We start from the raw sequence: 143,785 nt of genomic DNA, 5'->3' as shown, positions 1-143,785 counted from the left end.
CACTTTAGACTACATTGTATAGTACGTCCACTTGTCACTGTTAGACTACATTGTATAGTACTCCACTTGTCACCGTTAGACTACATTGTATAGTACGTGACTTGTCACTGGTAGACTACATTGTATAGTACGTCCACTTGTCACTGGTAGACTACATTGTATAGTACGTCCACTTGTCACTGGTTAGACTACATTGTATAGTACGTCCACTTGTCACTGGTAGACTACATTGTATAGTACGTCCACTTGTCACTGTTGACTACATTGTATAGTACGTCCACTTGTCACTGGTAGACTACATTGTATAGTACGTCCACTTGTCACTGTTAGACTACATTGTATAGTACGTCACTTGTCACTGTTAGACTACATTGTATAGTACGTCCACTTGTCACGTTAGACTACATTGTTAGTACGTCCACTTGTCACTGTTAGACTACATTGTATAGTACGTCCACTTGTCACTGTTAGACTACATTGTATAGTACGTCCACTTGTCACCGTTAGACTACATTGTATAGTACGTCCACTTGTCACCGGTAGACTACATTGTATAGTACGTCCACTTGTCACTGGTAGACTACATTGTATAGTACGTCCACTTGTCACTGGTTGACTACATTGTATAGTACATCCACTTGTCACTGTTAGACTACATTGTATAGTACGTCCACTTGTCACTGTTAGACTACATTGTATAGTACGTCCACTTGTCACTGTTAGACTACATTGTATAGTACGTCCACTTGTCACTGTTAGACTACATTGTTTAGTACGTCCACTTGTCACTGTTAGACTACATTGTATAGTACGTCCACTTGTCACTGTTAGACTACATTGTATAGTACGTCCACTTGTCACTGTTAGACTACATTGTATAGTACGTCCACTTGTCACCGTTAGACTACATTGTATAGTACGTCCACTTGTCACGTTAGACTACATTGTATAGTACGTCCACTTGTCACTGGTTGACTACATTGTATAGTACGTCCACTTGTCACCGTTAGACTACATTGTATAGTACATCCACTTGTCACCGTTAGACTACATTGTATAGTACGTCCACTTGTCACCGTTAGACTACATTCTATAGTACATTGTATAGTACGTCCACTTGTCACCGTTAGACTACATTGTATAGTACGTCCACTTGTCACCGTTAGACTTCATTGTATAGTACGTCCACTTTTCACCGTTATACTACATTGTATAGTACGTCCACTTGTCACCGTTAGACTACATTGTATAGTACGTCCACTTGTCACCGTTAGACTACATTGTATAGTACGTCCCACTTGTCAACGTTAGACTACATTTATAGTACGTCCACTTGTCACCATTAGACTACATTTTATAGTACGTCCACTTGTCACCGTTAGACTACATTGTATAGTACGTCCAAATGTCACCGTTAGACTACATTGTTTAGTACGTCCACTTGTCACCGTTAGACTACATTGTATAGTACGTCCACTTGTCACCGTTAGACTACATTGTATATTACGTCCACATGTCACTGTTAGACTACATTCTATAGTACGTCCACTTGTCACGTTAGACTTAATTGTATAGTAAGTCCACTTGTCACCGTTAGACTACATTCTATAGTACGTCCACTTGTCACCGTTAGTCTACATTGATAGTACGTCCACTTGTCACCGTTAGACTACATTGTATAGTACATCCACTTGTCACTGTTAGACTACATTGTATAGTACGTCACTTCTCACCGTTAGACTACATTGTATAGTACGTCCACATGTCACTGTTAGACTACATTGTTATAGTACGTCCACTTGTCACTGTTAGACTACATTGTATAGTAAGTCACTTGTCACCGTTAGACTACATTGTATAGTACGCCATTTGTCACCGTTAGACTACATTGTATAGTACGTCCACTTGTCACCGTTAGACTACATTGTATAGTACGTCCACTTGTCACTGTTAGACTACATTGTATAGTACGTCCACTTGTCACCGTTAGACTACATTGTATTAGTACGTCCACTTTCACCGTTAGACTACATTGTATAGTACGTCCACTTGTCACCGTTAGACTACATTGTATAGTACGTCCACTTGTCACCGTTAGACTACATTGTATAGTACGTCCACTTGTCACCGTTAGACTACATTGTATGTCCCACTTGTCACTGTTAGACTACATTGCTATAGTACGTCCACTTGTCACCGTTAGACTACATTGTATAGTACGTCCACTTGTCACCGTTAGACTACATTCTATAGTACGTCCACTTGTCACGTTAGACTACATTCTATAGTACGTCCACTTGTCACCGTTAGATACATTGTATAGTACGTCACTTGTCACCGTTAGACTACATTGTATAGTACGTCCCCTTGTCACCGTTAGACTACATTCTATAGTACGTCCACTTGTCACCGTTGACTACATTGTATAGTACGTCCACCTTGTCATGTTAGACTACATTGTATAGTACGTCCACTTGTCACCGTTAGACTACATTGTCTATTACGTCCACTTGTCACCGTTAGACTACATTGTATAGTACGTCCACTTGTCACTGTAGACTACATTGTTTAGTACGTCCACTTGTCACGTGGTAGACTACATTGTATAGTACGTGACCTTGTCCACTGGTAGACACTACATTGTATAGTACGTCCACTTGTCACTGTTAGACTACATTGTATAGTACGTCCACTTGTCACTGTAGACTACATTGTATAGTACGTCCACTTGTCACTGGTTGACTACATTGTATAGTACGTCCACTTGTCACTGGTAGACTACATTGTATAGTACGTCCACTTGTCACTGTTAGACTACATTGTATAGTACGTCCACTTGTCACTGTAGACTACATTGTATAGTAACGTCCACTTGTCACTGTTAGACTACATGTTTAGTACGTCCACTGTCACTGTTAGACTACATTGTATAGTACGTCCACTTGTCACTGTTAGACTACATTGTATAGTACGTCCACTTGTCACGTTACTACATTGTATAGTACGTCCACTTGTCACCGTTAGACTACATTGTATAGTACGTCCACTTGTCACGTTAGACTACATGTATAGTACGTCCACTTGTCACTGTTGACTACATTGTATAGTACATCCACTTGTCACCGTTAGACTACATTGTATAGTACGTCCACTTGTCACTGTTAGACTACTTGTATAGTACGTCCACTGTCACTGTTAGACTACATTGTATATACGTCCACTTGTCACTGTTAGACTACATTGTTTAGTACGTCCACTTGTCACTGTTAGACTACATTGTATAGTACGTCCACTTGTCACTGTTAGACTACATTGTATATACGTCCCTTGTCACTGTTAGACTACATTGTATACTACGTCCACTTGTCACCGTTAGACTACATTGTTATAGTACGTCCACTTGTCACTGTTAGACTAACATTGTATAGTACGTCCACTTGTCACGTGACTAATACATTGTATAGTACGTCCACTTGTCACCGTTAGACTACATTGTATAGTACATCCACTTGTCACCGTTAGACTACATTGTATAGTACGTCCACATTGTCACTGTTAGACTACATCTATAGTACTATAGTACGTCCACTTGTCACCGTTAGACTACATTGTATAGTACGTCCACTTGTCACCGTTAGACTTCATTGTATAGTACGTCCACTTGGTCACCGTTATACTACATTGTATAGTACGTCCACTTGTCACCGTTAGACTACATTGTATAGTACGTCCACTTGTCACCGTTAGACTACATGTATAGTACGTCCACTTGTCACTGTTAGACTACATTCTATAGTACGTCCACTTGTCACCATTAGACTACATTTTATAGTACGTCACTTGTCACTGTTAGACTACATTGTATAGTACGTCACTTCACCGTTAGACTACATTGTTTAGTACGTCCACTTGTCACCGTTAGACTACATTATAGTACGTCCACTTGTCACCGTTAGACTACATTGTATAGTACGTCCACTTGTCACTGTTAGACTACATTCTATAGTACGTCCACTTGTCACCGTTAGACTACATTGTATAGTACGTCCACTTGTCACCGTTAGACTACATTCTATAGTACGTCCACTGTCACCGTTAGACTACATTCATAGTACGTCCATTGTCACCGTTAGACTACATTGTATAGTACATCCACTTGTCACTGTTAGACTACATTGTATAGTACGTCCACTTGTCACCGTTAGACTACATTGTATAGTACGTCCACTGTCACCGTTAGACTACATTGTATAGTACGTCCACTTGTCACTGTTAGACTACATTTATATACGTCCACTTGTCACCGGTTAACTCATTGTATAGTACGTCCATTGTCACTTTAGACTACATTGTATAGTACGTCCACTTGTCACCGTTAGACTACATTGTATAGTACGTCCACTTGTCACTGTTAACTACATTGTATAGTACGTCCACTTGTCACGTTAGACTACATTGTATAGTACGTCCACTTGTCACTGTTAGACTACATTGTATAGTACGTCCACTTGTCACCGTTAGACTACATTGTTAGTACGTCCACTTGTCACCGTTAGACTACATTGTATAGTACGTCCACTGTCACCGTTAGACTACATTGTACGTCCACTTGTCACGTTAGATTACATTCTATAGTAACGTCACTTGTCACCGTTAGACTACATGTATAGTACGTCCACTTGTCACTGTTAGACTACATTGTATAGTACGTCCACTTGTCACGTTAGACTACAATTTATAGTAAGTCCACTTGTCACTGTTAGACTACATTGTATAGTACGTCCACTTGTCACTGTTAGACTACATTGTATAGTACTCCACTTGTCACCGTTAGACTACATTGTATAGTACGTCCACTTGTCACCGTTAGACTACATTGTCTAGTACGTCCACTTGTCACTGTTAGACTACATTGTATAGTACGTCCACTGTCACCGTTAGACTACATTGTATAGTACGTCCACTTGTCACTGTTAGACTACATTGTATAGTACGTCCACTTGTCACTGTTAGACTACATTGTATAGTACGTCCACTTGTCACTGTTAGACTACATTGTATAGTACGTCCACTTGTCACGTTAGACTACATTGTATAGTACGTCCACTTGTCACTGTTAGACTACATGTATAGTACGTCCACTTGTCACTTTAGACTACATTGTATAGTACGTCCACTTGTCACCATTAGACTACATTGTATAGTACGTCCACTTGTCACTGTTAGACTACATTGTATAGTACGTCACTTGTCACTGTTAGACTACATTGTATAGTACGTCCACTTGTCACTGTTAGACTACATTGTATAGTACGTCCACTTGTCACTGTTAGACTACATTGTATAGTACGTCCACTTGTCACTGTTAGACTACATTGTATTTACGTCCACTGTCACTGTTAGACTACATTTAAGTACGTCCACTTGTCACTGTTAGACTACATTGTATAGTACGTCCACTTGTCACCGTTAGACTACATTGTATAGTACGTCCACTTGTCACCGTTAGACTACATTGTATAGTACGTCCACTTGTCACCGTTAGACTACATTGTATAGTACGTCCACTTGTCACCGTTAGACTACATTGTATAGTACGTCCACTTGTCACCGTTAGACTACATTGTATAGTACGTCCACTGTCACCGTTAGACTACATTGTATAGTACGTCCACTTGTCACTGTTAGACTACTTGTATAGTACGTCACTTGTCACCGTTAGACTACATTGTATAGTACGTCCATTGTCACGTTAGACTACATTGTATAGTACGTCCACATTGTCACGGTTAGACTACATTGTATAGTACGTCCACTTGTCACCGTTAGACTACATTGTATAGTACGTCACTTGTCACCGTTAGACTACATTGTATAGTACGTCCACTTTCACTGTTAGACTACATTGTATAGTACGTCCACTTGTCACCGTTAGACTACATTGTATAGTACGTCCACTTGTCACCGTTAGACTACATTGTATAGTACGTCCACTTGTCACCGTTAGACTACATTGTATAGTCCACTTGTCACCGTTAGACTACATTGTCTATAGTACGTCCACTTGTCACCGTTAGACTACATTGTATAGTACGTCCACTTGTCACGTTAGACTACATTGTATAGTACGTCCACTTGTCACCGTTAGACTACATTGTATAGTACGTCCACTTGTCACTGTTAGACTACATTGTATAGTACGTCCACTTGTCACTGTTAGACTACATTGTATAGTACGTCCACTTGTCACTGTTAGACTACATTGTATAGTACGTCCACTTGTCACCGTTAGACTACATTGTATAGTACGTCCACTTGTCACTGTTAGACTACATTGTATAGTACGTCCACTTGTCACCGTTAGACTACATTGTATAGTACGTCCACTTGTCACTGGTAGACTACATTGTATAGTACGTCCACTTGTCACTGTTAGACTACATTGTATAGTACGTCCACCTGTCACTGTTAGACTACATTGTATAGTACGTCCACTTGTCACCGTTAGACTACATTGTATAGTACGTCCACTTGTCACCGTTAGACTACATTGTATAGTACGTCCACTTGTCACTATTAGACTACATTCTATAGTACGTCCACTTGTCACCATTAGACTACATTCTATAGTACGTCCACTTGTCACCATTAGACTACATTGTATAGTACGTCCACTTGTCACTGTTAGACTACATTGTATAGTACGTCCACTTGTCACTGTTAGACTACATTGTATAGTACGTCCACTTGTCACTGTTAGACTACATTGTATAGTACGTCCACTTGTCACTGTTAGACTACATTGTATAGTACGTCCACTTGTCACTGTTAGACTACATTGTATAGTACGTCCACTTGTCACCGTTAGACTACATTGTATAGTACGTCCACTTGTCACCGTTAGACTACATTGTATAGTACGTCCACTTGTCACCGTTAGACTACATTGTATAGTACGTCCACTTGTCACCGTTAGACTACATTGTATAGTACGTCCACTTGTCACCGTTAGACTACATTGTATAGTACGTCCACTTGTCACCGTTAGACTACATTGTATAGTACGTCCACTTGTCACCGTTAGACTACATTGTATAGTACGTCCACTTGTCACCGTTAGACTACATTGTATAATACGTCCACTTGTCACCGTTAGACTACATTGTATAGTACGTCCACTTGTCACCGTTAGACTACATTGTATAGTACGTCCACTTGTCACCGTTAGACTACATTGTATAGTACGTCCACTTCTCACCGTTAGACTACATTGTATAGTACGTCCACTTGTCACCGTTAGACTACATTGTATAGTACGTCCACTTGTCACCGTTAGACTACATTGTATAGTACGTCCACTTGTCACCGTTAGACTACATTGTATAGTACGTCCACTTGTCACTGTTAGACTACATTGTATAGTACGTCCACTTGTCACCGTTAGACTACATTCTATAGTACGTCCACTTGTCACCGTTAGACTACATTGTATAGTACGTCCACTTGTCACCGTTAGACTACATTGTATAGTACGTCCACTTGTCACCGTTAGACTACATTGTATAGTACGTCCACTTGTCACCGTTAGACTACATTGTATAGTACGTCCACTTGTCACTGTTAGACTACATTGTATAGTACATCCACTTGTCACCGTTAGACTACATTGTAAAGTACATCCACTTGTCACCGTTAGACTACATTGTATAGTACGTCCACTTGTCACCGTTAGACTACATTGTATAGTACGTCCACTTGTCACTGTTAGACTACATTCTATAGTACGTCCACTTGTCACTGTTAGACTACATTCTATAGTACGTCCACTTGTCACCGTTAGACTACATTGTATAGTACATCCACTTGTCACCGTTAGACTACATTGTATAGTACGTCCACTTGTCACTGGTAGACTACATTCTATAGTACGTCCACTTGTCATCGTTAGACTACATTCTATAGTACGTCCACTTGTCACTGTTAGACTACATTGTATAGTACGTCCACTTGTCACTGTTAGACTACATTCTATAGTACGTCCACTTGTCACCGTTAGACTACATTGTATAGTACGTTCACTTGTCACCGTTAGACTACATTGTATAGTACGTTCACTTGTCACCGTTAGACTACATTGTATAGTACGTCCACTTGTCACCGTTAGACTACATTGTATAGTACGTCCACTTGTCACCGTTAGACTACATTGTATAGTACGTCCACTTGTCACCGTTAGACTACATTCTATAGTACGTCCTCTTGTCACCGTTAGACTACATTGTATAGTACGTCCACTTGTCACTGGTTGACTACATTGTATAGTACATCCACTTGTCACTGGTTGACTACATTGTATAGTACGTCCACTTGTCACCGTTAGACTACATTGTATAGTACGTCCACTTGTCACTGTTAAACTACATTCTATAGTACGTCCACTTGTCACTGTTAGACTACATTGTATAGTACGTCCACTTGTCACTGTTAGACTACATTGTATAGTACGTCCACTTGTCACTGTTAGACTACATTGTATAGTACGTCCACTTGTCACTGTTAGACTACATTGTATAGTACGTCCACTTGTCACTGGTAGACTACATTGTATAGTACGTACACTTGTCACCGTTAGACTAAATTGTATAGTACGTCCACTTGTCACTGGTTGACTACATTGTATAGTACGTCCACTTGTCACTGTTAGACTACATTGTATAGTACGTCCACTTGTCACCGTTAGACTACATTGTATAGTACGTCCACTTGTCACTGTTAGACTACATTCTATAGTACGTCCACTTGTCACCGTTAGACTAAATTGTATAGTACATCCACTTCTCACTGTTAGACTACATTGTATAGTACGTCCACTTGTCACCGTTAGACTACATTGTATAGTACGTCCACTTGTCACCGTTAGACTACATTGTATAGTACGTCCACTTGTCACCGTTAGACTACATTGTACGTCCACTTGTCACTGTTAGATTACATTCTATAGTACGTCCACTTGTCACCGTTAGACTACATTGTATAGTACGTCCACTTGTCACTGTTAGACTACATTGTATAGTACGTCCACTTGTCACCGTTAGACTACATTGTATAGTACGTCCACTTGTCACTGTTAGACTACATTGTATAGTACGTCCACTTGTCACTGTTAGACTACATTGTATAGTACGTCCACTTGTCACTGTTAGACTACATTGTATAGTACGTCCACTTGTCACCGTTAGACTACATTGTATAGTACGTCCACTTGTCACTGTTAGACTACATTGTATAGTACGTCCACTTGTCACTATTAGACTACATTGTATAGTACGTCCACTTGTCACCATTAGACTACATTCTATAGTACGTCCACTTGTCACTATTAGACTACATTGTATAGTACGTCCACTTGTCACTGTTAGACTACATTGTATAGTACGTCCACTTGTCACTGTTAGACTACATTGTATAGTACGTCCACTTGTCACTGTTAGACTACATTGTATAGTACGTCCACTTGTCACCGTTAGACTACATTGTATATTACGTCCACATGTCACTGTTAGACTACATTCTATAGTACGTCCACTTGTCACCGTTAGACTAAATTGTATAGTAAGTCCACTTGTCACCGTTAGACTACATTCTATAGTACGTCCACTTGTCACCGTTAGTCTACATTGTATAGTACGTCCACTTGTCACCGTTAGACTACATTGTATAGTACATCCACTTGTCACTGTTAGACTACATTGTATAGTACGTCCACTTCTCACCGTTAGACTACATTGTATAGTACGTCCACATGTCACTGTTAGACTACATTGTATAGTACGTCCACTTGTCACTGTTAGACTACATTGTATAGTAAGTCAACTTGTCACCGTTAGACTACATTGTATAGTACGTCCATTTGTCACTGTTAGACTACATTGTATAGTACGTCCACTTGTCACCGTTAGACTACATTGTATAGTACGTCCACTTGTCACTGTTAGACTACATTGTATAGTACGTCCACTTGTCACCGTTAGACTACATTGTATAGTACATCCACTTCTCACTGTTAGAGTACATTGTATAGTACGTCCACTTGTCACCGTTAGACTACATTGTATAGTACGTCCACTTGTCACCGTTAGACTACATTGTATAGTACGTCCACTTGTCACCGTTAGACTACATTGTACGTCCACTTGTCACTGTTAGACTACATTCTATAGTACGTCCACTTGTCACCGTTAGACTACATTGTATAGTACGTCCACTTGTCACTGTTAGACTACATTGTATAGTACGTCCACTTGTCACTGTTAGACTACATTGTATAGTACGTCCACTTGTCACTGTTAGACTACATTGTACAGTACGTCCACTTGTCACTGTTAGACTACATTGTATAGTACGTCCACTTGTCACCGTTAGACTACATTGTACAGTACGTCCACTTGTCACCGTTAGACTACATTGTATAGTACGTCCACTTGTCACTGTTAGACTACATTGTATAGTACGTCCACTTGTCACCGTTAGACTACATTGTATAGTACGTCCACTTGTCACTGTTAGACTACATTGTATAGTACGTCCACTTGTCACTGTTAGACTACATTGTATAGTACGTCCACTTGTCACTGTTAGACTACATTGTATAGTACGTCCACTTGTCACCGTTAGACTACATTGTATAGTACGTCCACTTGTCACCGTTAGACTACATTGTATAGTACGTCCACTTGTCACTATAAGACTACATTGTATAGTACGTCCACTTGTCACCATTAGACTACATTCTATAGTACGTCCACTTGTCACCATTAGACTACATTGTATAGTACGTCCACTTGTCACCATTAGACTACATTGTATAGTACGTCCACTTGTCACTGTTAGACTACATTGTATAGTACGTCCACTTGTCACTGTTAGACTAAATTGTATAGTACGTCCACTTGTCACTGTTAGACTACATTGTATAGTACGTCCACTTGTCACTGTTAGACTACATTGTATAGTACGTCCACTTGTCACCGTTAGACTACATTGTATAGTACGTCCACTTGTCACCGTTAGACTACATTGTATAGTACGTCCACTTGTCACCGTTAGACTACATTGTATAGTACGTCCACTTGTCACCGTTAGACTACATTGTATAGTACGTCCACTTGTCACCGTTAGACTACATTGTATAGTACGTCCACTTGTCACCGTTAGACTACATTGTATAGTACGTCCACTTGTCACCGTTAAACTACATTGTATAGTACGTCCACTTGTCACCGTTAGACTACATTGTATAGTACGTCCACTTGTCACCGTTAGACTACATTGTATAGTACGTCCACTTGTCACCGTTAGACTACATTGTATAGTACGTCCACTTGTCACTGTTAGACTACATTGTATAGTACGTCCACTTGTCACCGTTAGACTACATTGTATAGTACGTCCACTTGTCACCGTTAGACTACATTGTATAGTACGTCCACTTGTCACCGTTAGACTACATTGTATAGTACGTCCACTTGTCACCGTTAGACTACATTGTATAGTACGTCCACTTGTCACTGGTAGACTACATTGTATAGTACGTCCACTTGTCACCGTTAGACTACATTCTATAGTACGTCCACTTGTCACCGTTAGACTACATTGTATAGTACGTCCACTTGTCACCGTTAGACTACATTGTATAGTACGTCCACTTGTCACCGTTAGACTACATTGTATAGTACGTCCACTTGTCACTGTTAGACTACATTGTATAGTACATCCACTTGTCACCGTTAGACTACATTGTATAGTACATCCACTTGTCACCGTTAGACTACATTGTATAGTACGTCCACTTGTCACCGTTAGACTACATTGTATAGTACGTCCACTTGTCACTGTTAGACTACATTCTATAGTACGTCCACTTGTCACTGTTAGACTACATTCTATAGTACGTCCACTTGTCACCGTTAGACTACATTGTATAGTACATCCACTTGTCACCGTTAGACTACATTGTATAGTACGTCCACTTGTCACTGGTAGACTACATTCTATAGTACGTCCACTTGTCACCGTTAGACTACATTCTATAGTACGTCCACTTGTCACTGTTAGACTACATTGTATAGTACGTCCACTTGTCACTGTTAGACTACATTCTATAGTACGTCCACTTGTCACCGTTAGACTACATTGTATAGTACGTTCACTTGTCACCGTTAGACTACATTGTATAGTACGTTCACTTGTCACCGTTAGACTACATTGTATAGTACGTCCACTTGTCACCGTTAGACTACATTGTATAGTACGTCCACTTGTCACCGTTAGACTACATTGTATAGTACGTCCACTTGTCACCGTTAGACTACATTGTATAGTACGTCCTCTTGTCACCGTTAGACTACATTGTATAGTACGTCCACTTGTCACTGGTTGACTACATTGTATAGTACATCCACTTGTCACTGGTTGACTACATTGTATAGTACGTCCACTTGTCACCGTTAGACTACATTGTATAGTACGTCCACTTGTCACTGTTAAACTACATTCTATAGTACGTCCCCTTGTCACTGTTAGACTACATTGTATAGTACGTCCACTTGTCACTGTTAGACTACATTCTATAGTACGTCCACTTGTCACCGTTAGACTACATTGTATAGTACGTCCACTTGTCACTGTTAGACTACATTGTATAGTACGTCCACTTGTCACCGTTAGACTACATTGTATAGTACGTCCGCTTGTCACCGTTAGACTACATTGTATAGTACGTCCACTTGTCACCGTTAGACTACATTCTATAGTACGTCCCCTTGTCACCGTTAGACTACATTGTATAGTACGTCCACTTGTCACTGTTAGACTACATTGTATAGTACGTCCACTTGTCACTGGTAGACTACATTGTATAGTACGTCCACTTGTCACTGGTAGACTACATTGTATAGTACGTACACTTGTCACCGTTAGACTAAATTGTATAGTACGTCCACTTGTCACTGGTTGACTACATTGTATAGTACGTCCACTTGTCACTGGTTGACTACATTGTATAGTACGTCCACTTGTCACTGTTAGACTACATTGTATAGTACGTCCACTTGTCACTGTTAGACTACATTGTATAGTACGTCCACTTGTCACTGTTAGACTACATTGTATAGTACGTCCACTTGTCACCGTTAGACTACATTGTATAGTACGTCCACTTGTCACCGTTAGACTACATTGTATAGTACGTCCACTTGTCACTGTTAGACTACATTCTATAGTACGTCCACTTGTCACCGTTAGACTAAATTGTATAGTAAGTCCACTTGTCACCGTTAGACTACATTCTATAGTACGTCCACTTGTCACCGTTAGTCTACATTGTACAGTACGTCCACTTGTCACCGTTAGACTACATTGTATAGTACATCCACTTGTCACTGTTAGACTACATTGTATAGTACGTCCACTTCTCACCGTTAGACTACATTGTATAGTACGTCCACATGTCACTGTTAGACTACATTGTATAGTACGTCCACTTGTCACTGTTAGACTACATTGTATAGTAAGTCAACTTGTCACCGTTAGACTACATTGTATAGTACGTCCATTTGTCACCGTTAGACTACATTGTATAGTACGTCCACTTGTCACCGTTAGACTACATTGTATAGTACGTCCACTTGTCACTGTTAGACTACATTGTATAGTACGTCCACTTGTCACCGTTAGACTACATTGTATAGTACATCCACTTCTCACTGTTAGACTACATTGTATAGTACGTCCACTTGTCACCGTTAGACTACATTGTATAGTACGTCCACTTGTCACCGTTAGACTACATTGTATAGTACGTCCACTTGTCACCGTTAGACTACATTGTACGTCCACTTGTCACTGTTAGACTACATTCTATAGTACGTCCACTTGTCACCGTTAGACTACATTGTATAGTACGTCCACTTGTCACTGTTAGACTACATTGTATAGTACGTCCACTTGTCACTGTTAGACTACATTGTATAGTACGTCCACTTGTCACTGTTAGACTACATTCTATAGTACGTCCACTTGTCACCGTTAGACTACATTGTATAGTACGTCCACTTGTCACCGTTAGACTACATTGTATAGTACGTCCACTTGTCACCGTTAGACTACATTGTATAGTACGTCCACTTGTCACCGTTAGACTACATTGTATAGTAGGTCCACTTGTCACCGTTAGACTACATTGTATAGTACGTCCACTTGTCACTGTTAGACTACATTGTATAGTACGTCCACTTGTCACTGTTAGACTACATTGTATAGTACGTCCACTTGTCACCGTTAGACTACATTGTATAGTACGTCCACTTGTCACCGTTAGACTACATTGTATAGTACGTCCACTTGTCACTATTAGACTACATTCTATAGTACGTCCACTTGTCACCATTAGACTACATTCTATAGTACGTCCACTTGTCACTATTAGACTACATTGTATAGTACGTCCACTTGTCACTGTTAGACTACATTGTATAGTACGTCCACTTGTCACTGTTAGACTACATTGTATAGTACGTCCACTTGTCACTGTTAGACTACATTGTATAGTACGTCCACTTGTCACTGTTAGACTACATTGTATAGTACGTCCACTTGTCACTGTTAGACTACATTGTATAGTACGTCCACTTGTCACCGTTAGACTACATTGTATAGCACGTCCACTTGTCACCGTTAGACTACATTGTATAGTACGTCCACTTCTCACCGTTAGACTACATTGTATAGTACGTCCACATGTCACTGTTAGACTACATTGTATAGTACGTCCACTTGTCACTGTTAGACTACATTGTATAGTAAGTCAACTTGTCACCGTTAGACTACATTGTATAGTACGTCCATTTGTCACCGTTAGACTACATTGTATAGTACGTCCACTTGTCACCGTTAGACTACATTGTATAGTACGTCCACTTGTCACCGTTAGACTACATTGTATAGTACGTCCACTTGTCACCGTTAGACTACATTGTATAGTACATCCACTTCTCACTGTTAGAGTACATTGTATAGTACGTCCACTTGTCACCGTTAGACTACATTGTATAGTACGTCCACTTGTCACCGTTAGACTACATTGTATAGTACGTCCACTTGTCACCGTTAGACTACATTGTACGTCCACTTGTCACTGTTAGATTACATTCTATAGTACGTCCACTTGTCACTGTTAGACTACATTGTATAGTACGTCCACTTGTCACTGTTAGACTACATTGTATAGTACGTCCACTTGTCACTGTCAGACTACATTGTATAGTACGTCCACTTGTCACTGTTAGACTACATTGTACAGTACGTCCACTTGTCACTGTTAGACTACATTGTATAGTACGTCCACTTGTCACCGTTAGACTACATTGTACAGTACGTCCACTTGTCACCGTTAGACTACATTGTATAGTACGTCCACTTGTCACTGTTAGACTACATTGTATAGTACGTCCACTTGTCACCGTTAGACTACATTGTATAGTACGTCCACTTGTCACTGTTAGACTACATTGTATAGTACGTCCACTTGTCACTGTTAGACTACATTGTATAGTACGTCCACTTGTCACTGTTAGACTACATTGTATAGTACGTCCACTTGTCACCGTTAGACTACATTGTATAGTACGTCCACTTGTCACCGTTAGACTACATTGTATAGTACGTCCACTTGTCACTATTAGACTACATTGTATAGTACGTCCACTTGTCACCATTAGACTACATTCTATAGTACGTCCACTTGTCACCATTAGACTACATTGTATAGTACGTCCACTTGTCACCATTAGACTACATTGTATAGTACGTCCAGTTGTCACTGTTAGACTACATTGTATAGTACGTCCACTTGTCACTGTTAGACTACATTGTATAGTACGTCCACTTGTCACTGTTAGACTACATTGTATAGTACGTCCACTTGTCACTGTTAGACTACATTGTATAGTACGTCCACTTGTCACCGTTAGACTATATTGTATAGTACGTCCACTTGTCACCGTTAGACTACATTGTATAGTACGTCCACTTGTCACCGTTAGACTACATTGTATAGTACGTCCACTTGTCACCGTTAGACTACATTGTATAGTACGTCCACTTGTCACCGTTAGACTACATTGTATAGTACGTCCACTTGTCACCGTTAGACTACATTGTATAGTACGTCCACTTGTCACCGTTAGACTACATTGTATAGTACGTCCACTTGTCACCGTTAGACTACATTGTATAGTACGTCCACTTGTCACCGTTAGACTACATTGTATAGTACGTCCACTTGTCACCGTTAGACTACATTGTATAGTACGTCCACTTGTCACCGTTAGACTACATTGTATAGTACGTCCACTTGTCACCGTTAGACTACATTGTATAGTACGTCCACTTGTCACCGTTAGACTACATTGTATAGTACGTCCACTTGTCACCGTTAGACTACATTGTATAGTACGTCCACTTGTCACCGTTAGACTACATTGTATAGTACGTCCACTTGTCACTGTTAGACTACATTGTATAGTACGTCCACTTGTCACCGTTAGACTACATTCTATAGTATGTCCACTTGTCACCGTTAGACTACATTGTATAGTACGTCCACTTGTCACCGTTAGACTACATTGTATAGTACGTCCACTTGTCACCGTTAGACTACATTGTATAGTACGTCCACTTGTCACCGTTAGACTACATTGTATAGTACGTCCACTTGTCACTGTTAGACTACATTGTATAGTACATCCACTTGTCACCGTTAGACTACATTGTATAGTACATCCACTTGTCACCGTTAGACTACATTGTATAGTACGTCCACTTGTCACCGTTAGACTACATTGTATAGTACGTCCACTTGTCACTGTTAGACTACATTCTATAGTACGTCCACTTGTCACCGTTAGACTACATTGTATAGTACGTTCACTTGTCACCGTTAGACTACATTGTATAGTACGTTCACTTGTCACCGTTAGACTACATTGTATAGTACGTCCACTTGTCACCGTTAGACTACATTGTATAGTACGTCCACTTGTCACCGTTAGACTACATTGTATAGTACGTCCACTTGTCACCGTTAGACTACATTCTATAGTACGTCCACTTGTCACCGTTAGACTACATTGTATAGTACGTCCACTTGTCACTGGTTGACTACATTGTATAGTACATCCACTTGTCACTGGTTGACTACATTGTATAGTACGTCCACTTGTCACCGTTAGACTACATTGTATAGTACGTCCACTTGTCACTGTTAAACTACATTCTATAGTACGTCCACTTGTCACTGTTAGACTACATTGTATAGTACGTCCACTTGTCACTGTTAGACTACATTGTATAGTACGTCCACTTGTCACTGTTAGACTACATTGTATAGTACGTCCACTTGTCACTGGTAGACTACATTGTATAGTACGTCCACTTGTCACTGGTAGACTGCATTGTATAGTACGTACACTTGTCACCGTTAGACTAAATTGTATAGTACGTCCACTTGTCACTGGTTGACTACATTGTATAGTACGTCCACTTGTCACTGGTTGACTACATTGTATAGTACGTCCACTTGTCACTGTTAGACTACATTGTATAGTACGTCCACTTGTCACTGTTAGACTACATTGTATAGTACGTCCACTTGTCACTGTTAGACTACATTGTATAGTACGTCCACTTGTCACCGTTAGACTACATTGTATAGTACGTCCACTTGTCACCGTTAGACTACATTGTATAGTACGTCCACTTGTCACTGTTAGACTACATTCTATAGTACGTCCACTTGTCACCGTTAGACTAAATTGTATAGTAAGTCCACTTGTCACCGTTAGACTACATTCTATAGTACGTCCACTTGTCACCGTTAGTCTACATTGTATAGTACGTCCACTTGTCACCGTTAGACTACATTGTATAGTACGTCCACTTGTCACTGTTAGACTACATTGTATAGTACGTCCACTTCTCACCGTTAGACTACATTGTATAGTACGTCCACATGTCACTGTTAGACTACATTGTATAGTACGTCCACTTGTCACTGTTAGACTACATTGTATAGTAAGTCAACTTGTCACCGTTAGACTACATTGTATAGTACGTCCACTTGTCACTGTTAGACTACATTGTATAGTACGTCCACTTGTCACCGTTAGACTACATTGTATAGTACGTCCACTTGTCACTGTTAGACTACATTGTATAGTACGTCCACTTGTCACCGTTAGACTACATTGTATAGTACATCCACTTCTCACTGTTAGACTACATTGTATAGTACGTCCACTTGTCACCGTTAGACTACATTGTATAGTACGTCCACTTGTCACCGTTAGACTACATTGTATAGTACGTCCACTTGTCACCGTTAGACTACATTGTACGTCCACTTGTCACTGTTAGACTACATTCTATAGTACGTCCACTTGTCACCGTTAGACTACATTGTATAGTACGTCCACTTGTCACCGTTAGACTACATTGTATAGTACGTCCACTTGTCACTGTTAGACTACATTGTATAGTACGTCCACTTGTCACTGTTAGACTACATTGTATAGTACGTCCACTTGTCACCGTTAGACTACATTGTATAGTACGTCCACTTGTCACCGTTAGACTACATTGTATAGTACGTCCACTTGTCACCGTTAGACTACATTGTATAGTACGTCCACTTGTCACCGTTAGACTACATTGTATAGTACGTCCACTTGTCACCGTTAGACTACATTGTATAGTACGTCCACTTGTCACCGTTAGACTACATTGTATAGTACGTCCACTTGTCACTGTTAGACTACATTGTATAGTACGTCCACTTGTCACCGTTAGACTACATTGTATAGTACGTCCACTTGTCACTGTTAGACTACATTGTATAGTACGTCCACTTGTCACTATTAGACTACATTGTATAGTACGTCCACTTGTCACCATTAGACTACATTCTATAGTACGTCCACTTGTCACTATTAGACTACATTGTATAGTACGTCCACTTGTCACTGTTAGACTACATTGTATAGTACGTCCACTTGTCACTGTTAGACTACATTGTATAGTACGTCCACTTGTCACTGTTAGACTACATTGTATAGTACGTCCACTTGTCACTGTTAGACTACATTGTATAGTACGTCCACTTGTCACTGTTAGACTACATTGTATAGTACGTCCACTTGTCACTGTTAGACTACATTGTATAGTACGTCCACTTGTCACCGTTAGACTACATTGTATAGCACGTCCACTTGTCACCGTTAGACTACATTGTATAGTACGTCCACTTGTCACCGTTAGACTACATTGTATAGTACGTCCACTTGTCACCGTTAGACTACATTGTATAGTACGTCCACTTGTCACCGTTAGACTACATTGTATAGTACGTCCACTTGTCACCGTTAGACTACATTGTATAGTACGTCCACTTGTCACCGTTAGACTACATTGTATAGTACGTCCACTTGTCACCGTTAGACTACATTGTATAGTACGTCCACTTGTCACCGTTAGACTACATTGTATAGTACGTCCACTTGTCACCGTTAGACTACATTGTATAGTACGTCCACTTGTCACCGTTAGACTACATTGTATAGTACGTCCACTTGTCACCGTTAGACTACATTGTATAGTACGTCCACTTGTCACCGTTAGACTACATTTTATAGTACGTCCACTTGTCACCGTTAGACTACATTGTATAGTACGTCCACTTGTCACCGTTTGACTACATTGTATAGTACGTCCACTTGTCACCGTTAGACTACATTGTATAGTACGTCCACTTGTCACTGTTAGACTACATTGTATAGTACGTCCACTTGTCACCGTTAGACTACATTCTATAGTACGTCCACTTGTCACCGTTAGACTACATTGTATAGTACGTCCACTTGTCACCGTTAGACTACATTGTATAGTACGTCCACTTGTCACCGTTAGACTACATTGTATAGTACGTCCACTTGTCACAGTTAGAATACATTGTATAGTACGTCCACTTGTCACTGTTAGACTACATTGTATAGTACATCCACTTGTCACCGTTAGACTACATTGTATAGTACATCCACTTGTCACCGTTAGACTACATTGTATAGTACGTCCACTTGTCACCGTTAGACTACATTGTATAGTACGTCCACTTGTCACCGTTAGACTACATTGTATAGTACGTCCACTTGTCACTGTTAGACTACATTCTATAGTACGTCCACTTGTCACCGTTAGACTACATTGTATAGTACATCCACTTGTCACCGTTAGACTACATTGTATAGTACGTCCACTTGTCACTGGTAGACTACATTGTATAGTACGTCCACTTGTCACCGTTAGACTACATTCTATAGTACGTCCACTTGTCACTGTTAGACTACATTGTATAGTACGTCCACTTGTCACTGTTAGACTACATTGTATAGTACGTCCACTTGTCACCGTTAGACTACATTGTATAGTACGTTCACTTGTCACCGTTAGACTACATTGTATAGTACGTTCACTTGTCACCGTTAGACTACATTGTATAGTACGTCCACTTGTCACCGTTAGACTACATTGTATAGTACGTCCACTTGTCACCGTTAGACTACATTGTATAGTACGTCCACTTGTCACCGTTAGACTACATTGTATAGTACGTCCACTTGTCACCGTTAGACTACATTGTATAGTACGTCCACTTGTCACTGGTTGACTACATTGTATAGTACATCCACTTGTCACTGTTAGACTACATTGTATAGTACGTCCACTTGTCACCGTTAGACTACATTGTATAGTACGTCCACTTGTCACTGTTAAACTACATTCTATAGTACGTCCACTTGTCACTGTTAGACTACATTGTATAGTACGTCCACTTGTCACTGTTAGACTACATTGTATAGTACGTCCACTTGTCACTGTTAGACTACATTGTATAGTACGTCCACTTGTCACTGTTAGACTACATTGTATAGTACGTCCACTTGTCACTGGTAGACTACATTGTATAGTACGTCCACTTGTCACCGTTAGACTAAATTGTATAGTACGTCCACTTGTCACTGGTTGACTACATTGTATAGTACGTCCACTTGTCACTGTTAGACTACATTGTATAGTACGTCCACTTGTCACCGTTAGACTACATTCTATAGTACGTCCACTTGTCACCGTTAGACTACATTCTATAGTACGTCCACTTGTCACCGTTAGACTACATTGTATAGTACGTCCACTTGTCACCGTTAGACTACATTGTATAGTACGTCCACTTGTCACCGTTAGACTACATTGTATAGTACGTCCACCTGTCACCGTTAGACTACATTGTATAGTACGTCCACTTGTCACCGTTAGACTACATTGTATAGTACGTCCACTTGTCACCGTTAGACTACATTGTATAGTACGTCCACTTGTCACTGTTAGACTACATTGTATAGTACGTCCACTTGTCACCGTTAGACTACATTGTATAGTACGTCCACCTGTCACCGTAAGACTACATTGTATAGTACGTCCACTTGTCACCGTTAGACTACATTGTATAGTACGTCCACTTGTCACCGTTAGACTACATTGTATAGTACGTCCACTTGTCACCGTTAGACTACATTGTATAGTACGTCCACTTGTCACCGTTAGACTACATTGTATAGTACATCCACTTGTCACCGTTAGACTACATTGTATAGTACGTCCACTTGTCACCGTTAGACTACATTGTATAGTACGTCCACTTGTCACCGTTAGACTACATTGTATAGTACGTCCACTTGTCACCGTTAGACTACATTGTATAGTACGTCCACTTGTCACTGTTAGACTACATTGTATAGTACGTCCACTTGTCAGTGGTAGACTACATTGTATAGTACGTCCACTTGTCACCGTTAGACTACATTGTATAGTACGTCCACTTGTCACTGTTAGACTACATTGTATAGTACTTTCACTTGTCACCGTTAGACTACATTGTATAGTACGTTCACTTGTCACCGTTAGACTACATTCTATAGTACGTCCACTTGTCACCGTTAGACTACATTGTATAGTACGTCCACTTGTCACCGTTAGATTACATTGTTTAGTACGTCCACTTGTCACCGTTAGACTACATTGTTTAGTACGTCCACTTGTCACCGTTAGACTACATTGTATAGTACGTCCACTTGTCACCGTTAGACTACATTGTATAGTACGTCCACTTGTCACCGTTAGACTACATTGTATAGTACGTCCACTTGTCACCATTAGACTACATTGTATAGTACGTCCACATGTCACCGTTAGACTACATTGTTTAGTACGTCCACTTGTCACCGTTAGACTACATTGTTTAGTACGTCCACTTGTCACCGTTAGACTACATTCTATAGTACGTCCACTTGTCACCGTTAGACTACATTCTATAGTACGTCAGCGGTAGGCTATATGTTAAAGTACGTTTTCCAATGACATGTTAATCCTTAAATGTTATGTTTCAATTCGTGTTTTCGTGTTCTTTTGAATTTGGTGCTGATAATTAAGTAGAATGTGATAATTTTATTCATTATTTTAACTTATTAACCTAATTACATTTAACAAGATAATTGTTCGGTACCGGTAGATACTTGCTGAATGTAGACAAGTCGGCATTATATCGATTACATTGACAATACTGAGTGCGACGTAGTCGTTTGAAAATGTTGTACATTCTGTTTCGCTTTCAACCAAACCCCTATGTACTCCTGTCAAAAGGTAAAATGTTAACCTTAAAGCTGCACTCTCACAGATTGAGATTTTTTTCTTGGAACGACTCATTGTTTGCGAAATTCTATTGAAACCAGTTATATAAGACTGCTGACAAAAAATTAGATCGCAGAATTTTATATTTAAGTTCAAAAAATGATGTTTAAAGCATTTTTCTCAAACCGCTTGTAACGGGTTAAGCCATAAAACATTAATTTTCGAACGGAAATATGAAAATCTACGATCTGATTTTTTGTCAGCAATCTTAAATCATTGGTTTGCAGAAATTGATGCAAAATTTTCGCTTTCCAAAAACAAAATCTAAAAAAAAGTTGTAAAAATGGTATATCTGTGAGAGTGCAGCTTTAATTTAAAGTAAGATTATCACGTTAATTTGAATTTCAGCGACCTCTACAATGAATGATCGCACTTAAGTTGAATCGTTAACATACATGAACACTAGTTAATAAAAGTGTTTCTCCAATGAAAGGCTGGGATCTCTACATTACATCCGCCTTTTGTGACAGGTGTTCCTAAACTACTCATTAACATAGATATATGTTGGAGTGTATTTTATATCGGAAAAACATTGAACTATAATAATATATATCAGTCCTTGCAATATGTGATGGTTAAACATGATTAGAATGTTAAATATAAATATATCGTATTACTCTTATTGTTCATCATTCGAGTTCATACTCATAAGTCCATGAATACAACATGGAACCAATATCAATTGTACAGGCATACGAATCTAGACCAAACAAACACTTAACAACAATAATAGCCATCACTTGTTTGGCTTAAGTAAATTATTTTCACGTTATGCTATGACAGAAAAAATAAGATACTAACATTTAAGTCAAATAAGTTGGTCTCAAAAACACTGTCAGTGCATAGTTGAATATTCGAATCCGACATAACATGATGATACAGTGAGATTATATATTGGAAGAATACTCTAAGCCTTATAGCGTTCGCGTGCTTTAATCCTTGACCTGAAAGGCACTCAACAGCCCGTTTAACTGTCATTGCCCCACTGCCCATAGTCATTATGATCTAGGATTTATAGGTTCGTAAGGCAAGGAATTTACACCCGGTACGATCTGTATAAACATATTGAATCTTGTAAATGTATTAATATATTTACATGCAGTTTAAACCATGTAAACATACAATACTTAATATTTTGTTATTATAGTAAGAATTTGGTCAAAATATTTCACTTTATATTCTACTGTCATACTCGACTTGTTTTTGTATCCGTACATGGAATCTTATGAAAGTACATATATCGTGTAACCTACTAAAACTGAGTTCATGGACAGTGGGATATATTTATACACAAAGGGGAATATTATCAAATGCCTAAACGGAATAAACTGTAACTTGATACCTCATTTATCGTAATAGCAGGTTGATTTGTTGCATGACTGCCTAGTCAACCCGGGTGCATAAAGAACTAAGACGAGCTGCACTGGCCGCTCAGCAGTTGGACAGTTACATAGCTTAAAGGTCGGTACTTTGTTAATGCAATCATTTACGTGTCATATTGTTTACTAATATGTACATTTTTATTTTAACAACCAGATTTTTTTCTTATTAAAGAAAATAAATGAAAAGCTATAAGAAACTGTTTTATGAGACGTTAGATATTAAGATTTAAGTATATATTATAATAACAAATGTTACTTTAATAATAGTATTGTATTTTTGCTTAATGCGTGCACAACCAGGTATGGTATATAACGCGTTTATTGACATTAAAGTCTTTTGTTAATCACCTAAAGGTTAGTGTTTACTTATGATTTATGCTTAAGCGCTAGTAAGTCACATGTAGTAAAGTACATTTATAATGGACTTATTTACGAAAGGGATTGCAGGCAATGAATGAAAGCGTGTTCAAATTACCGTAACGTCAGATTATTTCGAATAATTTTTTATTTTACTTCAGACAAGTTAACACAAGCCAACCCCGAACAGAGCTATTTGTACTCATGGGTTATATTAACTGGTATTTTATAGCCGGACTGGTTCTGAATATAATTTTAAATCATTCAGTTTCTATTTCGTATCTTGCATGTTAGCGACTAAGCGTATGCATAATTGTGTTATTGCATTTTGCAACCCGATCACAAGGCACACCTGTTACTTAACCATTGTGTTATCATAATGTTTTGCAAAGAAAAACGCAGCAGCCGGATTGAGGAAGATTGCTGCTTTAGTTTCCTGTCAACTGATATACGTTTCAGTATCCATTCTGATTAGTTTTTAACCCTAATACCACTCCTTATTTTGCATTGTTAAACCGCAATTCAGTCAATGTAAGGAAAACACGTACATTGTCAGACGATACTTAAAGTGACACTCTTATTCAAAATCAATAAATTCACATGTATAACAAACATAACTTTTTTGACTGATAAACCTTTAACTACTTACTAATTTATGCATTTATGGAAAATATTGAATACAAGATTGTAACCGAGTATTTAAAAGCTGAAAACGCACATATATTAAATTATTGGTGAATGCTAAAAGACCAATACTGTGATCTTCTATAGTCTCATATCTTAAGGTAGAAATACCGTGTTTATGCACATTTCTATCAAAATTAAACTCGGTACCCTTCATAAAAACCAGTGTTTTCGACATTTATTCATCCTTTTTCGAATATTAAAAAAGGTATTAATTGTGATTAATCTAATTTGGGAGTAAGAGTGCACCTTTAAGGAAATAACTTGCAAAAGTGCCATGCACAGTATGTCTGAGTATTTTGATCTAAGTAAGTGCTAATACATTATTTCTTTCAATTGTAATTTCCTAACATTCATATCTGACCAGCAATCATGCCTGGAACCGGAAACGCTCCACGGGCATCGGACGTTGGGCGCCGTGTGCCAATGGAAGTGGACACAGAACTCTTTTCGGACTTTGAGATGAGGACACTTTTCGGCTCGGACGTTCTTGTACACTCATCCGACCCTCGAGGTAAGCCCTGAATGTGCTGGTTAATAGATATATTGCTCAGTAACGAGTATTAATAAAGTAGTCAACGTTTACAGTTTTTCATAGGTAAGCAGCGAAAAGTTCTTTTTTATATAAAACATTTTTTAAAGTTTCGCCTTGATGCTCTGTAGCATGAATATGTTCACGAGAATTGAACGCCTAATTGCCATTCCTAGGTGTAACAGTGAAAACATTCCAACTCGCGATACAGAAAGAATCACTTATAGCATGTTTCCTGTCATCCCTCGATAATATTGCTGTTCTTTTACACTGATATATACTGTCAACTAATACTAAAAAAGCGAACACCAATCAAAAACAAAAATATATTGTTAGTGTTGACGAGGATAAGACAATGAAAGGTTCTTTATTTCGACAAACATCTCCAATAAATAGGGTAGGTAGGTAGGACTAACTTTTGTTTCTTTTTCCGGGCTTCTGTTTCATGAAAAAACCTATATCAGGGCATATCACTCTTGTAGAAAGTTTTAGATATCAAATAGTCAAACTTTAAAGTGACACGCTCATGTTTTTGACCAAAAATTAGTTTTCTCAGTTATGCATCTGAAAACACTTGTTTTATTATTGTTTTACTCTATGATATCGAAATCGCAGACAAAAATACAGTTGTAGCATAAAAAAGTATTTTGGTTTTAGTGGGGTTCGAACTCACGCCGGTAGAGTCAAGAAAGCAAAAAGAAAACAGCCGGCTAGTCCAGAGGGCCACCCGGACTCTAACAAAAGTGGATATGTTAACCTGTTAATTAATAAAATCACGTGGTAATGTCAATCAACCAATCACGCAACAACACATCCATAATTAAATCGCATATGAAAAATATGGTCTTCAACGACGATAGTTCAGCAAATATCAACATTTGCTAAAGGGTTCCAGCTTTTGGTATTTTTTGTTTTAACACTCCTTATGATTTACCACACTTTAATTCGTAATTAAAAAGTGCACTTTACAAACCATGAGCGAGTCACTTTAGCATGTCCACTGAGTGCACGTGGCACGTGTTCAAGAAAATTACGAAAATATTCCACACAACGGCAAAAAAGGGTCGGAAAGAAATGATAAGGTCGGTTAAAATGATAGTGTCGGTCGGATTAGATGAATCAAACAATTTTATCTTTTTACGCCTTAAAAAGGAAACACCTCAAAACACTGCAAATAATGTATCGAAAATAAAAAGAATGCATATCTTGAAGAGCTATAGATAAGGTAAATTCATAAAACACATTAAACCAAATACCAAGGATCAAACGTGTATCAAAAGGCGATATCAACTGGAAATAGAAGGAAGGCAATGCGCTCGTCGTTAAAAGCTTGTAACAATATAAAATCAAAGCACTGATAGTGCTGAACGGCTTTAGCGACGATTCTTTGTATTGGATAATCACCACACTTTAGACAAACATCTTGGGGTATTTTATTTTATAAATGTCAATATCAATACAAATTGATTCAGTGTATTCCATGAGTTAGAAATGTTATATTGTAAACATGTTACAGAGTTTAAAGGACAACATAGTAAAAGGTGGTATTCAGATTGTATCATACATGTGTACTAGTGTGTTATTCTATTATGCCTACCAACTTCAATTTTTAGACAATGAGAGCACAATTGTAGTGTTGATAATATAGTTTCTATTCTGAACATATCTCAAACAAAGAGAGAATTACAATTTATTCACATACTAGACCAATTATCCGTAACAGGAAAAAATCCTTAAATTGTTCATTAAACATAAGATTAAAACAGCAAGGGTTGATATTTTTGAACATGCACAAACATAGATTACAATGCAGAGGAAAATTACCCAGCTTACCATGTACTTGAAGTATGAAACCCAATACAATGGTTCAAAGGTAAAAGGAGCCCACTTACAAATTCAACATTTTTGAGAGAAAAAAAATGGAAAAAAATAAATATTTTCATTTCCGAATGGAAATGGCTTATTTTGCATAGTCTAACTAAAATGACTATTTATGTTTCAAACGTGTGAAGTTTAAAGATGCTAAAAAAACACAATTTTTGCACTTTAAAAAATGCAAATCTTATCAATTTTTTAATTTGAAGGGGTTAAAACTGTTAAAAACTATTCCTACAAGAAATAAAAGATTCCAACTGCATTTTGCCGCTATAATATTTCTTCAGATTTGAGTATTTTTTTAAGTAAAAGGTGCCAAATACAGTTAAACCCTTTTAACGCTATGAAGTTTAAGCAATTATCTACTTTTTCTTAAAAAAGAAGTGTACAGTACATGTCTAATCTGTAGATACGACATCAATCAATATATTGCTGTGTTCCCTTTATTTAGATAGTATGTAAGAAAACTAAGAAATGGGGCACATTTTACTGAGGTATTTCAATTTTTCTTTCACATGCCCAACTCTACATTGTACACAAATACATGCAAATAATAAGTTAAGTTAATACATATGACTATGATGTCAATGTTTCATTAGTTTTTAATCAAAATCATTGCATATATTGAATGCATCTTGCATATAATGAAAACAGAGCTTGCATAACAATAATTGATAACAGTCTTGTTTATTTATGTAATTATTTATTAAAACATTTTTTTGAAAACTTTCAAATTCTTTATAGCTAAGTCGGATCCGACATGTTAACCAAATATCATATTTAGATCACTATTAAAACCGCCACGTAGTGCAGCTATTTACGGACAAGCAAAAAGAAAATCTAGGAATTTGATCAGCGTTGCCAATTGGCTGTGCTCGCCTACGCAATTATGAGGTTATAATTAATTCTGTGCTTTGTCAGTATTGAACAAGATGTAGAGCGAAAAGTTTGCGTGAACCTTTATATAATGTAGAACTAAATGTCGTGAAGCTAGCATACATTTGTTGGGCAAAGACTAGCATTGATCCTTCGTTCACAATAAGCTCAGACCTGTAAACTCAAGACTTGTCAACTCACGGCATAATGTTTAAATCAATGCCCTGTGTGTCGTATTTCATATTTCACATAATAATGAATAATAATAATTTCTGTTCCATCTATCAATTGCTTATACAGTTTATTGATACATGATCATGTGCTTTGGGCCTCACCAAAATATAATACCATACATGTTTATGTTGAAATGATTATGAAACCAACCCAATTATTTCTTATTTAGAAAAAAGGAATACCATTTTTATCATATATATATATATATATATATCTTTATGAGCTTTATCAAGCTTTATATTTTACTGCATTGAAAAAACATGTCATTTTACCGAAAAGCAAAGAAAGAAAAACTAGAATTATATCTAAAACACGTAAAAACAAAAAAGCCGTCTTATATCTCTAGCTTTATCATTGATAATGAGAACATGGATTTGTATAATACTACTATGAAATTGAACTTAGGTTGTTGCACACAAGGAATGGGTAACTATCTAGGACACGCAACCAGACGGATCAAAAATTTTAGATATGCATAAAAATCATGACAGCGTGAATAATATGGTAAGGGCATATTGATGTAGTCATATCGAAAGTAAAGGTAATCGTGGACGCATACTAGTGAATATGTTTGCCGATGTTACAGATGAAGTAATTGAGGACCCTAACATCCTCCATGTGAAAGCAGTGGACCTGGACATTAAAAACAACACCAAAGCCCACCGCACAGATGAGTTTGACATCGCAGATGCAAGCGTCTACGATGACAGGGAATTTTTGGTTGTTAGGCGCGGACAAGCGTTCAAGGCTAACATTACGTTCAGCAAAGAATTCGATCCATCCGAAGATGACCTCAGGCTGATCTTTCAGTTCGGTATGTCATTTTTAAGATGTTATAACCATTCCATTGTTTAATGCCATTAACTCCAAGCAAAGAAATCAATTGGTAAATCTGGAGATTTTAATTTAATTGTCGTTGTTCTCTAAGTACGATTTGTATTGTAGGGAAATATCCACTGGCATCGTCCGGCTCCTATGTTGAACTTGTTTTGTCTGACAAGGACGTTAAGAGCGAATGGGGCGCGTGGATGGAGTCCAGGGAAGAAAAAGTAACGTCCATTCAGGTTGTGACGCCACCGACAGTTTACGTCGGCAAGTGGACCCTAAGTGTTGACATTATCAAGCGGAAAGATGCCAAAATAACGATCTATAGATACAAACACGAAAAACCAATTTACGTCCTGTTCAACCCATGGTGCAAAGGTAATGTATGCATATTCTTTAAATATGTATATGACAATTTATTAACTCAAACTGTAATAATCAGTTTTGTTGTTGTACATACTGCAAGCGGGAGAGACAGTTTACATTTTACTGTTTTTGTTGAAAAGCGACCACCAGCTCCTTGAGGGTTTTTTGGTGTGATGGGTCGAAAGGCACAAACTCCGTGGATTAAGACAATACTGATTTCCAGTTTGTTTTAATGCGAACTATGTACGTAATACATACGTGTGCAATAACCTCGCAGTAATTTGATTTGAAATTCGATATTAATACAAGATTACAAAAATGTTTCTAAGTATCATGCAGTCATTTGCCGTGGTAGTAAGCGTGCGTTATTTGCGTTAGTCTAAGAGAGGACGCGAAACATGACTTATTTTGCACTACGCCTTGTAAAAGAAGCACTCTTAAACGCCCATATCAATTCAATTTCAATTAGACGAGTAACTGGCATTCGGATAAATTACAGCGCTGTTCACTTATACCGCACGGTAGTTATTGAACATTGTCATTGACAACATGGTTCAAAACAGTGACGACGTCATTGAAATTAACTCGCACCGAAGCGTTGGTGTAAAATTTCAATCACTTAGTACTTGGGAGTTTGTTGTCGTAACTAATGTTATTGTAAGGTATATGTCAGAGGACAGTGTGTACATCCATGGCTGATAAGGATGACACAGTAGCGTATTGTAAGGTATATGTCAGAGGACAGTGTGTACATCCATGGCTGATAAGGATGACACAGTAGCGTATTGTAAGGTATATATATGTCAGAGGACAGTGTGTACATGACTGATAAGGATGACACAGTAGCGTATTGTAAGGTATATGTCAAAGGACAGTGTGTACATCCATGGCTGATAAGGATGACACAGCAGTGTATTGTAAGGTATATATATGTCAGAGGACAGTGTGTACATGACTGATAAGGATGACACAGTAGCGTATTGTAAGGTATATGTCAGAGGACAGTGTGTACATCCATGGCTGATAAGGATGACACAGTAGCGTATTGTAAGGTATATATATGTCAGAGGACAGTGTGTACATGACTGATAAGGATGACACAGTAGCGTATTGTAAGGTATATGTCAAAGGACAGTGTGTACATCCATGGCTGATAAGGATGACACAGCAGTGTATTGTAAGGTATATATATGTCAGAGGACAGTGTGTACATGACTGATAAGGATGACACAGTAGCGTATTGTAAGGTATATGTCAGAGGACAGTGTGTACATCCATGGCTGATAAGGATGACACAGCAGTGTATTGTAAGGTATATATATGTCAGAGGACAGTGTGTACATGACTGATAAGGATGACACAGTAGCGTATTGTAAGGTATATGTCAAAGGACAGTGTGTACATCCATGGCTGATAAGGATGACACAGCAGTGTATTGTAAGGTATATATATGTCAGAGGACAGTGTGTACATGACTGATAAGGATGACACAGTAGCGTATTGTAAGGTATATGTCAAAGGACAGTGTGTACATCCATGGCTGATAAGGATGACACAGCAGCGTATTGTAAGGTATATATATGTCAGAGGACAGTGTGTACATGGCTGATAAGGATGACACAGCAGCGTATTGTAAGGTATATTTCAGAAGACAATGTGTATACGCCTGGTACGGATGACACAGTAGCGTATTGTAAGGTATATTTCAGAAGACAGTGTGTATACGCCTGGTACGGATGACACAGTAGCGTATTTTAAGGTATATTTCAGAAGACAGTGTGTATACGCCTGGTACGGATGACACAGTAACGTATTGTAAGGTATATTTCAGAAGACAGTGTGTATACGCCTGATACGGATGACACAGTAGCGTATTGTAAGGTATATTTCAGAAGACAGTGTGTATACGCCTGATACGGATGACACAGAAGCGTATTGTAAGGTATATTTCAGAAGACAGTGTGTATACGCCTGATACGGATGACACAGTAGCGTATTGTAAGGTATATGTCGGAGGACAATGTGTATACGCCTAGTAAAGTTGACACAGTAGCGTATTGTAAGGTATATTTCAGAAGACAGTGTATACGCCTAATAAGGTTGACACAGTAGCCTACTGTAAGATATATTTCAGAGGACAGTGTGTACATATCTGAAAAAAATCACCCACCATTATGTTATTTGGTATATTTCAGAGGACGGTGTGTATATGCCTGATAAGGATGGCTCGCAGATTGGAGAGTACGTTCTGAATGACACGGGCAAGATTTATGCAGGGAATACCAGAAGTATATCACCCAAACCATGGGTCTTTGGGCAGGTAGGAGGAGAGGAAATACACCTCTTGAAATAAAGTTATTTTTCATCGCGTTTGAGACAAATGCTAACAAGCTTGTTGTTCCGCGAGAGTGTGACATTGTGCTGTTATTGAAACCTGTAACTCGCTCGCCATACTTTTCGCCACTATTTTACAGTATTTTTTGTAATCTCGAAAAGTCCTTATAGTCCTTATAATCTTTTTGCAATACATTGCTTGTTGCACCAAAAGTCTTACATGGCATTCGTGTATGGACGTCCGTATTATGAACGGTTGTTTTACTTTGTTCCAGTTTACGGGGAACGTGTTAGACTGTATATTAAACTTGTTGGACACGGAGATGAACGTAAAGAAGAGAGGGGACCCAGTAATGGTGTCAAGGAAATTGTCTGCTTTGGTAGGCCTATCACTGTTAGTTTTTGTGTTTGAGTTCAATGCATCACTATGTAAATGCAATATGATGCATTAATGAATTCAGTGGGTGAAATCCTTTTAATATATATATATATATATATATTTACATAAATTCTGTTTTTTGAAAAACTTTTGATAAGTGTTTTTTTTTCTCAATTATGACACTATTTAAGCTTAAAGATTTCAATCAGCGCACAGAATCTTATGCAAAGGCGCCAAAATGGGTAGTTGTTTTGGGTTGCTTTTTCATCATTAAACAACAGGAACTACAGGAACCAGAAGCCGTGCATGTATTAATGACCCTGTTTAGAGCTACGATGGTCAAGGCCTAGCGGACACGTCATAAAACTACTATGTAAACTATAAACTATATGGACATGCCCAGTAGCCCAAAATGTAACAATGACGTATCAAATAGTTTACATCATAACCGTGATAAATTCATATCTGATACACGCAAGAGATAACAATAATTTGTAATAAGGACGTGTAATCGAAAAAATGGTCATTTGTAATTGTTAAGTACTGTTTATCTTTCCACTCTGCGCATTGTTATCAGGTGAACTCGTCGAACGAAGACGGAATTCTGACGGGTAATTGGAGTGGTGATTATACAGGCGGCACCTCTCCCCTAGACTGGACCGGCAGTGTCGCCATATTTGAACAGTACTACGAGACCAACGCCCCCGTGGAGTATGGGCAGTGCTGGGTGTTCTCCGGCATCCTAACGACAGGTAGGACAACACCACGGGCATCTCTGTTGTGATATTCACAGGGACGCGTTTAATTCAAAATTTAGCCTTGAAGTGTGAAAGTGTCTTATTAGTTTTTTATCTGATATATATTTGTAAGAATCAAATAAAAACAATGAGCTAATCCTCTGATAGCTCTATCAACCGAACCAGTAAACTTTGATGCGTGATGACCCCATAGTTTGGTATCTTTGGATAGATAACTTAAATTTAACATAAATGACCGAAAGTACATTATTTATATAGTTATTACAGTTAATACATTTTCTTTTTCTGTGCACATACCTCCCTCAAATAATACCAATACTAAAAGGGGTGTCTGATATATATTCAGTCAATCCACAGTCGAGAAAACGGAAATACTTAATTTGCAGCCATCTGTGACGTTCCTGCAGATTTCAGCATGCGTTCTAAGCATCTCTTAGCATAACAATTCCTTTGAATAGAGTTCCTGTGTCATTCCCTTATCGCTTAATTGACGTGAAAAGGTACACATTTCCGTAGGCAAGTACATTCGTGTAGCGGTTTGTAGGAATATAAGTATTCCATGTCAGAAAAAAAAACGTGCGTTTATAAATCTACACGCACTTTCATACATTATAAAGAAAATCCAACCTCGATTTTGTAACAATGCGTTTTATACAAAATAAGGGGTGAGAGAAAAAACTCGTCCAGGAAACGTGCTACAGTCGAGTGATAACCATCAAGGTTGGCAAATAAGAATATATCCATGCAAGTTCAGTGACAACATGCACAGAAATGCCATAATTGCCGAGAAAAAACGAAACATTATGGATAAAATTAACACGTTTATGTGTACGCATTGCATCGTACACATTCTGTTCAATAACTTTTTCTTCAAAGTTATGATAGGGAATTAAAATGCTGATCGAAGAACATATTTTCGCTACATACTGGACGCATATTTTTTTTTTTCAAATTTTAAAGAGAAAAAGTTGGGATCAGAATCGGTACGTTTCCTAATAAGTCCCCATTTGATTTGCACTGAAACAATTTTCTCACTTAATGTTTGTATGTATGATCATCTTAACTCGGTATATAAATGGACAGGTCTTTTTGCACTGAAATTATTTATACCACCAGCTTGTCGCGCTCTGGGGATCCCGGCACGAAGCGTGACGAACTTCGCCTCGGCGCACGACACGGACGGAAGTATCACCATTGACGAACACTATGACTCGGACGGAGAACCAATGGCGCATCTCAACGGCGACTCTTGTTGGTAAAGAACATATTAAGCCATCGTCTTAAATGGACTCGCTCATGTTTTGTAGCCATTTTTCCACAGTTATGAATATGAACACACTTACATTATATCTAGTTTACTCTTTGATACTGACATTGCAGAGAAATATACAATTACAGTATAGAAAACAACCTGGTTGTAGTGGGGAGCGAACTCACGCCGGTCAACGGTCAAGTCGAGTAAAAAAATACAACATACTAAGCTGACTATTATGCCAATCTTTATTGAAAACATTGGAAGCACCATGTGATAATGTCAATCGACCAATCACGTCACAGCCTTTTGCTAAATCGCTTTAGTAACGCATTTCAAAATGTTGAACTTTAAAGACAATATATTTGAGCATATATCAATATTTTGAAGGGTTCCAGCCGTTATTATCTTAGTTTTTACACTAATATTTATTTGTTACACTTAATTTCGAAATAAAACCCCCCGTTAAAAGTGCATTTTACAAACCATGAACGAGTCCCTCTAAGCTCCTAATGAATACATGTACTAGATGTTTCGGTTATATTTCAAAATATGACTCCTTGGCTAGTTTGACGTTTTTAATGTCACGAAACCGATCATTTTTCAGGAATTTCCACGTGTGGAATGATGTTTGGATGGCCCGTCCGGACCTGCAGGCCGGATATGGCGGCTGGCAGGCCATCGACGCCACTCCACAGGAAGAGAGCATATATGGTGAGTGTTCGCATTGAAAGACAGCGAGTTACACGGGAAACAGAAGCTGCGACTTAGTAAATGTAGCCGTTCGACGTCTTGTATCCACAATTATTTCAATGATTGTAATTGTGAGAGGAAATGCTCAGACGAAATGGGTATATCTATTATTCCACGTATATAACATCGAACGGTACTTGATATGTTGATTTGTACGGCCATGTGACCAGTGCTGGAAACATCGATCTTATATCTCATTGTATGATATATCACGCGCAACAACTCTTTTCTTCAAATACATTACTCATGTGCAATTCAAATAATGCCTTATTTTAGTAAAATCCTATCAAAGTCATAAGCAGTTAATAACAATTTCTATAGAATGAAAAAGATTTATACCACACTGTTTACTAAAGTCATGAAGCGCAATAATTTGTAATCGTGGTTGACGCCGAACTCTGATATGATTTTACTAAAATACAGTTAGTATTAAAGCATGTCCTACTGCTGTGTCTGCATCCCCCGACCTGTTCCTCCCCCTAGGTGGAAGTCGCTCGTACTGCATGGGTCCAATGTCGCTGCGTGCCATTCGGGAGGGCAGAGTCAATTTCCCGTACGACGGACCATTTGTGTTTGCGGAAGTGAACGCGGACAGGGTTACCTGGAAGAAAAACAAGGACACCGCCAATTTTGAAATAGTCGACATAACGAAAAGCAGGTATTGATCGCATAGTGAAACCCAACATCCTATAATCTAATGCACCAGTCAATTGTAACCACGGCCTCCCAGGTCCGGGGAATAGCGGGGACTTTCGGTCCAGCCAAGCCCGTGTAAAATCCCCGCCCTGCGGGGACGAACTGCTGATAAAATCCCCGCCAAATGCGCCCGCACCCCCAGGGACCTTAGGTAAGGCCTATTCCCCGCTATTTTTGGCGCGAAGACAAAACTACCGCATTCACCCGGCACTGCGGGGCCACCTGGATGGTAAAAACACGTCCCATTTCCCCCGCTATCCTCGGTATACCCCCGGACCTGGGGTGGGGGGGGCGTGGTTAGAATTGACTGGTGCATAATAGCGTTAAATAGTCAATCAAATAAATAGACAAAGATATACACAATAAGAAACGGTAATGATATACGCCTCGTCAACATACCTACGCCATAGACGATAATTAACTCTCGCAGGTTATTAAAATACCATCAATTGCATAAACATGACTTTGGACATATTTGTGTTTTATAAACGTTCGTTTTTCTAACCACTATTTTTAGCGTTGGTCGGTATTTAAGCACAAAGGGAGTGAAAGGTATGACATTCGAACGCACGTGGTTTGAGAAGCTCATTTGCTCGGATGAAGAACGGGAGGACGTGACATGTCAATACAAGTTTAAAGAAGGTCCGGTATTTCTCTAAATTTATTCAAACATTCAACATACAAGACAAAATTAAAACAAATCCTCAAAATTGTATTGAAAATAAATAATATTAAAGAAAATAATCCGAAAAATTCGTTTAACAGTATGTGAAACACTCAATTATACGTTTATCAAGCACTGATGGCCTTACTTGTTCATGTATTTTTGTCATTAAATATAGCATTAGAACGTGATGCCACAAGGGCATGGGAACCACTTTGTCAGTGCAGTGAGCTAAGAAAACTTTAAAACGGGTACAATAAGTAGGTTAGATAGGGAAAGAAAAAAAGAATACCAACGGTTTACTTATGTAATAAATGTTTTGTAATTGGGTATGAGTACTTATTACAAATCATAAAACCACTCGTATTGTTTCCCTCAGGAAGTGAAGAGGAGCGGGCGGCGGTGAGGGAGGCCAGTATGCACTCGAGCGAAACAACCAAGAAGACCAAAGTCTATGAGCCTGCTGTCAAGGTGAGCCTGGGCTTTAAGTTCTACCTCGTAGTCAATGTGTTTCTTGTTGTAGTATCAAATCGGCAAGTTTGAAGAATATTTGAATACTCGAAGTTTGAGTTATGCATTCGCTGAAAGGAGTGTCCCTGTATTTTCCATTGAATTATTGCTCGTCCAGTATTTGCTTAGAACGTGCACTACAGGCGCTGTGAGCGAAGTATTTTGAAATGCATCTGCTTGGACATCCATATCAACGACAGTTGACCTCTTTGTCGCATACGTTATACACAGTATTATGAAGATGTTGACTTTTTCCCTTCTTTTCGCAAGGATGTTGAGTTCAAAGTGTCCGCTGATCCGAATACGTTTGTTGGTGACGACATCGAGGTAACACTTGTCATGGAGAATAAGAGCGATTCCACGAGAACCGTCAGCGGTACATTGGTGATCGGGACGACATTCTACACCGGTGTCTTCCATAAAGAACTTCTGAAAAAGAAATTCCAAGGAGTACAAGTTGAAGGTTTAAAAGGTAGAAATTAAAAATAAGAGATATTAATGGGTATACTGTTGGTGATATTTACAGTGTGTAATCATTGTTTGGGGTTTCTTGTTGTTTTGAATCCTCGATGTCCGAGCAGTTTGGGGTTTCTTGTTGTTTTTAACCCTCGATGTCCGAGCAGTTTGGGGTTTCTTGTTGTTTTGAACCCTCGATGTCCGAGCAGTTTGGGATTTCTTGTTGTTTTGAACCCTCGATGTCCGAGCAGTTTGGGATTTCTTGTTGTTTTGAACCCTCGATATCCGAGCAGTTTGGGATTTCTTGTTGTTTTGAACCCTCGATGTCCGAGCAGTTTGGGATTTCTTGTTGTTTTGAACCCTCGATGTCCGAGCAGTTTGGGGTTTCTTGTTGTTTTGAACCCTCGATGTCCGAGCAGTTTGGGGTTTCTTGTTGTTTTGAACCCTCGATGTCCGAGCAGTTTGGGGTTTCTTGTTGTTTTGAACCCTCGATGTCCGAGCAGTTTGGGGCTTCTTGTTGTTTTGAACCCTCGATGTCCGAGCAGTTTGGGATTTCTTGTTGTTTTGAACCCTCGATGTCCATGCAGTTTGGGATTTCTTGTTGTTTTGAACCCTCGATGTCCGAGCAGTTTGGGATTTCTTGTTGTTTTGAACCCTCGATGTCCGAGCAGTTTGGGATTTCTTGTTGTTTTGAACCCTCGATGTCCGAGCAGTTTGGGATTTCTTGTTGTTTTGAACCCTCGATGTCCGAGCAGTTTGGGGTTTCTTGTTGTTTTGAACCCTCGATGTCCGAGCAGTTTGGGATTTCTTGTTGTTTTGAACCCTCGATGTCCGAGCAGTTTGGGGTTTCTTGTTGTTTTGAACCCTCGATGTCCGAGCAGTTTGGGGCTTCTTGTTGTTTTGAACCCTCGATGTCCGAGCAGTTTGGGGCTTCTTGTTGTTTTGAACCCTCGATGTCCGAGCAGTTTGGGGTTTCTTGTTGTTTTGAACCCTCGATGTCCGAGCAGTTTGGGGTTTCTTGTTGTTTTGAACCCTCGATGTCCGAGTAGTGGTAACACTATGTCAACGGTGGTATAGTTTACACGAAAACGAATACGACTTTAAAAAGACATTAAATTATTGTTAAAAAAGAGAAGGCATTAACACACGTGACAAACCGGAAGTTACAACACAATAACAATAATTGATTTTAGATATGCCTCAAATAAATATGATCTGTATAGAGAACTCAACAGAAGTTATGTCCCTTAATCAATTTGATATCAGGAAACATATTAGTATACATATGGGGATGGCACTCACATGCAATTCTCAATTTCTCAAGTCATCATTACCTAGCTACGTCAATAAATTTAATGATAAATATATATTTTGTGTTTTTGTTTGCCTGTAGACTTTATGTAAAATGATCTCGCTTCTATTACAGAGGAGAAGTTCCGCGTTCCTGTTAAAGAGTACCTTGATAAGCTTGCGGACCATTTCATGATCAGCATCTCGTTCGTGTGCGTCGTTCAGGAGACCAGACAACACTTTGTAGACTCTAGCGAGCTCAGGCTCAGGAAACCGCATCTTACCGTCAAGGTACGATCTGCAAAATTGCTCCGATTGTGTTCATTACATGTACACTTAATTCATTAAAGGTAATGGTTCTGCGATGCATTTATTTTGTAAAGAAATCGTAATATACTACACTATCATAATATATCGCTTCTATGAAGCTCATTGAACATATTTCTGTTCTCGTCTAAGCTTCTTGCATCGGTACCAGTTAAACAATGATAACATTGTGGAACATACTGTTGCTAAACAGATACGATAGCGCCGATTTGACTACACAAACAATAGGCCTAACAGACACTGACATACTTTTGTTTTGATTGTTCAGTCTGCTTGAAGTTATAAGTGAAGTTAAGTGTTTATTCCTGACAGGCGCCCGACAAGGCGAGAGTGGACAAGAGTTTCCAGGTAAACGTGTCCTTCGTCAATCCACTGCCGGTCTCCCTCACGAAGTGTGAGCTCCGCGTTGAAGGCCCGGGACTACTTAAACCAATCTGCTTCCAACAACCGTAAGTACCTCCCTCTTACAATGCGTTCTTCGTGTGGTATATGCATTAAAAAAAGAGAACAGTGTATAAACAAATGTTACGAGTGATGATTTTTAACATATTATATTATTTTTTGATAATCTTGTATTGGATGTTGTGCGCCTGTAATTGACTCCACATTTTGTTCAGTAAAACCTGACTTAACACAAACGCAACATTTTGTGTTGCACGTGAGACCTGGTTCTCACTGTCGAGAATTGGACCCGATCGGTCATGAAACGTGTCAACGGGCTCAAACGTGACGTCATCTTCGAGAATCTTAAAGAATCGTTCGCAGTCCTCATAGGGAACTAGTTAATCTGTTAATGTTGTACAGCTAAAAAAAGGTACCAGGTGGCAGTTCTGGGCACTTTTAAGCCAGTTTTAGTCATATGATATTTATCAAACCGAAAAAGTTTCGCGAATATTAACTAGATAGCTAAATAATTATAGCGAAAATTAAGTGGTTAACACCAGTTCGCTTTTAAAAATTATCTAAGTCCCGACAAAACACCATACAATACGACTACTTGAATATCGACGTCGCTGATTAACCATAACGTGTAAACGAATGCACTGCGTGTATTCACATTGCTGCTTCAGTAGTTGATACGGTAGGTCATGGTCGCAATTTTACCTGGATGCGATTATACTTCAACGAGCTTGCGTATATAAACGAAATTAGGTTCATCACGAATGCCCCAACATATGTAACGATCTATTTTGTCTTTAGTTCGGTCTGGTACAGATACATTGCGATAACGTTAGGAATACTTCAAGGTTATGGACGATTACAGGAGATATTGTCTGCAACCCAGTCTGGCTCATGGACATCGCAATGACTCGGTGGATTTAAATGTCTACGATGTATTGTTAACTACAAAGTCAATTATGTTGACGGTATCAACTCACTATTCAGATTTTGATCATGATCGGACAGAATTTATAAAATGATGAGACATAGAAATCGTGCGTAGTCCTGATAAAATGGTAGGGCTATGACTTTTTAACTTTTCAAACTGTCGTTGCCCTGTCTTGGTGTTATCGTAGAGCTGTCTTGATGTTATCGTACAGCTGTCTTGGTGTTATCGAAGAGTTGTCCTTTTGTTATCGTAGAGCTGTCTTACTGTTATCGTAGAGCTGTCTTAAGAGCAGTCTTGGTTTTATCGTAGAGGTGTCTTAGTGTTATCGTAGAGCTGTCTTAATGTTATCGAAGAGTTGTCCTTGTAGTATCGTAGAGCTGTTTTAGTGTTATCGTAGAGCGGCCTTGGTGTTATCGTAGAGCGGCCTTGGTGTTATCGTAGAGCTGTCTTAGTGTTATCGTAGAGCGGTCTTGGTGTTATCGTAGAGCTGTCTTAGTGTTATCGTAAGGCTGTCCTAGTGTTATCGTAGAGCGGCCTTGGTGTTATCGTAGAGCTGTCTTATTGTTATCGTAGAGCGGTCTTGGTGTTATCGTAGAGCTGTCTTAGTGTTATCGTAGAGCTGTCTTAGTGTTATCGTAGAGGGGCCTTGGTGTTATCGTAGAGCTGTTTTAGTGTTATCGTAGAGCGGTCTTGATGTTATCATAGAGCTGTTTAGTGTTATCGTAGATCTGTCCTAGTGTTATCGTAGAGCTGTCCTAGTGTTATCGTAGAGCTGTCTTATTGTTATCGTAGAGCGGTCTTGGTGTTATCGCAGAGCTGTCTTAGTGTTATCGTAGAGCTGTCTTAGTGTTATCGTAGAGCTGACCTAGTGTTATCGTAGAGCTGTCTTAGTGTTATCGTAGAGCTAACCTAGTGTTATCGTAGAGCTGTCCTAGTGTTATCGTAGAGCTGTCCTAGTGTTATCGTAGAGCGGTCTTGGTGTTATCGTACAGCGGTCTTGGTGTTATCGTAGAGCTGTCTTAATGTAATCGAAGAGTTGTCCTTGTGGTATCGTAGAGCGGTCTTGGTGTTATCGTAGAGCGGTCTTAGTGTTATCGTAGAGCTGTCTTAATGTTATCGTAGAGCGGTCTTAGTGTTATCGTAGAGCTGTCCTAGTGTTTTCGTAGAGCTGTCTTGGTGTTATCGTAGAGCTGTCTTAATGTTATCGAAGAGTTGTCCTTGTGATATCGTAGAGCGGCCTAAGTGTTATCGTAGAGCGGTCTTGGTGTTATCGTAGAGCTGTCTTAATGTTATCGAAGACTGTCCTAGTGTTATCGTAGAGCGGCCTTGGTGGTATCGTAGAGTGGTCTTAGTGTTATCCTAGAGCGGTTTTGGTGTTATCGTAGAGCTGACCTAGTAGTATCGTAGAGCTGTCCTAGTACCATCGTATAGCTGTCCTAGTACTATCGTATAGCTGTCCTAGTACTATCGTATAGCTGTCCTAGTACTATCGTATAGCTGTCCTAGTACTATCGTATAGCTGTCCTAGTACTATCGTATAGCTGTCCTAGTACTATCGTAGAGCTGTCCTAGCTAGTACTATCGTATAGCTGTCCTAGTACTATCGTAGAGCTGTCCTAGCTAGTACTATCGTAGAACTGTCCTAGTACTATCGTATAGCTGTCCTAGTACTATCGTAGAGCTGTCCTAGCTAGTACTATCGTAGAGCTGTCCTAGCTAGTACTATCGTAGAGCTGTCCTAGTATTATCGTATAGCTGTCCTAGTGCTATCGTATAGCTGTCCTAGTACTATCGTAGAGCTGTCCTAGCTAGTACTATCGTAGAGCTGTCCTAGTACTATCGAATAGCTGTCCTAGTACTATCATATAGCTGTCCTAGTACTATCGTAGAGCTGTCCTAGCTAGTACTATCGTATAGCTGTCCTAGTACTATCGTAGAGCTGTCCTAGCTAGTACTATCGTAGAGCTGTCCTAGTACTATCGTATAGCTGTCCTAGTACTATCGTAGAGCTGTCCTAGTACTATCGTATAGCTGTCCTAGTACTATCGTAGAGCTGTCCTAGCTAGTACTATCGTAGAGCTGTCCTAGCTAGAACTATCATAGAGCTGTCCTAGTACTATCGTATAGCTGTCCTAGTACTATCGTATAGCTGTCCTAGTACTATCGTATAGCTGTCCTAGTACTATCGTAGAGCTGTCCTAGTACTATCGTAGAGCTGTCCTAGCTAGTACTATCGTAGAGCTGTCCTAGTACTATCGTATAGCTGTCCTTGTACCATCGTAGAGCTGTCCTAGCTAGTACTATCGTATAGCTGTCCTAGTACTATCGTAGAGCTGTCCTAGCTAGTACTATCGTATAGCTGTCCTAGTACTATCGTAGAGCTGTCCTAGCTAGTACTATCATAGAGCTGTCCTAGCTAGTACTATCGTAGAGCTGTCCTAGCTAGTACTATCGTAGAGCTGTCCTAGCTAGTACTATCGTATAGCTGTCCTAGTACTATCGTAGAACTGTCCTAGCTAGTACTATCATAGAGCTGTCCTAGTACTATCGTAGAGCTGTCCTAGCTAGTACTATCGTAGAGCTGTCCTAGTACTATCGTAGAGCTGTCCTAGCTAGTACTATCGTATAGCTGTCCTAGTTCTATCGTAGAGCTGTCCTAGCTAGTACTATCGTATAGCTTTCCTAGTACTATCGTATAGCTGTCCTAGTACTATCGTACAGCTGTCCTAGTACTATCGTAGAGCTGTCCTAGTACTATCGTAGAGCTGTCCTAGCTAGTACTATCGTAGAGCTGTCCTAGTACTATCGTATAGCTGTCCTTGTACCATCGTAGAGCTGTCCTAGCTAGTACTATCGTATAGCTGTCCGAGTACTATCGTATAGCTGTCCTTGTACCATCGTAGAGCTGTCCTAGCTAGTACTATCGTAGAGCTGTCCTAGTACTATCGTATAGCTGTCCTTGTACCATCGTAGAGCTGTCCTAGCTAGTACTATCGTAGAGCTGTCCTAGCTAGTACTATCGTAGAGCTGTCCTAGTACTATCGTAGAGCTGTCCTAGCTAGTGCTATCGTAGAGCTGTCCTAGTACTATCGTATAGCTGTCCTAGTACTATCGTATAGCTGTCCTAGTACTATCGTATAGCTGTCCTAGTACTATCGTAGAGCTGTCCTAGTACTATCGTATAGCTGTCCTAGTACTATCGTATAGCTGTCCTAGTACTATCGTATAGCTGTCCTATTACTATCGTATAGCTGTCCTAGTACTATCGTATAGCTGTCCTAGTACTATCGTAGAGCTGTCCTAGTACTATCGTATAGCTGTCCTAGTGCTATCGTATAGCTGTCCTAGTACTATCGTATAGCCGGCCTAGTACTATCGTAGAGCTGTCTTATCGTATAGCTGTCCTAGTACTATCGTATAGCTGTCCTAGTGCTATCGTAGAGCTGTCCTAGCTAGTACTATCGTATAGCTTTCCTAGTACTATCGTATAGCTGTCCTAGTACTATCGTACAGCTGTCCTAGTACTATCGTAGAGCTGTCCTAGTACTATCGTAGAGCTGTCCTAGCTAGTACTATCGTAGAGCTGTCCTAGTACTATCGTATAGCTGTCCTTGTACCATCGTAGAGCTGTCCTAGCTAGTACTATCGTAGAGCTGTCCTAGTACTATCGTATAGCTGTCCTAGTACTATCGTATAGCTGTCCTAGTACTACCGTAGAGCTGTCCTAGTACTATCGTAGAGCTGTCCTAGTACTATCGTATAGCTGTCCTAGTACTATCGTATAGCTGTCCTAGTACTATCGTATAGCTGTCCTATTACTATCGTATAGCTGTCCTAGTACTATCGTATAGCTGTCCTAGTACTATCGTAGAGCTGTCCTAGTACTATCGTATAGCTGTCCTAGTGCTATCGTATAGCTGTCCTAGTACTATCGTATAGCCGGCCTAGTACTATCGTAGAGCTGTCCTAGTACTATCGTATAGCTGTCCTAGTACTATCGTAGAGCTGTCCTAGTACTATCGTAGAGCTGTCCTAGTACTATCGTAGAGCTGACCTAGTACTATCGTAGAGCTGTCCTAGTGCTATCGTATAGCTGTCCTAGTACTATCGTATAGCTGTCCTAGTGCTATCGTAGAGCTGACCTAGTACTATCGTAGAGCTGTCCTAGTACTATCGTAGAGCTGTCCAAGTGCTATCGTAGAGTTGTCCTAGTACTATCGTAGAGCTGTCCTAGTACTATCGTATAGCTGTCCTAGTGCTATCGTATAGCTGTCCTAGTGCTATCGTAGAGCTGACCTAGTACTATCGTAGAGCTGTCCTAGTACTATCGTAGAGTTGTCCTAGTGCTATCGTAGAGCTGTCCTAGTACTATCGTAGAGTTGTCCTAGTACTATCGTAGAGCTGTCCTAGTACTATCGTATAGCTGTCCTAGTACTATCGTATAGCTGTCCTAGTGCTATCGTAGAGCTGACCTAGTACTATCGTAGAGCTGTCCTAGTACTATCGTAGAGCTGTCCTAGTGCTATCGTAGAGCTGTCTTATTGTATAGCTCTCCTGTGCATTACTTTTGCTATGAGCGTAGCACAGTTTCACACGATCCTCTACGGTTCTTTTACGGTTAAGTTGTTACTTTAGTGGGATATATTATGACATGTTTAATCATTACTCCCGACAAAATTCGATAAGATACAACTACTGAAGTTGCATGAACGGTTTACTACGTTATGTATGAACTCACTACATTTGCATACGTGTCAGGATAATGTATGAAGCATTGCAATGTCACAAAAGTCAGGAAGCAGGAGGAATCGAAGATCATCTTTGATAGCAAGAAATCGTCCATTAGTGTGGAGTATCCCTTCAGAATAACCAAATTAAGCCTTAAAACCTGGTCACATCCACTCTACGTGCAAACTTTCATGGAGTTCGTACGGACATCGAACGAGGCCAGTACGTGGATTGCACGGTGGCTGTAGGCATGTGACCAGAAGCTACGATTGTAAGGAGACCGCACGAATTTGAAAAGTTGGTTGAATCGTACGATTTTATAAATACTGAGTACGAGGCATCACTAAAAGCGTCATAGATTTAAAATATACTGCTGCTTCAATGATAATTCTGCTTTGCAGTCATGCTAAATTATTGATATTTGTATTTTTGTCGTAAAATGATTGTACACAGTTATTAGAATATTCGGTAACTAATTCGATCGAATATTCGAATATTTGATTACAAAAATGAATCTTTTGAAAGTGGAAGTAAACTTGTATTATTATGTTATTCCGGTATCTTTATATCCTTCTTTGTCGTAGCCGGTACCCGCGATTAATCATGATTTCCCCAAATTAGCCTCTCATTTCCTCATTTTCAGAAAACGTATCCAAACAAAATCGAATGATTTCAATTCAACTGACATTCGAATAATACCGTTCGATCGAATATTCGAATATTCGTTTGCATTCTTTTGAAAGTTAAACATTACATTTTCTCAAAATGCGGCGTTTTTTGTAATGAATTGTTAAAGAGTGGTGGTAAATCAATTTCAATTATTATACAAACGTAACCTCTTTTAGGGACTTGAAGGAGAAGAGCACGTTTACCGCTACGTTCGAGATGACCCCCGTAAAGACAGGTCAACGTGACATCATCGTGTATTACAACAGCCAGGAGATCTCAGCTATCACAGGAACTCACTCCGTCAACGTCGAGTTTTAACCGGGAGAATTGGATTTAACCGGGAGAATGGGATTTAACCGGGAGACTGGGATTTATGTCGGACGATGAACAATCTTACATATCATTACGTTTTATAGATATACATTGTATTTTAATCTACATTACCAGTGTGACGCAAGAAAAATACTTTAAAAGTAGACTAAAAATTGAATACTGGCGTAACACAGTGGGTCCGAATTCCATGCATCTCTTACATAATTGTGTGGTGTGTTTCTTTATATTTTCTTATACCTTCAAACGAGGCAATCAAACGTTGCGTGTGTGTATGTCAGTGTGAACAGTAGATGAATGAAATAGACGTTATTGCATAGCCATAGTATTATATGAATTAGTATTTCATCGTAGATGTAAGTGCCTACTTAATATTTGTATGTGTGTTAACGCTTAAAACGATCATTTTTTCCTACTAACTGTAGCATTGATACGTTCTTAAGATTGTTTTGTGTCTTTAAGTTTTACATCATTGCACAAATGTTGTTTGTTCTGCCTTACCAATGGGTCCGGTAAAAACAGTATTTAGTGCGATTTCCGGTATGTACACAGATGGCTTATATAGCTAAAACTATGTTAAGACCTTTGTTGAGTTTTGTGTAATATGTAACTTTGTTAGTTCTTATATACGTACTTTTGGGAATAAATCATTGAATGTTGTACGCGTATATTGTGTTCTATTCGGTGTGTTCCACATGTTTCGCTATCAAGGTATGATTTACTGATAAATCTTTGTCTTAAACGCTTCACTATTGTTTTGTATGTGTAGATACAAAGATATTTTTTCGACTAAAAAGGAGACATAATTCATACACCCATGAATAGATGTCTGATTTGGTATGCATTAATAGACCTGAGCGCATATAATTGTTAACTTTATGTTGTCTTATAAAGTAACGAAGAGATAAAGCTTTACATGAAGCGAAGCAGGAAAAGGATATCTTGTACTATTTAGAACACAAGCCAATCTGCCTTAATATCCACATTTCTTACGATTCTATCGAGGATATTTTCGGAACACACGCGCACTTCTCTCTGCTCACACGGGCGTGCAGAGCGAATTAACTCCAAACCGTATGCCATTGTTAAAAGAGGAATCGTTCGTATTTAGAACATTCGTATGAGTGGTGCGCTAGGATTTTAACATTGGTACAAAAGATCTAGTGGTGATGCATTCTGTAAATCAAAGGTGGATTTCTATGTTGTGAAGATACAGATGTATTGCTTAACATAGACGTCCTCAGCCGAGTGCCCATCTGTCACTGGGTGTTTCGCCCCTTATCTCGGTACACCCTCTAGATGGCGGGGAAGGTAGTGGTGATCAGTCACTACCTCGTCTATGTTGGCTTCCAAGTCGGTTCACTGCGTCGTTCACTGTAGCTTATGTCCGTGCTTGGAAACCAATATTGGAAGTTGCAGGTTCTTGCCCGGGCTCGGCATTGCGTATAAAGGAGCTAGATTGCGGAAGTCGTTGGTTATTTCTAGCGACACCAGGGTGTTTTCCTTCACCGTACAGTCGATCTGTAACGATTACTTTATAATTTCTTAACGTAAGAAATTAACACAATACTGACCAAAATTAAATGTTTTAATGTTGATATGGTCAACTTTCAACGTTGCTTGTCTCATTTCATGCAGTTCAGTTGCCCAAACGTGTTTTACTGTTATCAGCACACATTTAGGTGGTTAAACCAACACAAATCGACCATGAAAAGTTTTTTTACAGCAAAGAAAGCGTCATGGAATTAAAATACAATTATTGAATAATGTTGAAGCAAACAGACATTGCAAAAAGTGTGTATTTTGAGCTAATATGACCTTTAAAGTTTCAAAATCTCGCTTTCCACTTTTGTAAACATCAGACTGGTCGGAGCCGAATGCGATTCATGATATTTTTTAAATTAAGAATTTATTCTACTTACCAGGCAAAAACGTTTCGCCCCCTCCCCCCACAAATGTTACACCGGCCTGAACAACTCGATTGTTTGTTATCTATCATTTCGTGTACACACAAATTATTTTGTTACAATAATGAGTGTGTACATTTGCAGGGACTACATAATTTAAAGCTGGCATTTCGGGGCTGATTTTGAGCGCAAATTGTAATGGTATGTTGCAATTAATAAAACAAAATATAAGTCTGCAGAACGGTGTCACAATAATTAACAACAAAAACGACACCACACATATACATATAACATACATATTCATATACCATACACGTATATATCCCATACATATACATATACCATACATATACATATGCTATACATATACATATGCCATACATATACATATACCATACATATACATATGCCATACATAAACATATACTATACATATACATATGCCATACATATACATATACTATACATATACATATGCCATACATATACATATACCATACATATACATATGCCATACGTATACATATACCATACGTATACATATGCCATACATATACATATGCCATACGTATACATATACCATACATACACATATGCCATACGTATACATATACCATATGTATACATATGCCATACGTATACATATACCATACATATACATATGCCATACGTATACATATACCATACATATACATATACCACATATACCATACATAAACATATGCCATACATATACATATAACATACATATTCATATACCACATATACCATACATAAACATATGCCATACATATACATATACCATACATATACATATACCACATATACCATACATATACATATACCATACATATACATATACCATACATATACATATACCACATATACCATACATAAACATATGCCATACGTATACATATACCATACATATAAATATACCCCATATACTATACATATACATATCCCATACATATACATATGCCATACATATACATATACCATACATATACATATGCCATACATATCCATATACCATACATACACATATCCCATACATATACATATACTATACGTATACATATGCTATACATATCCATATACTATACATATCCATATACCATACGTATACATATCCCATACATATACATATACTATACGTATACATATGCAATACATATCCATATACTATACATATACATATCCCATACATATACATATGCCATACATATACATATGCCATACGTATACATATACTATACATATACATATACATATGCCATACATATACATATGCCATACGTATACATATACTATACATATACATATACATATCCCATACATATACATATGCCATACATATTCATATACCATACATATACATATGCCATACATATACATATACCATACATATACATATGCCATACATATACATATACCATACATATACATATGCCATTAATATTCATATACTATACATATACATATCCCATATATATACATATGCCATACATATTCATATACCATACATATACATATGCCATACATATACATATACCATACATATACATATGCCTTACATATACATATACCATACATATACATATGCCATACATATACATATGCCATACGTATACATATGCCATACATATACATATGCCATACATATACATATGCCATTAATATTCATATACTATACATATACATATCCCATACATATACATATGCCTTACATATGCATATACCATACATATACATATGCCATTCATATACATATGCCTTACATATACATATACCATACATATACATATACCATACATATACATATACCATACGTATACATATACCATACATATACTACACGTATACATATACCATACATATACATATACTATACATATACATATACCATACATATACATATACCATACATATACATATACCATACATATACATATGCCATACATATACATATACCATACATATACATATACCATACATATACATATGCCATACATATACATATGCCATACATATACATATAACATACATATTCATATACCATACATATACTACACGTATACATATACCATACATATACATATACTATACATATACATATACCATACATATACATATAACATACATATGCATATACCATACATATACATATAATACCATACATATAGACAGGTATTTGAAGAAGACAGAGAGAAATAATAACTTTCCTTAATGCTATAGGAACGCTACAAGGTTTTATCATTACGCACAGCAGAGTGAAAACTGGCATTTCTCCAAAAAAGACTCAGTTACCTGTAACAATTTAATAATTAAATGATATAATCGAGATGCCATGAGTACATTAAGATAAATCCCGCAAAATATCTAATTGATGTAATTGAAAATGCATCTGTAACGGTATGCGCACACTGCAGCGATGGTTCAAGGATGCAGGTAACCCAGCTACACTTGCAGCTAGGAGCTCATCTAGAATCTTCGGAAAAAAATAAAGCTCATTTGCTTACCTATACATCATAAAGAGTTACTGTTGCAATTATTATGTGATGATATGGCATGTTTGTGAGTGGCTGGAGAAAAACATTTCCGGGAGATTCTGGTTATCAGTGGCGGATTGAATTTTGGTTTTATAATCGTGTTTTAGGAGTGTTTATTTAACAAAAGAGGCTTAACAGGGTGGAAAAAGGTATTACTTACAACTGTATAAGATGGGTGCTGTACAGAGCCTCCTGGCTTGTTGCCATGCCCCGACCACCGGGACCAAGCCAGTGGTTAGACGAACGGACCCCGGGCGGCATAAACCGATTGCGGAAATTTCTGTATCCGAACTCACCAGGAACATCAGATGTAAGCTGGAACTGTACAATATTTTATTTTATCTTTAATTATTAGAAAAAATGTCGGTTAATCATCGTCTTGATCTTAAAAGTGTGTGTTGTTGTTGTAATTGTTGTTGTTGTTGTTGTTGTTATTGTTGTTGTTGTTGTTGATAAAATATTATATAACGGTACATTTTAAGGCGGAAACAGCCTGGTGTTTTAGCATTTTCTATGTGGATTGAATTCTAAGTCGATGCCATTTTAGCAGCTTTATCTTGTCAGAATTTTATAAATAAATCAAAATAATAAAAATTCCTATGCCTGTTATCACCAAACACACCGTCTGCATCAAGTCTTGTCTGCACTTATCTAACATTCCACCAAACCACAGCTGCAAACGAACTGAGCGACCCGCACACGCTACAAGTAAAGGGACTGGATTTGGACGTGAAAAACAATGCCAAGGCTCACAGAACGGCCGAGTATGACATCACAGATGCAAGCGTCTACGATGACCGGGAATTCCTGGTTGTCCGGCGTGGTCAAGCGTTCAATGTTAACGTGACGTTTAACAAACCATTCGATCCCAAAAATGATGAGCTCCGAATAGTGTTTGAATTTGGTAAGGCAGTTAATCAATCAACCAATCAATCATTCAGTATTTCAATAAATATATTTAAAATTAACCTCATCGATACTTTCGATGAATTAAACCTAGTGTAAGGCTTTAATATCATATTGTTATAATAAACGTAAACTTGTTAGGAAGCATTGCTATCGATAGCAAGATTTATAAACTATCAAGTCAGTATCTCGGTTGTGCCTGTGCAGTACACGTGTATCCCGTACTTATCCAGGTTTTATGAGCTAACCTGGCCAGTATAATCTAATTTCCACTGAAGCATTATGATTCTATACGCCCTGACTGTTCATGTTACACTTAAAGCTGCACTCTCACAGTTTGACCGTTTTGACATATTTTTTTTTTAAATAATCTTGGAATGAGTCAAATTTTGCGTAAATTTCTGAAAAGCAGTGACATAAGACTGCTGATTACGATTGCAGTTTTTAATATTTACGCTCGAAAATGTATGTTTTATGGCTAAAAGCGTTACTAACGTTTTAAGAAAAATGAAATTTTCGACAGTTTACCACGCTATTGAGATCTATTCTATTGTGTGTTATCCTATATGACTGGTTTGAAAACACTGATGCCAAAATCAGCTGTCTGAGACATGAAATGAATAAGTTGTCAAATCGGTCAATCTGTTAGAGTGCAGCTTTTAAAGATAAGCGGTCATAGGAAATTAATTTGTATACAATATATCGAGTTCAAGGACTATGTTACAGTTGGACTTTGCTCGTCGATTCTGAACGGTCATCTTTAACATACACACCTGCTTCTTTAAAGGAAAGCGACCGATTCCAAACAGAGGGACGCATGTAGAAATTATACTTTCCGACGAAGATTCGGCCAACGAATGGGGCGCGTGGATCGAATCCAGCAAGGACAATGTGACGTCACTTCAGATAATGACGTCACCAAAGATTGCCGTCGGAAAGTGGAAACTGAGCGTTGACGTGGTTAAGCGTGATCAGACGTCAGTTACCGTCTATAGACACGCCCACAAAGATCCAATATACATTCTTTTTAATCCATGGTGCAAAGGTAATATAAATATTATAAAGCAATGTAACTTGTATATTTGAAACTCAAACATTGCTCTCGCTGTCACGTTTTCATCACCATTGACCCAGGAATATATTGGTAATACGTTGTTTTTGTGTGGGCATGGATACAGTAACCTGGTATCTGGTCTGCAATTTTGGCCAGTCGAGCTATCTGATTCGAGCTTTTCGGTCGTATAGGTTGATATCTTGGTCTGAGAGACATAAATAATGTTTTACTCCTCTTAATGCACCAAATAATTCACTTTTGATCGTATTTTATACATTTTTTTTAATTTTCATGCAGTCCTTCTCATTAACAAGATATGAAGATTCGCATTTTTTGAAAAAAGAACCATGAACGGATACGAGCTCAGATCTCGATAATAAAAACAATCAAACAACTGCATACCTGGCATGCATGTGCAGAAATCTCCAAGGTGCAGTTGTTTATCAAGCAAAAAATTATTTAGGCAATCTTCTTCAACAACACTTGCAATTGCACTGTTTATAAACACATGTAAAATATCTACAAAAAGATGACTTGTGGAGGCGATTATAACGATTGCTATATAACCAAATGGTGCATATTTGGACACAAAAAAACACCCCCATATACCCCTTATTCCTTATAATTATGTTCTTTTACGGAACGACAAATTCTAACTGGTAATGGAATTAATGTTATCATATAATATTGCATAAGAACAAAACTGTATTAAACACATAATGTTACATAATTATAAATCGGCCCTACCCGCTATGTGAGAAAAATACCATACGAAAGAAAAGGCATACTAGTCAATAAATAATCACTTTGATATAAATTGTAACAGTTAGACGATTTTTAAATAAAACTAATGGTATGCTTAGTTTAATTCAAATATGGCGTGTTTTAAATGCATGTATGCAACCACAAAAAAGAAATAGAGAAGAAGAAAAAAGTACAGACACTTGAGGTCATTACAAATTAAAAACTGATTATTACTATCCATGAAGTTTGATAATTTCTTATCTTGACATATTGCCTTGAATACTGTATCAAGAGGCATGTTTATTGATACATCTCAGAGGACAGTGTGTATTTGCGGGATGACGACGGTACGAAACTGGCAGAATACATCTTAAATGAGACCGGAAACATCTACTCCGGAAGTTACAGGAAAATCGCAAGCAAACCCTGGGTCTTCGGACAGGTAAATTAATCGTTATGTTATGAAAAAGGCAGATATCATCATCGCGAGAAATGTTAGTGATGCATTTTGTTTGGTTCTAAAAATTGGGTATATTCAAATCTAGCCAACATTACACGTCCCTTAAAATCAATACTGGTAATTGATTGAACATATAACTTAAATGAAACTCGCCTTGTCATATAGACATGCGCTCATTTGCGACTAAACTTTACATATGACATGCGTTATACGTTTATAATGGTTGACATAGGTTACAAGGTTGGACCTGTTCACACATATAGGTCTCATCATTTGGCGTATGTTTTATCTTCAGTTCAGCGGCGACGTCCTAGATTGCGCTCTGTATTTGCTGGAGACAAGTCGGCTCCGTGACCACGCCCGGGGAAACCCTGTCATTATCGCCAGAAAACTTTCAGCCATGGTAAGGGCCTAAGAACATTCGGTATGTTTTGTCCCTGTCACAATGTAGTCACCACGAACATAGGATACGAACACTTCTGACCTACAGCAACCCTAATAGGCTGAGACCATGGACCACCTCCAGGTTATATACTTGTTGTACATCGGTAAAGAGATGGGTTTTTATGAAACATGGTCCGACCATCAGAGACTACTGTAAGTATTGTCAGTAACCTGTCGATATCTGGTAGGAAAAATACCGGCGATGAGCTACGAGCAGTAGACGATTACTTATTGTAGTAGTTTAAACATTATATAACTTGCAACGATTACAAAGAAATTTATGATAACTTATACCGAATCACTCTCGTCAGGCCGGGAATCGAAACCGGGTCGCCTTGGTGAGAAGCGAGTGCGCTAAACACTTGTTGTAGTACGCACGGCCAACGGAACCATTGAAAAGGCGACTTACATCCTCTTGTGTTGGGGTGATAAATATGATACGACTTAAGGGAATAATTCGTTAGTACAAACGTTTATCAAGGGTCAATATAACATTATGTTTCCAAAAGTGTGCTGTAGAGGTTAAACAATGAAAATGTAGACGAATTGTCACTGAATAGTTATTGCTATAATCGACGATCTGCAGGGTTTGGCGAGCATAGGGGGAGTGAGTGTTTATATTTCGTCAATTTGTCTCTGATCATTTGCCGATCAAACTCTGTTTGACATCGACTATATTATTATTAGAATCAGTCCGACAACCTATTAAAACAAAAAGAAGCTTCCGTCGACCATTTAAGTCGGCAAAATGTTTTCGTATCAGCAGTAAAAATTTTAGCCGACTATAAAACTCGAACATCCAAAACACTTTTTCAAACTGCCAACAACTGATTTAACAACCTTTGTCAAATAGCTTGCGACAAGTGGTTGGCGACGATCGGTCTTACCTTTGTGTAACTCGGATATAAACTGATAGTGTGGGTTTCTTGTCTAAAATCGGGTGTAAGAGCATTGACGACTGAACGTGGGCTGGTCTTCGGTTCGATAACGAAGCGTCTTTGTGTTACGGTTTATTAGTTGTAAACGTTAAATCCCCGATCCTGTCACTCAAACACTTTCAACGAATTTACGTCATTCACACGAGTAGTTGATACCGGTCGTATGTAATCTTCGAACCGATTTGGTTGCAGCGTTTTAGCATCCGTTGTTCGGTCAGCGATCTGTAGTTTGTCGTGTGCGACTGGCCATATGTGTGCGACATATGGTACCATAACGTATGTCACTACTTGACTATTTTTACTGTTTTTACTGTAATGAGGTTATACTACGAGGATTTCATCTAATATTATAACTATCCAGTACTATACATTTCTGCCGTTTGTAAAAGCTATTCTAACACTTCTTTTTCCAGAAAGTACAGAATAATAACCCTTAATTTATTAAATAATAAACGTTCTTTTTTTCAATAGATTAACAACGATGATGAAAACGGGGTGTTGGCGGGAAAGTGGAGCGGCGATTTCTCTCTCGGAACCCCGCCACTCGACTGGACAGGAAGCGTTGCCATCTTGGACAAGTACTACACCACCAAGGAGCCTGTGCTTTACGGACAGTGCTGGGTCTTCGCTGGTGTCCTAACCACGGGTAATATCACGTTGGTGTTTATATTAGTATTGAAATTTCCGAATAATATGTTGAGCTTTGATTCAAACTCAAACAAAATACATTGGTGATTTTTAGAACGTTTTAAAACGTTGAATTTGCCAGTATTATAGTATGTTTCTAGTAATTATAACATTGACTTTTTCAACCACTGCATGCACAATCTTGGTCCCGGTAGTTACCGTGATCTCATTTGTCAATTGGAGAAGAAATATTTCCTAAGATATATGTGTTCCCCTTCTTCAGTATGTCGCGCCCTGGGGATCCCGGCCCGCTGTGTGACCAACTTCTCCTCAGCCCACGACACTGACGGCAGTATTACCATCGACAAGCACTACAACGCGGACGGGTCGCCGTTGGAGGAGTACAACGAGGACTCAGTCTGGTAACATGCACATCAGCGGAATATATGTTTGATATATCTTAGGCATTTGTGTGCTTTAATCTGACCCGTAAGACTTGTAATGTTACTGGTCCTCAAATGCAAATTGACACGCGATCGGTTCAGCTTCAACAATTTAAACTGTCCAAAGACATTCTAAAAGTCTATCCTCATAATTATAGTTCACCTAAATCGACAGATAAAATGAATATACTGCGATAAGATCAAGCTCAGCTTTGAAGTGACGTTATCGATTATGTTACAGGAACTTCCATGTTTGGAACGACGTTTGGATGGCTCGTCCGGATCTCCCGGTCGGATATGGCGGCTGGCAGGCTATCGATGCCACTCCACAAGAAACGAGCCAAGGTAACAACCATTGGTCATCTATGACATCCTTACATAATTAAATCAAAAGTGCCTTTGTTTTGCAATTAAGTGATGCTATGCACGAATATGTTCGACAAAACCCATACAAGTGAGTATGAAACCATGCTGTATTGTTATTAAATTAAGTAGTTCACATGAAGTATTTTCTTTTTTGCCCATTCACTATTTCCAGTTGTATATCTTATAGGTTTTGACAGTTTCGCACTTGTTACTTATCATAAACGATATGTTAATAACATCATATCAAGGTATATAGCAACTGTTAATCTCTTTCAAACATTCAGGGATTATTGACTATACAATCTTGTGACTCCATTTCCAGGCGTGTACTGTATGGGGCCCGTGTCGGTGCAGGCTATACGTGAGGGTCGAGTGAACCTGCCGTATGACGGACAGTTTGCCTTCGCCGAGGTGAACGCGGACAGGCTTTTCTGGGTGCTTGGGGAGGATGGGTCAATGGAGAAACGATTTGTCCTGAAAAACAGGTACCTTTATTTACGAGAGACCTTTAGTGATACCATATTTCATAATTCCAGATGCAAATCCATACGATTACCTATTATAAGGTAATTTCATCGCTATCGTTTTTTAACAGTTAACTGGTTCAGGAGGGTTCTCAAATCTGACTAAAGTGTTTTTAGCATAATTGGTTGAAATATTGTTCGATGAAAAAAACAACTTATGACGTCGCTCCTATGAAATCCTGCTTTGCATTATTTTCTGACAATATCGTATTTCTGTTACAAAATTTTATATATAAGGTTCGTACATAAAATCTTATCCATCCCTGATCATTTCATTACTAGATACAAGTACTATTATAATCGTACAAAAACTCTTATCTATCCCTGACCATTTCATTACGACATACAAGTATTATAATAATTAGTATGCATGTACGTAATAGCAACACAGATTAGAATTTAATCCCGATATCTGTTATTTTCTACGAAAATATAATATTGTTCATATTAATGATTGCATTGTTGAATCCATCTTGCCGTCAAAATACGTCTGTAAAGCAAACGTCATAAGAACTATCAAAGCTTCTTAAATTGACATGTGGAGCTTAAGACTGGCAACTGATCCAGAATTTTGGTTATTTCGTATAGTATCCATATATCTAACCATGTGTCATTTACGACATAAGTAAACAACGATCATTTTGAAACACGACGCTGATTTTAACTTAACTCTGAAACAAACGTATTTGTACTTGCCAAGAATAATTATTACATGCAATTGTTAAATGCGCCAACACTGTCCACTTCCTTGGTGAGTTTTAATTGTTAAATTCGTAGTTGAAGTATGGATCATGTTTAGGTATATGTATAATTAGTAAACAACCTCTGGTATATGTTGTTGTTTTTCGATACACATTTTCTAATATATATTTTCAAGTCATTCAAACAACGTTTGTTTACGTGACTCAATTATGTACATTGTATATTGACTATACTAAGCAATCTTACAGTATCTGCATATTGCATTAATTTTATACAGTGTATCTCGTTTATTGTAAAAAAACTTGGATCCTGAGCTCATTCCAAATACCTTCTGTTTCGTTTCTATCTGTATGTGTTTTCATCAACTACTTTTGTATGTGATTTCATCATTATATCCATGTATTTTCCTGCTTACATATCATCATTATTGGAGGCAATAAAGTAACGAATTGAAACGAAGTGAGGTTAATAGTTAGGGATTAACTAACTTAACGTTGCATGTAAAATTAGCGGATCGTTAAGACAATATATGTTTGTAGTGTATTAAAAACATAAAAAGGTTCGGAGGAAAACGAAAAATAATGGCATAATGACAACAAAAATGTGTACTCGTTGTACTATGGAAATTTAGTTAAATTCCGTTTAACAAAATATGTAGAAATATTATAACATGTTCAACAACCCTCGTTCACCGAAACAAACACGAGAGAATAATAGAGTGTCTACAGTTAGCAACATATTGAATTACATTAACGACAACGAACGAAAGGCATAATTACTTTATTCTTCTTTTTTAGAGAAAAATAGCTTACTTGTCTTATAATATTTCACTTTTTTATGTTTTATTATATTTCTTTTAAATATGATTACGAATACTTCAGAATTGGCCTTAAGTTAAGTACCAACCCGGTCTCAGAGGACAGCCCTGCCGACAAAGACTCGGAGAGGGAAGACGTCACTACCGACTATAAATACCCAGAAGGCACGACTACTTACTTTACTTCTAAATATATTTCTAATCGTTAAGGAACAATTTGACATAAAATAGAATGTAACTAACGAGAGGAATATAACATTGATCGCTTAAATCTTCTATATGAAATCAAATACTCTGTGATTGTTGTAGGAATTCATGCCTGAAAATGACAACATACTTAATGTAAATGAAAACAACATTTCAAGTTCATCACGATGCATTCAAGGCATCACTTTAGCCCATTTTAGCCTTACGTATACACATATAGAACGGAGAGTCTGTGTAGTCTACAGGTTAATTGTCCATTAAAATAAGTACTAATTGAATAACAAGACTTATTTGACTGAGAGGAGGATTAATTGGATACTAGCGAGCAGTTTTCTATGTCGTTAACGAGCCTATGCAGGTTTTGTTGTTTTCTTCAGGGTCGGAGGAGGAAAGGGCTGCTGTGAGGGAAGCCAACCTGCACTCCACCCGCGCTGGCATGTACGAGACCACAGCACAGGTGATGTATATAAACACTGAAAATGCCCACAATAGGCGTTTTAAATATATACCGATCAGTTCTATGTGCATCTCTGTTATACGCGTTCTCAAGCACCGAACTTTCTTCCACTAAACTAAGGTGTGCGTCTTCCGGAGCTTTGTGTGTGCTTGTTTTTTTGACAATATTGTAATGAAGCATTTGCATACCTAGAAGATACCTTGCAGCAATCGGTAATATATAATAAACTAATAAAGAAATGTCGCCAGCACGTACCTTCATTTTGTTCCAAATGCACGCACACCTCAAGAGCATCTGAAGAGGTACATTTAAATTTACCCGAGGCATAGCCGAGGCAGAAGATGTGCGTCTTGTTATATATGTTTATGAACTTTATATCATAACGACTCGAAATCGATATCGCATTATTTGATAAAAACAAAACTTACAAAAACAAAATCAGACAGGGTGCGAAACATTTCATTAACAGCTACGTCATACATGTAAACATACGGTAAATATCGAGAATACAAGCACAATATGTGTTCTACTTCACACTGGTTTGAGAAGGCACGTGGAGAGTCAATGTCGATGTAAACACATGTGTTTAACAGCGAAATGACCAAAATCACGAAGAAATTGCGACAGTCAGTGGGCTTACATAAAATGGATATATTGTCAAACTACTTTATGTTTAACTTCTGTGGTACTGTTTAGGTACGTGTATATATAGCCGTACACAATATCGGCCATAATGTTTTCTTTTCCAAACACAATCATTGATGTATGTGAGTCACTCAAGCGGTTTTCTCTGCATATCAAGCATTCAATGATAACTCATAATTTACACACAGGACGTTGCTTTTGATGTTACAACTAACGTTGATACGTTCATGGGGGATGACATCACAGTAGAGATACACCTTACAAACAAGAGCAACCACATTCGCACAAGCAACGGGACGCTGGTGCTAGGAAGCGCCTATTACACCGGAGTTTTCTACAAGGAACTCCTCAATGAGAAACTGAAAGACATCGTGCTTGGACCGCTAGAAGGTGGGTTTAAACATGGTCCTTTTCTTGTAGTGTATTTCGTTTTAAAATACTCTGTTAAACGTTAGTTATAACCATAATAAAAGTAACAGTCATCTCTCTCTCTCTCTCTATATATATATATATATATATATACGGTTTATAATTTATGGACCAAATGATTTTTCAGAGACTCCATACTTTTGTTAGAAATGACATTCAAAATGTACTCACTAACCTTGCTCCATTGCACGGTTATAAATTATTTTGTAATGCAATACAGCCAATGCAAGCCTTCATATTTTTGTATCGCTTGGATTGGTCATATAACTTTTTGTCATTAAGAAAAGAAGCTCGAATTCCTGGTGAAGGCTGAGGATTATCTAGGGAGCCTCGTGGACCACTGTTTGATCACAATCTCGTGCGTCTGTGTCGTTAAGGAGACTAGACAACACTTTGTGGGACGAGACGAGCTCAGACTCAGGAAACCACATCTTACCGTCAAGGTACGTTTTCAGAACGTCAAGTTAAGTAAAAAGGTTCTTTGGTAATCTTATTGGCTAGTGATTGGTCACAGAAATGTGAGTGTTTTGATAAGGAGACCAGGCAATACTGCGGACCGAGATGAGCACGGAAACACGTCTGACCGTCAAGGTCAGAATCACTGTCTGCTTATGGCCAACCTTCGAGTATTTTAAATATAAACTTAAATTCCTTACTCAAAATGCAGTTTATATATGTACACTCTTCGTATTTTCAATATAACAGTTGGCCGGTATGGTATACACGTGAGTAGGCTAATTGTGTTTCCATTAGTGGTGGTGGTGGCGGTATTGTATTCTTAATAAATCAATCTTGTAGTGCCTCTACATATGTTCATCAATCTGGATATAAGTTATGTATATTTCAGGCACCAGCTTCGGCTAAAGTCGGTGAAAAGTTCAATGTTGAAGTCACCTTTGTCAATCCACTCAAACTGACGCTCACCAACTGTGAACTGCGCGCTGAAGGACCGGGACTACAGAAACCAGCTATCTATAAACAATCGTACGTTTTCCTTAAATACTGAATTATAATTTTAGAAAATGGACAATTTATGTGCGAATGTTGATTTTTTTTTCAAAGAATGTAGAATAACTAGTACATATTTATTTGATTTGTTAACACTACTAAGCAAATAGAAGGTATGTGGACAAACAGTCTGATTCATTTTAAACGTGTTTAACACTAAATAGATGTAAGTTAACATTGTGTTATTAAAGAATAGATAACATATATTGTTGTCCATGTGGTATAGTGCTTCCCTTTTCGTGACGTAAATTTTTGTTTTGTTTTAGAAACGTGAACGCCAACGCTGAATTCAAAGGAACTTTCGACATGACACCAGTAAAGGCGGGAAAGAGAGCGATAGTTGTGTACTTTAACAGTCGCCAGATATCAGCAGTAACTGCATCTCATAGCATTACAGTAGAATAAGTATGCATAATGCAAAACCCTTTAGCGGTTCGAGGAGTGAATACAAGGGGTTAATCTCTTCCCCGACCCATGATAGCCGCCTGTTATGGATAAATAAGATTATGTGACAAAACCAATGAATTTGAACTGCAAAACAACGCTGAAAAATAATTGTAATATATACTTTGGCCTGCAACTTGTACGACTGACAGTCAACTACATCAGGCACAACTGCGACTGACAGAGCGACTTGATGTCCGTACCAATTCTGCAAATATTAACTAGCTTTGTACCAGCATGGACGGATAGCATGGCGTCGTCATCGGCGCAAAATTGCATTGTTAAACTAATTGACAACCCCGTTTCTCCGTCTCTTTTTGAAAACAGTGTAACTTCATTTAAATTTTATCTATTTCAAAAATGTATATTGACGGTTTTATTTCATGAGTTTATTTGACACATGATATTTGTGATATTTTCTTTCTTTAAAAGGTGCTACGCAAATAAGGGAGAACTTTTAGAAATAGTTAGAAACTTGACCTACTTAGATATTGTTTTTACAACTGGTTGCTCTTTTGCAATAACTTTTGATACACTAATAGGACATGCATCAAAGGTTATTTTTAAATCAAATTCAAATTAAGTTAAGTGTTTACATTCAATCTCAAAATAGAGAGCTTGGTAGAACCTCTTTGTTTGATAGAAAAACTGTAAATGTTATCAGATATTGTTTGTAAAATATTAAATCTAGAGGATATTAATATGATAAAGATGTTGACTCTCTCATCTGTAGTTACATAGAAACAAGAACAAATTGTAAAATCCGTGTGTACTTTGTTAAACAAGTCTTGCATCTATGATTGGTTAAATAAATGTGTTGGTGATGAAATAATATTGATATCTTTATTAATGACCGGAATAAATGATACATTTATCCAAAACTGGATAATTCATCGCGAACAAGAACTTTTATACAATGTATTGCAAGTTTATGTTACAACCTTAGTTGACCAATGTTAATCTAGTTAAATTAAAAAAAAGATCTATGTACATTAAGAGTAACATCTCATAGATTAGAAATTGAAACAGGAAGATGGTATATACCTGAACCTTTCAAGTTACCAAAATATAAAATGTCTCGTGTGTTATGTATTTGAAGATAAATTTCATTTTATTCTCGAATGCCCTTTGTACAAGGAAATAATAAACACAATTGTTATATGTTTATTAGGCATTTATTTTAAAAATAAGTACAAGCTGTTATGACTATTTTGGTATCCATGCAAAGTTATATTATCTTTATATGCATATTTCTAATATTGCATTGATCTATTGACTGCTTGTATATACGTATATCTTTCACAAATGTATATTCATGGACATTATGACTTGTATGTCTGAATAAACTATTAAAACTATCATAAAAGTAGAGAACATATTTAGTAGTTGGAAACCAATATATTATGCAAAATATTACCTGTATGCTTTTTCATAAATAAATATAATCCAAATCTTTGCGTTTGTATGAGTGTATTAACAACTTAGAAGTCGAAACTGAACGAAGACCACAAGCCACGGTTTTAAACAAACGATATGTCAGGCAAATCTCAACAAATCTTAACAATGTTCATGGGCGGACATAGTGTTTTCACCTTCCGAGCTTGAAACTTCATTCACACTCTTTTACGCGATAATTGGAACTTGGTGGCTTCTCTTAAATTCGTAGATTTCTTTTATTTTCTTCATTGTTAACATTCAATCGAAAAACACAACGATCCAGTAGCAAAGCAAATGTCAAAGTAAAGTGAAATGACACTTGAACCACATGGCAAGAAAACATAGACAAACAAAAATCATACAATACAACTTGCAATAGTATAAAATTATGGAAGAACAAGTACTACTTTGCGCATGCTTGCTATATAAGACTGCTTTTAGATGTGAATAAAGCAGGAAATATTAATTCTTTTAATTCTTTAATGATAACGCAATTTTATTCAAAAAGATACCTCCAAATTCTGTTTTAATAAACTTATAAATTATGTGTAATGAAACAACATGATACTAAATCAATTTTTATTTTCAGTAGTCCTCAATTGATACGAATCTCTTTTTTTTCAATTTACCATTCAGTGATTGCAAATGAAACAGACAGTTTGTCAGATCTATAATCTATGTCTGCTTGAGAGTTTCTGGTGAACGGAGATATATCTGTCCACACAGGAATGCCTACGTGTGCCTTTTCATGAAGAGTCTGGAGTTGAAAGAAATCTTTTAAATCTTTGAAAGAAATGGAACTAAAATAGCATGAAACTGGTGTGTTTGTGAATGTTTGCAGATCAAGGTTTTACATTAACAAAACCTTACTGACAAAACTAATACAAAATGGGAGACAACTTCAATGAGAAAATGAATAATTTCATGTATGCTATTTAAATCGGAAGATTTATAAGTTTTCAATATATTCAGAAGTATGGGAAAACGGTGATTCGAAGATAAAGTTGTGGTGTTATTTCGGTCGTGCAGCCGTTCGTTCGATATGACGACGTCGAAGCAAAAGGTTGCAGAAATAGCCCAGCTTTATTTTGAGAGTCATTCGCCGGTAGCTGTTACACGAACAATGCATAAATGGTTTTCAGAAGATACTAAAATTCAAACTTGAGGACCACCGACACAACCACAGACCAAGATCGCATGAAGAACATGGACGAGGTCCAGCAAGAAGAAACACAGTGCGGGAAGTTCTTGGATACACCGCGAAAAACAGGGAGGTAGACACCGCGAAAATTAGTGAAGGAAATTCTTGGAGACATTTAAAATTCCTCCAGCTTTGGAAGTGTTTATAGAACATAACGTCACGATTTAAAATTGTTTCCATACTTCAATATTCAATGTCCATTATGCAGCGTTTGAAAGAGACAAACATCAACGGCAGATTGGAATTACCTGATTGGATAATTGATAGCAGTTGAAAAAAATGGTACGCAGATGAAATCCATTTCTATTTGAATTCTCATCAAACAAGCATAATTTTCTAACCTAGATAAGTCAAAAGAAATAATAGTTCGTTTTGGTGGATTTTTTTAGTAATTGCATTTGTATTTAAATAGCACCATTACTCCTCACACTCATTAATTTCATGGTACCTTTAAGCGTGTAGTAATTGTGCGGTGAGCACTTTTATATTTATAACAATCTGCTTTAAAGGGAGACAATTGATCTTCAAGAAGTATTCAAGTTTGCCTGAGTTGTATGTGTTTAACAGAATGAACAGCGAGTATTCCAAGCGTTCTGTCTTCCTCACAAGTTAAATTGTGTGCTTTATTTAGGACATGCGGATTGCAAATGTATCTGGATTCAAATGAAGAAATCTATCTACTATTCAAAGCCTTCGATGAGCATGATATACTAAATTCCATGCAACAACAGTGTGTGTAAACCACGTGATAAATTGCGTCATAAATGCTACGTCGGATGGCAACAATTTTATTACGAATGAAGTCTTTAAACCAAGATAACTTCAATATTTCTTCACCATTTTTTAATGAAACATATCGCAGTCTACGCCGCTTACTGAACCTCGCCATCGGTCTTTTTCCCGACAAACCTTTTCACAATACGGCCGTCTGACGGAGCACTGTCAAAACATTATTTTGGAAACAGGTTTGTCGAAGTGTTTGATGAAACTAAACACGTTATTAAACTTGTGTAATAAAACGAAGGCGGGGCTCTTTAAGCGGCATAGACTGCCCTTTATTTCATTTAAGAGGGTCAAGTAAATGAAAGGTTGTCTTTGTTTTAAGTGTTTATTTTAAGCAAAATAGTGCCGTCCGACGAAGCATATATGACGTATTTTGTCACGTGGTATACACACACTGAACAAGGCAGCTCCTAGCAGCGACTTACACTTGTATTCATTGTCTTTCAATAAAAACAACCTCACATCGATTTACACCTGCAGATATTGTGTACGTTTTATTCGTTGAGTGTCTTCTAATAGTGTCTTCTAGTAGTTTCACTCGTTGAGTGTCTTCTGGTGTAGTTTCACTCCTTGAGTGTCCCCTTGCGTAGTTTCACTCCTTGAGTGTCCTCTTGCGTAGTTTCACTCCTTTAGTGTCCTCTTGCGTAGTTTCACTCCTTTAGTGTCTTCTGTTGTAGTTTCACTCCTTTAGTGTCCTCTTGCGTAGTTTCACTCCTTTAGTGTCTTCTGGTGTAGTTCACTCCTTGAGTGTCCTCTTGCCCTTTAGTGTCTTCTGGTGTAGTTTCACTCCTTTAGTGTCTTCTGGTGTAGTTTCACTCCTTTAGTGTCCTCTTGTGTAGTTTCACTCGTTGAGTGTCCTCTTGCGTAGTTTCACTCGTTGAGTGTCCTCTTGCGTAGTTTCACTCCTTGAGTGTCTTCTGGTGTAGTTTCACTCCTTGAGTGTCCTCTTGCGTAGTTTCACTCCTTGAGTGTCCTCTTGCGTAGTTTCACTCCTTTAGTGTCCTCTTGCGTAGTTTCACTCGTTGAGTGTCTTCTGGTGTAGTGCCACTCCTTGAGTGTCCTCTTGCGTAGTTTCACTCGTTGAGTGTCTTCTGGTGTAGTTTCACTCCTTGAGTGTCCTCTTGCGTAGTTTCACTCGTTGAGTGTCTTCTGGTGTAGTTTCACTCCTTGAGTGTCCTCTTGCGTAGTTTCACTCGTTGAGTGTCTTCTGGTGTAGTTTCACTCCTTGAGTGTCCTCTTGCGTAGTTTCACTCGTTGAGTGTCTTCTGGTGTAGTTTCACTCCTTGAGTGTCCTCTTGCGTAGTTTCACTCGTTGAGTGTGTTCTGGTGTAGTTTCACTCCTTGAGTGTCCTCTTGCGTAGTTTCACTCCTTGAGTGTCCTCTTGCGTAGTTTCACTCGTTGAGTGTCTTCTGGTGTAGTTTCACTCCTTGAGTGTCCTCTTGCGTAGTTTCACTCCTTGAGTGTCCTCTTGCGTAGTTTCACTCGTTGAGTGTCTTCTGGTGTAGTTTCACTCCTTTAGTGTCCTCTTGCGTAGTTTCACTCGTTGAGTGTGTTCTGGTGTAGTTTCACTCCTTGAGTGTCCTCTTGCGTAGTTTCACTCGTTGAGTGTCTTCTGGTGTAGTTTCATTCCTTGAGTGTCCTCTTGCGTAGTTTCACTCGTTGAGTGTCTTCTGGTGTAGTTTCACTCCTTGAGTGTCCTCTTGCGTAGTTTCACTCGTTGAGTGTCTTCTGGTGTAGTTTCACTCCTTGAGTGTCCTCTTGCGTAGTTTCACTCATTGAGTGTCTTCTGGTGTAGTTTCACTCCTTGAGTGTCCTCTTGCGTAGTTTCACTCGTTGAGTGTCTTCTGGTGTAGTTTCACTCCTTTAGTGTCCTCTTGCGTAGTTTCACTCGTTGAGTGTGTTCTGGTGTAGTTTCACTCCTTGAGTGTCCTCTTGCGTAGTTTCACTCGTTGAGTGTCCTCTTGCGTAGTTTCACTCGTTGAGTGTCTTCTGGTGTAGTTTCACTCCTTGAGTGTCCTCTTGCGTAGTTTCACTCGTTGAGTGTCTTCTGGTGTAGTTTCACTCCTTGAGTGTCCTCTTGCGTAGTTTCACTCGTTGAGTGTCTTCTTGTGTAGTTTCACTCCTTGAGTGTCCTCTTGCGTAGTTTCACTCGTTGAGTGTGTTCTGGTGTAGTTTCACTCCTTGAGTGTCCTCTTGCGTAGTTTCACTCCTTGAGTGTCCTCTTGCGTAGTTTCACTCGTTGAGTGTGTTCTGGTGTAGTTTCACTCCTTGAGTGTCCTCTTGCGTAGTTTCACTCGTTGAGTGTGTTCTGGTGTAGTTTCACTCCTTGAGTGTCCTCTTGCGTAGTTTCACTCGTTGAGTGTCTTCTGGTGTAGTTTCACTCCTTGAGTGTCCTCTTGCGTAGTTTCCCTCGTTGAGTGTCCTCTTGCGTAGTTTCACTCCTTGAGTGTCCTCTTGCGTAGTTTCACTCCTTGAGTGTCCTCTTGCGTAGTTTCACTCGTTGAGTGTGTTCTGGTGTAGTTTCACTCCTTGAGTGTCCTCTTGCGTAGTTTCACTCGTTGAGTGTCTTCTGGTGTAGTTTCACTCCTTGAGTGTCCTCTTGCGTAGTTTCACTCCTTGAGTGTCCTCTTGCGTAGTTTCACTCCTTGAGTGTGTTCTGGTGTAGTTTCACTCCTTGAGTGTCCTCTTGCGTAGTTTCACTCCTTGAGTGTGTTCTGGTGTAGTTTCACTCGTTGAGTGTCCTCTTGCGTAGTTTCACTCCTTGAGTGTCCTCTTGCGTAGTTTCACTCCTTGAGTGTCCTCTTGCGTAGTTTCACTCGTTGAGTGTATTCTGGTGTAGTTTCACTCCTTGAGTGTCCTCTTGCGTAGTTTCACTCGTTGAGTGTCTTCTGGTGTAGTTTCACTCCTTGAGTGTCCTCTTGCGTAGTTTCACTCCTTGAGTGTCCTCTTGCGTAGTTTCACTCCTTTAGTGTCCTCTTGCGTAGTTTCACTCGTTGAGTGTCTTCTGGTGTAGTTTCACTCCTTTAGTGTCCTCTTGCGTAGTTTCACTCGTTGAGTGTGTTCTGGTGTAGTTTCACTCCTTGGGTGTCCTCTTGCGTAGTTTCACTCGTTGAGTGTCCTCTTGCGTAGTTTCACTCGTTGAGTGTCTTCTGGCGTAGTTTCACTCCTTTAGTGTCCTCTTGCGTAGTTTCACTCGTTGAGTGTCTTCTGGTGTAGTTTCACTCCTTGAGTGTCCTCTTGCGTAGTTTCACTCGTTGAGTGTCTTCTGGTGTATTTTCACTCCTTGAGTGTCCTCTTGCGTAGTTTCACTCGTTGAGTGTCTTCTGGTGTAGTTTCACTCCTTGAGTGTCCTCTTGCGTAGTTTCACTCCTTGAGTGTCCTCTTGCGTAGTTTCACTCGTTGAGTGTCTTCTGGTGTAGTTTCACTCCTTGAGTGTCCTCTTGCGTAGTTTCACTCCTTGAGTGTCCTCTTGCGTAGTTTCACTCGTTGAGTGTGTTCTGGTGTAGTTTCACTCCTTGAGTGTCCTCTTGCGTAGTTTCACTCGTTGAGTGTGTTCTGGTGTAGTTTCACTCCTTGAGTGTCCTCTTGCGTAGTTTCACTCGTTGAGTGTCTTCTGGTGTAGTTTCACTCCTTGAGTGTCCTCTTGCGTAGTTTCACTCGTTGAGTGTCTTCTGGACAGGTGTAGTTTCACTCCTTGAGTGTCCTCTTGCGTAGTTTCACTCCTTGAGTGTCCTCTTGCGTAGTTTCACTCGTTGAGTGTCCTCTTGCGTAGTTTCACTCCTTGAGTGTCCTCTTGCGTAGTTTCACTCGTTGAGTGTGTTCTGGTGTAGTTTCACTCCTTGAGTGTCCTCTTGCGTAGTTTCACTCCTTGAGTGTCCTCTTGCGTAGTTTCACTCCTTGAGTGTCCTCTTGCGTAGTTTCACTCCTTGAGTGTCCTCTTGCGTAGTTTCACTCGTTGAGTGTGTTCTGGTGTAGTTTCACTCCTTGAGTGTCCTCTTGCGTAGTTTCATTCCTTGAGTGTCCTCTTGCGTAGTTTCACTCCTTGAGTGTCCTCTTGCGTAGTTTCACTCGTTGAGTGTGTTCTGGTGTAGTTTCACTCCTTGAGTGTCCTCTTGCGTAGTTTCACTCGTTGAGTGTCCTCTTGCGTAGTTTCACTCCTTGAGTGTCCTCTTGCGTAGTTTCACTCCTTGAGTGTCCTCTTGCGTAGTTTCACTCGTTGAGTGTGTTCTGGTGTAGTTTCACTCCTTGAGTGTCCTCTTGCGTAGTTTCACTCGTTGAGTGTCCTCTTGCGTAGTTTCACTCCTTGAGTGTCCTCTTGCGTAGTTTCACTCGTTGAGTGTGTTCTGGTGTAGTTTCAATCCTTGAGTGTCCTCTTGCGTAGTTTCACTCGTTGAGTGTCTTCTGGTGTAGTTTTACTCCTTGAGTGTCCTCTTGCGTAGTTTCACTCGTTGAGTGTGTTCTGGAGTGGCCTTCCCTCCGACAAGTTGTTTGCACAAATATTATCGACAGGCATGCTTACGAGATTGTATTAATTACCATATTTTAAACATTTGTCATCCTCATGGTTAAAGGTATTAAAAGATACATCCGAGTAGTAGTGCCCCATACATTTCAATGTAAATAGGCAAACTTCAGACATTACGTATTTTATAACAATACATCCCCTAATTCAGTTCAAACGCAATTGATTTAGGCAATAAAAAATGTAATATTTCTCTTCAGAAATTTGCTCTCTTTTAAGTTAAACACCTTTAATTGTTAATGTCATCCACTTGCATTAGGCCGGAAGTTAGAAAAAATCTAAGTCAGCAGAACATATATTAACCTATAAGAAATTCGTGTATGTTTTCATTTTTCATTTTTAACCCACCAACATCAACTGTTGCAGCCGTATTCATATTTTAGTCTCAACGTTTAAGAAATTCGGTTTCATTCTCTTTAGAATTACTTCTTCTGTCAATGTCATCACAAAAGCCTTGTGCTGATTTTTGTAAGTTTTTTTTGGTCAATCTCTCAGTCCGTTTGCCCACTGACTCTGACATCCGCAGGTCATCTCAGCGTCTGGATGTACTTCGGTTACTCAAATGGTTTTGGTGACTACCAGGTTCCCCACTTGGTTTTTCTAGCACAGCACGGTTCTGGTTTCTCTTGTAGGGGATTGAAGATATTTCACGGAATTATCATCTTGTAGCCGGACATTCATGGGCATTTCGGTGACCTTGTGACATATTAAAGGTCAACCTTATAATTATAAAGTAAAACATTATCGTATTGTTCTTTTGATAAAATGTCGTCTCCCGATCGACCTGGCAACGTTGAAAACAGGAGTTTATTGAACTGCTCTACCCTGTATGTAGTTTTCTTTTTGTCAGATGTATTTAGATCGTGATGGTCTCCCATTATCAATAGCTTTCACTGTTAAGAATTGTTCAACTGCTTCGCGTTTAAAATTTTCCATTTCTCTAGAAAATCGCCATCACCATCAATGTCTTCAAACTTGCCGTTTCCCTGTTATCACAATAGAGTTATCGAGCTGAGGGCTCTGATTTGTCTTCGCAGTAGTGTACACATGCCGGTCTTTCTAAACCCATCAGTTGAATTCTTGGCCTTGTGATACGCCTTGCATGACACCTCCGTGCTATAATATAAGTTGATCTACGTACCTGGTATTTTCGTCATATAAGATTGACACCCGCTGAAGTACTTTACTTATTCATACAGCATTCTTTAGTGAACCGAAGCCCCTAACTTTTTAAGGGTTGGGTCGTCACAAGGGAATTGTTTGGAGCTGGAACAAAGGCGACTATGTTGCTGTTTTAACCATGCTGCCATGCTCGGTTTCAAGCGAAACACATGAATGAACAAGCTCATCACCTTTAGCCACTGGCTGGAACACGTGTCTTAAAGGAGGCTTACACGTATTTTTGAAATACCAACTAGACTCAGTGACTGATCCGACCGGTCCTAAACAATTCCTTCTTAGTTAATCATCATTTCATGGTTTGCCTGGCGTTGCGTCATTCGTGTTGGCGGCGTGATATATGTATGTAGTTAGTGTAAATATACACAAAACAATGAGTTAACTTGTTTGAATAGAACTGCAAAAATATTTCAGGGGCACTATTTTAGGATTTAAATTTCACCACTTATCCCCACACACATTCCAATAACGACCTGTTAAAGACAAAAGCTCGGCAAATAAAGGTTTGGTGCATTTGTGGGACCAATAAAATAACGAAACTGCTAAAATGGATAGATTGCTATTTTTTTCCAATTCAGATGTCAGATGTACACAATCATGTTTTAATATGCAACAGCTAAAATGATTAGTCACTGGTCTTACATATTTGTACAATAACATAAGTATCATAAACATCTTACTCCAACGCAAAATCTCTTTGATGTGACGCACAAAGGCTATTATACAAACTGCTCTGTTCACTGACGATGTCATGCACTTCTTAATATGCAAAATTAGTTGTGGTTTACTGTAGATCATGGGTAGATCATGAAATAAAATCCACCTTTGATGACTTTGATGACTTGGTAAAGTTAATTGGTCTATACTGTAGGTAATCAGTTTTCTTTCCAATTAAATATATTTATTGTGAAAATCATTTTTGAACAAATGGGATAGAACTATTTTTTAAAATATGTAATATATTTTTCAACGTTTTACGTAATGATACAGTTTGTCTTGATTATTTTGTTGCATACGCGTCATACATATATACAGTGATGTAGGAGGCACGAAAGTATTGCCATAGTGCGGGTTTGCTTAGATTATATTACACTTTAATACGCAAAAGAAATTGTTGCGAAACCGACTTTCGTTACCATGCACGCATACTGGTTAGCGACCTATTATTCGCCCGTACCACTTTTTCGCCCACTCAGTTAAAAGCAGTCAAAACGAAATATTTTACACAAATCAGTATGGCGTTTCATTGCGGCATCATTTTTGACAGATATCAGTTGGGGTTTTTTGCGTTCAAATGTAAGTAGTATGTGGAATTTGACCCAAATAAACATTGTTTACACTTCTGACCTTGTAAGTTGAATGCGGGGATTACGTCATCACGCGCGCGCTCATTTGCATGAGGCCCTGTAAGGATTTTTTAATTTTCATTATACCTTGCACTATCAGACGACATTATTGATTTGTCATTATAAAGTAAAAATACGGTGTTAATTTATACAAATACAATAAATTGCTGTATTTTACGTTCAATTTTAGAAAAAGCAAATGGTAAAACCTGAAAACGGTGAAGTAATCGCTGGATTTTTCGTCTAAGGGAAGCAACTTAAATTTGAATTAATGATTACATTCTTGTACGGACATGCGTTGTCCCTCTTTGGAAGTCTATAAATAACCATACATAGTGTAGGTCATGTTTTAAGAAGGAATCCCGATAGCTTTTTCAATTTCTGCAAAGAGGTGGCTTACCGAGTAGGTGCTGTATCATTTTAAACATACATAAACAGTATGTAATAGTTAACATATTATATTTATTGATCAATTGTCGTTTTAAACGGTCGCTAGACTTGTCAAATAAAATAAAGATGTTTAAAGATATAGTTTAGAGAGAAATATATGAAAACATTGTATGAACAGCGAATTTATGGGGTGGGCGAATAATTGGTACAGTAGGGTGCTTATTTTAGCGAAATTATAGGGGTACTTTGCACGTAGGAATATTCGGAATCCCTAGCTATTTATAAAAACAAATTACACAGTTTTTTGTCGGAAGGGCCGACCTATCTGAGTGTAAAGTTTTATCGTAATAGCTATCTTGTGTCAAAAGTAACATAGGAAAAATCTCCATTTCCGGCCGAAAAGGGGTCGCTAACCAGTATATCACCAAATGATCGCAAACGAGTTTGTATGCGGATGAATTGTTAATTTTAAAGAATCGTATCGGTTATGGAATGGCTTTTACTGCTTTTAATTAATGTTCAACATCTTTTCATGGCCACACAAATGGTGGCTGTTATGCACGGAAAACGAAAAAACAACAATCAGCAACAACACAATGTTAACCGTGGTAAAATCAAATTTTAATCCGAATCTTATTTCTATAAAAAAAATCTAAGTTAGAAGAAAAAAAAAATGTCAAAAACTAGACAAGCTAAAATGATTACCGAAATATTGCTCTGTTTCTTTCGCGTACATATTTCAGCGGTTGAGCCGAAAACATGTTTGTTTAAAAAAGGTGTGCCTTGTCAGCCAACAAAAATGATTCCAACCATTGTATACGTTATATATGTTCATCTGTTTGGAGGTCTTACTGAAGATTAAACGTTCATCTAGCTGTGCCAGGCTTAGACGTTTAATTTCGATAAATAATAACCCATTCATAAAACGTTGTTGTACAATATGTGTGTATTTCACATGTATGACACATAGTACTTTTTGGAAGGGCGTTGTTGACTGATTACTACTGACAGAACAAATATAGCAGATGAAGTAAATGACTTTTTTTTCAAGTTAAAAAACTGGAATCGGGCGTGAAATAGCATCGTCATCGTTCAATGCCAAACACTCCTTTAAATTATTGTCTCGGTATAATATTTACATCTTCCTTCTCAGCATTCTGAAATCCTAGCACATGATACAAACATAAGGTAGGGATCACCAGGCATCCCTAAATCCACACTACCTTACATCGAATACCTTAAATGACACTTATCAATCGGTGCACCTAGGCCATTTTCCCTCGAAAACAACCTCGGATGCATGCAAGTGCGGCATGCACCAGTCAATTGTACCCGCGCCCCCCAGGTCCTGGGGTATACCGGGGATAGCGCAAGAAATGGGTGGTGTTTTAACCTTCCAGGTCGCCCCGCAGTGCCGAGGAAATGCAGTGGTTTTGTTTTCGCGCCGAAAATAGCGGGGAATGGGCCTTACCTAGAAATTCAGGTGTGCGGGGCATTTGGCGGGGATTTTACCAGCAGTTTGTCCCTGCAGGGCGGGGATTTTACCAGCAGTTTGTCCCTGCAGGGGGGGGGGTGAGATTTTACACGGGATTGGCTGCACCGTAAGTCAAAGTTCCCACTATACACCGGACCTCTACCAATAATATGAATTAATAGTAGCGTGTTTAGGTGAAATTTGTATTATTAATGTAATTTTGTATAATTCCCAGTGAAGTGTTTAATTACAAAAATTCCTAAGAGCTGAGGCTTAAATGTTAAATTTCAATTACTGCGCGATCTACTTGCAGCGTAGTTAAATATAAGGACTTCTGACATTGTAAACCGTCCATATACATACGACTTATTATGGAAAATGACTGAGGTGTTCTGGTTGGTTAAGTTCAAAAGGTTGATCAATCACGTGCTATAAATCAAAGTCAATATAAAATGTATGGGCGAATCTCATCAGTAACAGTGGGAGTTTATTTAAAATGCAAGCTATATTATGCTCTACAAATTAGGTTAAACTACTTCGTACACATGTGAATGAACGCAAAGTGATACAAAATTAAAACCATCTAGCCTCTGATATCATTTTGAGAATCACTTATATATAAATGAACTAAATGCGCATTCAGTCATACATGCAAACACCCACATAATCTCATACCTAGGCAATTTTGGTTTACTACAACTAGTGTTTTATACATGTATTGAATATTTAATTGTGCAAGTTTATTATTTAGATCATCTATTTGGAAAACAAATATCACCGTGGTAGTATTCACGGAGAGTGGTAGTAAGTGTACGTTTGGTGATTCTGAAATTATAACGAAACTTTGGACAAACATGTCTTTCCGGACAGTGATCGCTTACAGACCAACAGTTTATTCCTCTGTACGAGGTAAGAGCTTTTCGATATTTTGTAAGCATATAGTTTTTTTAATGAGTGTTGTTTATTAAACCAGGGGATTAATGAAGTATGTTATGAATTATTGTATTCGTGGAATGACCATTTTAGTGTTCGAAATTAATTTAATGGGATGGCATGATTTTCAAATCGTCAATAAATATTTTGGTAAATCGGTCGAGGCTAGACCAATAGACAAAGCATAATTTCAAACACTTAGCTGATTAATGATTGTTTAAAATCACACGTAAATTTACGATGGCAAAAGAAAAGAGCACGACATTTGCCATACAGCAGGGCACGCTCAACAACACTGGCGATATAAAACATGACGATGACCATTATAACTCACACATTTATTGCTTAGGATTCATTTACGGCAATAACTTTGTCAAAATACTATACGTCAACAGAGAGAGAGAGAGAGAGAGAGAGAGAGAGAGAGAGAATGAGAGAGAGAGAGAGAGAGAGAGAGAGAGAGAGAGAGTAGGAGGGAGGGAGGGAGGGAGAGAGGGAGGGAGGGAGAGAGAGAGGGGGGATGGGATGGGGGGGGGAGTCGAAAACTTTTTGGAAAAGAGAGAGAGAGAAACTGCGTACTCACAATTGTCTCCAAAGTAGTATATAGGCATACATCATCGTAAGAAAATAGTATAGTCGACAGCTTCAAAACAAACTTTTTTATGTGTTGCCTCATGTCTAAGGTAAAATAAAGACTTTCGGGTGATATTATTCGGTAAGAGTTTTCAATATGTCAAAAATAAAATAAAAGAAATATTCAACCATAAAATACCTCATCATCATATTTGGATTTCTTTTGGAAATACGTCTGGCTGCTCCGTAATTTAACGATCAAGCGTCATATAGACCTGCAAGTAAACAACCTATACCGAATTTGTAATGGTCTATACTATTATGTACATCTTTTTAATCGCAAAACAGATGGTCTAAGACCACTCGTAGCTCAAGTGTCATTTGGTTTGTCATGATGTATTTTTATCTTTAAGACAGTGGCTTCATCAAAACGCTGCAGGTGAGAGGAGTAGAGTTACGCGTGCGTCAAAACACATCAGAACACCACACAGATGAGTTTGACATCACAGACAGACACGTGTACGACCCGCGCGAATTCCTCGTGATACGGCGTGGACAGGTGTTCCATGTTGACGTGGGCTTTAATCGACCGTTTTACGCGTACAATGATGACATCATGTTCAGATTTGAATTAGGTATGTAGAAAAAAATTGAGTGTTAGCGAGGTGATCAGCACGCTCGCTTTTAACATACGCAACTCCGGTTCGATTCCCGGCCTAGCATGTAAGATTGGTTTATGGTCACCAAACCGGACATGTGGGTTTCCTTCGGGTACATAAGTTTACACAAAATTTGATACTTGTTTAACTTTGAATGTTGACGTAATTGTTGAGGTTGGTGATCACGTTATTTTGATTGTAGGAGTATTTTTTACAATAAAAGAATGAATATTTTTCAAGAAACATTCAATTCCTGTGTTCTTCTTCAACGGCACAAGGGTGTAAAGCCAAAAAGCCAAACATCAAAAGACGTACAAAACAGCAAACACAACATACTTTACATAGTAAAATACTGTTAATTGACAAATGAAGTCATAATAGAAACGGTCAGCGAAATCACAGGGTATTAACGACGGTTTTCGAGACCGAAACACCAGGCATGTCCCAATATAAATCAAGGAACGAGTTATTTTCACTTGTAACAATACTTTTTATAAATAAAATGTGTTCTATTGCGAGAGAAAAAAGCCGTGTGTCACGTGACATATATACACTTCGGTGTTTTTTCTGTAGACAGTAGTGGCTCGTTCTCGCCATCACGTACCTACGCAGAGGTTGTTCTATCCGAGGAGTACGTCAGTGACCGATGGAACGCGTACATCAAATCACGCAACGGAAATGACGTCACGGTTGCCATAATGACGCCAGCAGACACGCCTGTTGGAAAGTGGAGATTGAGCATTGACGTCATCAAGAGTGTTGAGAGTGCTAGAGCCATGTACAGATACCAGTTCCCGGACCCACTGTATATCTTGTTTAATCCCTGGTGTAGAGGTAAACTGATTCGTCAACTTATATAACTTGATTATAAATAACAAGAAAAAATATCACAATACTCATTTAAATAATGCATCCATATGTGCTACTTTGAATGTAGGTAGGGGTACTTACTGTTTAAGACAAGATCAGCTAAATGACTAAATCAATATTTAAATTTGATATTTCTGCAGCAATTCATGCATGTTGTGGAATACAGACAGAACGAAACAAGATGAGAGTGGTCTTCTGGTACAGGGGTACCTTCTCACGGCCTCTCAAAACGGACACCAGTACTGGTTTCGAGCCAGGAAACTGACTCGAGCGTGGTTCTATAAGCTACCAGCTTTCGTCATAATCGAGCTTCAAGAAATAAGTATAAACTAACGAAACAAGAACAATATGATATAGGAAAACTGGAAAACAATGCATTTTAGATTGGATCTGAAGTTTTAATGTGACATTTTCTTACCTTCCCCAAAACGCAATAAGGTATGAGTTTTATTTTTGGTGTTGCAGACGACATTGTGTACATGCAAGATGAGCGACTCCTTGCGGAATACATTCTGAATGAGGCTGGCCATATGTACATGGGCAGCTACACGAAAATACGCGCAAAACCCTGGGTATTTGGACAGGTATACATGTTTTTAACAAAACTGTTTTAAAAGAAACAAACATAAACAGGAAATGTATATAAAGTACCTTGAGCCATTTCTGTATGAAATGTTACTTGTTGATGTGAAAGGAGTTGATGTTAGACTAGTACTGTCACCATAGGTACCGTGGTCTACAGCTCTGTGACAGAAATGTTCTCTGGCCTCCTCAATAAGGGCACAAGTGCAGTTCTGGTTTCTACCGGAACTTGAAATCAATAGTGACTCATAGTTCACCCATAGTTTACATAGTCGGCAACCACGGTCTGTATTTCGTTACACTTCATGTATGATACACGGCGAAGCATAGCGCAGTAGTATGTAGGGGTATCCGACGATGAAAGCTTTTAGCTGTTATTGCACGTGTATTTGATCGTTCTAAAGTATGATTTTAACTCAGGTTGGATGTACTCGGTTAATAACCTCCCAAATATGTGTCATAGTCTCGCCTACTACGTAAACGCGTGAATTGCATGAAATTGCACAATTATCTTCACAGTGTATTTCGTCAAAACTTCAATACGCTATCATTAAAAGTAAATTAAAAGGCAAAAAATAAGCGTTCAAAATGCGTAGGAAAAATTTAGATACTTGTGCACCTATATTATTAGAATAGAATGTCAAAAGATGTTTTCAAATATATTTGGTGTGCACTAGAATGTTTTGGCTTTGACTTTGAACGTGTGTTGAAAAGGACGTTCCTAGCTCTTAAAGTTATAACTTGTAACCGACCCTTTTACACAGGTTTTAAAAATAGTTTGAAAGGTACTATGCGCCAATCATAATTGAGTAATGGCGTGTACATAATAAAGTTACTTATATTAACAAAGTTGACATTCACTAACCACAGTTTTCTGGTGATGTGCTGGACTGCGCACTGCTCCTACTTGAAAAATGTCTAATCCCGGATGACGACCTTGGGGACCCCGTTACCATCGTCCGCCGCCTTTCAGCCATTGTAAGTGAGGAACGCCATAGGTGACACTGTCAATCAGCTTAAGTTAATTATACACATATATAATTAAATACGTAACAAGGCGTATAATATTCACTTATATAATCATATCATTGGTTTTTCATCATCTCTCTCTCGTGGCCATTATAAGGTAAAACTAGATGCCAAGTGGTCTAGAAGTCTGTTGGATCAATGACATGTCCTGTTACAGTAGGTTAAGCTGATTTTCGGTGACACTTGTACAATAAGTCAAAATCTCAAAGAAACACCATGTCTTGAAATATGTTGACAGGCACGAATAAATAACACCATTACATGTATGCAAAACAACGATAATTTATAGACTTACTATTTGGATGTACAATGTACATGTAATTCTATTCCACATGGTGCCTTCTATTTCTCAGATCAACTCGAATGACGACAATGGTGTAGTTAAAGGCAACTGGAGTAGCAGTTACGAGGGAGGCGTCAGTCCGGTCGCCTGGACCGGAAGTGGTGCCATCTTGGATCGATATTTTCATACGCATAGACCCGTCAAGTACGGTCAATGCTGGGTGTACTCTGGGGTTCTCACTTCCGGTAAACTTATCCCTCAATGATATAATTTACCATTTGACCAAAATAAATATATGTAGTCGCATTCCGATAGTGTTTACTTTGCTCAGATAACTTAATTTGGTTAATACTATGAACAAGCTTTATACTGCGATATTTTTATGAATGTATGCATACTTGTGATTGTCCAATGCTTCAGTTTTAAATCGACCATGTAATTGCAAATTGCCATTTTATGTATAAAATTCTTTTTTTAATCAAACAAATTAATTTCACGGTTAATTAGTATCTCAAATAATCTCCCTAGTTTGTCGCGCTCTGGGTATTCCGACACGAAGCGTGTCGAACTTCAACTCAGCTCACGATCAGGACGGAAATATCACGATAGACTACCACTACAACAGCCAGGGGGAACGACTCCATGGCGAAAACTTTAACCGCGATTCTGTGTGGTAAGAGTTGTCTTTCTTTATCAAAGGTTAGCTGATGCCAACGAAACGGTTTGTGACAGATTTTCCTGCATTAAACAACACAGTTACAGTTTTGTGGTTCAATCCGTTAACTTAAAGAATGTAGACGCATTTTGGCGGAATGCAAAATCAACTTCAAAACATGGACATGGTATATAGAGAAAACATAGATTTTCAAAATGTTTCAGGAACTTCCATGTGTGGAACGACGTGTGGATGGCGCGTGCGGATCTTCCGACCGGATATGGCGGTTGGCAGGCCGTAGACTCTACACCACAGTCACAGAGTGTTTATAACCGTATGCTACTGAAAATATATATATAACAAAACGTTTTAAGGTGGTCTATAATGAGGTATAAAAACAAAATGGATTCTTATAGTTTATAAATGTCTAACAATCATTTAAGTATATTCTCATCGAGTTGCATAATGGCCATGGCCCTGGTCATGTGATACGTGCAATAGCACAGTCCGGTTTCCATACTATGTTTAAATCATACAATATATAAAACTGAATTTTAACAGGTATGTAATACTACTATTGATCTGATCCAATTACCTCAGTGCATTTATAAGAAGTTCAATGGCAAAATAATTATGTGGAAAATACTTTTAATCGTATTGGACTCCCTTTTCACGCTTCAATTAGAACCTATAATAATTTGATTTAAAATGATATCTGCCCTTAAATGCAGGTTTGTACTGCATGGGACCTTGTTCCCTACGAGCCGTAAAGGAGGGCCGGGTCCACCTGCCGTACGACGGACGGTTCGCCTTCGCCGAGGTGAACGCGGACCGCGTCTACTGGTCCGTCCGCCCTGACGGCTCCATGACGCCCATTTCCGTCAAGAAGCAAAGGTAGCTTTATGCATTGGCCATAACATAGTTTCTATGTTATAACTTGGTGTTATCTGCATACATTCAAAGTGTTATGTAAGATATTCTTCGTACACGTGCAAAATGGCTCGACATTTCAAATGGATGAACCATATTTTACCCATTCCAGTATAGGGAAGATTTTACTCACACAGCGGCCTTCTCCCGATGAACAACCGGAAACGATTGCTGAAGACATCACTGAACAGTACAAATTTCCTGAAGGTATGGAAGCAAAATATTTTAAAATAGTGTACAATATCTTTACAAAAGTTGCAAGACTATCAAGGATTTTTAAAACGATATGCTAACATTTTTTCAATATATTTTTATGCTCTTTTTAATACATTTTCTGTGACGCAGCCACCAGGCAAATTTATGAGCATTTCGGACGATATAAATGAAGCAATCGATGTAACTTCACTGATTTATGTGATATCCTTGGTTTCTCTTCCCCAGAGTCTGATGAGGAGCGGATGGCCGTTAGGGAGGCAAACCTACACTCCACCATGCCTGGCCTGTACAACCAGGGAACACAGGTAGGGAGTCCAGTTGCATTTACCATTAATTTGTCTCCTTCACTTACATTGATTCTCGTTCTTAATCCCTGACACACAGGTTAACCAGTTAACGATTTGTCCGAAATAAGGCGAGAGCGCACTTCCGGGTATTTTTTTAATTCCACGTTCAAGAGTGCCGTTGTCAAGGGAAACTCCATTCACACACACACACCGGCTGAGTTATGTTCTTTCTTGGCGGTTTTAGGTCGCATAAAGAGTTACATAAATTGAATATAAATATTTATTGAAATGTCAATGTTTCTGTCAGGATGTTCAGATAAATATCGAGAGCGATCCCGGCGCAGTGATAGGTGAAGACATAACAGTGACCTTGACATTCATCAACACGGTTTCCGAGGAGCGCACATTCAACGGTACACTGCGACTGGACAGTTCTTACTATAACGGCGTTCACCATGAAAACATATCCATACAGGAGTTGCAAGAACACTTAAAACCAAATTTATGTAAGTGATTTCACATAAACATAGCAGAATTTGGATAGGTTTTGTTTAGAAATCAAGACATTTCAACTATATATCATTTTTAGACTCTAGACTGCATTATATTTTATTGTCGAAATGACTGTTCGTAGATGATTTTCCCGTACTGAACCGTTGACACTTGATAAAATGTTATAAAGCCAATAGAATGTTATACTGAGGCTGTTCTAACCAATGATCAATTTACAACTGTTTCTTGCAGCCGGACAACTGGTTTTAAAGGTACCCGTAGAAGTATACCTTGAAAAATTAGTGGAACATTGCCTCTGTGTTGCCACGTGTATCGGCGTTGTCAAGGAAACCGAGCAGCATGTGTTCGAGAGAGATGAGCTCGCTTTAAGAAAACCAGATCTTGATATTGAAGTACGTAAAAGCATTGTCTGTACTTTATAATTATAATAAAAAGTGCTACAAACGATCCATATTTCTTTTAAAGATTAAATTCATCAATCCACAGATCACGGCAGTTGTGCGCTGATGTTCTGTTTATGGAGGCATTAACGCTTTAAATTGCCGCAGTGAGACAATGTAACAGAGTTATACTGGGAGGTGTAAATTTATATTTGTATTAAAATTAAATTTGTGTTATGTTGTGATGGTGTATATGTGCTCTCACGTGTGTCCTATACAGTAGTTACGCCATCCGGTAGATAAGCTTGTATTATCATTGTAAATACCAACTCTGGTATTTATCATTTATTATTATACATAGTATTATTTGCATTCATGACTTCAACAAGTGAGGTTACCACTAGCGGATTTAGAAGGTCAGAAGGGGGGCTCACCCGGCGCGTGTCACCTCTAAAATCGTCCAAGTTTACTTTTTATATTAATATCGGAGAGAACAGTAATAAAATACGCACATAATGCACCATTTTTGACTACAAATATTCTTGAGGGAGTAACCCCAGATCCCCGTGCAAACAGATTATGCCATATACTTCCGGTTCTAAGGGAGGGGCGCATTTCAAATTCTCGTCCCTAAGTTACGCCCCCTCTAACATCAGTTCCTGGATCCGCCATTGGTGATATATGGGTGCATAGTCCAACTCCAAAAAATGATCAAACGTGTAAGTGTCACTTCAAAATGTGACATATTATACGTATTAATAATTCATACATGTGTGACTAATACGGTTTGTGAACATTAAGGCTTTACACTGATATGTGACAGAACAGCTGACAGCAAGCTGGTTATGTCGATTAAAAGTAAAAATAATATTAATAATAATAATAATAATAATAATAATAATAATAATAATAATAATTCTACCATTATGGACATTTCTGATTTTAGTCACCATTGAACGTTAATGTTGGGCAGCGGTTTACTGTACACGTGACGTTTGAGAATCCACTTCCGGTGGCGCTGACGAACTGTGAGTTGTGGGTGGAGGGTCCGGGACTCCAGAAACCTGACGTATACACGCAACCGTGAGTTCTGCTTCCCGGCTTTCGGTCTATTACAACTAGTATTCTTATTTTGTGGTACCGTCGAGGTTATATTCCGTCTTTTCATGAAACAATCCTATAATTTACATGAGCAAACTTTTTTAAACGTTAGCTTACATGAAAAAAAATATCCATTTTACGTTTAAAACTTACATGTCAAAAAATAATGACTACATGTATAACACTTTCGGCAAGATAACTTATACTAAAAATATCCTTTTCACTTTAAAACGTACATGAAAAGTCATCAAGAAATACATAAAAGGGCTTTGGCGGCAAAAGGATGTTACTAATACTGTTTCTTTATGGAATGGTGCGTATTTCAATTATTTAGTGGCTTTTCATGAAAAAAATCCTTGATGTACTTTCAAAATGTACATGTAAAAATCCATTTGACCTTTGAAAAGAACATTAACATATCCTTTAAACTTTTGAAACATACATGAACAAAAATTATTTCGACTTAAATAACTTAAATAAACAAAACTCACGTGAAATAAATCTCCGGTACAAGAAACATATATCAAAGATTTAAAGCATTTTAAAGAAAAAAAGGATAACATTTGGGAAAGATACACGTTAAATCAGATACTTATTCTAATGTTTTTCCATCCGCATTCGGGGAATTCTAAGCTGCCTGTATTATTGTATCGGAGCAACGATGATGCAAGCTAATCAGTTCAACCTACCAGCTTAGGATAAAAGTACAACAATCAAGAAATGAAATTCCTGCCAATGAAATAGGTATTTCCACAATAGAAGCTGACCCCCCCCCCCCCCCCCGTCAGACAATTCCACCCCACCCCCTCCCCCTTTTTGGTACGCGGAATTCAGTGTGATTATTCGGGAATAAAAAGGTCGGTACGCAGTAGGCAGAGACTTCTTATTAAGCATAATTCGTTACGCATAATTAGTTTTAACTTAAGGTAGGCTTCTGGGTCCCGTTTTTATCAATGATATACCTTAGTCGTAAAACTGACACAGCTTAAGAGTGCCCGGGGACAGCCATTAAGTTAAAGATAAATGTTCTTGATACTATTGAAACGCAGTTTACACCCATAACGCCTGCAAATTTACGATCTTGAGACAAAAGATCGTAAATGAAATGGGGCCAGGTAGACAGCGTAATATAAGGGGAGGGGGATAACACACACATAAAAGTGATGCTCCCAGATAACGGGACCAAGGTAGACAGCGTAATATAAGGTGAGGGCGAGGGGGTAACACACACATAAAAGTGATGATCCCAGATAACGGGACCCAGGTAAACAGAGTAATATAAGGCGGAGGGGGATAACACACACATAAAAGTGATTATCCCAGGTAACGGGACCCAGGTAGACAAAGTAATATAAGGGGGAGGGGGGTAACACACACATAAAAGTGATGATCCCAGGTAACGGGACCAAGGTAGACAGAGTAATATAAGGGCGAGGGGGTAACACACACATAAAAGTGATGATCCCAGATAACGGGACCAAGGTAGACAGCGTAATATAAGGGCGAGGGGGTAACACACACATAAAAGTGATGATCCCATGTAACGGGACCAAGGTAGACAGCGTAATATAAGGGCGAGGGGGTAACACACACATAAAAGTGATGATCCCATGTAACGGGACCAAGGTAGACAGCGTAATATAAGGGCGAGGGGGTAACACACACATAAAAGTGATGATCCCAGATAACGGGACCAAGGTAGACAAAGTAACATAAGGGGGAGGGGGGTAACACACACATAAAAGTGATGATCCCAGATAACGGGACCCAGGTAGACAGAGTAATATAAGGGGGAGGGGGATAACACACACATAAAAGTGATGATCCCAGGTAACGGGACCAAGGTAGACAGAGTAATATAAGGGGGAGGGGGAGGGGGTAACACACACATAAAAGTGATGATCCCAGGCAACGGGACCAAGGTAGACAAAGTAACATAAGGGGGAGGGGGATAACACACACATAAAAGTGATGATCCCAGGTAACGGGACCAAGGTAGACAGAGTAATATAAGGGGGAGGGGGATAACACACACATAAAAGTGATGATCCCAGGTAACGGGACCCAGGTAGACAAAGTAACATAAGGGGGAGGGGGATAACACACACATAAAAGTGATGATCCCAGGCAACGGGACCAAGGTAGACAGCGTTGTATAAGGGGAGGGTGAGGGGGATAACACACACATAAAAGTGATGATCCCAGGTAACGGGACCGAGGTAGACAAAGTAACATAAGGGGAGGGGGGTAACACACACATAAAAGTGATGATCCCAGATAACGGGACTCAGGTAGAAAAAGTAACATAAGGGGGAGGGGGGTAACACACACATAAAAGTGATGATCCCAGGTAACGGGACCAAGGTAGACAAAGTAATATAAGGGGAGGGGCAGGGGGATAACACACACATAAAAGTGATGATCCCAGATAACGGGATCCAGGTAGAAAAAGTAACATAAGGGGGAGGGGGATAACACACACATAAAAGTGATGATCCCAGGTAACGGGACCAAGGTAGACAAAGTAACATAAGGGGGAGGGGGGTAACACATACATAAAAGTGATGATCCCAGGTAACGGGACCCAGGTAGACAGAGTAACATAAGGGGGAGGGGGATAACACACACATAAAAGTGATGATCCCAGATAACGGGACCAAGGTAGACAGAGTAACATAAGGGGGAGGGGGATAACACACACATAAAAGTGATGATCCCAGGTAACGGGACCAAGGTAGACAGAGTAATATAAGGGGGAGGGGGATAACACACACATAAAAGTGATGATCCCAGGTAACGAGACCCAGGTAGACAAAGTAATATAAGGGGAGGGGGGTAACACACACATAAAAGTGATGATCCCAGGTAACGGGACCCAGGTAGACAGAGTAACATAAGGGGGAGGGGGCTAACACACACATAAAAGTGATGATCACAGGTAACGGGACCAAGGTAGACAGAGTAATATAAGGGGGAGGGGGATAACACACACATAAAAGTGATGATCCCAGGTAACGGGACCCAGGTAGAAAAAGTAATATAAGGTGAGGGGGAGGGGGTAACACACACATAAAAGTGATGATCCCAGGCAACGGGACCAAGGTAGACAGCGTTATATAAGGGGAGGGGGATAACACACACATAAAAGTGATGATCCCAGGTAACGGGACCAAGGTAGAGAGCGTTATATAAGGTGAGGGGGAGGGGGATAACTCACACATAACAGTGATTATCCCAGGTAACGGGACCCAGGTAGACAAAGTAATATAAGGGGGAGGGGGATAACACACACATAAAAGTGATTATCCCAGGTAACGGGACCCAGGTAGACAAAGTAATATAAGGGGGAGGGGGATAACACACACATAAAAGTGATGATCCCAGGTAACGGGACCCAGGTAGACAGAGTAATATAAGGGGGAGGGGGAGGGGGTAACACACACATAAAAGTGATGATCCCAGGTAACGGGACCCAGGTAGACAAAGTAACATAAGGGGGAGGGGGGTAACACACACATAAAAGTGATGATCCCAGGTAACGGGACCCAGGTAGACAAAATAACATAAGGGGGAGGGGGATAACACACACATAAAAGTGATGATCCCAGGTAACGGGACCCAGGTAGACAAAGTAACATAAGGGGGAGGGGGGGTAACACACACATAAAAGTGATGATCCTAGGTAACGGGACCAAGGTAGACAGAGTAATATAAGGGGAGGGGGATAACACACACATAAAAGTGATGATCCCAGGTAACGGGACCCAGGTAGACAGCGTTATATAAAGTGAGGGGGAGGGGGATAACACACACATAAAAGTGATGATCACAGATAACGGGACCAAGGTAGACAGCGTTATATAAGGGGGAGGGGGGTAACACACACATAAAAGTGATGATCCCAGGTAACGTGACCCAGGTAGAAAAAGTAACATAAGGGGGAGGGGGATAACACACACATAAAAGTGATGATCCCAGGTAACGGGACCAAGGTAGAAAAAGTAACATAAGGGGTAGGGGGATAACACACACATAAAAGTGATGATCCCAGGTAACGGGACCAAGGTAGACAGAGTAACATAAGGGGGAGGGGGTAACACACACATAAAAGTGATGATCCCAGATAACGGGACCCAGGTAGACAGCGTTATATAAGGGGAGGGGGAGGAGGATAACACACACATAAAAGTGATGATCCCAGGCAACGGGACCCAGGTAGACAGCGTAATATAAGGGGAGGGGGAGGGGGATAACACACACATAAAAGTGATGATCCCAGGCAACGGGACCCAGGTAGACAGCGTAATATAAGGGGAGGGGGAGGGGATAACACACACATAAAAGTGATGATCCCAGGTAACGGGACCAAGGTAGACAAAATAACATAAGGGGGAGGGGGATAACACACACATAAAAGTGATGATCCCAGGTAACGGGACCCAGGTAGACAAAGTAATATAAGGGGGAGGGGGGTAACACACACATAAAAGTGATGATCCCAGGTAACGGGACCCAGGTAGACAAAGTCATATAAGGGGGAGGGGGATAACACACACATAAAAGTGATGATCCCAGGTAACGGGACCAATGTAGACAGAGTAATATAAGGGCGAGGGGGTAACACACACATAAAAGTGATGATCCCAGGTAACGGGACCAAGGTAGACAAAGTAATATAAGGGGGAGGGGGATAACACACACATAAAAGTGATGATCCCAGGTAACGGGACCAAGGTAGACAGAGTAATATAAGGGCGAGGGGGTAACACACACATAAAAGTGATGATCCCAGGTAACGGGACCAAGGTAGACAGAGTAATATAAGGAGGGGGGGGGGGGGTAACACACACATAAAAGTGATGATCCCAGGCAACGGGACCCAGGTAGACAGCGTAATATAAGGGCGAGGGGGTAACACACACATAAAAGTGATGATCCCAGGTAACGGGACCCAGGTAGACAGCGTAATATAAGGAGGGGGAGGGGGGAGGTAACACACCGGCATAAAAGTGATGCTCCCAAGTAACTATTGCTGTAGTGTATCTTAAGACGTCTTCTGCAGCTTATTGTATGAAACTGGGATAAGCTGTCCAGGTTATTTTAGTCTAGTGCGCACATTTAAATGATATAATTGACCGTCTGAATTATTTGATAAAGATTGACCAATCAATAAATATTTTGCTTACTTTACCAAACCAAAAAAATCAACGACTTTTAAACAATTGACTTAGTGTCACACGTGTATTTAAGACCGTACTTTGAAACAGTTTATTCTTTGTCTCCTCCATACATGAAGAGAAACTTTATAACCAAAGTATATACAGTAAATAAATAAAATGTATGTAAACTTTACAAGAAGCAGAACTATACAGTATATACAAAAACATGACGAATACACGTAATGAAATATAAATCATAACATTTAAGTTTTAAGACATTTATGTGACTTATAGTATACAAGAAGTATCGTTTTGATTCGGCACGGTTGTGGCTATATTTGTTTAACCTAATGGTAAAAGACGAGCACTATTTTCTTTCAATTGTATTTAAAGTTAATTTTCATAAACTATTATCCAAGAAAAGGAAAGCGTCATTTTCCATCCTCAACGTTCTGGTTATTTTTTTTGAAGGCAGCGGGGAAGCTTTGAAGAAATTTTTATTAAGCAAGACTGTATACGTTGATTTCAGTGACGTTGCTGCACGCGAAAAGTTCCGGAGCACGTTTGACATGACGCCTGTCAAAACCGGAAGTAGAGGGATTGTTGTCTATTTCCATAGCAAACAGATGTCGGACATCACTGGGTCACGTAACCTCAATGTAACGTGACTACATAGACTATTTATTTTGTTGTGGCATTAGTTATGTATCCATTCTACAACTGTCACTTTTTACCATGTACCAATTACTGGTAGTACTGCCATTGTCTTTATTTGATTGAGCATGTGCCGCGCGCCGTATTTTTTATGTCACTATTAATAAAGAACACGTATATTTATTTTCCATTTGCAAATTTATAACATGTGTAAAGCAATGTATTTTAAAGGCAATAAATTATGCTTAAATGACTCAATTTTCATTTAGTTTTGTTTTCGTTTACTCAGATGCCTTTGCGAATTACCGAAGCGCTGTTTCTCCTATAGATCAAACACATTAAACACCCATCAATTACTGATGAAAGCTAACCTCTATACATACTCCGTGACACCCATCATTAATGATTCTAATTTGAAATTAGTAATAACTTTGAGATATCACTAACATGTTAAGAGATGCGCGGGCTGCTGCCGCGCTATGGGGCTGGCAGTTTTTACCTGGCTCCGCCTACAAGTTTGAACAATCTGCCATGGGAGATAGCGGTTACAATTCGGGGAGATAACGAATGGAGATCCGGTTAGCATGGCGACCGAAAACCCATTACTGCGGCTGTAGGTCCGCAAAAATCGCAGAACTAATAAAACTTGCAAACGAACAGTTGTAATGACACAATATATTACTTCAGCTTCTAAATGCTACAAATTGCTTATCGTTTTCATCTTAATAGATTTGCTAGTGAACAAACGAGGGAAACAGTTGTGATATTCATTAAGGAGTAATTAACTCTTTTCACCGACTGCGGGACGGAAGCTTCTAACTTTTTTATGTGCAAAACAACTACTGGCCAAGATTATTTCACTTGAAACGTCACCGTTGCACGAGCACTCGGATATACTTTAACGTCTCTCTCCGTACTAGAGGCGGTACCCGATACTTCAGACTGCGGGTGTAGGAACATACTACGGATATACTCTGTTATTCAAAAGCGAAACTCCCGAGCTATTGACAGCACGTGGCACCGGTGATCATCTCCAGAGAGAGAGCTAATGACTTCCCTATCAATACAAGTACTTGTTGGAATATTTTGACATCAACATGCACATTAACCTTTCTTCAGATCGAAGCCATCGTCTTCTTATAATCACTTGAAGAACTTATGTTAATGATAATTTTATATGATTTTTCTGGATAGCGGCTCCAACATAGAAGGAAGGGTACTTGCTTGTAAAAATGTTATTTCCGCCCATGCACGAGTTGATGTTAATAGTGCTGCACGAGGCGAATCGTACTTAATACGAGGACACATCGACACGTGCACAAAAGTTGACAAAGCTGGATAATACATCATGAAACTTGGTAAGACTTTAACATCTATATTTTGTTCATTGAATAAGCATCAGTTTTTGAAATCGTTTCTTCGAGGGTGTTAAGTATTTGAAATTCCCATTAGCTTAAATCCTGAGGTATCTCGCAGTTTCAATCTAACATTAACCCGGTTAATCACGTCAACAATCGGTAATAAAATATTCGTCAGTAGTTGTTTTTAAAGCTCGTAAAGACACAAGCGGAGGGAAAAAATACCTTTAATATAATAGCAGTGCTTCAACTTGACATGTTAACAATAATTTCTCGTAATTATGAGAATGTATCCATGCATGTCATATCTAATAAGCTTTAAACAAATGTACCTGAACAAACCTAGAACTTTATAGCATATTTATTGTCCTTTCTTCACAAAGAACTGCTAGACCATTATGTTCCAGCTGAGATCTAGGGGCCTGAAATAATGCGCCCAGGAACATTATGGTCCCATCTTTATGACAATGACATATGTTGAAAATATTACATAATTATGAAGGCTTTGGGGTTTTATTAAAAAATGCGTGATGAGTTCGTACTTTTGTTCTTTTCTGTCAAAGCATGTGCGCCCGTGCTAAATATAGACCAGGGAAATATGTTTTTATATTTTTACATGTATCTGTAAATTCTTTATATAATACTGTACTTTCGCAACATTCATTATTCAGGTAGCTATACAATATTCTAGTCGTCACAAACCGGCAACAAATATTTTAGTAGTATATATCTCAAATAAATCATTGCATATTCAAAGTATTGTAACATGCATATTTGTTAGTACGTTTCACAAGTGTAAAATAATCCTGTGTTCGACTATATGGAGAGCATTTTGATTTCATCCTGAAAACTCATACGTATCGATAGGAAATGTTTAGAACAGTTTCTCGTATGTTTTGCCAGGCAACATTTTATATGTTAGCAGACACATATTGTAGCATAAAGATGTCAAAATATGCTCAGTTATTCTTTACAAACGTTTTATCCATACCTACAGTATGAGCAAATAGCATTTAAACGGTGGTTTTCATGATAATGATAAGATACGTATTCGCTAAAGCAAATCGGTATTTAAACTTATCATTAACCTGCGATTTAATTAATTGCGTGCAGCTGATGTTGTGCACGTTCATGCAATTTATCTTAAATTCGGGGGATGTCAAATTGTTATGCTTGTTTTGTCAGTGATACAGGCAACAAATTTCACTACTTTTGTATCGCGTACCTTCTCGACCTGCACGCTTTATACTTAAGTGCCTAAAGACTTCTTACCACTTCAAAACACGTTAAGACATATCAACATTGATAATAATATCAATTTAGAAAGAGAAATTGTTAAAAATTAAATGTATTTTTCCACCTGTACTTTTTTCGAGGATAGTAATAAAGATTGTGCGATTAAAGCATTAAGATGTTAGAACACAACTAGTCAATAATAACGTAAATCAGTACATTTTTTATATTCAAATCCAAGCTTTAGTTTAATGCATTGGATAATATTTATTTGTTTATTGACTCGGTCGGCCCTGTATTTCATTAAATACATGAGATGATATTATAATTTATAGAAATACAAGTTTTCATTTTACCGTTTTTAATATCAATATTTTCTTTTGTTTCCTAAGTATCTCATAAATAAAATAGCTGATAATTAAAGAGAGACTTTTATTTCATATAACATAATTAAAATAATTAAAATAATGCACTTTTATAACTAAACAACAAATGGAACTCGGCGAGAGAGATATCGGGATTCGAAGATGAGAAATATCTTCCAGGTGCATAAATGATTACTTTACCGCACTAAATCTCACTTCAAAATATGTAAATATTAATATTTTCATAAACCCTTGTATAATAAACACTGAGCCCCTGGCTTCATGATAGGTCTACGAAGAAAATGAAGAAAACTGTAAACTTTACGTTCATTAAAGGCACACTCTACACTTTTATTTTCAAAACTATGAAAATATCCAAAAAAACAAATTACCAATCAGATTCGAGATTGCGATATTAGGGAACTCATTTGCTAATAATTGTTGCGCGCAAACGTTTAGTGCAGAAAATAAGCGTAGATAATTAACACTCTCTTGAAAGAGCACTAAACGTTCCATAAATATCAGGAAATGTGCAGTATATTGCTGGTGTATTATTGCAGTCATTTCTTCTGTGTAAACATTAACATTATTAGTATTCCTCCATTGTGATCATCTGGCCCCAGGTTCTCAAAACTTCTTTTCTAACACGATAAAGCTAAGCTCTTCAATTGTGTTTTTCTTTAATTCGTGTAATATATACTTCATTTAGAGGTTTTAGACTTAAAATAGGAATTATTTTTGTGATAATAACGATAACCCATTTTTTATTAAAGAAAATCAAATTTGAGTATTATTTTGGCTTATTGAAATCAACTACTTAAGCCTGCTAACCTTAAGAAGTTTCGATACATTGGGGCCTGTATGCTTTATTTGTTGACAAAATAATAATTTTAAACTTAACTTTTGCTCCCCGATATTCACTTCCTTTTCGGAATGAACTTATAATGAATTATCATATAATTCATGGGTAATTACATATGGGTTAGGGTACTTTACTTCACCCTCTAGCTTCTTTATTGCAAGGAAATACCCTAGACCTGAAACTTCACACTCTTACTACATCTTGTGAAATATGGGCCTTTAAGTGGCGCGCCGAAGGTATGTTTTATGTGCTGGTCTGTGAAGAAAGAGGATGGCATTCATAAAACAATGTATGGGACTAATTACTTTCAAGATCAGTTATAAGATGGCAATTTTGCATGTTTTATATGTTTTAAATTGCTGGAAGAAAATTGTAATCACAATAAATTAGGATTCATACGCTATCGAATAAAGAAAGATGTTCAAACACACACACACACGCACGCACACACACGTTTTTAAGAAAAAAGTATTTGCATAAACTCCGACCGAGAATTGAACAGCCGCGGTAATTCGGCAGGCATTTGGCGAAAAACCCGTGGAATTTGAAATATTGGAAATAATTCTATTGAATTTTCGAGTGTGGTGTAAACTCTAAACTTTGGAAGAGATCGTTACCCTTAGTGGAAAGCAAAATATTCTTAAAACAAAAAGGTATTGTCATAATAATATCGAAAAAGCAAAACAATATTATTAGCTTAATTATATTAGTTTAATGTACTTGAAAATGTCACTGAAGAGACACTTTCGTTCAGAGATATGTGCCTTGGACCTGGCTATCATATTGTCATAAATCTATCTTGTAGTTGATATGTGGATTAATTCAGAATGCCGCGGCATGCGCACTGGACGTTTATCAAGTGGGGAGGGTTTGACACTATCAGGGGCCGGCTGACCCCTAGTTGTCCTTTGATCCCGGAGATTAGGGACCTACTGTAACCAGATTAGTGGCCGAGCCCCGTTGTTTACCTTTGGGATGATAACAGATAATTGCTGAATAAACTGTTGAAAATTTGTTAAAGTTTGTATCGTAAGACACTTGACATTTGACTGATAACACCAATGATGTCTTTCTTACAATTAACCATCATGATTAGTGAGTGCATTCTAATATATTTCAAGTATCAGAAGTCGCACTTCTTCAGATGATAACATTATTATGAGCTTTAAAAAATTATTGTATCACACAGATTCAATATGGTACAATATTTAAGAATATGGGATTGACTTCAATGCCGACCTAATGCGACCAAACGCATGATTACAAATATGGTACAAGGTGACACCAAATGTTGCCACATGTTACATGTTTACACAACTAATTATCCTCTCCCGAGCAAGATCAAAGAGCTGGTCAAGAACGAGCGGGATATACATATTAAGTTTATCAATTATTACTTAATGCGCCTACTCTCTAGGTGTTTTGAGATTAATAGTATTATTGTTTCGTTTGTATGCTTTGATCTCCTCTGGTCACGCGCAAAATAAGTCTAAGCTGAAAATAATGAATGGTGACAGTCCCTGAGGTGCATATATACTTACAAATATTTCCTATATGGTTTTGCACATTACGAGAGATTTTCACATTGAAGAAGTTTATTTTTTAGTTCATAGGGATCATATTATATGAGTAAACTAAGGGGATTTTCCGTTCTACCGCCCCCTCTCCCGGGGAAATATACATTTTTTTAAGTTGGTTTGCGTTGGTCAATAACTTTCCAAAGAACAGACTCGGTCCAACTATTTATACCATTGTTTGGGTGTACATGTATATTTCGGGCTTCCGATGGATGTCTGTATCTGACCAGAATGTCGTCTGTATCTAGACAGAATGTCGTCTGCATATGGCCAGAATGTCGTCGGTATATGGCCAGAATGTCGTCTGTATCTGGACAGAATGTCGTCTGTATCTGACAAGAATGTCGTATGTATCTGACAAGAATGTCGTCTGTATCTGAATGTTACTGTAGCGCAAACATAAACGTTGTTATTACTCTAATGAATGTCTTTGTATGTTCCGAAGTTTTTACCTAGCTTCGAAAACATCATCTGACGGGATAAAAGCTTTTATCATGTGCCGGAAAACATTTTGACAAATCCCATGATTATCACTGTAAATCTCTTCATTACAATATACACACACCAATGGTGTTCGGATCTGTTTACAGTTTCTACGAGATATCTGGGTTTATATGATGGCATGGTTTGATATCAGCTATTCGTGGCACACCAAGTCAGAGTTATTGTTGTTTGAGCAATGAATCATAATTTGCCACTATGATTACACGATAGCGTCTTAAAATGAGTTCTAAGTTAAAACCATTTTTATTTCTTCCAGTTACAATTTATTACGATTCTCACGAGGAACGAAGGTCATTCCGATACCGTATATTACATATTCTACACATGCTCTACAATTTTTGCAGGCAATTTCATTTCGGCTTTTGAAAATGCTCGTCTTTCAAAACAAAACATAGTCATTGCCTAGGATAGTTCAATTAATATCCGTTATACAAATTCGCGAAGTAAAAGGTTAATTAAGCGAAAGAAACAAATTAAACCATTCATGAACTATTTCCAGCAATCATAATGTCTGTAAGGAAACACAACAGGCTGTTTATATTGCCTGCTCGAACGATCGCAGTTTTACTGTTTAATGCATACTACACTACACTGGTTCTATTTTACACCATAATATTGTAAGTGCTAATGGAGGTCCATACATAACCCTTTAACTGGATAACGACGTCACATGTTAAGGGCTGCAATGCTATGTACAAACCGTAGGAGGTTTTATTGCACGTCTAACTGCAGAATGATCGAGTGCAGGTCTTGTATGCAGTAAAAATCACATATAACTTCAAAATCGCTGCTGAAAGAATTCTTACAATCCAAAACAAAGCAACAAACCAGTTATATTTCTGTGTAATACGAACGACCTGATGACATACGAACACACTATAACAATTTTCTGCTTGCGAGGAATTTCTCTGTTTTTCTATTTTTCACTCGTCATTTCCAAGCGAATGTTGGCAAGCAGGAAGAGACGTCTTTGTTACGTCTTTCATCCGTTGCTTTCAGCCGTAACGTTTGATCATTGATACATTATGGGTGTGTGATATCTTTGTTTCGGAATCAATACTAAGTCAAAACAGTTGAAACATGAAAACATGATATAGAAAGTCTTACACAAGTAGGAAATAATAAAAAGCAAGAACACAGATGAAACTACGAATCACTTTATTAAAATTGAAATATAAGTCTAGAGCCTGATACATCAGTATATAAGTCTAGAGCCTGATACATCAGTATATAAGTCTAGAGCCTGATACATCAGTATATAAGTCTAGAGCCTGATACATCAGTATATAAGTCTAGAGCCTGATACATCAGTATATAAGTCTAGAGCCTGATACATCAGTATATAAGTCTAGAGCCTGATACATCAGTATATAGGTATAAGTCTAGAGCCTGATACATCAGTATATAAGTCTAGAGCCTGATACATCAGTATATAAGTCTAGAGCCTGATACATCAGTATATAGGTATTTGGTTTACAACTCATTGGAACTGTTTATGGATAGCGTTTGATGACAGTATCGGTCAGGGATATAATGTATAAATATGTGAATATACACACAGTCATCTATGGTTTGAGATGGTCATCAAACGAACGCCTTGTTGTGGTAGTCACTAGATGGACGGTTTTCCACTTTTCATCATTAAAGGTTGCAGCATCCATGTACAACCACGCCGTGATAGTTTAACCATTTGAATACAACGATGTAAACTATCAGTTTTGTGCAGGTGTGGATAGTGTTAGAACCTAGCACAGAGCTGGCCATTCTACGATCAGTTGAAGCTCCTCAATATCGGCCAGAAATAATTTATTAGTTCGTTTGGCCGATGATAAGATCGCCAGTTGACCGTTTAGCACTGGGCTGGGTCTGGTCGGGCTTACATTAGCCTCATAAATACCGTCATATGCTTTATACGTGTAGTTTTGATGGACACAGTTATTTATTTCGTGTAAGCCAACACTGTCTTACCGAGACGTGAGAATGTGTCGTTAAAAATTATCCCTTATGTAAGAGTACAATGTGGTATTTACGTGTTTAGGAGTCGTGAAACAAATTCCGTATGTAAGCGTACACTGTGGTATTGTCCTGGGTAGATGTCGTCAAACAAATCCCGTATGTAAGCGTACACTGTGGTATTGTCCTGGGTAGATGTCGTCAAACAAATCCCGTATGTAAGCGTACACTGTGGTATTGTCCTGGGTAGATGTCGTCAAACAAATTCCGTATGTAAGCGTACACTGTGGTATTGTCCTGGGTAGATGTCGTCAAACAAATTCCGTATGTAAGCGTACACTGTGGTATTGTCCTGGGTAGATGTCGTCAAACAAATCCCGTATGTAAGCGTACACTGTGGTATTGTCCTGGGTAGATGTCGTCAAACAAATTCCGTATGTAAGCGTACACTGTGGTATTGACCTAGGTAGATGTAGTCAACTGAATCCTTCGTTACGTTTGCAATGGTTTGAATATCACTTTACTTTAACAAAATAAACGTAGTATCTTCGTATGTTTTGTTTACATTAGTTCTTATGCGAAGTAGCCAGCCAGTATGATATTCTTGAGTCGTTTGATTTAATCAACTGAGATCGGAGGTTAAATTACCCTTTAAGTTTGCAATCTGTAATGAACAATTCAACTTTTTGTTGTACTGTTCCCGGTAAAACAGGAAAATGGAATTACTAATACATTTTTTTGCACGCAAAACCCTTTTAAATTACACCACACTAGTTTGACGTTGACGTTGTGTTACGCTCCCTGGAACGATTTACGTGCTCTTGGCCAAATGAAATAATAAAGAGATCAAATATAGATACAATTATACTGATGAATATTCCGAATTTCTAGTCCGTCCGTCGTATCTTCATAAATGAGCAGAGATGAAACAGAGGCTGACCAACATATGTTCCTAAACTTTCCTTAGATGAAAGCCAGTGAAAATTGCTCATCCTGATTTTTATCTATGATGAATTTTATCTTTCATTGCAAATCAAAATCAATGGATATTTTATCTTACAAAGTGGACATTTGTCTTAATCCGCGAACAGCTTTCATAGACAAAATAAATGTAAATGTTTTCCACCTGTTAAAGAAACCGGTTTTCTGTCAGAAACAGACAGTTTACGAAATTTAGTTTTCTGCAAAATTGATTTTGTATGATTTATGAATTGCAACTAACATCAGTTTTGGCACTGAAATATACATAACATCACATCAAAAGATATACAATTATTAAGTTGAAACAACTATTTTGGTATCTACAAACCTATACGATTACATTCTGTCTCAAAATACCTCGGAAGAGTTTAAAAACAAACAATCGATACATTCTGTAAACATTTATTTTTATATTCGGCATCACCTTAAGTCTACACACACATACAGTCTACACATCACCTACAGTCTACACATCACCTTCAGTCTACACATTACCTTCAGTCTACACATCACCTACAGTCTACATATCACCTTCAGTCTACACATCACCTACAGTCTACACATCACCTACAGTCTACACATCACCTACAGTCTACTCATCACATACAATCTACACATCACCTACAGTCTACACATCACATACAGTCTACACATCACCTACACATCACCGACAGACTACACTTCACCTACAGTCTACACATCACCTACAGTTTACACATCACCTACAGTTTACACATCACCTACAGTTTACACATCACCTACAGTTTACACATCACTTACAGTCTACTCATCACATACAATCTACACATCACCTACAGTCTACACATCACATACAGTCTACACATCACCTTCAGGCTACACATCACTTACTGTCTACACACCACATAAGTCTACACATTACCTACACATCACCTACAGACTATACATCACCAACAGTCTACACATCACCTACAGTCTACACATAACCAACAGTCTACACATCACATACAGTCTACACATCATCTACAGTCTACACGTCATCTATAGTATACACATCACATACAGTCTACACATCACCTACAGTCTACACGTCATCTATAGTCTACTCATCACATACAGTCTACACATCACATACAGTCTACACGTCATCTATAGTCTACACATCACCTACAGTATACACATCACCTACAGTCTACACATCACCTACAGTCTACACATCACATACAGTCTACACGTCATCTACAGTCTACTCATCACCTAAAGTCTACACGTCACATACAGTCTACACAGCACATACAGTCTACATATCACCTACAATCTACACATCACCTACAGTCTACACATCACATACAATCTACACATCACATACAGTCTACACATCACCTACAGTCTACACATCACCTACAGTCTACACATCACCTAAAGTCTACACATCACCTACAGTATACACATCACCTACAGTCTACACATCACCTACAGTCTACACACCACTTACAGTCTTCACGTCACCTACAGTCTACACATCACCTACAGTCTACACGTCACCTACAGTCTACACATCACATACAGTCTACACATCATTTACAGTCTACACATGACATAGGTCTACACATCACATACACATCACCTACAGTCTACTCATCACCTACAGTCTACACATCACCTACAGTCTACACATCACCTACAGTCTACACATCACCTACAGTCTACACGTCACATACAATCTACACATCACCTACAGTCTACACATCACATGCAGTCTACACATCACCTACAGTCTACACTTTACATACACATCACCTACAGACTACACATCATCTACAGTCTGCACATCACCTACAGTTTACACTTTATAAACACACCACCTACAGTCTACACATTACCTACAGTCTACACATCACATACAGTCTACACATCACCTACAGTCTACACATCACCTACAGTCTACACAACATCTACAGTCTACACAGCACATAAGTCTACACATCACCTTCAGTCTACACATCACCTACAGTCTACACATCACCTAAAGTCTACACATTATTGTTTGGAATACTAAAATAACTTGATGTCTTATCATTAAATTTCTTTCTAGCTGTGACCCATCATTTGTTCCTTTTTCAAATAGTGATATTCACCTTTAACACTGCATTTTCTAGAAGGCCCAAACCTAGCGTTTAATGTTGAAACGTCATGCACTCGCTGGTGCTTTTAGGTATGATATGTATATTAATATATTGACGCATTTTGACCAAATTGCTTCAAAAGAGATCAGGGACTACATACGAGAAGTGTTACTTCTAATCAAAGACAAAGTTCTTTTTTTTTTCAAGCAAGATCCAAAGAATTTTATATGATTTCACAGGATACCTCTCTGAAAATGGTTGCAAATGATTTGATGTAATTAAATGCTAAATTTCTTTTGAAGATTATTACAAATGCACACTTGAGATTATGCGATTTTGAGCGGTTCGAGAAACGTGCTCATAGATGAAAGAGGCACCTCCTCGGCACTGCAATATAATGTTGATTTCTCCTTGTACAAGTGTGACTGATATATCTGTGCAAGTGTGACTGATATATCCGTGTAAATCAAGCTAGTCATCTCGGTGTATTTTAAGCCTAATCAGCCGTCTATATTACGTTTTTATAAAACCAGTCACAGATAGTTATGTAGATTTAACTTGAAAGTATGTATACATTCCATGGTCTCTTATAAGATTTAAGCAATTTTCCATAGCTTTTACAAATATATGCATGTTTTAAATGTGTCGTCTTTACCGTCATAGTAATAGCGATGTCAGTTTTATTTGATTGTTTATTTAAAATAACAAACACAATTATATTTGCTTACAAAATGTTTACATCATAAATTAGATATAACATTACAATAACGCCTGTGTAATTGTAGGAACATCTTGCTTTAGTCTTACATTTATTGCTTACAACTCCTCACAACCCTGTTTTTCTCTGCGTCATGTGGGAAGCACGTGTTCAAATCCGTGTTGCATCTTCTTAAATCCCCGTTTAATTCCTTAAATTGGAAACTAATGTATTTGACCTTTGTTCCAACGAAAAATAAACGAACTAATTAGAGAGAGATAAATATTTATAAAAATAAAAGCACGCGTTCTGACATTAAGTCTGGTGAGGATTTTGTCAATGGTTCCATCCCTTGATTGTTTCATCCAGGGCTTTCCGAGACTGTTTATGAAGTGTTGTACTTATTACCGCCGTCATTGAGCAGGTCCAACCAATCTGAGACTGGTGTGTTCATAGTTTGGAGTCCAGAATGTTAAAACTTTTTATGAGTACTTTGGACCCATGAGAGTGGTGCGCGGTATGCAGAAACTCAATTTCGACATCATACTGTATACAGTCTCAAAATCGTAAAAAAATATTTGTAACGCAGGATAGGGACAACGAATATTTGTTGGTATTCAATTGGGGGGGGGGGCTCATTTTTTAATATTGAAGGCGTTTAAAAATGTTAAAACTATTGTTCTATTATTATAAATATCCAAACATAATGATGTTTTTCTTTGAGAAAAGTCCTACTAATGGCTTACCTTAGTAAAAACCTAAGCCATACCGTAAACCAAGATTTTGGAACGATGTCATTGGCAGGCCATCACTCTTAAGGTTGTTAATGTTTGTTCCAAATTGATGTAATAACAATTGAATCAAAGTAACTGATGCCGCTGAGTCTCGGAATTATTTCTTCTGAGACGTTTGCATAGAATCGGTTCATAACTAAGCCATTTTGCTTAACTGTTTCTTTTCGGTGCCAAAAGGTCAATCGTTTTGTCGCAATAAGTCATTCTAAGTTAATAAGTAATAACAAAATGACTTGTAAATACTTGTGAAAACAAACGTTCTATTAACCTCTCCGCAATATTTCATATTAACAGATAATAACACTTACACAGATTGTTCACACCGGTTGCCTTGTAAGTTACGTTCTCATGATTATACAATGGAAACTACAGGAACACACCCAGTAGTCAACAATCTAACGAAGAGCATGCTTAAATGCATAAGATTAAGATCTTACAGACATCAAACGGGAGACACGTACAACGTACAGAACAACACATACATACCACATATAAACAACATATCTGTATTATGTTATGTTTGGATAACGCCTTGGAGCAGTCATACTTCATACCTCGTCGGCATACTGTAATGGAAATATCAGCTTCTTATTTCGTCTACTTTTTCACGCTATCATGCAAACAATTTAACATCTCCAAAAGGATCCTCGAACAACGTCATATGTTTTATTTTCCTTTGATATTCACAATAATACTACATCTATATCTATAACAACAATAAAATCTATCAGGACAGGCCCAGTAGCATAAACAATTATGAAGATCCTGTCGATCAAGGCAAAACAAAGAAACGCAACGCTTCGAAACAATCAAAATTAAACAACGATTAAATATCTTCATTGAAATATTAAATGTTTGGCTAGTGACGTCTACTCTTGTGGTTCAAACAGCACTGTTATGACCGAAAGAAAGAAACAGCACACGCAGGTCTTGTCAACATTACGCAGGGTCAGTAATTAATACTACCTGTATTTATCAAGTTGATGGATGTCTTGACAAGAGTGTTTGATTAAATAAAGAAAATACACGACTGAAATTCCGTTGAGTACTTACGGTAAACCCAACACGTCGTACCAATGGTGATAGTGTGATAGTTGTGTTATGGGTTATGTCTGGTAGCGATCTCCATTGTTTGCATTTTGGGCCGTGATCCTTATGCGTTTAAACATGATCCTGGCCTCGTTTAAGGCTAATGGGCTTGTCATTGTAGTTTTCATAAAGAATGTATAATATTTGTATCAGGGTCAATGATATCACTCCGGTTGAAACCGGTTTCTGTGGTCAAAGTTGTCACCAATCTCAACAATTGTACATAAAGTATTAACATGTCTGCTAAGTACTCACTGCAGAAAATATAAGGACGCCTCTGCATAGAGTTCCATAAATCAAGTTTCCATTTCATCAAATTCACTACGAACGATTTTACGAGCATTTCGATGCTCTCAAAGTTATATTCTGTATCTGAACTATTATTTCGATCGTTATAACGATTATGTTTGAATGCTACCTGGAATTGCTATAGAACATTTTAACAGAGAAATGTGCAATCATTTGACTGATAAGCCATTTTTTCCAGCGATTTATTTTATTGACTAATCTGCCCCAGGTATGCAAGACGCTGTTTTAGAATCTGATACTCACCTCAATTAGAATAAGCAATAATAAACGGTGTTACAAAACAGTGCCAAGCGGTTCAGTTTCATAACTTCCGACGGTGCATGTTACTTTTTGTTTTTAAATGAAACCGTCCCTCATAAAAGCAAAATGATATGTTTTTATTCGTTGAAACATTGCATTAAACATTGATGATGCATTGTGATTTGTTGTCATGCATATTAAATATCAATTGTTATCTTATAATGTTTTCATTTAATCATATAAATATATTTTGCAGTATTAATACTCCAGCCCATACAAAATTAATATTTCTAGGCATAAATGTTCTAATAAACAGAACAGCGTCTAACAAATAAATTATGACATGTCGGAAAAATTAAACTATCAGACGAACGTTGCAATTGTGGCTGTCCCTTCATATGCCTCCCTAAGACGTGAGGAAGTACTTCGGTGATGGGTGTTGTCAGCAATGTAGCAATAACAGAAACGTTTAAAGAATCTTGTCATGATTTATCGAGTGCATTCCTCGCCCATCCGTTTCCCAGATCACACTTTCAGACTTGTTTCTTCAACTGTCAACTGCGCATGTGCCACATATATCACTACGCGAATAAAATATGTAATTTGCCGAGGAAACATGACGCAAACAATTATTTTTCGAAACCGAATCTTTCTTAATTCAGTGGAGGCAAATGGATTTGTGTCTTTATTTACATGTTAATCATTGTAAAGCCCGTGTTTTGCTGTGTAATATGGTGCAAAGAGAGCATACTACATCAGGTTTGAGGTGTTGAGCCATGTGCTTTGGTCATTAAGAGGCCCGTCAAGAAAATAGCGATGGAATTTCCAGGCGAAGTTAATTGAAACGAAAGAGCGGAACGGATCGTCAAAATGCGGCTAGTACCGCGGAACATCTTAACAAACGGTTTACTGCTAGAATAATACCCGCTCATTTGATCTAATAACCCATCGCTTTGTCAAAACATAGCGTGAAGATAAATCATTTTCAAAACGAGATTTACCTGTGTGACATATCCATGTCTTATCAGATAATATATGACAGATTTTAGATACATTCCGATCTCATGATACTGTATATTTTGATGTTGTTTCTAGATTCGAATCATAGCAGATTTAAGCAGCAAGATTATTGTATCATTTTGTTTTAATTTCAGGGGCAGGGCAATTATTCTTGAGTGTGTTGATGACGTCTATATCTGCCTTGCAAAATGGACTCGATCATGGTAAGATACCGGAACAGAGACTTATGTACACTGTTTTAATTGCAAGTCATTGTGGTAGTTGATCCAAATATTATTAAAAGCATGGATTGAATGTGTCGTGCAATCCTCTTCACTGAAGCTCATGTTACTTGTACCAGTTGTTGCTGCTTTCACAAAAAATGTCCTATACTTAGCCCCTATATCATTTTAAAACGGGTATAAATGTCATCACCATTTTTGTTTTCAACGGTATTCACTCATTGAATAATGTATTTCTTACCTCTACCATATTAGCATTAGCACTAATCCCTTGTGACTTGAACTTTTGGTGTAAGATGCAGTTGTGCCAATCATTACCCCTAACCGACTTGTACAAACTTTTTACATCATCGACAATACCCGCAGTACAAGCTAAACATCAACTATTAAATTACAGAAAGTGTATATACACGAAGACAGATGCGTGGATACATAAATTCAGTTTCCTACAAATGCAATTAACAATGTGCCAGTATTGAGCTTAGGTTTTGCCGGTGGAAGTCGAAACATTTGACTAAATTAAGGAAGTGGAAAAATACAATTTTGTGCAAACAGAACAAGCATTATCATCTTAATCGCTTCATGAACCTACTGGAATACAACTTCCACCTGAATTGTCAGAGCAAAGTGCATCTTCAATCTTAGGTAATCTTATCGGTGCCATTCTGAATGCATTTTATTGCACATATGTTATCGAAAACACATACATAAATGTTTCATGTCCTTTGACTCGGATCGATCTGTAATTGTGTAGTAGTGTTTCTGAAAGAGCCCGCGCACATGCGGCACGTGGGGCATTACCGTCCGTCGGATATGTCAATTAAACAGAAAATCGCTCACAGATTTTGATGTAAGCTCTTCTCCATTAGTCTGTTTGCCATCAGTTTTATCAACATGTCTTACTGGGTTTCAACCGGCTCGGGTAAACATCTTACCGCAGCACGAACAGGAGAATGAAATATGGAAGCAAAATGCGTTTCCAGAAGTTAATTAAACTATTAATGGTTATCAAAATAAATTGTTTGGTTGATTGTAGGGCTGATAATGGTTAACATGCATGTCAAGAGCTCATTGAAATCTAATTCATTTCAACTTCAAATGCGATCTGAAAGACAGGTATCGTTAATCAAATACTCATTTATTTGCTCTAAGAAATGTGTGATTATATTTAAAAAAAAAGTTTGCATTTTTTGCTAACATGCTTTTTCCTGCAAAATCATCAATATGATATATTTCTCACGCATAATATTATAGTAGTATAAATTTGTAATACCATATACAATGTACATAATATATTTCATAAGTAAAAGTAAATAAACGATTTTCACAGCATGCAGCATCAGCCTCTAACAGCAATGCAATTGCATTAGAACAACAACACCATGATACATGATTGGTGTATGATAGTATATATTACATACACGGAGTTTACTGTCTAGAGTTACACCGCCTATGATGAGAGGGTGAAAATCAAGACCTCTTCTAATTTTCTAATTATTGTCCCATCAGGGAATACACCTGTCCTTATTACATTCGATCGGCCTTCAAATGCGCGGCGAAATTATTCCTAAATTATTTCATTTCCACCCAACGCCCCGTGTACAAACTCTGTCTTGGATCATTTCAACTCCGTTTTCAACTCATTTGTCAAAATCTGTTCACGGGGCTATTAAGCAGACGTTAAAGTTGCCACTAGTTGCCACAAGTGATTGCCGAAAGTGGCATGATCCTTGAGGTATGAAGAGAGGGAAGAAACCTTGTTTTACCACTAATGACGGGATAGAAGACATTTTAAGTGGGCAATTATTGTAGGCGATTTTGAAGACAGTTTGAAACGTGAAGCCCGAATTAACACATTCAAAGAATTCCGTGCACATTTTAATGAAGTTCATATATTGTTATTATAAGTATAACTGTAAGATTGATATCTTATCGCTCCAAAATAGTTTCTTATGCATTCTTGTTTTTGTCTTGCCCTAAATGATTCATCATGAATCGTTTTAATACGGACTATTTCCTGGGGCTACTACCGGGTAACTGTTATGTTGTGCAAAGTGCTTCACCTATAAAATTAATGATCTCGTAATTTGACAACCATTTTTACAAGGACAAGTTTGAAAGCCGAATGTCATATAAAAGACTGAATCTAGGACGCAGTAAGTAGCGTTATACAACTGCGTATGTCACTCTCAAATAAATACAAAACAATATGTAAACCTTCCATTTATCTATGTATCGGCTACCTTAACATTATCCCATGCGTTTCTAGGGACAACATATTGTCGAAAGGAAGAGAAGGGGACGGGCGCCACGGTGAAGATTGAGATGGGAGACTACGGCCGCATCGCCTCCGAGGGCTACCCCAACAACTACACCTCACAGGTCTGGAGAAAAACAATATTTATTTAGACTACTGTCAACACAGCATTACCCACCCCCCTCCCCCCACCCCGAATTTGGTTGAATTAGACACCCTAAGATTTTAAAAAGTTTTCACGTAGATGTATATGTGTGCTGAAAAAATCATTTTTTGGTTTATCTAGAATATTTTTATTTCTGGGTGCAATAGAAAGGACTATACGGTCATAAACCTACAGTCTATCACAGCCGCTACCCTCCATTCTTCTTCGGATACCAACGGTCTAAACACATTTCGATAATATGATTTTCATAATCGGTCTCGTGAGTATCCGACGATGGGAGGATGGATATTACAATCAAATCCGCAATTGTACAAAACGTCCATTATTTTGCAGGTATATCACGGTCATCTGTGTAACGTAGAGCTACAGGCGTGCAGCACGTGTAAAATCCGACTCCGGTTCGTAGAACTAAGGTTCCCGGACTGTGCCGCACAACAAACACGCGTTATGCAGCAGATACAGCCGGGACCTCGCAGTGTCTGTCTCACTGGGTAGGAGAACTTGAAAGAATTCATGAAGTAGGGAATGTAATTGTTATTTTGTTATATAATAATATGGGCGAGGAACACGAAAACACATAAACAAAGAAATAATTGAACGATTGTTTGCATTATGCATGCTATGAGAATTTTATGAGAAATAACACGGTTCGATTTATGATAAGAGTTACTGTTTTCTAACGATATTTCCCTTAACTGTAGATGTGATCATTTGCGATTATTTGAAGTGGATCAGCCCTATCATAGCACAACTGAACGGAACTATTTGAGTTCCGATGAAGGGACTACTTACGAAACCATGTCGTCCCGCGTTGTGATACAACATTGCATGTCAAATGGTACTGGGGCAGAAGGCAAACGATTTTACCTGGAGTACGAGGTAATTGGTACGTGTTACCTATAGTTTCCGTTCTTTTTAATAAAGTTGTGTTACTCTAAACATATTTCTGCATTTGATATTTTATCATAAATAATTGTTAATAGCTGATTTGCTTATTCCCCCTGTAACATGGAAGCACTCCACAGTTTTCATTTATTTTGCGCGTTTTTCAGATAAAATTTTGCATATCACCGGTACGGTGTCCTCGCCAATGTACACAGAGAGTACGGGTATTATCATATCTCCGAACTTTCCACACGGGTACGCACTGAACGGGGAGACGTTTACGTACATGATACAGAACCTCGATCCTTACGGGCACGTGCAGCTAGTTTTTGATGACTGGGATCTAGCAGAAAAGAGTCAAATACAAGTAAGATTGGTATTTCATTCATTATGCCCTCACTTCGAGGGGTGAATGAGAAAAGGTTTTAAGTGACATTAAATAAAGAAGCAGATAGATCCTTTTCGCTTTCACCCCTCGACTTGAGGATTAAGAAATAATTCTGGGCATCTTTGCGATCTTGAATGCACTGGTCAAATTTGCACTGACCGATACTTGAAGGGACAAATGACGTCGAATTTGTCAAAGCAAAGTGTAATAATAAAGAAATATATTTAATATGAACGTCAGTTTAGCTCTATCTCTGGTGCAGTGGAAATATGTGAAAACAAGCGTCTTTATCTAGATTAGAAAAGATTAATGGCATGATTTTAAACCTTCATGCACACCTGTTCACTTCAGTGATACAGATATTTACAAAAAAAAACATGTGCACAAACCACTTTAAAACTCTATAGTTCATCATCAGTCTAATTCAGGACGCATTTTCTAGAAAGGTCTCAAACCTAACAAGCTTAAGTAAAGCTCTTTAGTTAAGCTAAACTTATTACTTAATCTTCATCTTCAGTCCGCCTTTCTGAGAATGACACACTTCTATATTGTTTTCAGGTATACGATGACCTGTCGGGTAAAAATATAGCCACCATCTATGGGAAGCGGAAGCGACCTACAATCATGTCGAACGCCAACACCCTGGTTCTTGTGTTTAATGTCGGAAAAGATAAATGCGTTTACTGTAATCATATAGGCTTCAAGGCGACCTATACCTTTGTATCTGGTAAGTGCATTGATTGTTTTAATGTATATTACATTGCACATAATTACAACAGTAATTAAGGTTGGATTGTAATATATATGTATTATTGCGATTGAAACAGAAATGTTGCGAATTCCATTATCATTACATTATTGCAAGGGGATGTACCAGTATCAGTATATACCGCCACACAATCAGTTAAAAGGACGCCTTGCTTAAGAATAGAATAAAGGTGCACCTCTATTTCGGCACTATCGTCGGCCGTGAACCAAAATGTGCATATCGCAAATCATTTACAGAAAGCCAAGCTTTGTTTCTTATTTCGAAAAAAAAATCAAACCAAAACAAGAACATTAACAATGATCAAAAAAGACGATTTCATGCGATTTCAGACCTAAACAGAGATTTTACACTGTTATGTAGGATCATAGTTTTGTTTGCGCTAATCCAAAACTATTGAATAGTGTTATGTTAAATAACTGTTTTTAAAGTCCCCCCTAATGGTGGAAATCAACGCTATTCCCAGGACCGTTCAGACGCCATCAAAAAGCCATTAAGTCAGAAAATCATATTTAAATCAGATTATGAAGTCATTTACAAGCCATTGATGTTTAATTGTTAAACGCAAACTATCGTTAACAGAATTAATATAGCAATACAGTGTAATTTACAACAGAACCATTCGTTACAACAACAAGACATAAGTGGTAACATAATTCAACATTTATTCCAACTCATTGAATATATAAATGAATTACTGCGTTGTTTTAATTTACAGTATGTTTATTGTTCACGGTACAGCGCCTGCCATCTTCTCCCAAATACAATCTGGACACAAATTAGAAAACAATTTTCGGTAAACATAGTGGAATGACAACACATATTTCCAAGGGCTCATTTGATGGAAGGGTGGCACTTGTACAGTCTGTTGGAATTTTTCCCGTGCTGGCAACATGTTTTTTACATATCATTACATTGCAGACAATTGAATTTACAGAATTATTAACTAACAGAGTTTAAGGTGGGTGTTTTGTAATGCAAAACATACTGGATATGTGCGGCCACAGATGTTTCACCGAAAAGCCTTTACTTTTACACGTGTCTTTCGTTTTTTGCAATACAGTTAATTACCATTTTCACTTTGTAAGAAAAACGCTACCAATAAAAGCAGATTCTGGGTTACGAATACCTTCGAAATAATCATGTTATATTACCTTATTATTTCTAATTTTAGATGACAAATGGCTGCAGAGACCAAGAACAGGTAAAATAGTAGTAGTAGATCGATGCCATCTCCCTATACGTCTGTATGGTTTCTTGTCCTTAGCAAGTTTTCACTTACTGACCACAAGCAAAAGTTGACCTTATTGTCAATTATTTAGTACACATGTACTTAATTTTAGGCACCGTGAAACAGTATGCTTAAATAAACCTGGCCCATATTACCACGCCCCAATTACTCGAAAATTCTTCTGCTTAACAAACGTAACTTTTTATTAATAAATATAAATTATCGTCATTATCTTACAGACTATTTTCTTTTAAAGTATTAAACTCTTATGAATGTAAGTATTACAAAAATATAGCAAAAATAAAAATAGTGAGATAAGTTCAATCCTGTTATAAGGGACTTATAATATTTCGAGAAACTTAGGACCGACTCTTAAAATATTATGTTTTACAAATTATGTCTTCTTTCACTTCCGACTTATTTTTTAGCTGTGTGAAGTTAGCTAAACATACGACATTGGACATTGGACATTCAAAATCGAATGTTGTGCTGGCACGACATTGAACATTGGACATTGGACATTCAAAAGTGAAAGTCGTGCTAGCACAACATTGGACATTGGACATTCAAAATCGAATGTTGTGCTGGCACGACATTGGACATTGGACATTCAAAAGTGAAAGTCGTGCTAGCACGACATTGGACATTCAAAATCGAATGTTGTGCTGGCACGACATTGGACATTGGACATTCAAAAGTGAAAGTCGTGCTAGCACGACATTGGACATTCAAAATCGAATGTTGTGCTGGCACGACATTGGACATTTGACATTCAAAAGTGAAAGTCGTGCTAGCACGACATTGGACATTCAAAATCGAATGTTGTGCTGGCACGACATTGGACATTGGACATTCAAAAATGAATGTCGTGCCAGCACGACATTGGACATTGGACATTGGAATTTCAAAAATGAATGTCGTGCTAGCACGACATTGGACATTGGACATTCAAAAATGAATGTCGTGCTAGTACGACATTGGACATTCAAAAGTGAAAGTCGTGCTAGCACGACATTGGACATTCAAAACTGAAAGTCGTGCTGGCACATTCAAATTAATGTATGACATGTTTTATGAATGAATGTTTTCTACCGACTTTAAATTAATTCGGATGACATGCAATTTTCGGAATTAATTTTTTTGAGATACTGTCTTAAAATTATTTGCAAAAGGGTTAGAGATCACAAAAGCAATGACTCATTATAAATTTATAAACACCAAGAGAGCATTGTCTTTACGATTCCATCGCAATTTTTGAAACTTAAGCATGATTCAGATAGATATGATGTCACATATGCAGAGAAAGTTTCAAATGAATATACTTATGAATGGTCGTGGATTATATGTAGACAAACAGTGATAATGCTTTCGAAATGGCATACTTTTAATAAGCTTAATTGTTTACACACCACTGCTACACATACAGTACCATTTATAAACGAAATGAAGATAATTATATTCACAGTATATGATGACATATGGAAAATATACACATGCATTGATGATTCCAAAAAATATAAATGTAATCGTTCTTACATATACTTTATCTGGTTTTACGTATTATAACACGAAATATTGTCAATGAGCCGATTAAGTAACCTATTACTGCCTGTCGACTTATTTTTTATCGACTCAATTAGTCAAAACATTCGATTTTGAATGTCCAATGTCCAATGTTGTGCCAGCAAAAAATTCGATTTTGAATGTCCAATGTCCAATGTCGTGCCAGCACGACTTTCAATTTTGAATGTCCAATGTCGTGCTGGTACGACATTCATTTTTGAATGTCCAATGTCCAATGTCGTGCCAGCACAACATTCGATTTTGAATGTCCAATGTCCAATGTCGTGCTAGCACGACATTCATTTTTGAAATCCCAATGTCCAATGTCGTGCTGGCACGACATTCATTTTTGAATGTTCAATGTCCAGTGTCGTGCTAGCACGACTTTCACTTTTGAATGTCCAATGTCCAATGTCGTGCCAGCACAACATTCGATTTTGAATGTCCAATGTCGTGCCAGCACAACATTCGATTTTGAATATCCAATGTCCAATGTCGTGCTAGCACGACATTCACTTTTGAATGTCCAATGTCGTGCCAGCACAACATTCGATTTTGAATGTCCAATATCCAATGTCGTGCTAGCACGACATTCATTTTTGAAATCCCAATGTCATATTCCGAAAACGTCAACTTTACTATAAAACCGATTTCTGCATGTTATTTCAATGTACGTGTGGATCGCATTGTCATTTCCGTAAAAATAAACACAGATCTGTTTGTCGTATCAAATTATTGTTGACCTTATAGATAATTTCAGAATACTTTAAATCGAAATATCCAACAGCGCCGGATTTATTTCATGTTAAAACATATAAGTCATAAATATACATTAGTTACATACGGATATCATCAATGTTTCCACAGACTGCAGTGATAGTTACCGTGTGGACCCCGGGGGTGAGATCGAGTTCCGGACGGACTCCTCGGGGCTACCCCAGTGGTACGACTGTGTATGGACCGTGAAGCAGGTCATGGCTAACTACCCAGACGGTGTCAACCTCAGGATAGACCATGTTAACCTTGGCGAAGGTAAGTGACTGTTTTAATTCCACCGCTAGTCTTGTTTCCTACTCTCGGATGGTCAAATATTGTTTTAGTCCGGGCCGGTCTCTCCACTGATATCTTGGTCTTGAACTTTTCTCGAGACATTGCCCAGTTTTGATAGTCTAGGTCAGTGAATCGTAGACCTCAGTACTTAAGATTATGGTCAAATTGTCACTAGCGGAATAGACACACCTTGATGTTTCGTATCATTCCCTAAGTATCTTTTCTGAGTCTGCGTCTTATAATCTGGCTTAATGCGTTAATGATGATGGGCCTAGTCCCAAACTAAAACGTAAGTGACATTGGGCTTAGTCTCGAACTCAATGCGTATGTGATCAATGGCCTTGTCCCTAAATCAAGGCGTCAGTGATCATGGGATTAGTCCCCAACTCAAGGCGAAAGTGATCATGGACTTAGTCTCCAACTCAAGGCGTCAGTTCTCATGGGATTAGTCCCCAACTCAAGGCGAAAGTGATCATGGACTTAGTCTCTAACTCCAGGCGTCAGTTCTCATGGGATTAGTCCCCAACTCAAGGCGAAAGTGATCATGGACTTAGTCTCTAACTCCAGGCGTCAGTTCTCATGGGATTAGTCCCCAACTCAAGGCGAAAGCGATCATGGACTTAGTCTCTAACTCCAGGCGTCAGCGATCATGGGATTAGTCCCCAACTCAAGGCGAAAGTTATCATGATCATGGACTTAGTCTCCAACTTAAGGCGAAAGTGATCATGGACTTAGTCTCCAACTCAAGGCGAAAGTGATCATGGGCCTTTTCCCTAACTCAAGGCGTAAGTAATCACGGGCCTAGTCCCCAACTCAAGGCGTAAGTAATCACGGGCTTAGTCCCCAACTCAAGGCGTAAGTTTCCATGGGCCTAGTCACCAACTCACGGCGGAAGTGATCGTGGGCCTAGTTCCCAACTCCAAGCGTAAGTGATCATGGGCCTAGTCCCCAACTCAAGGCGTAAGTGATCAAGGGCTTAGTCCCCAACTTAAGGCATACGTGATCATGGGCCTATTTTCCAACTCAAGGCAAAAGTGATCACGGGCCTTGTCCCTAAATCAAGGCGTAAGTTATCACGGGCCTTGTCCGAAAATCAAGGTGTAAGTGATCATGGGCCTAGTCACCAACTCAATGCGTAAGTGATCACGGGTCTAGGCCCCAACTCAAGGCGTAAGTAATCACGGGTCTAGGCCCCAACTCAAGGCGTAAGTGACCACGGGTCTAGGCCCAAACTCAATGCGTAAGCGATCATGGGTCTAAGACCCAACTCTATGCGTAACTGATCATGGGCCTAGTCACCAACTCAATGCGTAAACGATCACAGGTCTAAGCCCCGACGCAATGCGTAACTGATCACGGGTCAAGGCCCCAACTCAAGGCGTAAGTGATCATGGGCCTAGTCACCAACTCAAGGCGTAAGTAATCACGGGTCTAGGCCCCAACTCAAGGCGTAAGTGATCATGGGCCTAGGCCCCAACTCAAGGCGTAAGTAATCACGGGTCTAGGCCCCAACTCAAGGCGTAAGTAATCACGGGTCTAGGCCCCAACTCAAGGCGTAAGTGATCACGGGTCTAGGCCCCAACTCAAGGCGTAAGTGATCACGGGCCTAGGCCCCAACTCAAGGCGTAAGTGATCACGGGTCTAGGCCCCAACTCAATGCGTAAGTAATCACGGGTCTAGGCCCCAACTCAAGGCGTAAGTGATCATGGGCCTAGTCACCAACTCAAGGCGTGAGCGATCACGGGTCTAGGCCCCAACTCAATGCGTAACTGATCACGGGTCTAACCCCCAACTCAATGCGTAACTGAACACGGGTCTAGGCCCCAACTCGAGGCGTAAGTGATCATGGGCCTAGTCACCAACTCAAGGCGTAAGCGATCACGGGTCTAACCCCCAACTCAATGCGTAACTGATCACGGGTCTAGGCCCCAACTCAAGGCGTAAGTGATCATGGGCCTAGTCACCAACTCAAGGCGTAAGCGATCACGGTTCTAGGTCCCAACTCAAGGCATAAGCGATCACAGGTCTAGTGACCAACTCAAGGCGTGAGCGATCACGGGATAGGCCCCACCTCAAGGCATAAGTGATCACGGGTCTAGGCCCCAACTCAAGGCGTGAGCGATCACGGGTCTAGGCCCCAACTCAAGGGGTGAGCGATCACAGGTCTAGTCCCCAACTCAAGGCGTGAGCGATCACGGGTCTAGGCCCCAACTCAAGGCGTAAGTGATCACGGGTCTAGGCCCCAACTCAAGGCGTGAGCGATCACGGGTCTAGGCCCCAACTCAAGGCTTAAAGGATCATGTACCTAGTCCAAAAATCAAGGAATAAGTGATCATGGGTCTAAGCCCCCTTCGATATACAAGTGAATAAAAGTTTAAACTAAACTGAAGCGTCTTTGCATCGGAACGAATACATGATAAAGCTAAAATAAATACCTGATTGATGTCGATTTTTAGGGTCATTTGTGACTTTTCAACTTTAATGTAATATAACGCCGGACTCGAAGTGTTCAGACTGTAAATATTATATATAAATAATTCACGCCAAAACAATGTTTTTTTAAAATTCATTTTCTGCAGGTTGGAAAGAGAGTGGTCCAAACTCGCTCGAGATATATGAAGGAGTGACCTCCCTTGGTTCTCTCCTTGCGCGGTACACGACGGACAACTTTACGGCGGGGGACGTGCACTTCAGCCCGGGTGAGGGGCTATACATTCGCCTGCGTGGGGCATTCAACGTCGCTGATAGCTTGACAATGGTTTTCACCGCCGTCAGTAACTATACTGAACGTAAGAGACGTTTTGGCTAATCGTTAATTTAAGGAACATTTAAGCAATTATTAAGCTTTAGAAAAATAACATGTGTGAGCTTTTACCATGCTGAGCCGTTATTTTCGGTGTTATAGAAGTGCATTTGTTTTTGATCTTGTGGCCACGATTTACTTTATCGTTACCACGACTAATTTACCTCATTGCCAAGACTAAGTTATGTTTTGGCCACGACATACTTACTCGATACCAGGCCACGACATACTTACTCGATACCAGGCCACGACATACTTACTCGATACCAGGCCACGACATACTTACTCGATACCAGGCCACGACATACTTACTCGATACCAGGACTTCGCATACTTACTCGATACCAGGCCACGACATACTTACTCGATACCAGGACTTCGCATACTTACTCGATACCAGGACTTCGCATACTTACTCGATACCAGGACTTCGCATACTTACTCGATACCAGGACTTCGCATACTTACTCGATACCAGGACTTCGCATACTTACTCGATACCAGGACATCGCATACTTACTCGATACCAGGACTTCGCATACTTACTCGATACCAGGACTTCGCATACTTACTCGATACTAGGACTTCGTATACTTACTCGATACCAGGACTTCGCATACTTACTCGATACCAGGACTTCGCATACTTTCTCGATACCAGGACTTCGCATACTTACTCGATACCAGGCCACGACATACTTACTCGATACCAGGACTTCGCATACTTACTCGATACCAGGCCACGACATACTTACTCGATACCAGGCCACGACATACTTACTCGATACCAGGACTTCGCATACTTACTCGATACCAGGCCACGACATACTTACTCGATACCAGGCCACGACATACTTACTCGATACCAGGACTTCGCATACTTACTCGATACCAGGCCACGACATACTTACTCGATACCAGGACTTCGCATACTTACTCGATACCAGGACTTCGCATACTTACTCGATACCAGGACTTCGCATACTTACTCGATACCAGGCCACGACATACTTACTCGATACCAGGACTTCGCATACTTACTCGATACCAGGACTTCGCATACTTACTCGATACCAGGCCACGACATACTTACTCGATACCAGGACTTCGCATACTTACTCGAGACCAGGCCACGACATACTTACTCGATACCAGGACTTCGCATACTTACTCGATACCAGGACTTCGCATACTTACTCGATACCAGGCCACGACATACTTACTCGATACCAGGCCACGACATACTTACTCGATACCAGGACTTCGCATACTTACTCGATACCAGGCCACGACATACTTACTCGATACCAGGCCACGACATACTTACTCGATACCAGGACTTCGCATACTTACTCGATACCAGGCCACGACATACTTACTCGATACCAGGACTTCGCATACTTACTCGATACCAGGACTTCGCATACTTACTCGATACCAGGACTTCGCATACTTACTCGATACCAGGCCACGACATACTTACTCGATACCAGGACTTCGCATACTTACTCGATACCAGGACTTCGCATACTTACTCGATACCAGGACTTCGCATACTTACTCGATACCAGGACCTCGCATACTTACTCGATACCAGGACCTCGCATACTTACTCGATACCAGGACTTCGCATACTTACTCGATACCAGGACTTCGCATACTTACTCGATACCAGGACTTCGCATACTTACTCGATACCAGGCCACGACATACTTACTCGATACCAGGACTTCGCATACTTACTCGATACCAGGACTTCGCATACTTACTCGATACCAGGACTTCGCATACTTTAACAACGACTTAGAAATAACTTAGTCGTGGCAGCGATATTACTTAGACGTTGGGAAAAAAAATAAGTCGTGGTCACTTCATACTAAGTCGTGGGAACAAGTTAGAAGGTCTTGGCCACGAGACAAAATAAAATAAGCACAGCTCTATTCGTCAGCCAATAAACATACTCATCTAAATAAAATGCCTGAAGAACAACAACAATTTCTTTATACTATTTTCTTATATGTTTTAAAAATAACGTGTCTTCTTATACTCTCTCATGATCAGACGGTTGCCCGGCGACATCAACGTTTCTATGCGACAACCGGTGGTGTATCCATGACGACCTGACCTGTGATGGGATCGACCACTGTGGTGACAACTCGGACGAAAACCCGATCTTCACGTGCCCACGATTTAAACAACGTAAACATACTCTTTGATAACCGTATTGTCACTAAAGTGAGATTCAATGTGTAAGGGAAATTTCAATATGGGTTTAGGTCAAGTTATCAATAGGCTGTCATCAGATCAATATTATAACCACATGTCCCTTTAGATTTGTTTTTAAAAATGAATGTAGTAAAGATTCACTGAATTTTTACATTTATAAATTAAATTTATTTTGGGTAATATTTAGAAGAGAAGAGCTTTATTCGAACAGAAATCTTTAATATTCCTAAAACCACATACGATTACTTGCAGTTCCAAAACGTTTCAAGTCTCGCGAGAGGCCACGATATGTCACGGAGAAACGCACGATACAGACGACAACCGAGATGTCATGTTTCGGCAAGTTTCGTTGCCTTGACGACTCGGCGTGCATAGAAACGAGCCAGACATGTGATCAAGTGTTCCATTGTAATGACAGGTCCGATGAAATACACTGTGGTAAGAGGGTTGGAATAGTTAACATCAAATTATTTATACTTAATTGTGACGACAACTATAAGCTGAGATGAATCTCTCTCAAATGCGTTTTCTGGGTACAAAACAGAACTGGTGTCCTTTTGGAAAGGCCAGGAGAATGTATCCATGATTAGACTCAATCTCAACGAGGTCTTATTACAGACATTTCTCCCATAACCCCAGAAAGTTAAAGGGCTATACTGTGGATAATTGTATTAATACAAAACCTCGAGGTATTATTAACAGTTCACATTGTTTTCGTGTACAGCGGGCATCATAGCGCTTTTTGTCCAATGATTATTCAAGTGAACAAGTTCAAATAGAATATTCAGAGCAGCCTCGTCGGAATCTCGATGTGTATCAACATACTTGAAATCTTCTAGCATTTTAAACAAGTAATAACAATTTAACTTCTTTGCCAATATTAGAAACATGACTATTCAGTTTCCTTTCTCTTTCAGGAATCGAAATATTCCGCGGTGGAGCTACGAGAATCGAAAATTCAATAATTCCAGTTTTATTATTATTTTACGTGTGCTGTATTTTATGTCATACAAACATTTGTTCGTGTTTTGCCTTATTGTAAATATCTCTGTCTTGCTTTGTTATTTATTGATACAGTATTTTGTGATATAAAAAGCTATTGCTTCAAATTAAATCTTTTCTTATTTGTTAGTGTCTTGTCCATAACATTTCCCCAAATAACAGTGCAATAAGGCCATTTTTCATTTTATCACACCCCAGATAATTTTATCAAAATATTCGGCCATGTTGGAAATCCTTATTTTACCCATGGGTAAGGTTAAAAATGTTCCCGTATGGAAATTTTTTTCTTGTAATTACTTGTGGTAGATGCTTTTTCTCCCACCTCAATAAACAAAAATAAAGTCAAAATCTACTTTTTCGCTGGAACGCTATTGTGTGTGGTGAAAATATCTCGCGTCTAGATATTTTATTCATTCCAGCATGGCCAAATAGTTAGATATACTTATCTGGGGTGGGATAAAAGTTCATCCAAACCCTTGCAAAGGCTGTTCTGCGGAAACTCAGTAAACCTCATTTTCGTAAAACACCCAACGTTCGGGTTGGAATGAATCTTACACGAGCGGCCATGGAAGCTACTTATAATCTTATATGAATTAAGCATCATCTGGCTGCCCGGTTTTCATCCTCCGAAGTCAAAAAAGGAAAAAGATTAAACACGTTATTCATGTTCTCATATTGACAGGAGCAGGAGTCCAAGTTCCTGCTGTTTTATGAAAATGCTAAAATATTGCATATGCCATGTTTTTTTTTTCTCGACCCTTGTTTTTTTTCTTCCTAGAAGGTTTTGAATGGCAATATGCCTGTAGTCAGTTGAGAAATGCTATAATATATTGATTTTAAAAGTTTGTTACTGATTAGCAATTTACTTATAATTTAAATGGACAAATCGCCGTTAAATCGATTCGTTTCTGGTGCGTATAGTATTGCTTGATATTTCTATTATAGCCGAAATGGAAATATGCGATTTTTCCACATGCAACGTTCTTGTGGAATGTTGTCAATATTAATGGTAGCGATTTGTAACTGGTTGCCAGGCGTAATAACTACTTCAATCTTTGAGGGTAAATCAAAAAACGGTTTAAGTCCCTTTCTCACACAAAACACCACTTTTGTTCAAAGATACTTTATTGAGTATTCAGTCATACGAATAATATTATCAACGAACATGAGATTCAAGCAACACAACACACACTATTTCCTATCAGCACACAACAAGTTGGTAGTAGATAATATAAACTGTATTGAGCTTTTTTTCAAACAAAATACCACAGCTATTATAATTAGTGTACAAAATGGTTAGAAGAACAAAATCAATTGAACATTCTTTGGTAAACTCTGCACTATGGTGACTTAAACAATGGTTGGTAACTTGTTTTATAACGGAGTGTTAGGGGGGCAGCCAGCAATGCACTTTAACCGAACACATCTTTGCCGTCCATCAACACGCACTGTTTCTCTGTTGGGTGGAAAACGGACGTCTGCTTCTCCGTCTTGCATTCCGCCTGCAACGTCACGCGCTCCTCATCGCAGACGACATAGAACGGCGACCACTCCCTCCCAACCCATGCGTTCATCCCGTCCGGAAGTCCTGTGCACGTGGGGTGTTGCACATGACAGGGGATGCAGTGAGCGCTAGTGCACTGGTTAGCATCGTAATCGCCTGAAATTAAACGATAGGTACAATTATACTTGAGAAAACCAACAGAGCGTTATTTAACCCATAAAGATGACCACAATTCTTTCTGCCCCATGACCAAACAATATTGTCATATACTGACGCCATTTACACTTTTTATGACTACAGCGTTTCTTCATTCAAATGACAAAATGCTAATCAATAAATATAATTTTAAATAAAAATACTTTTCAAAATGCTATTCTTACATGGACTTTTAGGGATGATCTGGTCTTTCTCACAAGAGGCGTCTTTGAACGATTCGCACTTTCCGGAATCAGCCTTATACAGAAGCGGATACGGACATTCTCTTGTCACCATGGAGGCATTTCCGTCCGGAAGTTCAATACATTCGGCAAACTTCGCGCAGTTGCTCATGTCTGGAGCCGTGGATCCCGGTTTGCATGTTGGAGTTATTTTAATCTCACGGAACATAATGTCTTCAATAAGTGTTATTCCAGAACCTGCAATCACAAAATCTCTCAAGTTATGATTTTTTTAATAAATTGAACAAAGGCAATACGCGTAAACCATGCATAAAACATCTCTCACAATCAATAAAATACAAGGAGTGGCTGTTTGAAAATATTTAATGTAAATAAAATCCTAAGTTGCTATATAATTATTTGAGTATAAGTCAAAATAATAAAATGTTCTTAAAGCTGCACTCTAGCAGATTGGCAGTTATGACTTTTTATTCTATTTTTTGTGTGTCAGAATCAGCTGGTTCTGGTACCAATGCCTTCAGTTGTGTCATATAAGCTAAACCACATTAGAACAGATCTCAACTGTTTCGAAAACAACCGTAAAACTCATTTTTCTTAAAGCGTCGATAACGCTATTGCCACAATACATCAATTTTGGCTCACTCCAATACAACAAAATCAAGAAGTTGTCAACACGGTCAATCTGTGAGAGTTTAAAATACATATTTTGATCTTATGTGATTTTGCTTTGGAATATTTACCAAATACTAGTATCAACGGTCAATACAAAAGTTAAAAGATTATTTTCGGATTCATTTGTGCTGGTTTGTGAGATGCGCTGAGATTGTATTTTTTTGCTTGTGCAATGACTCGACTCAAATGTACAACCTATTAAATATTACTTATGACCTTTTTATGAACACAAACGTTCTACGTTGAACAAACACGTCTAAAGAGGAGTAAAACTTACAGTCATCCCATTCTGAGCCTACGGGCACGCACACAGGGTTGCCAGCGCCAATTACAAATCCCTCCGGGCAGGAGTACGTCACTGTCCTCCCGAGCAGACAGATAAACGCCGACGCGCAGTCTTCAGGTGTTCGTCGCCAGGTTAGGCTGTCTGCCAGGCGGCCCGAGCAGCTGACAACCGGGTACGCCACTTCTGCTTTCCCTCTTCCGGTCACAATAAACGCGGCTAATACGACGGTGACAAGCTGAAACGCGCACTCCATGATAAATACCACGATGGTTTATGTTTTAATACTTGAATGAAATAAAGCGTCTATGAATAAAAGGTTTATAGTTGCAATTGATAAATGAAACACCGTCGAATATCTAAGATGATATGAGCATGCGATCAGATATAATTGGATAGCCGACCACTTATGGCTTATATAGTGGCCATTATCAAAGCTGGAACGGAACTGTACCACCCACTGCCCCACTACATATCAAAGTAAAGATAAAAGGAAGGTTATGGTACGTCACTCCTTGTTTTGAAAATAATTCACAACTTAAAAACAAGGGGTGCGCTGTGTTCTGAAAATGTTTCATAAGGGCTTATCATGACTTTTCATATCGCTTTCTCCCAGGAGATAGGGCTGCGCCATGCTAGGACGCGTGAAACGGGCGATTAAATACGGGTAACATCTAAACATAGGAGATATTTAATTGCCTAATATTAGTTGAATTGCATCAGAAGCATTAACAAATCACGACTTCAATTAATGAGCGGAGGTATTTCGTCATTTTTGGAATGTTTTCGTGCCCTTTGCTAGTCGACAAAGACATCTCTTTCAAGAAGGAAGCAAAAACAGTATAACCTTGTAGCTGAGGTGGGACAAATAATCAGTGTACCCGTTTTACGTTCGTGTTTTTTCTTCTACTTGGATATCTGAAAATAAAAGTGTATTTTTTTTTTTTTAAATATATCAAAACCCTGAAATATACAATATTGGTATAACATAATATAGGTAAACAACTGTAAAATCGAAAATCTTAAAAAATAAGCCTATTTTTGATCAGAAACGGGACATTACAGTCAAATAACCGGACAATTATTCAATTTGAATTTTTAAAAGATGAACAACAACTATTTTATACATGTACAGGCTATGAGCATAGGCAGGTGTGATTTCAGTCCAAACCCGTTTTGAACCGTAATTTTCACACATTTTTGAATTCCTCACACGTATGTGACAAATTCGTACGAATATATCACAAATAGGTGTTGAATCATATTCACACACCCTTTTGTCATCACCTCGTAGTACCAACGAAATTTTCACATTTCGTTTATCGCTCGTTTATTAACTTAGGATAACAGCCGCCATATTTTTGAGCTACTATCAGTTCGCAAGTGTATCCTAAATTAAAAGGTACCCCACTCTCTGATTTAAAGGTGCATCTTTTTATTTAAAAGTGCAGTTTTGAAACAGAGTTGTACCTTTGAATTTCGATGTACGTCTGTATTCTTGAGGTGTACATAGAACATGAATTTGAATACCCCAAATAAAGAGATGCACCTGAATATAAGGACGACAAATCTAAAAATCCGAGCCCCGGGCACGCTGCGTAGCCAGACAGCCTTGTTTACCTGGCAACGAAGGTTCCTTCAAGTCGGATTTTTCTATCCGGACCGGAAACGCATGGCAGATATAATTAGTCCGTACAACCCCGAGGCTCCGACGTTAAACTTAAGTTAAATTATGGGAGGCGACGATGTGGTCAAAGTCCAACGTCGTTTTGACGTCGGATGTTTGCTAGGAACCTGCAGCCATGTGTATAGACCTTGGGTAAGTTCTCCATAGGTTATCGTTTGGTCAAATTGCAAATTTATAGAACTTGATTAGTCAATAGAAACTATTTGGGAATGATTTTGGTTAACCTTAACCAAACAAAAGTTAACCAATTATATATAATTGGATGCTGTCCTTAAATGGTGACATTGACTTTAAACTTACGCACCTGAAACATTGGTACTACATTTCGTCTTGATTCGTTGAGCATTTGGTGACCATGACCTTCAGTCGGCGAAACTGAAAAATGAGATATGCGTGTTGCCCGGATGAGGTGTACATTAACACAGTAGGGAACTAAAATCCGGTTATTTTAGAAGTATGAGTAAACACAAACGGCACCATCACTACACGTTACATTAAGATAATATACAAAAATGCATCTTGACGCTGCTGTTAAGCCACGGTCCTTAGTTTCGCACGCCACACATTGTCTTGGTGTGGCTACTTTTGAAGTAAGTTTTTTTTTTAATCAGTCTATGCATCACGTAGAAATTGACCGGACATGAACTGCGACAGACAGGCGGACGGAATCGAGATATCCTATAGTCCCACAGGCAGAAATGATAGTATATGCAGAGAACAACCATGATTTGCGTCAAACAGATATCAAGATAATAAATATTTAAGGATAACAGGTTTATGAACCATGGGACATTGACATTTGACCATGTGACCCCTTAAAGATGCATGAAACTTGTACTATACATAAGTAGTATCAGTATCGAAAGGTTATCAACATGTTGAGTGCTAAAAAAATGACATTTTTTACCCACTGTGACCCGAAAATAATTAATTGTTGTTTGATAATGCCTGGCAATAACATGGCAGAAATAACCTTCAATGCTCATCCATAGTTTTCTGAATTCATATTTGAAAATACTTTTACCATAGCACAACTACCATGTCAACAAACGCAGTCCCTAATCAAAAGTGTTGTTATCCCTGTCAGTATCTGTTTTTTTTTTAATTTCTGCAAAAGAGATGCAATTGTACTACAATAAAACTGCGACCGTTCGAACAGGCGGTCGATCGAGAGCTGGTGATCGTCGAGGTCCCTATTCCTTCTATTTTATACGAAATATACTGACTGTGGATCAGAAACTTGAATAAGTCGTAGACTCGAGAACGTTGCCGGTCCCAAATACACAAATCATGCCCAAAACTGTATGGTTACATAGAGTTCGTTATTTCACACATTTTTCCGAAAGAGTGTTTCTATATAAACAAACAATTGTCAGGTGTTTAAATTTAAGTTAATGGCTTCTGTGAGGTCCTAGAAATATCTGACACTGTTAATGTATTGTTAGAAAAACATGGCCAGACTTTTTGTCGCAATACCCGTTGTAACCCGGCTTATGTAAATAACTCTGAAAGTGTCCCAAAACGTGAACATTACTACCCTGATCTTCGTAAATTTAAAAGTATTGACGTCATTGGATATTCGCTCTTCAAATTGGTAGTGCTCATTAATAACGTTTTCCGACATATTTTGTATACTTCGTCTTATTGACCGTTCCAAGACGGCACCAAACAATCCTTGATAATCACACCTAGTTTTTTTTTAATATAGTGTAAATTTAATGTGCTGTGTTGTCTGTGGAGTTGTGTGCTGTTGTTCCATGTATCATGTTTGAGATCTTTTGTTTTTGTGTTCTATGGCATTGGTCTTAAACCTGTGCTGTTCAATACGGTATATATTTAAACTTTTGGCTACTGAGCTTGTTTCTGTAGTTTTTCATATACATATTGATTGTTTTCGACAACGATAAGTTTGTTATCGGTTAGAGAGGCCTATTGTTAGTTTTTCGGTATCGGAAGTAGACAACTGCCTTATATGGAAAATGCTTAAAATAGCACATGACGTATTGCAAAGATTACGACCTACGCACACTTCTGGAGAAATGACCCGGAAACTGATGCTTTCTGTCACGGGAAGCTCACGAGAGTGATTCAATTCGAATGTCCTGAGATTGAAAGTGAGATTTAAGCTTCCTTAGATTGTATCGCTGACCTTACTTGAAAACAAAATACTGCTCGCGCCTTTTTTGAATATAATTGTGGCTGCATTTAGTTCCTACACGTATATATCGCGTTTTCGCTTGTATTGTGAATCGTCATTTGATTTCGCGACTTTATTTAAAAAAAAGCAGGAATTTGTCTAAATTCTAGTTGTGTCGAGATGCACATCCAGGTCAAGGAGCGTGTGTTTTCTTCATTTGCAGGTTCAAGTGGATGTCTTGGTAGAGCGCTTGGGGCAGGTGATTCAAACGTACATCGTATCCAAGCAGCGATTCAAAATCGGTCAACTATTCGCTGCCTCCCAGTTTCAGGTACACATATTTTTTAAAAGGCAGATGCATGTTATCAAAATGATTATGGCCAACTATCTGCCTCAATATTGCATATGAATATGGAATGTATTATGACAAAATATTCTGCCTCAATATTCTCCTTCAGTTTTGCAGACGTCATATTTCATCAACAGCAATACCTTTATCCTTATATTATTCATTTCGCTCCGATATATTTTACGGTTATCACTGTAAACACTATGTTAGTGTATATGGAGGCTATTCGTTGCCAAAAGTCTCGACGTGTAATTCCCACAATTTGCTTCTTAATCGTACTAAATATCTCTTACATTTGTCAATGTAGACGTGCTATTTGTTGTTTCTATTCGTCAGTTTTTCCGTATTGATTTGTCATTTGTCATTATAGTAGTCAAAATGTATATTTGTCAGATCGACCCTGTATAAACTCACTAAAACATAGATCGTATAACTTGCCTTTAACAATATGATGATGTAATTTATAAAGCCGAATCATGCATATGTAAAACTGCAATCCTACAGTCGACACTCGCATTCGTAAATTGAACATTTGCAGTCTAACAAGTCCAGGTTTACAAAAGTCAATTGACAAGTTCAGAATTACAAGGATAGACGATTTCGCCTATACCTTATATGGTAAATGTCACCGAAAGAAACGAAGGTGAATGGGTGGAGCTAACGAATCAGATTTTCTTTCGTTTATTTCCGTCGAATCAAGCAAGGGAGATAACATCTTCGCCTACCTCCTGTAAATTCCCGGTTGTAAGTCCGAGTACTCTCTCTCTCTATTTCACAATAAAAACTAAAATTAACTTCATCTTTTATTCTATTTTGACGATCAATGTTCCTAAATGGGTTATAAATCACCATATTATTTAGTCAATTGCAGTTGGGTGTATCTGAGCTGGGCTCACGGACCCAGAATTATACTGCCACTGTCATTTTTTTTACTTATATACCCAAGCAAGCAAAAATTGTTCATTTATTTTATTTACAAGTGGACCATGGGCGGGTCGTTCAGTGGGGGGGGGGCTGTAGGGCCTGTGTCCCCCCCAAGTTGGCCCGCAAGTAAACTTAAAGGTTAATTTTTTTGTCAATATTTCTCAGAAAAAAAGTACTTAATTACGCCATAATGCACCAATTCAGACAAAAAAATATTTAAAATATTCTAGGGGGAGTAACCCTAAACCCCACTTCCCACATTTTAAACATATTAATGTCATGCCAACTCGAGGGATCATGTCCAAAAAGTTGTGCCCCTAAGTAACGCCCCTCTAACGCAAGTCCCTGTTCAAAACCTGCTCCAGCAACCCACGAAACTTTTGATGGACATCATAATGATATCCACCTAGTTTTGTCTGATGTTATACATTTACTATCTTAATAAGCATGTATGGTGTAAACGTGTAATTTCAATACATCATTGAAACAAAATATCCATGTGGATGGAAGAACAGCCCTCCAACCCACTTGTGTCACCCAGTTATGAATTACGGGATCAGCCACTGTGAACCATAACAATCAAGTGGGGGATTTCAAGAACATGAAAAAATAGATATCGTGAGTCTTAGATTAGAAAAACAAACGCGCGAACTTTCCCCTCCAAAAGGGCTAGGTCCGCTTCACCTAAATGTGAAAAAAAGCCCTGACTGTTGAGTGTGGGTGGGGTATAAAAGGTAGCAGCAAGTAATAATTGTTTATTAGTAATAAATTGACTTCATCATTAAAATACTTTATTAATTACCTATAAAATAATATTCGTTACAGTATAATGTACGAGTTATATGAAGTTGTAATCTTAGTGTATTTTATCCATACAGTTCCAGCTACCAGGTAAGAAACCTCTGGGGCATCTTAGTGAATAATTTCAACTTAATGAAAATTTAGATTTTTTTCTTCGTAAATTTTAAATGATCTAGTATTACTTGCAATCTTAAACATTGCAAAAAGGCAAGAAATTGTCCTCTAATGGTAGAATTTAAAATAGTGTTTTTAGTAATTTAAAGCTGCACTCTCACAGATTGACAGTTTTGACAACCTTTCATTGTCCCAGACTCGGCTGATGTTGGCAGCAATGCTTTCTATACAAATAATAAGATTACTCACAATAAAACAGATCTAAATTGTTTGGAAAACTGCCGACATTTTTCATTTTTCTTTAAACGTTACTGTAGTATCACTTTTAGCCATAAAAACTTCAATTTGCGAACGTAAAACTGAAAAACTGTATCTGATCCTTTGTAAGCAGTCTTATACCACTGGTATCCAGACATTTACGTAAAAATTGGCTAATTCCAAAACAAAAATAAAAATAGTTGTCAACACGGTCAATCTGTGAGAGTGCAGCTTTAAAAGAAAAATAAGACAATGGGACTTTTCATTTTTGAAGTATAATTTAATGCTAATGACTTACATTTTGTTGTGTTTGAGTCAAGTATCATTTTGCATACATCTCATTTCATATCATATGTGCGTATTAATTACTATTATATAGACAAAAACATGTTGTAATATCATATATAATTTTATTCGACATGAAATAATTTATAATCCATCCTGTTTCCAAATCATAGTCCATAGTGTCATAATTTAGATGATTCGTAATGTCCTTAATAAGGTTCGCAATGTCCATGGTCCAAAGTATCCATAATTGGTTTAAATAGAGCCGAGTGATAGCGGAACTTTCCGAAAGACGTAAGGAGGAGTTAAGACATGGTTAAGGCGGAGTTAAGACATGGTTAAGGCGGAGCTATCTATAAATTAAATTAAATTCATCTCGTTAACATGTTCAACTGCGAATGAAAAGTCACCACCATACAATGCACTTTGTAGAACTACGAACTGAAATCTGTCTTCTACACACCGCAATGTAAAATTCGGCATGTGACTTTCACAGAATGACGTGTGTTTAACATACACAACTTTATAAACACGACTGAATCGTCTGTTGAATAGATGCAACGAGAATAAAACTCCAATCGGTACAATGAAAAATGAAAATGTGCAGTGTAAAATGTAAACATACAACCGATGAGTTGGCGGTTGTAAAATGTAAATTGGTAAATCATCAATGATACAAACCTAAAATACACACATACACGTCTGGACTTTTGGCAACGAATAGCCTCCATAAGTGTAGCACTGTTATTTTAAGGGTATCTTATGAGGAAAAGTGTGTCAAATGTGCGCTTTCAACCCGCAACAGCAAGAACGCCAGAACGGTGCTCGAACCAACTGAGCTTTCCGGGTATGTAGAAATTCTTGTCCACACACTCTCTTATTTTCCCCATATTTACATTTAAGGCTGATTCTGGCACTCCGGCCTTTATTTTCTGACATCAGTCAAGTCATCCTTGGAGGAAATGAAAAGCAACAAGTGTGCGGGCCGGACACAAGAACACCAAAACAATAGCACAGCCCTCTAAATAATTGGCTAGCTAGGCACCTGGTTCTTACACCTGTACGCACACGCACGCATATACACACATACACTTTATGCCTTCCACCAATAACCTTTTAGGCTGATCCGTAGATTCGTGCATTTCACTTTTGATATATCAGCTAAGTAGTCCTGCGAGGAAAAGGGCGTCCTATGTGTGGCTTGAACCCATGACTGCACTAGCATGGAATTCCAGTGATAACTTTTGTGCAATTAACTGCCTTCTAAAGGCTGTTTGCCAGTGCCATAAAAAATATTCATTTTCCCCAAAATATTCTTATTTTTTTATCCAATTTCGTATTTGCAAATTACGTTTATGAAAACAAATTGCAATGAATTTCTATAAAAAAAATCTTGACACACTTTTTTACTGCATAATGTTTGCATAAATAAGTTATAACATATATATTTATCATTACCCACACACTGTATACTCCTCTCCGCTCACCAGCTTATTACACCCCTTGACCCTAATTAACCTATTAGAAGATCCTGGCACCTTACCTTTTACTGACACTTGCAAGGAAATATTTGGAGGAAATAATGTTTGTTTGATTAATAGCCTTGTTTAGGACTCAAACCCATAGCGGCAGGAACACCAGCACTGTGCTCTAACCAACTGTGCTTACTGGGCTCTATCCAACTGAGCTCTAACCAACTGAGCTTACTGGGCTCTTACCAACTGAGCTTACTGTGCTCTAACCAACTGAGCTTACTGGGCTCTAACCAACTGAGCTTACTGTGCTATAACCAACTGAGCTTACTGGGCTCTAACCAACTGAGCTTACTGGGCTCTAACCAACTGAGCTTACTGGGCTCTAACCAACTGAGCTTACTGGGCTCTAACCAACTGAGCTTCCTGGACTCTAACCAACTGATCTTACTGGGCTCTAACCAACTGAGCTTACTGGGCTCTTACCAACTGTGCTCACTGTGCTCTAACCAACAATGAGCTTACTGTGCTCTTACCAACTGAGCTTATTGGGCTCTAACCAACTGAGCATACTGGGTTCTAACCAACTGAGCTCTAACCAACTGAGCTTACTTGGGTCTAACCAACTGAGCTTACTGGGCTCTTACCAACTGTGCTCTAACCAACTGTGCTTACTGGGCTCTTACCAACTGTGCTCTTACCAACTGAGCTTACTGTGCTCTAACCAACTGAGCTTACTGGGCTCTTACCAACTGTGCTCTAACCAACTGAGCTTACTGGGCTCTTACCAACTGTGCTCTAACCAACTGAGCTTACTGGGCTCTTACCAACTGTGCTCTAACCAACTGAGCTTACTGTGCGGTAACCAACTGAGCTTACTGGGCTGTAACCAACTGAGCTTACTAGGCTCTAACCAACTGAGCTTACTGTGCGGTAACCAACTGAGCTTACTGGGCTGTAACCAACTGAGCTTACTAGGCTCTAACCAACTGTGCTTACTGTGCTCTAACCAACTGAGCTTACTAAGCTCTAACCAACTAAGCTTGCTGGGCTCTTACCAACTGAGCTTACTGGGCTCTAACCAACTGAGCTTACTGGGCTCTTACCAACTGTGCTTACTGGGCTCTAACCAACTGAGCTTACTGGGCTATAACCAACTGAGCTTACTTGGCTCTAACCAACTGTGCTTACTGGGCTCTTACAAACTGTGCTTACTGGGCTCTAACCAACTGTGCTTACTGGGCTCTAACCAACTGAGCTTACTGGGCTCTAACAAACTGTGCTTACTGGGCTCTAACCAACTGTGAGCTTACTGGGCTCTTACCAACTGAGCTTACTGGGCTCTAACCAACTGTGAGCTTACTGGGCTCTAAACAACTGAGCTTACTGGGCTCTTACCAACTGAGCTTACTGGGCTTAACCAACTGAGCTTACTGTGCTCTAACCAACTGAGCTTACTGGGCTCTAACCAACTGAGCTTACTGTGCTCTAACCAACTGAGCTTACTGGGCTCTAACCAACTGAGCTTACTGTGCTCTAACCAACTGAGCTTACTGGGCTCTAACCAACTGAGCTTACTGGGCTCTAACCAACTGAGCTTACTGTGCGGTAACCAACTGAGCTTACTGGACTGTAACCAACTGAGCTTACTAGGCTCTAACCAACTGTGCTTACTGTGCTCTAACCAACTGAGCTTACTAAGCTCTAACCAACTAAGCTTGCTGGGCTCTTACCAACTGAGCTTACTGGGCTCTAACCAACTGAGCTTACTGGGCTCTTACCAACTGTGCTTACTGGGCTCTAACCAACTGAGCTTACTGGGCTATAACCAACTGAGCTTACTTGGCTCTAACCAACTGTGCTTACTGGGCTCTTACAAACTGTGCTTACTGGGCTCTAACCAACTGTGCTTACTGGGCTCTAACCAACTGAGCTTACTGGGCTCTAACAAACTGTGCTTACTGGGCTCTAACCAACTGTGAGCTTACTGGGCTCTAAACAACTGAGCTTACTGGGCTCTAATCAACTGTGAGCTTACTGGGCTCTAACCAACTGAGCTTACTGGGCTCTAACCAACTGAGCTTACTGGGCTCTAACCAACTGAGCTTACTGTGCTCTAACCAACTGAGCTTACTGGGCTCTAACCAACTGAGCTTACTGTGCTATAACCAACTGAGCTTACTGGGCTCTAACCAACTGAGCTTACTGTGCTCTAACCAACTGAGTTTACTGGGCTCTAACCAACTGAGCTTACTTGGCTCTAACCAACTGTGCTTACTGGGCTCTTACAAACTGTGCTTACTGGGCTCTAACCAACTGTGCTTACTGGGCTCTAACCAACTGAGCTTACTGGGCTCTAACAAACTGTGCTTACTGGGCTCTAACCAACTGTGAGCTTACTGGGCTCTAAACAACTGAGCTTACTGGGCTCTAACCAACTGTGAGCTTACTGGGCTCTAAACAACTGAGCTTACTGGGCTCTTACCAACTGAGCTTACTGGGCTTAACCAACTGAGCTTACTGTGCTCTAACCAACTGAGCTTACTGGGCTCTAACCAACTGAGCTTACTGTGCTATAACCAACTGAGCTTACTGGGCTCTAACCAACTGAGCTTACTGTGCTCTAACCAACTGAGCTTACTGGGCTGTAACCAACTGAGCTTACTAGGCTCTAACCAACTGAGCTTACTGTGCGGTAACCAACTGAGCTTACTGGACTGTAACCAACTGAGCTTACTAGGCTCTAACCAACTGTGCTTACTGTGCTCTAACCAACTGAGCTTACTAAGCTCTAACCAACTAAGCTTGCTGGGCTCTTACCAACTGAGCTTACTGGGCTCTAACCAACTGAGCTTACTGGGCTCTTACCAACTGTGCTTACTGGGCTCTAACCAACTGAGCTTACTGGGCTCTAACCAACTGAGCTTACTTGGCTCTAACCAACTGTGCTTACTGGGCTCTTACAAACTGTGCTTACTGGGCTCTAACCAACTGTGCTTACTGGGCTCTAACCAACTGAGCTTACTGGGCTCTAACCAACTGTGCTTACTGGGCTCTAACCAACTGTGAGCTTACTGGGCTCTAAACAACTGAGCTTACTGGGCTCTAACCAACTGAGCTTACTGGGCTCTAACCAACTGAGCTTACTGGGCTCTAACCAACTGAGCTTACTGGGCTTAACCAACTGAGCTTACTGTGCTCTAACCAACTGAGCTTACTGGGCTCTAACCAACTGAGCTTACTGTGCTATAACCAACTGAGCTTACTGGGCTCTAACCAACTGAGCTTACTGTGCTCTAACCAACTGAGCTTACTGGGCTCTAACCAACTGAGCTTACTGTGCTCTAACCAACTGAGCTTACTGGGCTCTAACCAACTGTGCTTACTGGGCTCTTACCAACTGAGCTTACTGGGCTCTTACCAACTGAGCTTACTGTGCTCTAACCAACTGAGCTTACTGGGCTCTAACCAACTCAGCTTACTGTGCTATAACCAACTGAGCTTACTGGGCTCTAACCAACTGAGCTTACTGGGCTCTAACCAACTGAGCTTACTGGGCTCTAACCAACTGAGCTTACTGGGCCCTAAGCAACTGAGCTTACTGGGCTATAACCAACTGAGCTTACTGAGCTCTAACCAACTGAGCTTACTGGGCTATAACCAACTGAGCTTACTGTGCTCTAACCAACTGAGCTTACTGGGCTCTAACCAACTGAGCTTACTGGGCTCTAATCAGCTAAGCTTACTGAGCTCTAATCAACTGAGCTTACTGGGCTCTAACCAACTGAGTTTACTGGGCTCTAACCAACTGAGCTTACTGAGCTCTAACCAACTGAGCTTACTGGGCTCTAACCAACTGAGCTTACTGTGCTCTTACCAACTGAGCTTACTGGGCTCTAACCAACTGAGCTAACTGGGCTCTATCCAACTGAGCTTACTGAGCTCTAACCAACTGAGCTTACTGTGCTCTATCCAACTGAGCTTATTGAGCTCTAACCAACTGAGCTTACTGTGCTCTAATCAACTGAGCTTACTGGGCTCTAACCAACTGAGCTTACTGTGATCTAACCAACTGAGCTTACTGAGCTCTAACCAACTGAGCTTACTGGGTTCTAACCAACTGAGCTTACTGTGCTCTAACCAACTGAGCTTACTGGGCTCTAACCAACTGAGCTTACTGTGCTATAACCAACTCTGCTTACTGTGCTCCAACCAACTGAGCTTACTGGGCTCTAACAAACTGTGCTTACTGGGCTCTTACTAACTGAGCTTACTGGGCTCTTACCAACTGAGTTTACTGGGCTCTAACCAACTGAGCTTACTGTGCTCTAACCAACTGAGCTTACTGGGCTCTAACCAACTGTGCTAACTGTGCTCTAACCAACTGAGCTTACTGGGCTATTACCAACTGTGCTCAAACCAACTGAGCTTACTGGGCTTTTACCAACTGAGCTTACTATGCTCTAACCAACTGAGCTTACTGTGCTCTAAACAACTGAGCTTACTGGGCTCTAACCAACTGAGCTTCCTGGAATCTAACTAACTGAGCTTACTGGGCTCTAACCAACTGAGCTTACTGGGCTCTTACCAACTGTGCTCACTGTGCTCTAACCAACTGTGAGCTTACTGTGCTCTTACCAACTGAGCTTATTGGGCTCTAACCAACTGAGCTTACTGGGCTCTTACCAACTGTGCTCTAACCAACTGTGCTTACTGGGCTCTTACCAACTGTGCTCTTACCAACTGAGCTTACTGTGCTCTAACCAACTGAGCTTACTGGGCTCTTACCAACTGTGCTCTAACCAACTGAGCTTACTGGGCTCTTACCAACTGTGCTCTAACCAACTGAGATTACTGTGCTGTAATCAACTGAGCTTACTAGGCTCTAACCAACTGTGCTTACTGTGCTCTAACCAACTGACCTTACTAAGCTCTAACCAACTAAGCTTGCTGGGCTCTTACCAACTGAGCTTACTGGGCTCTAACCAACTGAGCTTACTGGGCTCTTACCAACTGTGCTTACTGGGCTCTAACCAACTGTGCTTACTGGGCTCTAACCAACTGAGGTTACTGGGCTCTAACAAACTGTGCTTACTGGGTTCTAACTAACTGTGAGCTTACTCGGCTCTTATCAACTGAGCTCACTTGGCTCTAACCAACTGAGCTTACTGGGCTCTAACCAACTGTGCTCACTGTGCTCTTACCAACTGAGCTTACTGGGCTCTTACCAACTGTGCTCTAATCAACTGAGCTAACTGGGTTCTTACCAACTGAGCTTACTATGCTCTAACAAACTGAGCTTACTGTGCTCTAACCAACTGAGCTTACTGGGCTCTAACCAACTGAGCTTACTGGGCTCTATCCAACTGAGCTTACTGGGCTCTAACCAACTGTGCTCACTGTGCTCTAACCAACTGAGCTTACTGGGATCTTACCAACTGAGCTTACTGTGCTCTAACCAACTGTGCTTACTGGGCTCTTACCAACTGTGCTTTTACCAACTGAGCTTACTGTGCTCTAACCAACTGAGCTCTTACCAACTGTGCTCTAACCAACTGAGCTTACTGGGCTCTTACCAACTGTGCTCTAACCAACTGAGATTACTGTGCTGTAACCAACTGAGCTTACTGGGCTCTAACCAACTGAGCTTACTGGGCTCTAACCAACTGAGCTTACTGGGCTCTAAGCAACTGAGCTTACTGGGCTATAACCGACTGAGCTTACTGAGCTCTAACCAACTGAGCTTACTTGGCTCTAACCAACTGAGCTTACTGGGCTCTAACCAACTGAGCTTACTGTGATCTAACCAACTGAGCTTACTGAGCTCTAACCAACTGAGCTTACTGGGTTCTAACCAACTGAGCTTACTGGGCTCTAACCAACTGAGCTTACTGGGCTCTAACCAACTGAGCTTACTGGGCTCTAACCAACTGAGCTTACTGGGCTCTAACCAACTGTGCTTACTGGGCTCTAACCAACTGTGAGCTAACTGTGCTCTAACCAACTGAGCTTACTGGGTTCTAACCAACTGTGCTTACTGGGTTCTAACCAACTGTGCTCTAACCAACTGAGCTTACTTGGCTCTAACCAACTGTGCTTACTGGGCTCTAACCAACTGAGCTTACTGGGCTCTAACCAACTGAGCTCTAACCAACTGAGCTTACTGGGCTCTTACCAACTGAGCTTACTGGGCTCTAACCAACTGAGCTCTAACCAACTGTGCTTACTGGGCTCTAACCAACTGTGAACTTACTGTGCTCTAACCAACTGAGCTTACTGGGCTCTAACCAACTGTGCTTACTGGGTTCTAACCAACTGAGCTCTAACCAACTGAGCTTACTTGGCTCTAACCAACTGTGCTTACTGTGCTCTAACCAACTGAGCTTACTGGGCTCTAAACAACTGAGCTTACTGTGCTCTAACCAACTGAGCTCTAACCAACTGAGCTTACTGGGCTCTTACCAACTGAGCTTACTGGGCTCTAACCAACTGAGCTTACTTGGCTCTAACCAACTGAGCTTACTGGGCTCTAACCAACTGAGCTTACTGGGCTCTTACCAACTGTGCTTACTGGGCTCTAACCAACTGAGCTTACTGGGCTCTAACCAACTGTGCTTACTGGGTTCTAACCAACTGTGCTCTAACCAACTGAGCTTACTGGGCTCTAACCAACTGTGCTTACTGGGCTCTAACCAACTGGGCTTACTGGGCTCTAACCAACTGAGCTCTAACCAACTGAGCTTACTGGGCTCTTACCAACTGAGCTTACTGGGCTCTAACCAACTGAGCTCTAACCAACTGTGCTTACTGGGCTCTAACCAACTGTGAACTAACTGTGCTCTAACCAACTGAGCTTACTGGGCTCTAACCAACTGTGCTTACTGGGTTCTAACCAACTGAACTCTAACCAACTGAGCTTAATTGGCTCTAACCAACTGTGCTTACTGTGCTCTAACCAACTGAGCTTACTGGGCTCTAAACAACTGAGCTTACTGTGCGCTAACCAACTGAGCTCTAACCAACTGAGCTTACTGGGCTCTTACCAACTGAGCTTACTGGGCTCTAACCAACTGAGCTTACTTGGCTCTAACCAACTGAGCTTACTGGGCTCTTACCAACTGTGCTTACTGGGCTCTAACCAACTGTGCTTACTGGGCTCTAACCAACTGAGCTTACTGGGCTCTAACCAACTGTGCTTACTGGGCTCTAACCAACTGAGCTTACTGGGCTCTAACCAACTGAGCTTACTGGGCTCTAACCAACTGAGCTTACTGGGCTCTAACCAACTGTGCTTACTGGGCTCTAACCAACTGTGAGCTAACTGTGCTCTATCCAACTGAGCTTACTGGGCTCTAACCAACTGTGCTTACTGGGTTCTAACCAACTGTGCTCTAACCAACTGAGCTTACTTGGCTCTAACCAACTGTGCTTACTGGGCTCTAACCAACTGAGCTTACTGGACTCTAACCAACTGAGCTCTAACCAACTGAGCTTACTGGGCTCTTACCAACTGAGCCACTGGGCTCTAACCAACTGAGCTCTAACCAACTGTGCTTACTGGGCTCTAACCATCTGAGCTTACTGGGCTCTAACCAACTGTTCTTACTGGGTTCTAACCAACTGAGCTCTAACCAACTGAGCTTACTTGGCTCTAACCAACTGTGCTCTTACCAACTGAGCTTACTGGGCTCTAACCAACAGAGCTTACTGTGCTCTAACCAACTGAGCTCTAACCAACTGAGCTTACTGGGCTCTTACCAACTGAGCTTACTGGGCTCTAACCAACTGAGCTTACTGGGCTCTAACCAACTGAGCTTACTGGGCTCTAACCAACTGAGCTTACTGGGCTCTAACCAACTGAGCTTACTGGACTCTAACCAACTGAGCTTACTGGGCTGCTGATTCTTACCCACACAAGCAACATATACATGTAAGCTAGCATAGTGTTTGAAGTAAAAATGCCATAATATATGGCCTTGTTTTTCAGCCATGCCATCTAAAAGTCCCTGTTAGCTCGAAGTACTTGTCAAGGTGACTGGTGTAAACAAAATGTTTTTCTTAAGTTTAAAGTCCAAGACCTTTCTTTTCACTTTTCCTGTTTAAACATCCAACATAACAGTCAAGCTAAACTGAATCATTTATGGCTCTACTGGCCATGCGATGGTAATGTGTACGTAGTATGTGCGTCCGGGCGTCTGTGAACAATTGCTTGTGAAAAGGTTCCAGTCTTAAGTTTTGATTGTATCTCGATGAAACTTGTACAGTATTTAGTTATCCATCAGAGATCGGTTCCTTTCGAAATCCAGCCAGATCCGCCCCTGCATGCCTAGATTATAGGGCCTTGAAAGTATAAAAAATGCTTTTTTTAGCTAAGTCTATTTTTAGCCAAGTCTACATGAGCGAAGTCTATTTTTAAGCCAAGTTTGCATGTAAAGTCAAGTCTCGGATTAAAGGGAGACAACTTGCTTTTTGGTTGTGCAGTTGGTTTTGTGTATTACTCTCCCTTGTTCATGTTGAAACGCCAATGACCATTTTTAGCTCTAATGGCCAAAGTGTCTGTCGTTCGTGCATCCATCTTAACACAATTGCTTGTGAATGTTTGTTCAAATTATGCCCCTTGGGTCATTACTGGCCACGCCCCGGGTTCACAGGTTTGGTATACTTAAATTGGGAAATTTTTTAAACTCTTTTTGTGTGTTCAAGCATCCATCTAAACACAATTGCTTGTGAATGTTTGGTCAAATTATGCCCCTTGGGTCATTACTGGCCATCCCCCGGGGTTCACAGGTTGGATATACTTAAATTGGGAATGTTTAAAAAAATTTTTTTGTCCGAAACAGCTATGCAGACCCTTGCTATTTTGAATAAGGCTTAATTTAGTGGTCCGCTTCCATGGTTGTTCAAATTATGCCCCTGTGGTAACAAGTTTCCTAGAGACTTATTTAAGAAAAAAAGCGAAACCCAACCCTTTTTACCCATTTTTTTTTTATAAAGCTACAGCAATGAAATTTGGACCATGTGTACAGTTTTGCAAATGAGCATCAATGTTGTCCTTGGATGTCCCTGACTTTGACCTTTTGACCAACTTTTTTATTTTTAAAGGTACGGGAATGAAATTTTGACCATGAGTACAGTTTTGAAAGCAAATATTTTTTCCTCAGAGACCTTTACCTGGCACATATTAAAATAGGTCATGCAACTTATTTGCTTACAACACTTTCTGTCCTCAGATGTTGAATGTGCAACGTTTTCAGCTCACACAAACACAACACTTGAACTATATGTGTGTTGCCTATTACCCATACTTGCATGCTCTGGTTTAAAAATGACCACAAGAGCCATGCCAGTAGAGCATAGGTCATCATGGGCCTCTTGTTTATGTATATTGACAAACAAGATCTCCACACACCCACTTTTAAAACAGTTAGTGATGTGAACAGAAAAGGGAAAAGGCTTTTTTATTAAATACCAATTAAATTCCACACACAAATCATATCACAAATTATGGTACTGCTTTCCCTTCCCATTGCAATCATCTCCTTACGTCTTGTTATAATAAGCGTGACAGTTGTTATAATAATACAGACATGTAAATGAAATATTTGACAACAAATAAGTGTGTCATAAAATGTCAGTTATAAGTAAATCAAATGTCTTGATTGATTTGAACCATCCAATACCAAAATAATGATTATTACTTATGCACCAGTCAGTTGAAACCACGCCCACCCCCCACCCCTTTCGCGCCCAAAATAGTGGGGAATGGTCCTTACCTAGGGTCCCTGGGGTTCGGGGGGGGGATTTTACCAGCAGTTCGTTCCCGCAGGGCGGGGATTTTATCCGGGCTTTGCTGGACCGAAAGTTAAAGTCCCCGCTATTCCCCGGACGTGGGGGAGGGGTGCGTGGTTGCAATTGACTAGAGCATAAGCTTCAGTGCGGACAATATTGTTGAAAAGTTAATTCAGAAAGTTTATATTAAACATGAATCACATTATTAATACAAAGATCCTACACAGAAACATAAGATACCATTGTTGAGTTTACATCATTTGTAGGTCATTTGTAGGAGCCAAGTTTGCGAATGACAAAAATGGATTTTGAGCAGTTCTGCAGCTTTCATTGAAGAAGGATTTCTACCCATGTGTATAATTCATCTTGGCTCTAATGATGTTCAAGCCAGAGAGGATGTGTTTTATAGGAACGCATGTGCGATTCCAGCAGTAGTAGTCTTTTCAATAAGCTTCGTCAAGGTACCAGTTTTTAAACCTCCCTTTGGCGTACTCTATTTATTTTTATGGCACAAAATTTGTCTATTTATAAACAAAACAATTTTTGAAATTTTATTTAATCTCCTTTTTCTCATGTTTAAATGTTGATGTGCCTGATTCAAGAAAGTTACGACTAAGAGTTACTGCTACTTAATAATGCTTTATTTGAAGTAGTCACCTTGTTTGCATTGGCTTTATTCCTAGTCTTATAATTTATAGGTATTTCAAAGAAGAGTCACTGAGGTATGTGATAGTATCTACGAGACGAGTCCGGAAACAGATTGTTTTATGTTCCATTACGCCAGGAAAAATAATGACAGACGAGTATCTTCAACATTAGCGAGAGGCTTCAACAGATGGATCCAAAATGCTAACACCATGCTAATGGACATTTCAGAGGCTATTCCATACATAAGATTCCTTGGATGTGGAGCTCAGGTATAAATCAACAAAATAAGTTGATGCAATACTGAAATAAAAGTTGTAGTTATGATATTTGGCAAATTTAAGATAATCATTATTTAAACAGACAGGTAGAAATATGTAATTGTAATGCATTTTTATGCGATTGTGGATACGGGTTGTCATAAATGATATTGTTTATTTCATTGGTATACATACATATTCACCGACATTTTCAGAAACAGTTTTTGAGCAATATCATGATTTCTGATTTTTGTTACTTATCTCTGTTAACAAGATAATATATTGAAGATGAAAACTTAATATACCGTTGATTGAAAGGTATGTCAAAACATGCATTCAGTTTTTATATACAATTAAGGATTGTGCTGATGTCTTTGGTCGTGATGGACTTCATCTGAGTCGTGTTGGTGGTAGACATTGTGGTCAGGTGATTGAAGAGGACGTGTATTCCTGGAGTGAATTAGCCTATCAGCTGGATGGACATTGGAATGAAGACATACGTCAACCACATTCAGCCGAGATTGATACATGTAGCTTTGAAGAGTGGTATTTTTTTCAAATAATAGTTTTTTGCCTGTGTAAAATATCTCAATATTGTCATTGCCTCAGTGTTGTTAAGAGTTTTAAGTGGAACATGTTATGTTGATGAATTAACATGAAACATTCCGCAAAAATTAGAATTCTACTAAACCATTTGGAGGAAAAGATTAGCTAATATATGTTGCTTTTATTTTAATAATGTTTTCTTTATTTGTTCCCAGTTTTAGTACAATGATGTTTTCTTTTTAGGCAGACTTGTGTGATGCTCATAGTTTCAAACAATGACTGCATCGTATCTTTGAAAAGTTTTTGCATTAAGTACTCTGAATTGTATTCTTTCGTCTGCAGATAAAGTTGGGATCTCTAATCATTGAAGTACTTGGGAGTTTACCTATAAGTTTATTATTATTTGTTTTATTATTAAGTTTCCTCATGTTAATGCATACTTTGGAAAGATTTACCTTTTACGTTTTTTTCTTTATTTAGGATTGTTGGGATAAGAGTGAGGTTTGTGCCCGCAAACTGGCTTAACCCACCAGTAAAATTACATTTTACTGACCGTTCAAAGGCGGTACCTAACAGTCATTGATAAACACACCTAGTTTTTTTTTATATATAATATGTATGCACTGTGCTGTTTGTGGCGTTCTGTGCTGTTCTTCCATGTTTCTCGTTTGTGAATTTTTATTTTTGTGTTCTATGTTTTTGGCGTTTACTCAGTATATTAAATCTGTAGTTTTTCAGTTAAGTATTGTACGATAATGTCTCAATTGCTTGATAAATGATGCTAGGTAAAGTATAACTCTTGTTCTATTTGTAGTATGTTAGTCGGTAAAAGAAATGATGTCCATTTACTTATAGTTCATATGGTGTTCTTAACCTCCTACGGATAAGATATTAAAAACAATATTTTCCTGGCGCATTATTTTTAGCTCTGACTTCAGAATGTACAGGCCACCAAGCAGCCTCTGTACTCGGAAATAGTCCGTTTGGTAAAAACAACACTTGCTCTAAATGGATGTCGTTTGCTAGATCAATAGTTATGATTTATCAAAAGCATTGAGTTATCTGATCATTTCCAGCTAATGCTTGTGTTGGTTGGTAGATATAGAATCTTTCATCATAAGATACCATTTACCGGTAATAAAAACAATTATCTTTTTTTTCTAATTTGAGATTCGTAACATTTTTCTTTCCATCAAATTAGTCTTTTGGATGAACATGCCATGATTCATATACAAATGCCTGACATTACATTTTGAACAAGCCCTGCTGTATATCACCAAGAAATTGAGGAAGCCAAGAAAGCATTTTACCAGGGCAGTGCTTGCTGGCTCGTGCTTATTTCGACCAATGTTTTGTATTGAATGGCAACACATGTAAGATATTTTGAACAATGCCAAAAATCTATTTTATCTATTTTGTGTTCAAAGAAAATTGACACTTATTTACTAAGGCAAGAGGTCAATGTCAAGTGTTTTAACCTAAGCATGGAATAATAAAATATGACTTTTTTGCCTTAATTCCTGTTTTGTACCATGCTTCTTTTAATTTTGAAAATTCCTCTATTCAGACGAGATAAATAGATTCTTTCATAGTGACTTTATTAAACAGATGAACTGAACTTCGTATTATGGTCGCAAAAGGAACATTTGATTTTATTGTTACAGCCAGCAGCTGATGTCCCAGACGTTTCCACAGGGCAGCATAATGTGTGCTCACCAAGGCACGATATATTGAAGGTCTATGTTATGTTTGTTTTGTACTTCAACTATTTATTGTAACATAATTATTACAAAAATATAGTGAATAGTGCACATAAACTAATGTCAGTCTGAAATCCACGTGATTGGTATGATACAGTGCTGGTGTCCTCTTTGAAAGGCTGATCAGTTGTTTCAGATGGGCAATGCAGCAAAGTTAATCAAATTAAATGAGCATTTACATAACATTCATTGATGAAATCATGATAAAGATGCATTCTTATTCCCAAATAAGAATGACCACAATTAATAATACTGTTTTAATATTCCAAAAAGGATGAATAAAAAACAATGGTTCTTATGAAGAAAACCGAGTTGAATTTGAAAGAAATGAGCATAAACCACGGTATTTCTACCTTATGAGACTATAGTAGACCACAGTAAATCTTTTAGCATACATCATTTAAAATTTCGCGTTTTCTGTTATAAAATACACGGTTACAATTTAGTTATCGTTAATTAATAGTTTCCATAAATGCATTATTTAAGAATAAGTTAAAGTTTTATCAGTCAAAATTGATGATTTTAATAAATGTGTATGTATTGATTTTGAATAAGAGTGTCACTTTAAGCATGTTTGTTTCTTGTCTACCATTGGTACGGGCAAGGACAAAACAACCCGACACATTACCATATTTTGCTTATTTTTTATATATGTTTTTCGACTTTGATGCTGTTAATATACCCAGAAGATAGCCAACGTTTTTTGTCATTAATATTTAGGTTGCTGAATATGCTAGAACAGCCAGACCATGTGAACGTAGATCGAACAAACATCGGAAGGGCAAGGCGAAGAAAATTTAATGAACACAGACAGCTGAAAGTTCAACGGTAAATGAAATATATTTGTTGATGTTAAAGCGTCTGTCTAATTTACTTGTAAATAAATTCATTGATTTTACAATTATTTATCCGCATCCATATTTGTAGATCAAAGCAGTATCAATGACATCTGATGTAATGTTAAA

The 143,785-nt window shown here is 38.8% G+C and overlaps 5 protein-coding genes across 6 annotated transcripts; 4 read left to right on the top strand and 1 right to left on the bottom strand.

Annotated features, from left to right (window-relative positions):
• Positions 1–24,070: 24,070 nt before the first annotated feature.
• Positions 24,071–47,121, top strand: LOC128244851 (hemocyte protein-glutamine gamma-glutamyltransferase-like). Of its 2 annotated transcripts, none has more exons than XM_052962953.1 (16): positions 24,071–24,315; positions 25,645–25,791; positions 29,381–29,608; positions 29,740–29,997; positions 32,181–32,305; positions 32,595–32,699; positions 33,276–33,450; positions 34,573–34,711; positions 35,316–35,422; positions 35,945–36,119; positions 36,675–36,799; positions 37,201–37,292; positions 37,602–37,803; positions 39,214–39,368; positions 39,717–39,853; positions 46,308–47,121. In XM_052962953.1, the coding sequence occupies exons 2-16, from the start codon at positions 25,650–25,652 to the stop codon at positions 46,447–46,449; spliced, it is 2,307 nt and encodes a 768-aa protein (XP_052818913.1). In that variant the 5' UTR covers positions 24,071–24,315; positions 25,645–25,649; the 3' UTR covers positions 46,450–47,121. The 2 variants fall into 2 exon arrangements, with proteins under 2 accessions (XP_052818913.1, XP_052818914.1); XM_052962954.1 differs by lacking the exon at positions 24,071–24,315 and adding an exon at positions 25,359–25,378.
• A 3,674-nt stretch (positions 47,122–50,795) lies between these two features.
• On the top strand, positions 50,796–63,585 carry LOC128245069 (hemocyte protein-glutamine gamma-glutamyltransferase-like). Its single transcript, XM_052963273.1, has 15 exons — positions 50,796–51,230; positions 51,594–51,824; positions 52,614–52,871; positions 53,942–54,066; positions 54,380–54,487; positions 55,938–56,112; positions 56,377–56,515; positions 56,778–56,881; positions 57,225–57,387; positions 59,010–59,110; positions 59,530–59,609; positions 60,443–60,644; positions 60,966–61,126; positions 61,531–61,667; positions 61,958–63,585. Exons 1-15 carry the CDS (start codon positions 51,092–51,094, stop codon positions 62,094–62,096), a joined length of 2,262 nt encoding a protein of 753 aa, XP_052819233.1. The 5' UTR covers positions 50,796–51,091; the 3' UTR covers positions 62,097–63,585.
• An 11,694-nt stretch (positions 63,586–75,279) lies between these two features.
• LOC128244549 (hemocyte protein-glutamine gamma-glutamyltransferase-like) lies at positions 75,280–89,373 on the top strand. The gene is made up of 15 exons (XM_052962546.1): positions 75,280–75,377; positions 76,388–76,609; positions 77,207–77,467; positions 77,969–78,087; positions 78,956–79,063; positions 79,468–79,642; positions 79,926–80,070; positions 80,277–80,386; positions 80,784–80,946; positions 81,095–81,189; positions 81,424–81,503; positions 81,793–81,991; positions 82,230–82,390; positions 83,325–83,461; positions 89,168–89,373. Exons 1-15 carry the CDS (start codon positions 75,323–75,325, stop codon positions 89,304–89,306), a joined length of 2,169 nt encoding a protein of 722 aa, XP_052818506.1. The 5' UTR covers positions 75,280–75,322; the 3' UTR covers positions 89,307–89,373.
• A 517-nt stretch (positions 89,374–89,890) lies between these two features.
• On the top strand, positions 89,891–119,060 carry LOC128243886 (uncharacterized). Its single transcript, XM_052961872.1, has 13 exons — positions 89,891–90,650; positions 104,514–104,582; positions 106,870–106,982; positions 107,357–107,514; positions 107,725–107,909; positions 108,076–108,275; positions 108,855–109,023; positions 110,237–110,266; positions 112,724–112,888; positions 115,486–115,695; positions 117,770–117,907; positions 118,187–118,372; positions 118,852–119,060. The coding sequence occupies exons 1-13, from the start codon at positions 90,641–90,643 to the stop codon at positions 118,974–118,976; spliced, it is 1,758 nt and encodes a 585-aa protein (XP_052817832.1). The 5' UTR covers positions 89,891–90,640; the 3' UTR covers positions 118,977–119,060.
• A 1,288-nt stretch (positions 119,061–120,348) lies between these two features.
• LOC128244548 (uncharacterized) lies at positions 120,349–122,049 on the bottom strand. The gene is made up of 3 exons (XM_052962545.1): positions 121,765–122,049; positions 120,821–121,034; positions 120,349–120,596 (listed from the first exon to the last, which is right to left on the bottom strand). The coding sequence occupies exons 1-3, from the start codon at positions 122,047–122,049 to the stop codon at positions 120,349–120,351; spliced, it is 747 nt and encodes a 248-aa protein (XP_052818505.1).
• Between the last annotated feature and the right edge of the window lie 21,736 nt (positions 122,050–143,785).

This window comes from Mya arenaria, chromosome 8 (genome assembly GCF_026914265.1).
Source record: "Mya arenaria isolate MELC-2E11 chromosome 8, ASM2691426v1".
Taxonomy (NCBI): domain Eukaryota; kingdom Metazoa; phylum Mollusca; class Bivalvia; order Myida; family Myidae; genus Mya; species Mya arenaria.
This window is presented reverse-complemented; position numbering and strand designations above follow the sequence as displayed.

Coding starts and splice junctions, on each gene's coding strand:
- LOC128244851 (XM_052962953.1), top strand. CDS start 25,650: ATGCCTGGAACCGGAAACGCTCCACGGGCATCGGACGTTGGGCGCCGT. Junction 37,293..37,601: donor TCTATGAGCCTGCTGTCAAG/GTGAGCCTGGGC, acceptor TCTTTTCGCAAG/GATGTTGAGTTCAAAGTGTC. Junction 37,804..39,213: donor ACAAGTTGAAGGTTTAAAAG/GTAGAAATTAAA, acceptor CTTCTATTACAG/AGGAGAAGTTCCGCGTTCCT.
- LOC128245069 (XM_052963273.1), top strand. CDS start 51,092: ATGGGTGCTGTACAGAGCCTCCTGGCTTGTTGCCATGCCCCGACCACC. Junction 57,388..59,009: donor CGATTTGTCCTGAAAAACAG/GTACCTTTATTT, acceptor CGAATACTTCAG/AATTGGCCTTAAGTTAAGTA. Junction 59,111..59,529: donor CGACTATAAATACCCAGAAG/GCACGACTACTT, acceptor TGTTTTCTTCAG/GGTCGGAGGAGGAAAGGGCT.
- LOC128244549 (XM_052962546.1), top strand. CDS start 75,323: ATGTCTTTCCGGACAGTGATCGCTTACAGACCAACAGTTTATTCCTCT. Junction 80,071..80,276: donor TTTAACCGCGATTCTGTGTG/GTAAGAGTTGTC, acceptor AAAATGTTTCAG/GAACTTCCATGTGTGGAACG. Junction 80,387..80,783: donor GTCACAGAGTGTTTATAACC/GTATGCTACTGA, acceptor CCTTAAATGCAG/GTTTGTACTGCATGGGACCT.
- LOC128243886 (XM_052961872.1), top strand. Junction 106,983..107,356: donor CCAACAACTACACCTCACAG/GTCTGGAGAAAA, acceptor ATTATTTTGCAG/GTATATCACGGTCATCTGTG. Junction 110,267..112,723: donor GCTGCAGAGACCAAGAACAG/GTAAAATAGTAG, acceptor ATGTTTCCACAG/ACTGCAGTGATAGTTACCGT.
- LOC128244548 (XM_052962545.1), bottom strand. CDS start 122,049: ATGGAGTGCGCGTTTCAGCTTGTCACCGTCGTATTAGCCGCGTTTATT. Junction 121,035..121,764: donor AGTTTTACTCCTCTTTAGAC/GTGTTTGTTCAA, acceptor ATGTTCCGTGAG/ATTAAAATAACTCCAACATG. Junction 120,597..120,820: donor GATCATCCCTAAAAGTCCAT/GTAAGAATAGCA, acceptor GTTTAATTTCAG/GCGATTACGATGCTAACCAG.